Source organism: Branchiostoma belcheri, unplaced genomic scaffold (assembly GCF_001625305.1).
Source record: "Branchiostoma belcheri isolate BF01 breed outbred unplaced genomic scaffold, Haploidv18h27 scaffold88, whole genome shotgun sequence".
NCBI lineage: Eukaryota > Metazoa > Chordata > Leptocardii > Amphioxiformes > Branchiostomatidae > Branchiostoma > Branchiostoma belcheri.
This window is the reverse complement of record NW_017804553.1, coordinates 1116911-1221300: the sequence shown is the minus strand read 5'-3', so window position 1 is coordinate 1221300 and position 104390 is coordinate 1116911. Positions and strand designations below refer to the sequence as shown.

At 40.6% G+C, this 104390-nt stretch overlaps 2 protein-coding genes across 2 annotated transcripts in view; both read right to left on the bottom strand.

Annotated features, from left to right (window-relative positions):
* Positions 1-742: 742 nt before the first annotated feature.
* On the bottom strand, positions 743-72341 carry LOC109487388. The gene is made up of 20 exons (XM_019791376.1): positions 71761-72341; positions 55031-55076; positions 42129-42198; positions 39684-39786; positions 33603-33713; positions 33025-33069; positions 28016-28087; positions 12139-12245; positions 11690-11785; positions 11318-11419; positions 10633-10824; positions 9620-9704; positions 9346-9423; positions 8705-8948; positions 8262-8385; positions 7603-7825; positions 7071-7180; positions 6459-6648; positions 5560-5719; positions 743-4766 (listed from the first exon to the last, which is right to left on the bottom strand). The coding sequence occupies exons 1-20, from the start codon at positions 71815-71817 to the stop codon at positions 2257-2259; spliced, it is 4725 nt and encodes a 1574-aa protein (XP_019646935.1). The 5' UTR covers positions 71818-72341; the 3' UTR covers positions 743-2256.
* A 28216-nt stretch (positions 72342-100557) lies between these two features.
* Positions 100558-104390, bottom strand: part of LOC109487341 — a 28388-nt gene continuing 24555 nt past the window's right edge. The window contains exon 3 of the mRNA XM_019791318.1: positions 100558-100664. Within this exon, the coding sequence (XP_019646877.1) occupies positions 100558-100664 (107 nt within the window). The remainder of the gene's footprint in view (positions 100665-104390) is intronic.

The window sequence follows — 104390 nt, the reverse complement described above, 5'->3', positions numbered from 1 at the left end:
TATATTTGTATGTATATATGTATATATAAACACAGTAATGAATGTAGTTATTGTAATCGGGGTCTAGCCCACGTGATCAGGATTCAAACTAGGTGTTGATTTTTAAACTGTATGTAGTGAACTTGCATTTGTGCATGATACGTTTGTGCATGTATTTCAAATGGATCAGTACTGGTGGCACTCTGGATATATCAATCCACGATGCATATATATTCAACACTCCAAAGACTTGAGTAACTGGTAAACGTTTATCTAACACAAGAGGAATTTTTTTTAATGACTTAAGAGTGGCGGCCCGTTGTGGTGAGCCACCGAATCAGTTCTGTTGAGCTCCATTGCACTATCTGTCAATAAAGTATTATGTGTGATAAAAAAAATTACTTCAATGGATGATGGCTGCAATAGCCAAAACTAGCTGATTTTACTAGTATTGAACACGTATGCTATTGTAATTATGATATAATGAAATAAAAGTTTTGTGCGAAGGACAAGCTTTTTTTATCCCTCATTTTCCCCCTAATTGCGCGCACACACACCCACACACACAAATACTCACAAACACACACAAACACTCACTCACACACACACACATACAAACACACACACACTCACACACACACACATACTCACACACACACACAAACTCACACAAACACACACACTCACACACATACAAACACACACACACACACACACACACACACACACTCACTCACAATAGCTCAAGAAATAACAGACAATGTTTTCTGTCAAAATGAGGTATTTCCTTTAATAATGCTTCTATAAGATCTGACACGAAACAGAAGAGAAACAAGATAGAACCATTTTTGGTAACATTAAGCCGTGTAGAGGGCAAGAACATATTTAACATTAGAAATCAAGCAGGTATACACCTAATAAAAACAGCTCTCTATTTACAAAACGAAAATTGTGCTTAGCTAGCTATAAGCCTTACAGTTGTGGCAACAGCACTATCTGGTAGAGGTAACTGTTGCAACATGCTGTATAAACACTTATACGTTGTAGTTATACAGTACGAGACTGGCTGAGGGTGTGTTACATGAACATTTCTGTCTTTCACAAGACAAACTGAGAACAGTGAACTAGATTGGCACTGACTCTGCCACTTTACAACTGGCATTCCACCAGTTGGGGGAACTATACACAAGATGTGGTACTAGAAAATATAGGGATAAAACATAGTACTCTATAGTCTTACTTTATGTACACAACGTTTGATTTAATTACAAGCTCATGGCAGTTTTTACTGGCCATAGACAAGAACACAGAAGGCCCAAATGTATGGATTATGGACCAGGGCATGTAAGTACATGCAGAAAATGAAACTAGCAAAAATTTAAGGTACGTCCATTTCCACATTTTTGCAGACCTCAGCTGCAGTTCTACATCTCTACTGTGTACGTAGAGAAGCACAAGACAGTGTTAATCAAATATTGTAATGAACAGAATCAGCTTGATTTAAGAGATTGTGGTTTGGGAAATAACAGCACAAGAGGGCAGAAAAACAGTTGGAATGGGACAGCTCAAACATTTTTCTTGCGACTTACTAAAACCTGACAATATATACGTAAAACTGTATTCTTTTAAAAAAGTAAAAAAAAAATCTAGCTACAACTTTTTACAGAGACACAATACTGCAGATGAGGAACTGGAAATAAATTTACCTACTGCTAAACAGTCAGCTTATAAAATACAAACTCTATACTTTATAAATTACTTAGGAGAATTTCTTGTGTACTGCACATATGCCAGCCATGCTTGCACTGACAAAGACTTTGTGGAATGCATATTTACAAGACAGCAATGCTGTGTTACAGGGTCCTCCACATACAGTCTGGTACAAATATCTCTCTACAAATACGTACAATGTATCATTACTTCGAAACAACTGAAGTATAACCAATATTACGACATTCAGACATAAGGTATCGAACCAGAATGTATATATACCCTGGTTTCTTGACCGGAGTAGTTAAAGTATGTGGAATGCTGTCACTATTTACACTTGTCTCCAGCTGTGAATGCTGGCTCACGTATTTACAGAAGAATGTAGCACTTGTCCACATGTAAAGCCCTGCGCCCGATTGCAACAGACCTATGGCACATAGTACAACAATTGGTTCTTGGGCAATAAGAGGAGCCTCTTCTCCTTCCACAATCACAATCTTCCTCAAGAAAATAAAATTACGGAAAATGTTCGAACACTCAAATGTCTCTGTGTTCATTTGTCTATAGCTACACGTAAGACTCCTCAGCGAACATCATCTGGTCCAAGTCGGCAAAGTCCAAGTTGCCTCGCTTTCTCTGGTTCCAGTCCTGTTTCGTCTTCGTGATCTCGCTGACAGCTTCTTTCGTTCGCTTCAGACCGTTGATGGGATCGCTACTGAGGAAGTAGTCTTTGACAGTGTTCTTAACCTCAGGAGAGAGCATGGAGGAGGGGGGATCTGACTTGGGATCAGGGAAGGGGAACTGGAACTTGGTCCCAGAGGAACTAGTTGCTTCAGGTTGCGTGTGATCGTTTTTCAGACTCTCCTGGCTGTTTTGTCTCTTGGGCTGGCCTCTCTGTACCGACAGGAAGTTGGCAGAAGTCATGGCTTGAACAATGTCGTATGAACTGATGCCACCCGGACTCTCTGGGACCGTTTTCGACGTCGAAGAAGAAACCAGTTTGCTTGGGCAGCTGCTTCTTACAACTTTTGTGTCTGTGATGGAGTCTTTTTTCTGTTGGGTCTCAGGAGCAGACCCTCTTCTTTGTCTGTCCAAAGAAGTGTCCGTGACAGGAATGTCCATTTCTTTCCTCATGGGTTTCATCGGCGAGTTGTGCCCGTAAAACAGTTGCTGTCTCCGCAGCTGGAAGTGCTGACGGTGGACAGCGATTGTCCGGTCCAGCTCGCTGCTCGTTCTTCGTAGACTGCACACCGGCTTCTGCTCAGGGTTCACCTCGATCTTACTGATCGGCAGAGCTTTCCTGGGAGCAGAGGAGTCCTGGAAAAGCTTGCTGCTCGTGCTGGCCTTGCCACCAATGCCGTACACCGAGGGTCGTGTGTGATCAACAGAGTCACTGTTACTCCTTGTCAGGTTTACTCCACGTTGCAACCTCGACAGGATGTCGGTGGACTTTGATCCGTTTGTTGTCGTGTTTTCCTCGTCTTTGACTTCTTTCTGTACACTGCTCTGTTTCTCCCAGACTGGTTCGGCTTGTGGTTTGTTTTTTGCCGGTTCAGTTGGCTGCTTGGAACTCCGTGCTGGTTCGCTGGGTCGCTTGTTTCGCGTCGTTTCGCTGGACTGCTTTTCCCACACCGCTTCGCTCTGTTTCTTCCACACGGGTTCGCTTTGTGATTCTACAGCCTTATCCTGCCTCTGCATTCGCATGGTTTTCACTGTCTGGACTGTGAGACCCTGCATGCCGCTGGAGATGGGGTACTGGCGACTGCGGCTGACTGCCTCCTGGTAAGACGGCGGAAGGTTCGGCTTCTTCCTGTCGACGACTTCGAACACCTGCTCTGCCGTAACCTTCGGCTCTTTTATGTCCAGCGGGACGGGGCTGGTGAAGGTTCTCTGGCGGAGGCCGGACGATTTGTCGTCGAGGGTGTCACTCTCGGAGCTGCTGCGGGCGTGGAACACCTGCAGGTTGCCGTCGCTCGACGTGAGCGACTCCAGGGACATCTCCAAGCCCGTCGTGATCAGAGTCCCTGAACTCTTACTCCTGAGTAGGGTGTGGGGGCCCTTCCTCAGGTTGGTCAGGCTGCTGGCTGGGGTGGGCCTTGCTGCCAACTTTGGGGACGACTTGGGTGGTGTCTCGACTTGCCGTGCTGACATCTTTGAGGGCGAAGAAGCAAAGTACGGCCCCTCCTCTGCTTTTGGGACGGGAGGGGTTGCGGTGTGAGGCCGGGAGTATGCAACGTGTACACCATAGTCTGTCGACGGCCTCTTGTTGTGGAGCCCGAGGGCGATGTTCAGCCTCACGGCTTCCGCAGACACTTCTTTCCTCGGCGGCGGCGCAGGAGGATCCCTGGGAGACACGGTGACAAGGTTTCCCAGGGCTCTCTGCAGTGACGCGTCGCTGGACCGGCGGGAGTTGTTCTCGGAGCCGGAAAACACGCTGTCAGATGACGGGGAGAGGTCAGAGGAGTTACTGCTCTTTCTGACGTCCCGGAACAAGTCCAGCGTCGTCGGTCTGTCAACGGCGCCTGTGACAGTCACCCTCCGGTGTGGAACAGTGTCTTTCTCTGGGGAGTAGATCTCAGTCTCGCTGATCATCTTCTGGCTCTCAATCTGCAGCTGTTTGATCTGCTTGATGTACTCGGGGATTATTCTCTCGTCCGAGTTCTTCCTCATCCTCAGCAGCTTCGCCGGCGGGGGCGGCGGCTCGGACTTTCTCCGGTTCCTCCGCGGGGGAGGGATCGGGGTCGAGTCGTGCGAGAGAGAGGAGTAGCCGGAACTGGAGCCGAGAGACATGTTGTCGAGGATGGAGTCACGGTGCATGCTCATCTGGTGCTGGGAGCTGTCGCTGTTGCACCTCTCGTGCTGGTACTTCTGCTCGTACCGAGATTTCTCGTTGTTCCCGGCGTGTTCGTCCTCCGGGTGGTACAGGTTGGTGTCGCTGAGGGTCAGCCCGGAGTCCCGGCTGAGGCTGGACGGGGAGAACTGGTCACCGTGCTGCGTTCGCGGGCTGGACTCCATCTCGGAGATGTACAGCTCCCGCTCCAGGCTGTCCAGAGAGGAGTCATCCCTCCGCATCACTCCTGTAGACCAACCAAAACTTCTGGTCAGTTTATTCTTAATAACTTCTAGTTTGTTTACTCTTGAATACTGTACATGCATTCGCCTTCGCAGTTCTTTTATTACTTTTGCGTAGTTTTTTTTTTTTTATTTTTGCAGCAGGAGAGAATGAGTATTTTTTGCACAGTTTACGGTTTCATGGTAAAAAGTCACTACAAAAATGACAACCTTTTTGCATTTACAGTACTGATCACTGTGAATTTGGAAAGTCATTTCCACTCCATATCACTTTGGAATAGGTATTTCTGTAATGACATGTACAGTGCTATTTCAATGCTTAAAATATTTGGGATGCCAAAAGATATTGTCAATGAGCCAACAAATACCAAAGAGACCAATCTAACTAGTAATAAGTCCACTGAGGACAAGGTTTGTTGTTACAAAAATACCTCATCAATAGTTTATTTTTAGCCCAACAGGAACTCCAGCCTTATCTCATAATTACTGATACCATGCATGCCTAACGTGCCATTTCTGTTCAAAACAATTTTGACTTCTTGGAGTTGTTTGCAACGTTTGTTGCTGTGAATTTCATCAGAAACTGTTGTTTTAAGCAAGAGACATTTCTTGTTATGCCAAAAACAGTTACTCAAGCAACTGCATATGATTTTGGAAACAGTCAGATGTTTCACGTAGCATCCACTACCTTTTGTCAGTGACACTAGAGACTGCAGGAGAAATGCAGGTTTATAGGCATGAACTATTGATTCATATGCAAATAAGTGCACACAAATTTCTTGTTACTCTATTCCTCACCTGTGCAATCTTGCATGCTGTTAACGGAGTCTGAATCTCCACTGGAATCCTGGCGCAGCTTGTGATCAGGATCCTGAGGCGCCTCTCCCATGATCGTCGTAATGTCGGCACCAAAAATCTCCTTACAGTGCTCAATCAGAAGCTGCACAACCTCTGGGACCTACACAGGGAAGAACAGCAAGCTGTTGTTAGCCTCTTAGAAAACTAATAGGAGTAGGCATAAAAGGAGTGTTTCATCCCCCCAATTAAAGGTTATTTTTATACTACTATGTCCAATGTTGCTCACCTACTTCAAGCTATTGTTACCCTCTTAGAAAACTACAGTAGGTACCAAAGAAAAACAGTATAGTTGTATCAAGAACACCATAGATCCTACAACCAAAAAGGGAAGCCTATACTAAACAAAACGGACATTTTTAAAAAAGACTTTCCTTCAGGGCCCTAGTAAGCAAGCAAAAAGCATGCTAGCCTATGCCTTTGATCTTTTCTGGGCTGATATTAGATACTTAGAAGTTGGTACGGCCACCAGCTAGTTTATTAGTCATTTTGTACATCATGTACAATGTCCCCACCTGTTTGGGTGGATGTCTCACATTTTCGTAATGATTTCATATTGTGTAAAAGTGTTTGAAATACCCAAAAAAACTAGCTATATGAGTGTCTCTTTTTTTTGGGTACCGCCCACAAACAGCTAGAACCAGCCAACGATACAGAAGAAGCAACCATTTTCTGACAGTGACAACACATTTTTGCCTCGCAGATATCAGTAGGCTATGGGACAGGATGCGACTTGTCTTATAAGAAGAATGAGCAGAAAATTGACTTTAAGTACCAGTTAAGTACCAGTACCACACTTTATACAAATTGTGTATGTATCTTGTCATTGTATTTTACCCCACCTGTTTGGTAGCTGCGGCCTGGATGTCTCCGCAGGCCTCGAGTGGTGGGTTGAGCATGCTGGGGGCGATGCAGATGGCCAGGTTGTAGGCTGTCATGTTGTTCTCGTCACTCTTCAGGCTGATGTGGTGCAGGATGCACACAAAGTACCGCAGCAGGGTCAGGTTACCGCTGGGCAGCTGCTCAAGTATTCTGGAAACCAAAAGACAATCAAAGGTTATTTTTCTTTGTTTTGTATTTTTCTCAAACGCTTACTGCACATTGTCTTGTACCTTGGTCCCTTGTTAAACACAAGTCAGGGTTGTTGGGGCACTGCATGGTAGTGTCTAGTAATCCTCTGTCTCTATTCCTCTCAGTTCTGTGTTGACTTATCAGGGTTTCTGTACATTGCATAACATTAAAACACAGGGGCCATTCCCACTTGCTTTTATGGCTAAGGTTAGCTCCCTAGTACTTTTTTGACAATGACTTTTTATCCCCCCAATTAAAGGTTATCTTTATTACTTCAATGTACAATGTTGCTCACCTACTTCACAGCACTAAACTCCTAATGATAAATATAGAGCTTCAAATAGTTTCTTACAGACAATCAAGGATGGAAGAGAAGGTCTCACCTTCTGACACTGGTGACTTTAGCCGTGAGGCTCTGCTCTGTGTTGCAGGAGACCCAGTCCTGGTACAGGTCGCTATGCAGGATACTGTGCGGCAGGTTACGCAGGTAGTCCTGGAAAAACACAGGAACAGAAAAAAAAACATCAGCGACTGTTGTGTCAGAACAAAGTCAAACTTCCTACAACTGTAAGTGTAGAAACTTTTGCAGTGGTTTACTTTTGCAGTTTCATGACACCATGAATATGGCTTCCTTGTATGAACTCAAAATTCGAAAAGTTTAAACCTCATTTTTGCCTGGTACCAAGAAATATAACTACCATGGAATAAGATGTATTACAGTAATACATGTCTGAACTCTAAGGTTTCTAAATTACCGATTCACTGATTTCTAAATTACTGATCGCTGATTACTTTTTGTCAGGTAACATGTCATTGAATGACTTTGAAACAGACAATACCACAGCCAATTGGTACCGAATTTGTATTGGTTACGGGGTTGGGCAGCTGGGAGACTTAGAAACAGACAATATGTACCTTGAACACAGCTGCCACAGCATGGATGGGACACTCGCTGAGGTTGTACTCTCCCTCCCTGTCCAGTTTCTCCTTCAGCTCCCGGCAGCAGCGCGCGTTGGCCGACTTGCGGAAGATGCCCGTGACGTACGGCCCGTTCTGGAACAGGCAGGCCAGCAGGTCCATGATGGGTTTGGGCAGCTGGCCGTCCACGCACACTTTCTCCAGAGGGTGGCCAAACAACCTGGGGAAAACCGAACAAAAATTAAAATTAGGACAAACCTGTGCAGGACAATTGTATTTGTCTCTTGCCTGGTGGAAACCTAGCATGCTTGTACCACTATGGCATAGAGTCAAGAGACAACGGCACTTAGGTTAGCTCTGTTTTAGGCTTACAAATGTAGCTTGTCCTCCAAAATTTTGCTTGCTGCACCACTCAGACATTGAGAAGTATGGATCATGCTAAAAGTTGGTAAGAAACAATTGCCATTGTTTCCTTTATATTTCATAGGCCGCAACAGTCAATGCAGCAAATCCACATACACCAACCCAGTGCAGGTTTGGTGCAGGTAGACATCAGAAATACTTGCACACTTTCAATTTCACACACACTAACCTGCATATACATTTTTCCAAATTTTTGTTTATCTACGTTAGAAAAAAGGATTGGCAGTACTTACTTCCCCCTGGCCTCTGATGTTGTGGGTGAATCCGGCATGTCAGATTTGCTGGAGGTGCGCTTGAAGGGCCAGTTGATGATGGGAGATTTCTTGAACCTCTTCAGCTTCTTGCTTGGAATGTCTTCTGCTCATGAAACAAGGAAGATGGAAAACTTAGTCCAACTCGAAGTTTCACTTGTGTTTTTTGTAAGACTTACAATCAATGCCAGTGCCCTTACTTTTGGCTTATGAAGACATACATAAAGTTAACAGAAAAAGCCAAAGGTCCCTTATTTGAGCAACATTTCGAGCACAATCATTGAAGATCCCACTGTACTTATTGAATAGGGTTCCTTCCTGGTTCAAAACTTACAGTACAGCCTTACCCAGCTTGTACATTTTGTACTTACTGTACAAAACTGGTTTCCTGGTTTTACGAAACAAAAAACAAGACTACGGCTTACCCATGACAATTTTGGTCTTCCTGCTGTCCCTGAGGACAAACTGGACCTGTGTCTCGGGTGACAGGTGGTCCATGCTGGGCATGATCTCCTGGTCCAGCAGAACAAGGTGATCGTCACCTGCCGTCACCGCCGCGTCGCGCAGGTGGGACATCTTGATGGCGAAGGGGATCTCGTGTCCGATCAGCGGGTACGGAGCCTCATCCTTCCCGGACTTCACCCAAAGTCTGTAGTTACTGGCATCATCCTGGAACACGTTCAGAAGATTGAGTTATTCATCATGACTACAGGCAATGTTTTGTGTTTGAATTGAGCTCAGATTTGATTTGAAAAAGAACAGATGAGTACAATTCCATTTTGACCAGTTTAAGTCATAGTCTTTTGAGACTGACTGACAGAGAGACTAAGAGACAGGCTCTGTCACTTAATAAGATTTGACTGAGAGATTATGTATAAAGCCTGGTTGTCTCTGGTACTGGTCTCTCGCTAACATAAAAAGGTGGATTAAAATTGTGGGACTCTTTCACTGAAACTTAAAGTACTTCACTTTTACATCATCTACATCTACATAGTTGATCAAAATGAAAGACATGTGTTTAATGAAATTAACTATCATATTGTGAGTGGTAGTGACAACTACTTACAGTGATCCCAAACTGCTGAAGAGACATCTTCACCACATTGCTGGCCGAGTCTGTGTTACTGACGGAAAAGGACTTGGACTGAAGAAAAATGGAAAAAAGAGCACATTGATACATCAACATGAATATTAACAGCTTCTGATGCCAAAATACAATTTTTCATTAAACATTTTGTTATGTATACAACCTTCTTTGTATTCAACACTGCTGATATTGTTACTTCAAAGCTTGACTCTACATATGTAATGTAAAATGTAGAAAGAAATGGTCTACTTACATATGCAGGACACTCGATGTCTCTGTTTTCTACTTTCAGAGTCACCGACTTGGGTTCCTCCTTTGACTTCCCCTCTGCTATCAACCTTTAAAAGGAGGAACAAACAACAATTTAGTAAACATGCACAACACTGCCTACATTCATAATGATTGTTCTTCTAACAACATAACAGATAGAAATGATTAAACCAACCTCCGCTTATAGGACCCAATTTTTCGACGAATAGACATTATGGCACTACGACCATTCTTGGGCACAAAACTAGGCTTGAAGCACCATCTTCAATTGTGTTCAGCAGCCAACTGAACTGGACAGCTATTCTAACTATGGTAGGTACAGTAGTAAAATGCCAATCAAGATGTCATTGCTTATTTATGTGGTATTCCTTCAGTTTATATACTTACAGTAAAGCCATGCCTTTTTCTCTTGACTGACAAAATTCAGTTTTTGGGTCACTACTCTGCACTTCTGATTTTTAGGGAAATTATAAACTCTTTGTCCTCCTTGTCAACAAGGTTAGGGGTAATGTTTTTGTCACTCTGACATCAAAGACTGTTATCTGTCCTTAGATCTAAAGGACAACTTGTCACTGTTTACCTCAGAGTAAAAAACAGTATCCTTCAACGGTCACTTTTAATCAATGGCTTCCTTCCGGTGACTGACGTCAAAATACACCATTAATCAGCTTCAAGGAACCAGAGCTCAAATTTGGAGCTGTGCACCCAAATATTTTCGTAGATTTATGTATATATAAAGATGTTAAATGTAATAGATGTGAAGGCTATGCTACATACTACAGTACAACTAAGTGTCAGAAAAATAATACAATGTAAAATCATTGTTTTAGTATGTTTCTTTAGAAATAAAACATAATTAATTTTGTTAATTAGTGACATTCTTCTTACTTTATCTCATGTGGTTCACCCCAAAAAGTTTTTGTGCCTCCAATTTTTCAGGTTGCACCTACATGTATTGCCAAAAATGAATTTTGAGCCCTGAGGAACCGTACTTACTTCGTCAAAGCGTCCCACCAAAGTTCTTTCAGCTCAGGCGTGCTGAACGTTGCCACTGTGTTTGTTGTCGGCCATCCGATGACGAAGGACTTGTCTAATGTTTTTGTCGTTTCGCAAACTTCGTCGAGGCACGTGGCGAGCCACATCTCACTGAGGCGTACCCTGTGCTTCAGTTTGAATGTGTTTGCCGACCTGGAATAACAAAAACACTGTCATTAGTTTGGATGTTTATTATTTTCATGTCTTAATTTCTACACTTCAAGTTCCAAGTTCATCTATGATTTAAAAAAATACTTTTTGCACAAAAAATGGCAAATTCCAAAGGAATAATCAAACCAAAATAAACAAAAGTTTATAGGTGTGATGAATAAAACATGACGCACTGCTGGAAATATTTCCCTCAAATTTCATGAATACTTCACAGCACGTCACAACATTCATGCAAAGTTCCCAAAATAACAGTCTTTCAAAACAACAAAGGGAGCTCAAAAAGAGATTCTTTAATCATTTTGCTGATTTATACCTTCTTTCTATTACTTAGCAAAGTTATTAATTAAAACACAGTAGAGCACTGCATAGTAGTGACACATGCAAACATCTTGTACTAGGGTGCAGTTCCGTTACGTTCTGCTAGGGGCTCTCTTAGCTTGCCAACAACCACAGAACACACAGCACAGTCACTTACTTTGGCTTTGCAACCAGCACGATGTCGCTGAAGAGGAAGAGATATCTGTCCTGTGTCTGGAGCGCCTGGGTGAGCTGGACAGGCCCCTCCATGATGTACTGCCTGTTGATTCACATTCAGCTTTATTAATAATATTGGCATTGACATGTTCATTGAAATTTAAACACGAATTGCACCAACGTTAACATTGATCATAACAATACGTAAAATACACAGAGCAGATAGAATTTAAAAAATTTAAAATTCGATTTAGGTTAAAAGGCTTTACACGGACGCTAGATATTATGTTCTCAGTGTAGAGGTAAGTACAATTATTCATACGTAAATTGCATATCGTTAGGAAGCAGTAGATTGTGAGTAAATAATACTTGCCTGTTGATGGCATTGTTGTTGGTTCCCAGTCTCTGTCTGGACACGGGACTGGTTTCCACCGGCGAGACACGGCCACTACTGGGTAGGCTGTTGGGGCTAAAGCGAAGAAGAACAATAAAGTTAACTTTGTGACTTCACTCTGGTGGATTGAGTGCTCTTCAGTTCACATCACATCTTTTTGTCTTACTCTTATAGCTTTAAAAGGTTTGGGACCACATTGTTAGCAGTAACATCTAGCTTCAGCAAACAGTGAACCTGAAACACCTAGCTTCAGTGCACAGTGAACCAGTAACACCTATAATATATAGTTTCAGTGCAAACTGAACCATCTGTCGATTTTTCCTTAAACAAGTGGTTGTGAAGAAAGAGCTTTGCTATTCAATCATTCATTCTCCGACCTGATGAAATTACTCACAGACTACTTTTAAAAACTTTTTTCGTGTACTTACCTAAGAAGAGATCCTGATGAGGAGATTTTGCGTCCCCCTCCCGTGAGGTGCCCCTGGATCACGTGAGCCGGGGCTGACTTACGCCGCATCAGGCGAGATCTCGGCTTCTGTACAAACACAAAACACACAACGTTAAGTACAATATACAAACCATTTCTTTAAAAAGTTGGGTAAAAATTCAAGAGGCCAAAAAATATGGTGTACACAAAGTGCAAAAACGAGCAAAAAGGAACAAAAATGAGCGAAGAAGAACAACATAAAGGACAACAAAAGTTTCTTTTCTTTAAAAAGTTTGGTATGGAACTTAACAGGCAAAAAGTGTTTCAACCCAGTCAGGTTCAATGTGAATGAAAAATGGAAGCAAAGAATGTGTTTTGGACATTTTCCATTCAACAACTAACCACAGATGTATCTTCCTAGAACAAAGCCTTTGTCAGCAATGCTCTCACAACAAGTTGGGTAAAAACAATGCCGTTCACCAGCAAAAAATGAATCAACTGTATACAAAAGCAACAGGCCTAATCATAACAAGGAAAAAACAACATTTTTGTGTCTAATGAAGAAGAAAAAATGCAGCAGGTGAGGCCAGCGACATCCTCAACCCATTTGTGTACAAAACACAGTGGCACGGGCCGTAGTAGTGTTTGCGTGAGAAGGCACAAAAGGATCGGGGAAAAACAATACACCAATAAACAGTGTACATTCGTAAAGTGGACCATTTAACTTCAACACCTGCACCTTTGAACTGTTCTACACTGCAGTTACGGCGTGTATTGTACTGCAGGACAGGGTACCTACTTCGAACACTAACAAACACGAGTTTGAACACAGGTTTCACACCTGCAAGTTCGGGCATGAATGAGAACACTAACCGTGTGCAGCAAGCACATTTTGCTTTCCCTCAGGCTACGTTCTGGTAGAGGTTCCCTCTAACATAACACACAAAACATGTTGCTCTCGCAAAAATTTTCAGGAATTTTCAGGGATCAGCATAAGTTCATACACGTTTTCCTGAGCTTTGACTGTAACACAGTCAACCCTTGCCCTGTCTTCTAATAAAATAGTGAGATTCGAACTCTGAAGTTTGTTATGTTCCGAGAAGGTTAGCAGAAGCGTCGTCTACGGCACATCCACGCATAGCTCAGAGTTTTATCAGGTTTATCATGGAATACCACCAACTTCCCCTGCATGCAGAGGAAACACAGAGACAGGGAGTCTGGTGGCCCCGAGCTGTGTCCGTAGCCTGACCACAGGCTCCACTCTGTCGGGGACACTCATCACCAGGAATTCGTAACAATGTTACAGGTTTAACCACCGACAGGACTCCCAGAGGTGACTGACCTCAAAATAATGGTGACCCGAAAGAACCTCTGACTTTTACAAAAATCAATGCCTATGTTAAACATACTAAAAGAAAATCTGAAGGTGAACAGTAAACTGTCCATTTCAAAGCACACAAACTATATGGTGGTAAGACCTTCTCTTTGCTCTAGTCCAACTTCCTACCTTAGTGATTGTAGGACAGTCCACTAAAAGAAAATCTGAAGCTTTACAGTAAATACAATCCATTTCAATGCACACAAACTATGCAAGGCTCTCCTTTTGCCATAGTCTAATCTCCTACCTTAGTGATTGTACATGTAGGACAGTCCCACTGAAACTTGCACATGATGCCGCTCTTTCGTTGCTACAACTGCCACTACCGTAACTCCTTGCACACTGGTAACGAACTGGACCACAGAAACTTCAGCGAGCCCTTTTAAAACTTCCCTACCTCACTTCCTACCTTAGTTATTGTAGGAAAGTCCCACTGAAACTTGCACATGGTGCCGCTCCTTGAATTCTACTATTGCTGTCACCGTAACTCCTTGCACACTGGTAACGAACTGGACCACAGAAACTTCAGCGAGCCTTTTCAGGACTTCTCAACCTCACTGCACATGTCCTTATCTCTGGAACTGACTGATTTGCCACCCTCCCTGTCTCCAGGCAGACGCTAGACTGACAGGTAAGGACACTGCTAAATTCTGCACTGACAGCCTGAAGGGACAGGCCTGTTCTGTCGCATGCAAACAGGCACGTAGTCCATGGAAAAAATACTCCATATCTACCAAAACAAACTAATTATACAAACACTGACTGGTACAATGTAGTCATCTGGTCATAACCTTTCGTTAGCAAACACTCCCTCACGTGTAAAGCTTGTGTTTTGCGACTCACTGACCTGCTTAATTGTAAATCCAACTGGCTTCTCAACATATTTCTCAATGTGAGAGGAGAAACTACAATCTAGGTCTGGAAAGAGGCCAAAATAAGGAATTGTTTTAGGAATGTTTGTAGCAGAAAATTCCATTCTGATATTAGCTACTAATACTTCATGTCTAGAAGTTTCTACCTGAAGCAAATGACCTTGTTTCAGGCCACCATTTTTCATGTGCATTCAATCGAGATCAATCATTTCCACCTGCTAACTTCTTTCCAACTCAAAAAGTCAAGTTTTGACATTGATGTATAATACACTTACCGTGTATCTATACTTGCCAATTGTCCCTGATCTTCTAAAAACACTACTGGGATGTTCAGTTCCCAGTTGTCGCTTGTATCAAAGTTAGAATGTTTACAGTGACAGTACCCCCACTGAGATAACAAGATTCTCAAGCCAAGCAGACGCAAATTAGGTAAGACGTACAGGCCAGAGGTCAAGTCAAAGGTTCAGCCAACTGGAACTGGATTGCATAAGAGTGACAATAGCCTGGCGCTGCCTTTTTAACCTGGCCTTTTCTAAATATGGCTTAGAAGCAAAGTAGAAGATATAACAATGGCCGTTGGCTTGGAATAACATTACAAGAGTGCACTTCAGTGGAAAAATCCTACCAATGCAGCATTAGCCATGTGTTATCCAACTTACACTTTTCATTGATATAATATTTACATGTAAGTCAAGAAAGTTTTCCAACAGGGTATATACATGTATAGCTTATCGAATAACAAACATTCTTAATGATAAGAATTACCACTGGAATGTTGGACTCCGGAACAAAGTGAGGAACATGTACTTGTAGCTTGGCACGTAAGGATTCCGCACTTGGGATGCCCTCGCTGTATTTTACATGTCGGCTACATATTTTTTCCTAGCAAAACATACCTGATTCTAAGCACAAGAACTTTTTACTTATTGATATCTACAGGACGGCTACATGATTCTCTTTGAGCCCGGCTTTTAAATAACATAAAGAGTGGATCAACCCTGCTCAAATACGCAAAAACCCTCAATTACAAACACCTGTCATTATAACCTGTATAACAGACCCTTTTCTAGGTTACCAAGTTATCCAGGTATGTCTTAATACATGCCGGTACAAGATGTTGAGTTGTGTAAGGACTACTTTCTTTTCGAAATGGATTAGAAGGCGGCGCGTTAGCTACAGGTGGTCAAGTAAAAACCGGCTCTTTTACTTAATGTGAAGATTGTTTGGTGAGAATTTTTAGGAGGGTTGGAAAGGGGTTTAGAAATATTCTGAGTGAAAGCTGAAACCTGGTGTTGACCATGAAAGTTGCTCCCCACCAAACCACTAATTGAGGACATTGTATGAAAGCTTCGGAAGTGGTAAGTTTTGTATGCAGGAAGGGCGGGGTAATGGGGATCTAATTATGAAAATTCTGTATAATGAGTGTTCTTTCTCCCCCCATGTCTGTTAGCTATCCTCTCTAGGTTGAAGAAGCCTCGTGACCTTGCTGGAGAGAACAATGGAACGAACTTTGACATTTCATGACATTTAACCTTGGGCACACTAGAGGGGGGGCACACTTATTGATTAAGAACAAAGTACAATACTTTGTCATGATCTTTTGAAACTTTGGCTCATATTTGGATTTCACTAATAGCTGGTAGACATATTGGGAGAATTACTTGAACAGACAGTATACACAATGTCTGGACTTCCCCAATCTTTTGTATGCAACTTAAAACATCAATCACTTACACTATTCACACACATCAAGGAAGAAAAATAAAAGAAGCATACCTCCAACTTTTCCAGTTCCAATTTCAACCCAGACACAATTTGCACACCTGTATTTCTAGGTCTGCCAAGCCATTTCTTTGCTGAGATTTTGTCTAATTATTGGACGTAGTTTTTCGGGGGCATCTAAGGATAAAGCACCTTTTGCGGCATTCAAGTTGACGTGCTAGATGGCAAAGGTGGTGTTTTTAACGGGCTTAACCACAGGTAATGACTTAAACGCCGCCTGATTGATAGTCAGAGACGTCAGCGTGTGCATCCACATGTGAACGATCCGATCGGACCGGTGATATGTCCGAAAAATTTGTGACGTCTGAATTCAAACGTCCGTCACCGAACGCCAAATTGAGATCTCTATCGATGTAGGCCAATAAAGGACGTAGTAATATCATGATTTGAAACCCGAGAAGGACTGGACGTAGTTGGAGGTATGTTAGACATCCAATCCGCCTCTGGGCAGCTTGGGGACAAAACTTAATTACCCCACTTGTCGTGTGCCCCAATCGATCAACCAGGGCTTATTGTTAGGCATGTGCGCCGGCATGTACGATCACACTCGCACTCACATCTGCGCACAATTTTGCGGAATAAAGTCCCAACTTTGGACAAAACTTCCTCAAAACTTGTCTATTTCCTTATACGAATGTAAAGCAAACATTAGTTGCCTTGTTTTTTATCCAATCATGCCGACAGTCTGAATTTCTAACGTTGTAACTCAATGCCAAGTGCGTTCTCCCGCTAACACAAGCTAACAGCCTTGATAATTGAAATGAAAAGGAACCAAAACGCAAACACATGTCCGTTAAGCTTCCATATTCATCCCACATGTGTGGAATGATGACGTACATTGTGACACTACTCTGTCACCTCAAGGCGAATAATCAAGAAACCTTCTGACCTCATACAAGGCTATCAAAACAATATCAGCGGCACCTTGAGATTTTATTCCTCTAAGATGACAGGTGTACACACTGGAATCTGAAATACAGTCCGCAAAAAGTCCTTCCCTGTCAGACACTGAGTTAGTCAACAGACTAGTTGGCAGAGTTAGGCAACAAACTTCTTCTAGCCATGAACTTAGTTCTACCAACAGAACGAAGAATTTTACTAAGCATTAATATGCAAGAGAGGAAATCTACTACCAAATACTGCCTTCCTCCAACCTTGGAGGAAACATTGCTACGTGACGTTGGCTTATGACGTGCTGGAAATTTCCTGATCAGAATGTCAACAAAGCAGAAGTAATTACTAGTCATGTCAGGACAACACGTACAACTTTAAATCAAGAACAAATTTCCCCCGAAAAATCTGTATTATTTGTCTGCAGGAAGTCTATACTAGTTCCTCTTCACTAAATCTACTATACCGTAATTGTTATGCTTGAAGTGAAGTCTTCCTTTCTCAGAAAAAGTTCTAGATTAAGTTCTCCCTTTATGAATAACATTGGTGGAAACTTCTGCCCAGGTCATTTTGATAAAAAAGCTACTGTCCACTGTCTCTCATAAGTAGCCTAACCGACTGTTCCTGACTGGGCAAGCAGCTGGCCGACTGAGAATGGTTGGGAGGTCTCCTGCCCATGACCCTGAACTTGTGAAATGGACAAAATGAAACAGCCTCCTGTCACATTAGCCAGTGATGCACAGCAGTTACTGACGGCGCAGCCTGGGATCAAACCCTCCTAGTGGGAACTTACATGCCAGTTCAGACTTTCTACCTAGTCCTAATACTTCTTCATTATAACCACCAAGATCCACCGCAGAGATATACATGTATGTTATTTTTAGCAACCACTGAAGCCAGTAACGCAACCACAAGCTGTCCAAAAAAGTGAAAAATTGTAGTCAATAATGCATTTTCCGATGTTTTGAAATAGGAAAGTTTTCTCAACAGGATGTAAAAGAAACCTACCGGTCTGTGCTGAACATCCATTTTCTGCAGGATCCTCATGTTTGCAAGGACATTAAGGTGGACACGCCCGGCTTGGGAGAAGCTCAGAGCTCAACTGGACTTCGGCTCGGTTTACTTCTCCTGGGGCCCGAGCCGTGCGCAGTGATTGGAAACGCGATAACCTTAAGGGGGGGACTTCCTACCGGGGCTCCGCCAATCACAGCCGCTCCGACAGAAAGCCTTGAATTTGTGGCGGAATTACCATAACAGAGAAGGAAGCTCCCCAGGGCAGGATTTTCCCCTCTGAATCACTGTCTTTGGGCCAGTGGATCGGGCCAACGTACCTGCACGTGTTTGGGCCCACTTGGGGGATTTTTTTTAAAAAACCACCTTGGGCCGTCAGACTTGTTTTTAAATATCTGATATCTTTTAAAGGGGTAGGATTCCGATGTTATGTTCCTCATTGCCCCCCCCTCCTGATACATGGAATAGCCCAAAACTATCCTGAATATCCACTGACCCACCTGCTATACTTGTTCACAATGGAAAAGACAAAGTTTAAGGTTGAACTTCATGAAACACAAAAGAAAAATACTAAGTACCAGAAAGAAATATATTCCCTTTGTAGTTTTCCCCCTCACCTTCAACTATTTCTTTCCTGGGAATAAGAGCTGAAATTCAAGATATTGGCGTGACCCAGTCAGAAGTTGGCTCCAGTTTAAGCCCCTAATCCCCTAAGAAGTACATATTTAGAGGAAGAAGAAACGCAGCTGCCGTATCTGCTAGTGCTGCATACCGGTTCACTGGACTTGGATCCGGACTTGTAAGAATGTTTAGGTTCAAGTCCAAAGAAACCTAAAAGTCAAGAACCGAGTCCGGACTTATTACCATAAAAGACCATTTCACATACCCCTTTTCTTTCCAAACCACCTAAAACCTTCCGTACATTGCAAAATCTTTGCTGCAAAATGAAGAAAACATTGCCATCGGGCATCGTCAAGTACCGGCCTCCATGTTATGTGGCCAAAGTTTCACCCAGACAACATTGCAGGGTTGCCCACATGCAATATTGTATATGCCATGGGTTTAGGTCCAGACTTACAAGTCCGGAACTGAACCTAAACCTCTGGACTTGAATCCGGACCTGAACCTAAATGTGGGTTTAGGTATGCAGCACTAGTGTCTGCTAACAACCTCATAACACCTCCTGACACGCTGAATTATAAAAACCATGGGAAAAAGTTTCCAGCTATTTTGATCGATGTTCATCTTTATCGAGAGCTCTGCTTTTTTCATTAGTAACGGGTGATGGAATTTTGAAGACTTATGATGTGGCAAAATTTCATATTTGCTTTGAATCCCTGCTGTGGTAACGAATTTGGAATGTCAGCACCTCTGCCAAGTAAGCAAAAGTTCATGTGTGTTATAGAGCATTGTGTCTTGTCGAAAGTCGCACAGGTGCTGCTTTTCTGCGGTCATAATTCTTTTTTCGGTGCAACTCTTGACCCACAATTCTGGCTGTTGACAGCTAAGACCCACTGTAGGTGGAACACGTATAGCCTTATTCATAGCGGTTAACCAATCATGTGCAGCGCGCACACACATCACAACCAAAACATCCTGGCTGCTGAAGTTCATTTCCTCAGTTCTTTGTCAACGTGATGAAGTTAAAATTCCGGGACTTTGTTGTTGTTCGTGTCTATTGTGTGCCATGCCGCACGTGCCCTGACACTCTTGTCTGGTACCTACGCAGCTTTGAAAAGGTGAACAAACAAATGCCCAACCCACTCTGCAAGAGGTTTCCACATGGTTTCCTTGTGTTTGTGTGCTTCAGAACGTTCAAAGACATCTGTGTAGACTCTACAGACCACAAACATTACGCTCAAGTTGTTTTTGTCGTACAAATATGAACGAAACTACATTTTTCCTAGTCACAGCACGATTTTTGAAAACTTCTCATAGTTGATATCAGATGACTTTTTTAATACAAAAGTAAAAGTAGATCGCAAAGTTCAGTCCAATTGTTGACTTATAAATATATTGCATCACACCGCAATACAGGAAGTTCCAAGTACTTGACCACAGTACGTCACAGGAAAGAACGGAACTTGACATTCCTGAGTTTTCTGAGATTCCCACCGTCATAGAGTTTCATTTTCTCAGACAGTGTACACAGTTTAGTACGTTGTGGATACAATACAGCATGTAGTAAGCTAGTTTTACTAACAATGAGGAAGCCCAACCAACTAATCAATCAATTGTACACTGACAATCATGATCAGGTAGTTCTACTGCGTCATCAAATAACGGCTCAGTCTAATTATCCACCATTCTTTCCACTTCCGGTGTGATAATGAAGCAATTAACAGGGCTGTTGCTAACACATATCAGGACTGTCACTGGGTTACATATAACAGCACACCCTGTTTTATAGCATGTACAAACTAAAAAGTTGGTCAAAAATGTACAAAAATGCTTATCCACAATTCAAACTTGAAAAACCACTCTGGTCCTTCTATGTACGTGAATGCTTGTGTCATGCCCTTTAAACGTGTGTTCCCAAACAATTGTGAAAATGGCAAAAACTCAAACTTTGACAAAGATTTCTTATACATGTAAAAGGATACTGTCGTCAGCACCACAGCCTTGTACATGCATTGTAATACCAGCGCAAATACATTTTGGAATTAAGTCCCTTAATATAGAGGTGATCATGCCTAAGTACCTATGGGTCACGAAAAAGCTCTGTAGTAAACTTTTGTGGTAAAAGACTGGCCAAAAGCAACTAAAAAAAAGACCGCCCAAATCGCCCTTTTGTACGCATGAAAGAAATGGGGACATGCTCCCATAAACCTTGTGTACAATACCGTCCGCCCAGGCATTTGCCGCACTAGAAAACGGGACCACACAAAAACACTAACCCCGAACCACTCCGCAACCACTTTCCCATTCATCATGAATACCAACACAGTCCACATTTTCATGTGCGCACATTCAGATTACCGAGAAGCGAGAGATTTACGAGGCCAGGCCACCGTGTGAAAAAGATGTTCCCATGGCCTTTCGTGAACTGTCAGCTATCTCATGCGCACGTAAGAAAGCCCTTAGGCGACACCTCCCTCCAAACACTCTCCTGTCAGTGCAGTTTACTTCAACTTTCAAGCTGACAACCAACGCGAAACACACTCACCATAACTCCCATGTATGTTTCATCTGCAGGGTAAGTCCTAAGACAAGGCAAAATCAGGTCCTTCCCTTCTCGTGTCCTGATCAGAAGTGCAGGCGGTAACCAGAGTGACTCGCACCCTACTGTACTGTGTCACTCCCCTCCTCTGTATGACTAACCAGTCCAGCACTCCGGGGCAGGCAAATGTAAATAAAGACCCAACCCAGCCTCATTAGCATATACCTGACACACACAGAGAGGTGGTACAAAGAACAACCGTGCGTGATTTGGTACGCATAGCGGACGTGCAGGCACCGTGAGGTCGGAAGCGTTTGTACATGCTTTAAGCCCCACTCCTTTCACCCATAAGACAGCTGCTTTGGAACATGGTTTGTTTTCCTGCAGTTTTGTACCCTGCAAGAGGATTTTCCCAGCACTTCTGACCAATGAGAACACTTGACACAGTTCTGGTGGCTCGGTTTTCATGAGTTTTTCTGTCAAACCGATTTCTACTGGACAGATGTCGATGCCTGGTCGGAATCTTTCGATCTGTTTATCCGAACTTTTGTTATTTCTATTATCCCTTCAAACATCGGACTTCCGGGCACTAATATTGACCCGAATGAGGATTATTCAAACAATTTCCAACTCCGCCTACTCCTGACTTGTCTTAATTTTCCACCCAGTTAGACAACGTTAGAACAGTCTTCAACTTCCTGGCTACAATTGTAGCAATATTCCCTGTCACTTCCTCTCACCTGGTCTGTAGCAATCCTATGACGATGACTTCCTGTTACAGTTCTAAATTGTGACATTCCACAGGTAAATGTAGAGTACAACTTCCTGGCAATTTTGCACTGTCACTGTCTAATATCCTGTAATTTCATTTTCCTGACAGACTCTCGAAACCCCTCCGCAGAATTTCTGACATTTCTTACTCAATGAAAAGATATGCGTCAATACTTCGTAAATTCCTCGAACAAATACCTGTACCTGACTCAACTCTACGATGAGGTTTCCTAAACGTGTGATGTTGCACGTACGGAAGACAACAAGAATCTGAGCCATCTGCAAACAACACGACAGTTTATAGAACTATCTGTCTTGTTCTACTTGCTCCTGTTTCGAACACTCATCCGTAAGGCGTTACACCTGTAGGGTAAAGGGTGGAGTCACAGTTTTTAATTACCAATTTTTTCCAGGTCAGGAATCATTATGTAAGATTTGCTAGTGGCCCAAACTTCCGGGGTGATCCTAATATAATTAAGTTGTTCCATTTCTTCTTCTTCTTTATCAAAGCTAAGACAAGAGGGTTAGGGTTACCTGTGATTCACTCCTTATTCATTCTTCCTGAACCTTGCCTGGAAATATGATCTTGTTGATTCATAAGAAGAACGGATACCCACATATTTTGAATTTTCACATGAAAATCCAGAGGGGGTGGGGCAGGGTCTACTGACTATCTATGGTCTCTTGTCTTACCTAAAATACCTTTGCAGTGTGTGCAATAGGCTCTTGTTTTACTGTGTTACAACTGCAAGTATTAGTAATACAGTAATCCATATCAGGAATTCCAAGTCTTTTTACATCAAAAGTAAGAATTAACAAGCTGTCAGGTAACACTAGAAAGAACTATTCAACTGAGTTTTGATAGTTTGTATTCCGATTCCAAGGTACTGTCCGAAACAAGACCAGTGGCTTATAATAACATTTCCAGTAAAATTTAGGCCAACTCTTCTACACATTCCACCCTAGACAGAAAGGTAATCCGTCCGTGAGATAACAGAACCGGCCTTTTCTTCCTTTAGCTTTTGAGTCAACATGTTGCTAGGGGAAGGAATGTGTAATTTTGTGATAGCTACTGCCGCTTGTAAGCTCTGATCTCCTCTGGTTTCATCCACACCTACTCTCCAAGCAGAGGTTTGGGCCTTGGCTTCTTTTTGACGTGTTGTAAGGAGTTTTATCACAATTTCTTTTCTGTGCTGGTACTGTATCTTTTGTTAAGTGATAACTGCCTGACAAATGGACACACCCTGGCCAATTTGATACTGTCTTTGCAGCCACCAAAAGATCTGCTTGGAGATATACATTTACACCAGGCTCCTGGTACATGTTCAGGCCAGTCTGCTTCTTGTAGCTGGTTCACCTGGTTGAGTACATCCATGTATATTGATAATGTAAATCCAAACAAACTATGAGTCTAACAGACTCATGCAAAAACAAACCGTTTATTGTGGTAAAATGATAGACAACTACAAATCTGAAACATCCTTCCCATGACTCATGTTGGCCCAGGGCCGTATCCTCTCTAACAAAAACAACAAATCTGTAAAAACAGTAATTATTTCTCAATAAAGACAAAACCACAATGAGAAATCCATCTTCCACACAGGAAGCAAACTCGGTGTCAACGAACTCTGACGATTCGAGTTCATTGACCAGCCATGGCCAATGAACAATCTTCAGTGATATGCTAAAGAACGAAGCAGAAATTTCATAAAAATGCTGTACATCTTATTTATCTATTATGTCTTAAAGTGATACTTTATGGCTTAAAATATTTAACACCTAGCTGTAAGACAACAATGCACTCATAATTACGCTGGTGTCAAGACTATTCCTCGAAAATCATGAGAAGAAAATTTTTCTCTGTCCACACAACTTTTTGAACCTAAACCTTGAACAAGTTTTGAACCTGATATGAAATTACATGTACGCAATTTCTTGGTACAGGACAATTCTTACGAAGTACATTTCGTACACGGTCTATTCCACAACAAGTTTTAACGACCATGATCTAATTGACCTTGAAGCAAGGTCGACGCCAATGGAGGGTGGATACCTGACACTAGTGATCATCGTCAGGATGTAAAACGTAATGAATACGTCTGTTCCAGCAGCCTTCATAGTTGGCGGAACAAACACGCAATGTTTTCCACACAGGAATGACCCAGATTTTTCACCGGAAAAAAACACTAGTCGCTTCTATATATAGTCATATCTCCACACTTCATACAAATGACTAAATAATTGCTTCATAAATTCAAAAATGGCTGAAACCTGCTTTTCTGTAAATCATTTTATGTCTATGCCCAGTTTTACGTGTTAACAGATTCAATTGTTGAGAGAAAATTCAGATTGACAGTTCAAAATACAGAGATCTAAGAAAGCCAATGTTAATGTTATCCAAACTTTTGCAGGTTGTGGCAAACAAATCTACAACGACCACTTGTTTTCCTCAACTTTTCATCATGACATCTGCCCTTTTTGAAGGTGACAACTATGCCACTAAATCATTTCCAACTGAACAGAGTCGTGACAGTTACTTACGTAGGTTACACAGTGGGAAGGTAACTCCCAAACACTGTCCGGGTGGCCTCAAATGCGTCACGACTTAATGTCTCGAAAAGTGAACAGAGTTTCAGGCTAAAAGTAAAACTGTGTTGGCTGCCTCCCTCTGTAAACTCTACCATGATGTGATCACAAAAGAGCTTGTTCCAGATTTGAGCCCTGCATTTGTACATGTTTGTGAGGGTGAGGGACGTTCTTTGTGACATGTGTTGGTTCAGTATAATGGCATTTATTGATGCAGCTTTTAAACACACAAAAACATGTGACAGAGCTGGAGTCTCGGTCAGAGATGGTGTACAAATGACGTAAATGACCCCGGCAAGTCAACTCATCCAGAACACGCCATCAATGAAATTCACAAGTGAATACAATACAGCTGAACGATGATAGAAAATAAGATACACTCCTGTCGTTGATAGTCTCAAACTTAAACTTCTCTACAAATTCTACTGCAAGAAGTTTGCTGGGTCAAGTGAGGCTGTTATAGGGGTAGATGTTTGGAAAAGGTGTTCTTAACACCCCATACAAACCCAGCTTAAGTCAGGACAATGACCCCATCACCAGGCCAAAAATCCGTGTTGCCATGACAACCCAATGACTCAGGTGACTACCCTTAGACGTGGTTTATTTCAAAATGCCACGGAACTGTCTGCCACGTTTCTCGCAAGTCTCTCAGCACTCCAAATGTGCCAATGTGTCCAGAATTTCGCACGTGAACTCTTTGGAAACAGACATCTTTCTACAGTCTTGTCTGTCAAACGTTCCCTAGCACATTGACCTGGGCAAAGAGCTCTAGGACAGGTTCAAAGTCCAAGACTTCTTTGCTTGCAAAGTGGCTTCTCCACATTCTTAAGTCCCTTGTAAGTCTACTATAGACACCTGTTAATTCTGTCCACAGCAAGATGAAATTTGACTTTGAGAAAATATTTCAAAGACTTTTGATATCCTCTTTTCATTACTATACAGGTACACCTGACAACATGAGCCATTGGTATTGTTCAAAGAAGTAAGTAAGAAATGACTATGGAATTTTCTCACTGTACGTTTGTAACTACTGCTAGGTACATCCAAGTCCCAAAGCTTGGGAAGAAGTCTTCAAGAAACTGGCAAGAAGCCCAGATGTTTCACATGACCTTGAGCATTTAGAGCAGACTGCAGAGCTGACAGACTTGTGGCACATCGAATGAGGTACTGTTTTTAGTAACCTTGTTCATCAATATTTGTGCCTAGATGTTCTGATAGTAAAGGTCACTATGTTTAGTTTAGATAATGCCAAGAATAATAGAGCACTGTGTACTCTTGATCAAAGTACATACTTGAAATAGTCATTAGTTTAATAATGGAAGACTTGAGGACATTAACAGCCTTTGTTGGACTTACAAACACTTGAGAGAAATGATTGACAGTTGTAAACAGTTGAACAAATTCATATCACAATGCCAAAAGTTCATCAGTTCCATTGATTCCATCAAGCTGCCTGTCCCTCCAGATGAAATGGTACCTTCCAAAATCCAGCTCTGTGATTGGTTGAGAAGATATTACATAACTAACCTTCTGAAACCTATGGGGAAATGATGTTGTAGATAGACTTTATTAAGAACTGGCCTTGATCTGGTTCTTGTGATAGCTTGCATCTCTCCAGATCTTTGACACCATTTCTGATGACTTTGATTTTCTTGAAATGGACAGGACAATACATTTACCCTGAGCTAAACCAACCTATTCTCTATGTTAAATGCTAAGAGTGTGAAACGCATTAGGAGATGGTGACATCACCAATATCCTTACTTTTCCTTGCCAGTAATTGAGATCACAGCATCTCGAAAGGCTGACCGGTGTTCGAATCCCACATATGGAACTTTTCAAACTTGCGCTGTGATGAGTCCAAACACACTGTAAGTCAGACAAAGCTAACAAGTGCCTGAGGGAGAAGGCTTAGGAATTCGAAGTGGTTAGCTTAATTTAGTCCAAGAACTTTTGATAACACAGGGCTGCTGACTGAGACTTGTAGTACAAGTACCCACGTTCAAGAAAAAAGGACGACGCAGCATTGCTATATATAAAACAGAACTTGTAGGAAGAAAAGAATGCACAATATCAGAGGCCAGGATCAGAAGCTTATTACAAAAGAATGCACCACTTTTGAAGTCAGTATCGCTAGTGGAAAAGAAGCCAGACCCTGAAGGTTAGAATGCTTTCCTTATTTTCCTGTCCTTTGAAAGACAGTAACTTTGGACAGGAAGTCGAATTCTTAATCCCAGACTTCTGATGAGATGCAGAAAGAATCTGACCCAGTTTGGGAGAGACCGCATTGGCCTTGATTTTCTTCAAACTGTCTGTACATTTGTAATCTTCACTGTACAACAAAAACAACAACACAACAAGGTACCGACAATTTTTGCGGTCAACAACACAAATGACTGTACAAGAAGCACACACGAAGACTGTACAAAGAACAGGTCGTGGTAACAATCACACAACATTCTGAATTTCCCTTCGGGCAGCGAGGTATGTTGCCTATGCTAATGAGGGGAACAGCTTAGTACTGGGCTCAGTCAAAGGCTCAACCGCATGGTAACCAGCGGAAAAGGTCAGATAGGGATCTGCAGTCTAATCGTAAAACCTATCTTCTGCGTTCTTCCCTTTTCGTTGCCGATCCTATGTTCAACGCTTTGAGTCAAACCTTAGCATTTCAAACTGCTGCAATTAAGTTCATCGTTCACTTTCAAGTTTATGCGCTCACATTTTATCGGTTCCCTGACCAAAGTGGAGAAGCGATTCTTATAACCGATAACCTGTGACATATGCCACATGACATAGCCAGTAGCGACCGACACAGCAAACCTTTCGCTTCGACGTCAACTCTTTGATGGTAATCAGCAAATGGTAGAAAATGCTCCGGATACCTGCACAATTAAGGACCCGTAAAAAAGTTGATGCAGTAAAAGATTAGCTCGAACTTCGGCTGTAAATAGAGCCAAGGACATGCCCAATGGCGATGCGTAGGACCTTTTTAACCTTGAACCAATTTAAAAGGGACAGGTGTGACAATGAGCAAAGGCGAGTGTCAGATGCACACTGGGGAGAGTGTGAGGGGGAGGGGAACTACATTACTCCTGTGCTACAAGGCCAAGAGAAGCTGTCCATCCCACACAAAAACTGTCTGGATGTGTTTGCTCGAGAGCCGAAACTTTTCTGGACCTTGGCAAGCCCTCAAGTGAATATTCTACTGGTAATGTTACTTGTGCAGGGTTGTGACATGTATAAGTTTGAGGCACAATAGCTGCATGAGCTAATCACCATTGTCTGACAGCTGCTGAGAGAAGAAGATATTTTTAACCAATTTTGGCCAGGGATCCAAGAGAGAAGGCTCGGGACAGCCAATTGCAACATTCCTGTTTCCACTCGAGAATTAAACCTATCTTGACACACATAAGCAGAAGTAACTTACCGAGAGCTTTTCTTTTTCGTAGAGAGCTAAATCGTCATGGGGAAAGCGCTCTTGGACCTGCATCATTTTCATCTGGAAGGAAAAGAAATCATTTGAGTGATTTTGATCCTGAAAAGGCTACAAAATATGCTTCACTTTTTGTCAATCATAAGGACATGGCGTGTTATGATTATTGGTGCGGACAAAAATATACCAGTTGACCGTAAAATTGCTTATTGTTATAGGCATACGCTACCTTTCTTGTTGTCAATTGACATGAACATGATATATACACACACTTCAAACAGGTACCCCTGGGGGGGAAAGTTGGGAGTCATTTTCGTCTGTAGTTTTGATAAGATCTAAGACAGTGGAACAGACGCTTAAATACTTATCTGCTGGTATCTGCAGAGACTTTTACATTGCATTTACCTGGACAATGAGTGAAATAAGATCAATAAGTGAAAACATCACTGATTCAATAAATCAATCCCACATTCAAACTTACCTCATACACTCTATACACAAGGACAGTAAAGAAAACATGCGTAAACAAAGCCTTCACTTACCGCACTTACTACACTGCTGCCGTACATGGTTCTGACTTGTCCTTCCAACTGAATATGAAGAAGTAATATATACTACAACCTAACACTTCATGTGGATGGACAGACAACGCTTGCCCACACACAGGCTTGCTGAAGAGTCATGCCGTACAAGAACTCGTATCTCTAACATAGCACAGTCGCCTGATCAGAGATTACGGACAAGGATCCACCTCAGCGATGACCTGACTGTCTGGAACTACTTCTTGGTGCTACCAGTTTCTTCCAAGACGTCTTGAACAGACCGACAGTCTGTCAGCCTGAGTCACCGGGCTCCTGTCAACTTCCGAAAGGGAATGGGTAAGTAGGCATGAGCTGGAAACGTTGCAGGGCCTGTGTCTAAGTCCTGCAGTGTGATAGCTATCTTTATCAGACTAGTATGATGTGCTTTAGGCTGTTCCATTTTAAAACTTGAAGGGGTGGCAGGGTACCTTTGTATGCCATAACCAACACCCACATTTGTCTATACCTCCTTTTTTGCTGTATTTACATATTCCCTATTTACATCTATTTATGAAACAACTTTAAAACACAATTTTTAGGCCCCCTGTAGTCCAGTTTTATATCACAATTGGATGGTCCACCCCTTCAAAATAGGACTAACCTAAGATTCTTTATTAACTGATTATAATATATGTCTAGTATTTGGTGACTTCACTGTTTAGGGATGTTGTGCGTGAAAAAAACAGGAAAATAACATAATTACCGACACCCCCCTTTCGGTTATTACCAAGAAACTCGATGTTAATCTTTTTTTGGTCAGAAAGACAGGTGACCTCCAGGCGTCAAATCTCTTTGCAGAGGAAATGGTTTGGATATTTCTGCCGACTGACGCATCTACAAGATGTGAAGTTGGATCGGCCCTTCCCAGAAATCCATCAAGACCTCAAGACTTCCTCCACAGTTGGGTGTGACTTGGCAATACAGATGATTAAGAAAGTGAACATTCTAAGGATAATATTTTGACAGGGCATGAAAGAGGTTGAAGGTATCAAATTTTGTCACAACTGTAGAAATATAACAGCTGTCAAATCGCAGCTAGAATTCAGCATAGTGTCATAAGTTATTGGAGTTCTCCACCTTTTTTGTGAACAGTAAAAATTCTAAGGGTACTATTTTGACAGGTATGAAAGGGGATGCTGGTAGCAAATTTGGTCACAACATATTACTATTAGAAATATAACAGCCCATAGAATTCAATTCAGCATTGTGATTGTAATTCTCCAGCTTTTTTGTGAGGTTGAATCATCAAAGAGGCCATTCAGCTATTTATCTAAATGCGACGGTCACAACTGGTATCTGCAATCAATCAAATCCCTTTTCAATCCTTTCATCAGAGACCTGTTTGGAGGTTGTGGTGGCGGGTATTGATTGACAGAGAGTGTTACTTAATGGGCACATGAGAGTCAACACTTGTCATCGCAGGGAAATAGACACTGTAACCTCTAGTCTGACAGATGAAAACCTTGCCCTGGAAGCCTTCCCACAGAGGGCCTGAGATGCCGCACATTTCTCAAACAACTGGAGACCTTGCGCCGACTCATTTTGGACGTTACATACGACTTACTAGGTCATTTGCTGTAGACAAAGCAAACCAAAAATTGTACATTTGAGGTCAAACCAACTGATAGGTAGAGATGTGGATGATAAAAAAACATTTTTCAAATACTCAAATACTGTTGTACAAATTCAATTCAAAAAGATATGCTACAGAATTATGTATTCAAGAAAATTGTAGATGTTTGTTTTTTGAGAAAATTGTAAAATTAGTGTACCTTACCAATGGGAGCTTACTGTCCAAGCCCAGCACATTCTAGATTAATCTGAGTGGCAATACCAATATTATTGTACCACATCTCTTTGTAACACTACTAAGAGCTGTTTACATGCCCCAACGCCAAGATAAACAACAGTGCTTAGAAACAAAATAACACCAGTCCAACTGTTGCAATGGATCCTTCTACTCTCCCATGACGTTTCTTGCCACTGAACTGAGTGTGCAGGTGTGTCCTTGGTAATTACGTCTATCAACGCTGGTCCCCCTCACACCAAGATTAGACTAAGCCAAGTTCAAGACCTTTTGAGTAGAACACTCCAAACAAGGTATTGACCCTAATCTGTACAAGACAGGTGGCGTTTGAATAGAAACTGTAACGGTATTGTTTGGGCCGAACACTTATCGTATAGGCATGAACCTACAATGCTTTTTCCACCATTTTCAGTATAGTCGGTTTGATCATACCTGGACAATCAGTCTCTGATCATAGATGATTTTCATATCTTTAACCCCTATCTAAATGCCAAATCTGATGCGAGTTTATACAAATCTGAACAGGTCTACACAGTCTATTCCTAATTGCATGTGCACATTATTTCCATCTGTGTATTTCATACTTGTAGGCAGTGCAATATGTTTTACCACCATTAATGATTCGTCAGCAGAACGTATTGAAGGAAATCATATTTTTCATTGGAATTTTGGTCAACATTCTGCAAAACTGCTATGCACTATACATTACAGGTTTAATACAGGCACAGTACATCCTGCCAACATGCGCTCAACACAAGGAACAAGATCAACTGACTAGCATCACCAGACCGGAATGTATGAAACACACTATCCTACCCAAGGGAAGCCAAATTATCCACGCACAATCACAATTACACACCGGTGGTCAACTGTATACCAACCTGCACAACAGAAGTTGGTTTACTGCTTGTAGTGCCCATCTTTTCGAACGATGAACTTGCCTCTACATGTGCTCCGCAAAATTTACCGCTCAGTCAAATCCCTTGGCAGATTTGTACAACAAGATTGGACGGCCGTCGCCTAACCTTTTCCGAAAAGCACGCTCCGTGTGATGAACGCGCCGTAAGAAATGTTTTGACATGTTGAAAGCAACATGTGATCAGCCACGAAATGAGGACAACTCTCCATAGGATGCGCTTACGGCGAGTCTTGAATTAATTTCCATCTCCACTGGACGCCGAAAATTTCCAAATAACCTGCTCTTTGAAAAATAGACGATCAAAAGGTAATCATACCTGGGCGAGCGGATATTCGTGGAATTACTTGAATCGTTTCCATTAGAAGATGTGATTTTCCGAGAACTAAATCTGTTTCCATGGTAGGATTGATGTCAACGGATGTCTCTTTATTGAATAACATGATTTCATATTTAGGTTAAACAAATAGAATAGATACTATGCCTTAATATGGTCACTGACTGTTGAGCCATCGCACTTGCACACCTCTGCGTTACTGTTACACAATTCTGATACGTGGGCCTGCATGGGGGGTACTGATTACGAATTACGCAAAATTTTCAACGCCGGTTACGAATTACGTTAAAGTCTTAGAGCTGATTACGACTTTATGATTTGCAGCTAATGTACTATTACGAATCACGTTGATTTTTTGGGAGGCTGCCTACAGATTACGAAGACTAAAAAGGCCTGATTACGCCTTACGAAAAAAGGCATGCAGGCCCCCCGATATGTTTTCAGCATCATAACTCCATCCCTACAAGCCCTGTTATTCTGTATTTTTAAAATTTACAGTTCCCTTATCTGACCTTCTTCCTTCCTCTTCTTGGTACAGCGTCAATAAACACGCAGACGGACACTCAATCATACGAAAGCAAGGAGGTTTGCTGACCCTAAATTCCTCTTCCTCATACAAGGCTTGAAAACAAGGTCTTCTATCATACTGTCTCAAGAAACAGACAACATGTTGTGACATTTCTTGTTGTATGCATACAAACCTTGCTCCTCTGTTCCCTGGCTGATGAAGTTGGTGATAATATGATGTGATCCTTCTTACTTACTTACTTTTCACAGAAACAACATCTGTGTAAGGTCAACGAACTTACAAATCTAGGTTGAAGATGTAGGTAACTATATGATGTGGTCCTTAGGCCACACTGACTTAATTTTATGGATGACATCCGCGCGCGCATTGATTTTCGCCTGTTCTCAAAAAAAAAAGATCACGTCATCCAAGGCTCTGGCCTGGATAGTCCATGGTAGCATGCTATGTAGCGACAGTACGGGGCTGGTGGTAACTCTGGAGGATGGCACCCAGGCTACCAAAGCTCCACGACTCAAGACCTGAATACATACGTACAGTGTCGATTTATAAATCCGCAAAAAGCCAGCATGTGCCGCAGTTCTGCCGCAAATTCACAATACCAGCTTTTCCTTTGTATTCCTGTGGTTTAGTAGCATTTTTATTTTTGGCCGGATTTTTATTTTATTCGCCCGCGCGCACTAGTTTGGGGGTCTTCAGAGGATGTCATCCATAAAATTAAGTCGGTGTGGCCTTACTTACCTTCCAGAATCAACATCTGTGCAAGGTCATTCAACTTACAAATCTAGGTTGAGCCCCAAACAATACAAACACAATTGATTTTCCGCGCTCCATACCTCATTTTCTGCAAAGTTGACCTCCTCTTCGCGCTCTGTCACCATCTGTTGAGGCAGAACGCAACACAGAAAAATTTACAACTGCAAAAAAACAATTTTGCTTCTGCTTCTACTGATACACGTCTCAATTTTTCAAGTTTGATACACCATGCCTGTATCAAACTGATTGCTACAATGGCTACGATGTAGCAAAGCTTGCAGTAGTGATTTACAATGCAAATTTTGCAACATTTGGATAGTATATGGACAAACAGGATTGGAGTATGTTGAGGCAGATGTCGTGAGCCTGCAATCAATTTCATGCCTCAGGTGACCTCAATACACCATGATTGCCCAAGTCTCACGACTGTCGTACGTTTAAAAATGATACGAAGTAATAAAGGTCCATTATGTAACTTTTTGACAATACAAAAAGTATATTTTTCAGTCTTTTCTTTACATAGTAAGTTGACTTAACCCTTTAGTATTCCAGTAACTGTTGATGACACCAAAATTTAGTATAATTAGAAGATTTCAATTTTTTGCATACAAATTTACATAATGGGCCTTTAAGCTGGAATAACGAAACTATAAAATACCTTTTGGACGCGGTTTGCTGCCTTGGTGAGGTCATCGAAGTCAGGATGGTCTGACGGAGTTTCTTTGAGAAGGTCGGAGAGGATCTTGTTGTACTGAGGAACTCTCTGCACCTGTACAACAGAAAAAGTGAGAAGTTGAAACCGGAAGTTCTGCTGCAGTACTATAAGAAGCTGCTAGGGAGCCAAAAATCTAATCATTTCGAGGTCTCATCAAGACCTACCGACCTACCAAGTTTCAGGAAAATCCATCCATACCTTCTTGAGTTATCGTGCTAAACCATATCGTGCTACATGCGCTACCAAAAACATATTAACCTTCTTGGCAAAGGTAAAAAGGCTCCATAAAGGATCAAAAGAATCATACAAACAGAATTCTTTGAGTCTCTGTACCTTCAGGCCAATATCATACAAAGTAACTTTTCCTTGGATTGGGATACAGATAGTATAGCCAGGCCTGCACTACAGGCAATGCCCCACATGGGTGGGACACACATTTCACCAGCATTAACAGCCTTGGATACATTCAGTGTTACCTTACAATATAAATTTGTGCCAGCTTGGGTGACTCATAATTTCATTTCGGTATCAACTACCCGCAGACAGATACGGGACAGACCTGTCTCTGGCTAGAGACTTGTCTCTCGTACCAGTAAGTTCCTGGTTCTGACTCACTTATCAATCCACACTCCATCTTTACCTTCGCCAAGAAGGTTATGTTTTCAGGGGCGTTCGTGTATGTGTGTGTGTGTGTGTGTGTCTGTCTGTCTGTCAACACGATAACTTGAGAAGGCCTTGATGGATTGTCTTGATACTTGGTAGGTGGGTAGGTCTTGATGAGACCTCAAAATGATTAGATTTTGGACCCCCTAGCGGCTTGTTATGGTACTGCAGCTGAACTTCCGGTTTTGATATCTCATGATCTTGACATGCTATGGTGATGAAATTTAAATGGTAGGTAGCTCTTGTGCTGGGGAAGAAGTGATGTGAGTTTAGGCCCCCTAGCGGCTTGCTCTGGAACTGCAGCGATATATTCTTGAAAATATTCAAAAGGGGATAACTCAAGAACCGGTTGACGGATCGTCGTGATTTTTGGTATGTAGGTAGCTTACGTGATCCTTCATATAATTATGTGACAATTGTGCAAATATGGATATAATTTGCATAATTTATGGGGAAATTCTATAAATCAGCTGCATTCCATGATAGGACAATTAAAGCTTGTGACATTGGTAATTGACAACGAGAGAAACACAGGAAGATATTGATTATGTTAATAATGACCTAATTTGCATAATTAATGAGAAAATTTTATAATTATGTAATGATAACTGCCTGGAATTTCATACTTGTGGTATTTGAAAGTTAAATTGAGGTGAACATCATTAAACATAATTTATTCAAATTAGGATCTCATTTGCATAGTTTATTAGGAAATGCTAGAATGCATTGTTTGTTAATATAAGACTGTTTTTTTGGTTGAGATTATGATAAAATGATATAATTCATGAAAATTAGGTTCCTATTTCTTAAATCAGGGGGAAATAATCTAATCTATAATTTGTCAGTCATAAAGATTAACATCATTTGGCGAAGGTATGAGATCGGGGAACTCTAGTTTCAATATGTTTCACCGGTATCTGTTTCATATGCCGATTCTTAGAATACCCCTCGTCAAGAACTGAACTGTGTGACATCTATTTCTGTGCATATGAATACAAAAGCACTAAGATACTGTAGAAAGATGTCAGAGGCTGTCTGAAAGCTTCTTTACTTTAGTATGACGAGTTTAAATCCTTCTTTACACTACACTAAGATGGTTTCTTGATAGTCAATACTGTGTAGTGGCATCAATTTCATCCATGGTATTCTTACTCCATGGCACTACATTGTGTTATTCTTTGAACATGCCTAACAGGTTATTGTGTAACAGAAAAGACACCCCAGAAATACATTCCAAACACACAAGATGGTGAATGAAAAGCCTTTTGACAAACTTTGTGTGAAATAAGATGAAGGTAAGAATAAGTTGCTAGAAGGTACTTCAAAGAGGCACATCCCTGTACACATTGTACCCTTTCCTTATTCTAAAGCCTTGGTTGTAATTTTACCAAAGGCATCACAATCCCACAATCCAGCCGATTTTCACGTTGGATGCCTTAGATGCTGACCTAAATTCTTCCTGTCTAGTTCTTAAGGACGTCCCACTTAACCACAACCATTTAATTATGGTCTAGACGCAACTTAATATAATTATCGAAACGAACACAAACACGAAAAAATTCCTGTTACTTCCTTCTGCTTTCAACCAACTCACTCAACCAACTTTTAAGTATCAAAATATACCAAAGTAGGACATATTCTTCAGTCAATAAACTAGGACAAAGTTGGAGAAGTTCACAGTAACATTGACCTGTGCCTGGATAAAGCCATCCTATTACAGTAAGGGTAATAGACTCGTGACCTGGAACTAATGGTTCAGATACTACTGTCATTGGAGTGTCAATCAAGTGTCAGTCAAGCCAGAGGTCCAGTGTTCAAGGAGAGCCACCCCTAAGACATAGACCATGTTAAAGATCCCACCACACCTATCGAAAAGGGTATTTGTCCCAGATTCAAGCCATAAACTGCTTGTAAAAATCTTAGCACAACAAATTTTTGATAGCTCTCAATAGGGGCATAAGGAGGGGCAGCAACACCATTTTTGAAAAGAAGTGCTCCTCCCTGTTCGAGTGCAGGCAGATCTTGGGTAGGGAAATGGTTACAGACTGGCCAATTTGATACTGTCTTACCCCCACCAAAAGATCTGCTTGGAGATCAAGGGGTCCATCCCGGTTTAAACCTTTACAGAATGGTCTCAGGTTTGACATCTTGAAGAGGTGATAGTCACCCGTTATGTACCTGTTCCTTTCAATGAGCTGGAATGTAACTGTCTTATCCGCTGAGAGACGTTATGTTCAGCACGCTTTAACAGCCATTTGGCTACCTATTCTCTATTGGTTATGAGGTTAGGCAGCAGGGAAAGGGTGTTTAACCTGTGTTAAGTTGACGGACCCTGTGACAGAATTTATCTTTTAAAGATAATATTTAACCTCTTAAATTGTCTCAAGGTCCATCCAAGCAACGACCTTGACTCCAGAAGTGACTCAAGATGTCTGCAAGACATCTCAAACCAACAACCCCGACTGATAACCACTATCAGTGCTACAAATCACTCCTTGTTTTCCACCTAGCCCTCCATATTTTACATCCACTATCTGTAGTTAAACTCCATGAGGGCCTGCATGCCCTTTTTCATAAGGCGTAATCAGGCCTTTTTAGACCTCGTAATTCATAGGCAGCCTCCTCAAAAATCAACGTAATTCGTAATAGGACATTAGCCGCAAATCGTAAAGTGGTAATCAGCTCTGAGACTTTAATGTAATTCGTAATCGGCAGCAAAAATTTTGCTTAATTCTTAATCACTACCCCCCATGCAGGCCCTTTCCCATCTTTATACGTGGGAGGTTTTCTTTACTCTACTACGCAGGTAATGACAAATGCTGTAGCTTTTTCAGTTGCCCGGATGACCAGTGTACCAAAATATACATCCCTGACAGATTTGGATTGATGACGTACTAGTCACAACAAACTTGCTGCCTCATTACCCTGGAAAACAGGGCCGTAAAAGTTGGAGACTTGTAGGGGGGGCCCTCATGACCTTTTCCATAGAGCGTAATCAGCCGTTTTAATTCTACGTAGAGCACAGACGGACCTCTCTAATTCAACGTAGAGCGTAATTGGCACATTGTGCATATTCGCCATTTTAATTTTGCATAATGCGTTGTAGCCACTTGGAATTTATTGTAAAGCGTAACTAAGGGGTTTCCTGAATTTAGCGTAATACAATTATACATACTAGTAGTCAGCTCTCAAAATTTAGCGTAGAGCGTTGTCGGGGACCCCCCATGCAGGCCCCTTGTAGTGAGAAAGGTCAGGGCTTTCAGTAGGAGGGGAAATCTAGAACTGATGTGTTTTTGATTGGTTTGTGTTTTTGATCCCAGGGACAGGCCAAGAACATAAAGTTTATGCAGCCTTTTAAACAGGTTGTTGGTCTCTTTATGATCTGATCTTTAGCTAGTCTCCTGTTACTTGCTTGCCTTCTCCTAGAGAACCTTGTACTCTAAACAACCTAGGGACATTCACTCCTTAACAAATATCCCATGCACTGTACTGTTGAGAAGAATAGCATACAGATAGTGACATACCTTGAAAATATGAAATACCAGATGATTCAAAGGAACTGTTACACGGGTTTCACAAACGTACACTCAATAACATGGACGACTATTACAGTTTATCTTTAAACAGAGGAAACTTTTTAAGCTAAGAAAACAGTTCAAAGAAGCCGACTTATGTATTTATCAGTTAGTCCTAACGTTATGAGTCATCAGTCTTTTGTTAAAAGATAGACGGAAAGTAGCAGGCAAAATCCACACAGCTCATCTTACATGTAATTATCATTGTCTCCAGACTGGATTTTTGTCCTTGTCATTTTCTAGAGGTACTAGTATTCAAATAGCTACACACTTTGACAAACAAACAAACATACTGTAATTGTAAATGTTTACAGGAATAGAAACTGATAATAGACCATGTCATACACAACTTTGAATATCTACTGGTGAGGAAAATTAAAGATAGAAATACTCTTTATTATGTTGCCCCATTGAAATAAAACACAACACAGTTTTGGTCTATGGAAACTAAAGTCTTCTAGGGTTTCTTGATGTAGAAATAGGGCACATTTTGATCTTCTCTGTTGTCATCACGCTTTGAAAAGCCTATTATGTACAAATCCTATCAATTCCATGTCCTAGTTTTACTAAAAAGAAGGCTAACACAATTTTCTGCTCAAACTGTTCCCCCTCTTGGCAAACAGTAATCCAATTAAATTAGACCTAGAAAGCCAATGGGGCTTTAGAATGCCTCAAAGAGAAACATTTTTGTCCAAGGACAAATGTTGATGGCACGACAGTACGTCTATTCTGAATCAAAACAGACAAGAATGCCCCACACACAGTTGACAGGCACCTGCGCCTGTAAGACACAAAAGATTCTCGAACCCCAAGATGATTTTTATCTCGACAGAGCTAATTTTGGTTAAAAGTTAACCTTGAAAATACAATGGACAAGGACTGGCAGACACTACGAGATAGGTATCAAGTCTCAACTTTTGTGGAAGCTAATCCTCAAGCTCAAAATAAGACTGGGTAAGACATAAAATATAAGAGTCTGATATGGATATCATTATTATTGGACAGATACCCCCAGCATCAGTAGGCTATCTCATGGCTATTGTATACTACAGGCTTGGTTCACATGTGGCAAGCCTTGGGGTACTCTCCAAGCAGAGGTTTGGGTTTTGGGGGTATTTTAGTGTGTTTTTAGGCTTTTTTGGGGGGGGAGGGGGTTTCTTTTGCACTGAATTTTTTTTCCCCAAACCCAACCTCTGCAGGTTTGGTGGGGGAAAAAAATTCAGTGCAAAAGAGAAACCCCGAAAAAAAAGCCTAGAAACACACTAAAAATACCCCCCAAACCCAAACCTCTGCTTGGAGAGTAGCCTTGGGGCACCTGTCAGTCTTTTGTGTACTACTGTACAGCACCATTAGGACAGGAATGTTGTTTTTCCATGTATAAGGGTCACAAAGCTAAACCAATCTAATTTCTAAGTTGTGATGTTGAGTAACATATGGGTTAAGTTTGTAAGCACACAGGTTTAGAGAGTGCATTTACAGAAAGGCGAATCTTTGTACTCAGAGCCTGTTTTCATGTTGCTTTTGCTAAATATATTCACCATATATCTAAAATGACATTTACAAGGGAAGGAAGACACTAGAAACCTGAAACTTCTGCACTTAAAAATGTTATTAGATATGGTGCTATACTTTTAGAACTTTCTACTATGAATGCAGACACGAGGAATAAAAGACAACAATATGGTATCTCCATAGTAGACTTATAGTTCAACAGTAGTTTTCATACCAAATTTTCAGTGCCCCACCCCCTCCTGAAACATTTGCGAATCATACAAACAGTACTTACCGGTAGAAGGAGTAAGGAGTCTATGGAGTGTCTTGCAGCCCCTCGTCGAATGTTACAGAACTCTAGGAATTCTTCATCTGTTTCTCTCTTCTGCCTCAGCAACCTACAGCAGGGGAAAGAATGTCAGCAAATCTGCCCCGGTACACAAAGGCATGGGCCGCTGCACACACCGGGTCAATAACGCTCATATTTAACCTGTCCAGGAAAAATTACTGTCATGACAAAAGGATTGGCACTTCAACATGTAACACCAGGACATTCGCAGTTGTAGAAATGCAGACAATTTTACACTCAAATAATTCTATTATACAAAGGTTAGTAGAAAGAGGATAGCATGATAGTATACAGGGGTGTATACTATAAAGTAATTGTGCACACAAAATAAAAAGATGACAGTGTGGAAGAAAATGTACTTTTACTGAGACTTGGAGTTAGTCAGGAGAAGATGTCATTGTCCGCTATCCTACCTTGATAGTGTTGGCTTTTCTAACCTAGTAAGAAAGGACTGTTCAAGCTTTCTATGATGATCAGAAATGAGTGAAAAAAAACATTTGAAAACACTAGAGTAAAGGACGCTACAAATGCACACAGTCAGGCCCCCTTCGGTCAATAGACAGTTGCTTACAGAAGGGTCATACTGCATACATACCCCTCCTGTTTTTCTCCAGTCAGAATGGAAACGGACCCTCATTGAAGTGCCAATCACCCAATTCAAGGGACAAAAATAGATTGCGGTGACCCCATGACCTATGCCTCTCTGATTGTGTATTGTGATTTTGCAATATTCAAATGAGGAGCAATACAATCTGTGCGTCAGGCCTTCCGGAACAGATGGACATGGCTGACCACCCCCTTCTGTGTTACTATGGAAATGGCAGGTTTCTAAGATACTGCCCGATTCTATAATGCATATGCATGATGTATAGAATCTTTTACTTTCATGTGCATCCACAAATATGAAAAGAATTTTTCCTTTAAACTAAATACTTAATGTTTTGCAGGCAGAGAATAGACTACTCCATACAGTTTAATCTATTATATTATAGTATGCTATCTGACCATGCATGCCGAGCCATTAGGTTTTTCAAATGCTACAAAATTAATGAAAAACACTAATGGATTGCTGTGGTCATGTACTGTATCATTTGAAACTGGTACAATGTATTCCCAAACAGAAATACTGTAGCAGCCCTACAAAACATGATAGCTACACAGATCTGTAAAAAAATGACTAGAATTTGAAAGGAAAGTTTACAAATTTGACTATATAAAACAATAGCTAATAGCATACCTGTCTTCCCATGTGTTACCAATGAGAGGCAAACACAGCATCTTTCCAAAAAGCTGTGCTCTAGATCCCAACAAAGTCTCTATTTCCCTCTCCAAGTAATCCTACAACAGCATCTACACAGCTTCTCTAGTCCCAGAGGCAGTATCCAAATGGCTCCTCTACTGACTATTGTTACTGAGTTTGTTTACTGGGTTTGGGGATACCCTGATCCTATATACAAGAACTCCCCATTCTGATGCAAATTTTGTGTTAGGTGAGACAGAGTTCAAAGGGCTTAGCGAAAGAAAAGGGAAGCAAACTGTTTGCGCAAGACGTGTGAAAAAGGTGAGAAGTTTTGCGAATCCACAAATTAGTAGATTACTGATTGTCATGCTAATTAACAAGGAGAGCTACTGGCCAGCAAGGTGGTGGGGTGGACAATATGGAGATTTGCATAAAAATGAAACCATTTGAAAGGAGTCTAAAAACACAAATTATACAAAATTATCATATATATGGATAAAAACTAACCTACCCAAGAGACTAAAAGGAGTCTAAAAACACAAATTAACCAAGAATTATCATACATATGGATCAAAACTAACATACCCAAGAGACAAGTTTTTTCCCACGGAAAAAAAATAGTCAGAAAGTGAGAATGGGCCATGTCAGTATTGTGTGCAGGATGTTATGACAAGGTTTGTCTCTTGTCTGAAAGCCTTCCATACACTCAACTTTGAACTAAAGAAAGAAGGATAACCATGGGATCTAATACTAGTACTACCATCTAGTAGTATTTATAAACTTTCCACATGTTGTAAAAGTTGTGCTCCTCCAATAAACACATCGGACATAATGATATTATAAATGTAACACTGTAATATTTACTACTCCCTAACACTACCAGATTACACATCTCTCCCACCTGAAAATAAGTATAAAGATATCTCCATTGCAACATCCCCCAGCCAGTATCTTGCAGTTAGTTGCACATCTAAACTGTACATACCTGGCTGGGGTTGCTGCACTACAGATCTCTCAAAGACACAGTTTTTTAAAGTAGCCTGGCTTATACTATATAGATGTGATGGAGGATACTATATACCAGAAAGTTAGGAAGTCTTGCAGTCACCTAAAACAAACAAGGAAGTTCTAGAAAAAATAACAACACTTACATTCTCGTTTCCTTGTAACTCATGTAGTACTCATCATACTGAGACCACAGCTGCTTGGAGAAGATATTTCCTGTGGAGGAAGGATATTCTGGTCAGACATCACAGATCAAAGGAGCTATCTACAACATTCACACGGAATACACAGTGAATCAGCGAAGATCCTGAACAATATTGAAACCACCCTTTGAAACAGAAACTCAAAAGGCTGAGTAAAACTATTTTTCTATATACAACATTCACATGGAATACACAGTGAATCAGCGAAGATCCTGAACAATATTGAAACCACCTTTTGAAACAGAAACTCAAAAGGCCAAGTGAAACTCTTTTGATAGTAACTTGACTGACAAGTATAAGTACCAAGCAAGATCAGATTTCTTTTCACTTAGTAAAGATCTATCTTTTACCTAGTCTCTACCAGGCTTTAGCAGTAGAAATTAGCCAGATATAAAATAGACAGATATTGTCCAGCGATTTGGCCTACTAAAGGAGTATAATAAGAGAGACAAACTGTACTCCTTTAGCTGACTAACTCCCCTGGCATGTTTTCTGTCTATTTAGTCAATTTCTATTCTTTCTAGCCACCCACAGTATGAAACCTGGTAGAGGCTATCCTCTATCATACAAAACACTTACTTCTATTCCTGTGAAAAGGACAGGAAGAGAAACCTTAGACCCAGAGACAGGGTTAGCCAGGGTCCTTGTGATTTAGAGACAGAACTGACCACTCATTTCCCCAAAGGCTAACTGTCTGGACTTGGTGTCTCTGGCCAGCCTTGACCAATCCACGGGGAAGCCCCTATTAACTTAATTAAGGGTTAGTATATTAACCTTGTCCTGCTGTGCGCAACATATGTTGCGCGGCACATTCAGTACCATCTATATAACACCCTGTATAGGTACGATTTGGGGGTATTTCTCGTGCAACGGATTACACCGCAGCGAAACGCAACGAATGCGGAAGTAACTATGCCACTGCAGGGCAAAATTTTTTTTTTTTTTTTAATCTAATTAAGACATGAAAATATTGAAAAATATTGTGCCAAGAATGCCAGCAGGACAAGGGTTAACTCCACATTTAACAAGGTTGAGAGGTAATCCCAAGCCCCAAGGGCAAAGACAAGAGGAAGTCTGGACTATAGGGGACATCAATTTCAAGTCCTTCAAGGCAGACCCATAAGTAACAATCATTAACACAACAATAAGAAGCAATTAATGATAAAGAGCTGTTAATTGGCTTTGTAGCAGTTCACTGATTCGTCCTAATGATGGTGGGTGAAAACTGTCAAAAAGTCTTTTCAATCCCTGAATGCTAAAACTAAAAATTACTTTAAGGAGTGCTAGAAATGTAAAAGCTCAAAAGCTGTTACAAACTAACTTTCTTAAAAAGTTGAAACTGAACAAAACAGACATACAGTATAGTATTGTGGAACTCAGACACAGTAACTTTGAATAACTCAAGAGCCAAGACCAAGGAAGACAATGGAAACGTCCAAATCATTGACCATGACAGGTTCAATTTTCCCGCCAAAAACACAAGAGACCTATAGCAAACTACAATTATCAAAAACCACATCTCTAGTCACAAATTGCTGACATTTTCATCTCAAAAATAATTATACTATCTGCAAAAAGTTCAAAGTCATACCTTGTGAAGTTTTCCTTTTCCTGAAAACCTTGAGGTGTTGGAAACCCATTCTTCCAAATAGAGTGAAACTTTCCAGAGTTTCAGATAAAAATTTTCCACATAAAATTCTATGTCCTGGATTCAGCCATACAAGCTAAGGTACCAGCTAGAATGATCAAAAAGACTTCCAATATTCCAGCATCAATGAAAAAAGAAGGGTCTTTTTCTGGTGAAAAAAAAAGTTCTCTGGTCAGCCAAGAGTGGTCAGCCTTGGTCAGCGACTAACGGTCAACTGAACGGAAACTCCGAAAGTCTTGTGGGAAAAAAACTATTAAGCCGGAGATTTGCATGTGACCACTGATGTGACAAAGCTCTCTGCGTTCCCTAGAGTTGTGCCAACATCTCCATCCTGCAGAAAGCCTTGTGAAGTCCCTGTCACAATAAGCACAGAGGAATAGCTTCCCTGGGAATCACAACACATTTCCACCCGTTTCCATGCCAACTGCTTACATCAGCACCCAAAATAGCTCGAGCAATGAAGCATCGTGGCAAACAGCTAGCATTGTTTCTACTCTCGTCTTGGGACGTTAGGTCCTAAATGCCCCGCGTTACAACCGAGCAGGCACCACCGAATCGAAACACTTATCGTTCGAATCCGGCCAAAACACATTAAAGCACAGGAATCCGTCCACAGCACTTAAGAAATAAGTTAGACTGGCAGTAATTTGTCACATTGACGTCAATGCTGACCTAGTCAAGAAACACTTTTTTTAAGGGTCATATATCAGATTCAGAAGACGACTGCGTGGATACTTAAGAAGGGACACATCCTGCCTTTTCATGCCTGGCTTCTGAAGTGAGACTGTCCTGTGTTGACAACTTGTCAGAAGACAAGCTCAATGAAGCATTGAATATTTTGTTTCCTCTCAGTGGGAAAAACTATACCCACGGGACCACACTGCCTGTCAGTCTAGACTAGACTTTAGAAAAAGAAAGACATCTTCAAGAAAGAGACAATAGGTCTTGAGGATCCATGTCAAATCTTCAAGACTGAAGATTCTTGAAGTGAGTCTAGAGTAGTCTTGAAGATATTCTTACAATTCAGAGACTTTCTGATATCATCAATTCTCATTTTCAAGAGAACTTAGCTCCAGTGCACTGTGAACCTACAAAACCTGGCTTTAGTGCATAGTGCTCTAATGAAGATGACAGACGGTCATTGAAATGACAGCTCTTGCCAAACAAGTGGTTTTTAGAAGGAACTTGCTCTCTGTTGAATAACAGATAAGGCACATGACTTACATAAAAAAAAACCTTTGTTGATAAATTTTTTAAAGTATTAATGAGTTACTGCTAGCTATAATAAAAATTTGTGTTTGATGAGCTATCTAGCTGTATGAACTTGGCTGAAAAGGAGAATAATGAATGAATGAATGAATGAATGAATGAATGAATGAATGATCGACTCTTCAAAGCTTCCTTCCAGTAATCTCCAAGCAGATACTACGGTGGCAAGACAGTAACCATTGCCCAGATGATTAACCATTAGCCATGGAAGTGGTCACTCATTTAACCAATGGTTACAGCCTTGCCACCGTAGGATCTGCTTGAAGTTTCGTAATCTCCAAGCAGATCTTTTGGTGGCCAAAAAAGATAGTATCCAACACGCGGACAGTAATCAGCCGGCCGACAGTATCCAACCGGCCACTGAAGGGTGGGCCGGCTGTCAGAAAAAAACGGGGCATAGAAAAAGGTCACAATCTTCCCATTCAACCTCTGCTTGGAGAGTAGAAGTTTTGCTCTCTAATCGATGTGTGTGGCTCTCCCCACTCTCCTTGCCACTGGAACATCTGAACTCCAGGAATTCCAAGACTTTTCCCATCAGAACGTGGGACGAGGTCATCCCTGTGATGAAGACTATCACTTTACCTCCCTGTTTATTTGCTATTGTTCTTTTTTTCAGTAGGATCTGTGCCGTGGATCCGAAACGTCGGATAAAGATCTGCTGACACGACCAGCGGCGTACAACGTCTACCGGGGGCAGCGCGATGTCAGGCAAAGTTGGCTAAACACGGGGCACAGTTTGGAAAGTTGTGTTCCGCTTAGGGAAAACTGTGGTGGCAGCAGCGGAGATCAGACGACACCCGACAATGGGGCAGTCGGAGCAGGCAGACTTCAAAGTCCCCCTCGCGCGATGGCACCGGTCTTTTGAACGGTTTATCAGTCAACGGTTGAAGTGGACCACAGGGGGACGGCCCGAAAGGTCTTCACCGGTCGTGCACTCCACAATAATAGAAAACGTTCTGGTATAAAATAGCCATCTGACAACAATGCCGGACTTGAGGACTTGAAAGCAAGGTTCAGCTTCCGAGCGCTGCGTTCCGTGCTACGGATCAGTCGTCGGTTGTAAGCGTTCAAGTACCACTAAGTTCTCTGAAGTGCGAATCGCCACCCAGCAAGTGCACAACATGCCAGTTAGCGCAAAGTACTACCAACCTTGGATAAAGACAACAGTAGGTAAATACAGTCGAACAGGGAATGGCATTTACTGAAATAGGATCAGCGTTTTGTTCATGTACTTGACCCGAAACGACCTCCATGTTGGTTCTTAACCCTCTATGGTAGTTGAATATGATCAAAGCACCTTAACACTTTTTTTAGCCGCAGAAACTCGAAGACATTTTTAGGTTGCATGACAACAAGGTGACATAAGTAAAGAGTGACACAATACAATAAAACCTACGGCACTGTTTCCGTTCACATAGCAGTGTTTTCGTTTGCTTCACCTAGCCTCCTACATAGAGTAATATCAGATGTGTTTGTTTTGTGGTAGTTCAGGAGTAAGTCAGGTAATAATATGTTTACATGACTTTTGACACTGAGGTGGAGTAGCTTGTTAACAGGGCTCCCCTTGACAACTTGAAACGGCAAAAAATTACGTAACCACAACTTTGTCGTCAGCTGATGGGTTACTTGGGAAAACCCCCCCGTCAACTTTTTTTGACCAAATATAGTCATCCTCATCTACAAATCTATTGCCAGAGAAAACAGAGGTGAGTTAGGGCTATCAGATTAGCATTGCACACTAGAAATGCATATTGTTCTTTGCTGTCTACAACGTAGGGAAGGTAAAAATATGACTTAGGCTCACCTGCTTACGATATCTACACCCTTTTCTGTGACCTTTCTTACTTTTTTGTTACTAGTATGAGGATTCTGGTAAAACAAATCCCCAATTTCTACCTTTTCCATCAGCCTGGGATACATTTGGAAAGTTTGCACACAAACATCCCACGATTTCTTGGCACGGTGGCCCAAGGTAACGGTAATCGAAACACTGCTTGTGTCAAAATAGAGGCGAGAGGCCCTGTTTCCAAATACCACCTTGACCACCTACGTGTTTCCTTTTTTAGAGGGCCTGCATGGGGGGGGGGGGTAGTGATTATGAATCACACAAAATTTTCGCCTTACGTTAACTTCTCCGAGCTGATTACGGACAATTACACGAAACGGCTAATGTACTGACTACGAATTACGACGATTTGTGGAGGCTGCCTACGGATTACGAAGGTTAAAAAGGCCTTACGAAAAAGGGCATGCAGCCCCTCTTTCCTGTACTGTTGCGGGGGAGGGAGGGAGGTCCGAACACCCACAGGTAACTCCACACCTTGAGTGATCTTCCCTGACCCAGATTTTTGCTCAGACCTTGTACCTGTCTGCAGTGCAGGAATGGCCTGTTCAAATAACTGAAAACCGAGTACATAATGGCGGAGAGCCCTTATGAAAGAGCCCCTTCAGTCCAGCGTCCGCAGTGTGGGGTATGGGTAAAGCAGGGTACATTAGCAAGCAACTACAATACTGCAGGAAGGAACAGCAGACACCTGTAGGATTGTATGTGCACAGGTGTCCGGTGGACGTTTGCTATGTAATGTGGAGGCGAATTAAAGTCACGTAATGTTTAATGAATCTTCGATACGTGCCACGGTGTGACATGTTTTTCTCTCGGTGTCTACGTTTCCTACGGTAATTCTATCACGATTACCACGAATAGTATTGTATTGAAGTATACATGAGCAGCTATAAAGCCCTCTTTCTTGCAATTGCAAAGGACGCACAGACATGCACACACACACACAGACACACACATACATGTACACACACAGACACACACGCACACACATGCATACACATAGCTGTTCAGGCCTATCAAAGAAACCAAAGAGAGAGAAGCCAAGCCAAGTACCACGGTAGCTATTTCTGTCTGGAAACACAGCGGAAGACACTGCTCACGGTCTAAGCTGGGAGCTACAAGTAGTAAATCTGGGACTACAAGTTGTAATTATGAGGAGGTCAACTGTGTAAAAGGGTGCAAGCTAGCGGACAAGAAAGAAAAGCCTTGAATGACACCGAGGAAAACCTTCCTGTGTGAACAGCGAGCTAATGTCAACTATCCAACATCTCAACGAAGATTTCCTCGGGCTTAACATACCAGTAGTTTGCAGAGGTGCGGGGATACACGGCTTACCGAACAAAGTGAGGCCTTGGTCCAAGTGGAGGAGGGTAAGACCGTCGGAAAGCATCCGTTAATCACTGCAATAGATCCTCTGTATCGGTAGTGTGTCGGAGGGTTAACCTACTGGGTGGACTGAGGAGGGGGCAGCATGGGTGAAGTGACCAGTGTAAACCTTTCCCATGTCAAGTACCGACTTGTCCTCATTAGGGGAAAACATGAGGAAGGGAACGGTATCTCGGTCCAGTTTAGGTTGACCCATTGTTTGGAAATAGATAGTTTGTTCATCTGTATGATGAGATGGTCAGATGCCAAATACAGTGTGTACTATATTGGATATAATTGGTAAAATTTCATCTCATTTTGATAGAGAAATGAGCATAGTTTTTTGAGAAGAGAAGATGAGAACTAAAATCACATGTTCGTAACATCATACCCCCTTAAACTATCAAGTCTTTCTATTTACATAACATGTCTTGAATCATTTAATGGCCACAAGTGGTGGCAGAAGCAAAAGCAGACCATTTTATGACGGAAATAGGATGTAAACCATTTAAGAATTTCAGTGCAAAGCATACCTTTCAACAGATTTGGACAGGGGGCTAAGACAAAGGCTAGACCTGTTCCCCCTGTCCAATTACATACTTTGTAATGTAATGAAGCTGAAATAAATAAATAAATAAAAAAGATTTTTATAATATTGGTATATTCCAACAGATACTGACATTGACCATTATATAATAGCCTAATGTTGAAAGCTGTTCTTCATTGGCAAAGTCCTTGGCATAGCTGCAACTCTCACCCAGTGATAACCATCTAGATAACTATCTCCCTAGGAGTGACACATAATTAGAGCCAAAGTGCTGCTCAAATAGACTGAACTGTTAGGCACACATGTTCACGTTGCCAGAGACATTCTTGGCAGAAGGTCCATGCAGGGAATGCATGGTTGCTCTCCAAAAGCAAGGCTTTTAACACTTTTTTTCCAGAGAACAGTAGTTTTCCTGATGACTAGATCAAAAAGTCCAGCACACAGAAAGACTGAAATACCTACCTACCCTATAACAGACTTCAGTGTTCAGAGGAGGCTGGAAAGAGTCTTGAACAGCAACCTGTTGTAATCCTTTAGCAGAACAACTCCAATGGCATGTTACCTACCTATTTGGTCAATTGCTCTTTCCAGCCACCTCTGAAGCCTGCTAGAGGCTACTTTCTACCTACAAGAAATCTAACACGAGGCTTTCATTCATCTATACCCTCTAACAGTTCAACACATTCTTAAAATTTCTTTTTTTTTCGTATGAAGTCATCTTTTCATATTGCTGCATGTTTCCAGAACTAAGAAATTGAGCTGCTATGGCCCAGGTGTTTGAGACACATTCCAACTGTAAAGCACATCCGACAGGCCGGTTCAACATCAAGGATTCTCTCATCAACGAGTGTCAAGAAAGACGACTTTAGCGGCCGGTGACAGGGTGTAAGACTGTCTTCCCTGTCTCGTGGTGCCCTTGTCGCCTGAATGACAACATGATGGAAGAAACCTGGGCTACCTGTTGGAAGACTGACACACATGACACCTGTTGGTGTTGGTGTCGCTGAAAAGGAGTATTACTATTAGTGTATCCTTTAAAGGTTTTGTCATCTTCGACATTTCATCACGATGAAGTCTTTAAACCTAAAAGCATCAGTTACACGGTGAAAGATTTTTGGTGAAGAAACAAGCAACCAACCAACCAACCAACCAACCAACCAAGCAAGCAACCTAGCAAGCAAGCAACCAACCAACCTACCAACCAACCAAGCAAGCAACCTAGCAAGCAAGCAAGCAAGCAAGCAACCAACCAAGCAAGCAACCTAGCAAGCAAGCAAGCAAGCAACCAACCTACCAACCAACCAACCAACAGAAAATGTACCTATGGGAATCTTTAACCTTCTCCCTGCTGCCTAACCCTGTAACCGATAGAGAACTGGTAGCCCAATGGCTACTTCAGTGTGCTAAAAAATGAAAGGTTTCAAAGCCCGGATAATTGCCTGCAAGTTAAGTCTTCAAGATTAAGAAACTTTTAAGTTTGCGGTCTGGAATGTCTTGGAGGAAGTAGTTGATACAGGTCACCTTGAAGATCCCCATTTACCTAAGACTTCCGACACTTGACATCTGACTTAAGACAGACATGTGGTATAGATGGGTACAGGCACACAGTACGCAAGCACTGTATCTGTATCAGTATCTGTATCAGATGTATCTGTGTAACCGGTATAACCACCCTTCGGCATAACACACCAGCTTCTGTATCTGTATAGCCGCTATGACAGCCCTTTGGTGTAACACACCAGCTTTGCAGGCACACAGCGCGGCGGCAGCTGGCTACATTACACTGAATAACTTGTTACACCCAACCTTTTCGACATCTAACATACATCTAACTGTAAATATTGTTTAAAGCTATCTAATGATAATGCCCCTACTGTACTTGGTGACAGCGAGTTCCACTCTGCGATAGTTCTAGTAAAGAACAAGTTCTTGAACACCTCAATCCTTGGTTGATAACCCTGGCATCACTGTAGGTAAAACATAACTCAGCACTTCAGCATAACTTCCTTCTTTTATGCCTTGCTTCTTCGTGTTGCCATACAAGACAAGTGAAAGGCCCACTGTTTGCTGATGAAAAGGACAAATTCCTCTGTCTACCACTAAAAAGGTGCCACCAAGGATGGTTTATTTAAGCCATTTCCCAAGGAGAGCTGAGTTGGTGATTCATACCTTAGCTATGCCTTGATGCTCTTGTTTCTTGTGTTGGCGTTTTGATCCACGTAGCATTAGGTGTATCAAAACTATACAATGGGGGGCCAGAAGACTAGTGGGAAGGGGGTGGGGCAGATCTTACTACCCACGATGCCACAAGGGAAAGTTTTGAACAGGAGCCATCTTGGACAAAGCGGCCAGACTATCATATTTACATATCTTTCTGCATGTGTCACAGACGTCAAAAGACTGTCACTGAAGCACATTCTAAAAAGGACTAATTTTTGGGGGAGTATAACATATCTAGTTCCTGTAATTCCTATAATTGCTTTTATGGAGTAAAAACTTTTATGGAGTTTTTATACATTCAAACAGACCCTATAAAAAAAAGTAACTGCAGGTGCAGTTTACTTACCTAGTTTACCTGTATTTGGCTCCAAAACATTCAAGCTGACAAAGAACTAAAGGCAACAAACCCTGAAACACTGGCTCCATCCTGATAAAAATTTGTATACCTTTAGAAATAAGGAAGATTTGTACATAATATATAATACCTGAAGTCAATTCAGGAAAACTTTAAGGGAGTTATATGTTAACAGGTGGACAGTTTAAGCATTTTGCGCTGTACTTATTTTAGCCGTTGTTCACGCTCCAGTTCCCAGGTAAACCTGCCAAACAAAGTCATCACACGGTCCGGCGACTTTCTAGGTACGGAGGGAGGAGGAAACTTCCTGAGCCACATTTCGAACAAGTTTGTTCGTCTTTCAATGTCAATGAACCAGTGTTAAATGAAGCAGAATAAAACAAACAAATATCACACAAACATGTGCCAAAGACACACGTAACCATATAGAATTTCGGGCCGAACTTAGAAGCAGACAGATCATTCTTTGAAGTGTGATGAATCATGAGTTTGTCATGTTTTTAGTTTTCGTTAGGTGTTACACGTGGAACACCCAACCCACCCCTCCGGAAATTTCAACACCTCCTTCCAATCTCTCTCATAACCCTAACTGTCAATCATTAAAAAAACAGCCTTCAATCACAGCTACATCATGATTGTCCCTCTGACTTTCCCAACTGAAGATAGCTATGGCAAAACTGAGTTAGGAAGTTTAAGAGGAACTTGAACTGATACACACATTTTATATTATTATAGCCTGGTTACAAAACCTACTACTAGTAAGTATTTTAGGTGCTGAGTCTCTTTCATCTTCACTGCATTTTTTAAGGACAAAAAAAAGAGATTTTACAGCTCAAATATCATTACAAGACTACACATTTTACTCATAGATTTTACAGACCAAATTTAATTGCAGTTGTTGTTTCTTCTTTGCCTCATCCAATTTTTTTTTACCTCAAATTACCTGATACACAGGTGTGCAAATTGGTATAGTCTAATCCTAGACTAAGTGGTCGATCAACAGGGAAAAAAATTGGCATGTTATATAATATAATTAGCCTCTTTTAACTTAAACTCAAGTTCTAGTATTGCTAAAAGGCATACACAATGTCATACTGATAAATTTCTTTCCTTCCTATTGCATTTTTTGGCTAAAACTAATTGGAAGCTATGGTCATTACCAGTAAACTGTGTTCAATATCATAAAGCCAGTCCAGTGCTTTATCAGGTAGAGAACACACATCAGCACATTTTTCAGGATTATCCTTCAATTGTTACTTTTGTCCCCTCATTCAATCTTTTACCCTAGATGATCAGAGACAAGGTAATGAAACCTGTGTGGGGTACAAATTAGGACGTACATGTGCAATATTGTTTGCTCTGTCTTGTGAGTTAATCCCGTTAAAGGATTAAGTCGTTAAGCTTATCTCTTAAGATTGACACCTGTGACAAACTACCCAAACCTCATAGGGGCTGTAAAAGTCAACATTCAAAATTAAGAGGGCAGTCAGGACAATGCTGCCCCTCCCCCTTTTCCATGATTGTACATCTTTTGGAGAATCCAAAATCCTGCACATACATAGCTTGTACTAACACTAAATCAGTGATATTATTCTCTGTAAAAACATCTTGTCACCTATTCTGTTTGCTGTAAACGTCAGCAGATTTTGGACAGGTTATTCCATTCAAAAGTCAGGGCAATGTTGCCATTTCTTAACCATTACATCTTTTGGAAAATCAAAAATCCTAAACATAAACAACTTGTACTAAATCAGAGATTTCTTTCCCTATAAAAACATGTCACCTATTCTGTTTGCTGTAAAAGTCAACAGATTTTTGAAAGGTTATACCATTCAAAAGTTAAGGTAAAGTTGCCCCTCCTCCTTTACCATGACATCTTTTGGAAAATACCAAATCCTAAACATAAATAGCTTGTACTAATACTATATCAGCGATATGATTCCCTGTAAAAACATGTCAGCTATTCTGTTTGCACAGTTATGCGATCCTAATACAGGAGAGCATATTTAACTGGTCCTCTGCAAAGAGGACTCGATGATAGCCTGACACCACAGGTGACACCTGTCACACAACATTACCACCTGTCTCTAGTTGGATCCCTTTGCAGACAGTAACTGCACTTATACTGGTATCTATATCTGTATAGACGGTATAATCGCCCCTCAGTGTAACACACCAGCTTCGCAGGCATGCAGCGTGGCGGCAGCTAGCTATATCAAACTGAATGACTTGCTATACCTTACCTTAGAACATCTAACTTTCAACAAAGCTATCTAATGATGATGCCCCTACTTTACTCAGTGGCAGATAGTTCTACTCTACAACAGTTTTAGGAAAAAATATGTAAAAGGACTATGGTAAATACTAAATAGATGCTTTTGCAGTGGTTTAATTTGACGCTTTTTGCGGTAACCTCTCCACTCCAAATTCACGACCCTGTGAATATGTTCCTTCTGTACTACAGAATTGCTTCAACTACAAATTCAAAACAGAGTGAAATCATAATTTTTCCTCCTGCTGCGAAAAAAAAAATCGAAATTAACTGCACTTACAGTATTTCATTCAGTATGGTAAAGCAAGGTAGGACAAAGTGTATACTATAGTAGGAATGTACCCGTACTTTGCATACGTCCTTTCTAAAAATAACCCCAAGGGAAATCGGATATTGTTATCCTTAAACAAGGTGAATTGATTGTACTACTCCTTCATTGTTGAATTCATATGAAATTCATGAGGGAAAAGACATATTGGGTGTTTTTGTTTGCCCTGTCCTCAGGTTGTTATATAATCTCAAACCGGCAATTTCCTGGGGCTAATTTGGCACCTGACACACAACACGTTATCAACCATGTGACACTCAAGCATGTCCCAAATCACCCCTCCCCCCTTTGAAATACAGGACATTTTTCAAGGGTGTCTAGTTAATCTGCCATTTTTCTCTGCGTTTCCACTTAGGAATAAAAGCTGTTCTCATTATATTGTAGCCTGGCTTTAGACTGAACTCTAAAAGAAGGAAACAAAATACCAATGTATTCAAATTACATGATATGTAGGAAAGTAATTCTTCACATGTGACCTGGCTTTACACGGAACTTCGGCAAGAAGGAAACAAGATATCTTTGTGTACGGAATACATCATAAGTTTTGCCAGCAAAGCTATATTAGACAGTCCTTTGACAATATTGCCTCTATAAATTCTAGTTCTTAGATATATGACTTTTATGAGATATTTTCTAACTTCTGGTAACCTTGGTGCAAGCTATCCACACTCACACACACCTGTTATGTTTCACATACTTGTCAGTCAAGTTACACTTCAAAATGTTTAGTCAACATTTCTTGAAGTAGTCTCAAATCATTGCTCAAAAACACATTTACAACAAAGATAACACAAGAAAAAAATCATTACCTGTGGTTTCGGAGTTTCAGCTTTTACAGAATTGACTCACACGAGCGTAGCACTAGCTTCATCGACTTTACCATCAGGCACGATCTCCAGCAAACATGCCATTCTTAAACACCGGGTAGGTTTACAAAACTGCACGCATGCAAAGGGGTTGAGAAAACTAACTAACTCAAAACATAAACTTGAACTCACCGACTGCTGTGTGATCCGTGTCCCAGGTTGGCACACTGTCTTCTAGCTGTGAACAAAAGAGACGCACAGGTCAGCCAGGCGAACGGACTTTCTCTAAAGGTGTATTAAACAACATATCCCGAGGCTGTATACAGGGATTGGCTGTTGACAAAACAGGAGAGAACTACACATAACAGGTGGGAAAAGTGGTACCATTTCTCCCATTCGGCGCTGACGTACAGGGCTGTAAAAGGGGGCATAAACAGTGTCACAAAGCTGTGAGTGCAGGACACAGACTCAAAGCAAACACGGAGAGAAGTTGAGGGACAGAAAGATGACCTCTTCGGTCAGGTGTACCTCAACATTTCTCTGCTCTACTCCACCCATAGTTTCAGTAGATCAGCCCGACATTCCTGCAGGGCAAAGCGCGAAATCCTCAAACAGGCACCTATTGGTGCATACCCCTGCCTACGGGTCCTCCAAACAGAATGCAAATTTACCCCGTCCGGCGCGGCACTTAAGGCCCTCAGCTAACGTTTAGGATGTCAGGCAGAACAAAGGGGGAGTCAATGCTTACAAGGCTAGAAGAAAGATCCCACTACCGACTAAGCAACCTGTTAATTGTGTGGCGATGCCCCCTACCAAGCCAACTGTAAGGCCTGAAAAGCCTTGTGTATAAGAAATGTCAGATTATTCCCCGACTTCTGACTCTTTAAGTGGGTAGCCGGCAGCTTGGCAAGCCGGGTGTCAGGTGGTCCAGCGCCCTCTATGGTAGCATGAGGGGGGAGGGCGGTTGGCGCTTGGTTGGCGGATACGCATGACCCGGCCGGTCTCAGGTATTGATGTTTGAACAGATAACATGTTCCCTGTTCAGGAAAGTGATCCGACATGATTACAAGGCTGGAATTCTTGGTGTGCGAAACAGATCCCCGCCAGGCCGGTAGATTGGGGGGTCTCCAGAGCGGATCAGTTCAGTAATAGCTTCGTACTAAGGGAGCATCGCACCTGTTAACTGAGAGGTGAAATGCAACATACTGCTTACAATTTTTCCACTCAAACTTTGTACAAACACAGCCTTCGCTCTTAAAAACCTAGATTTGGAGCTGTATAACTAGTAGATGGAATACACCTTAAGTTTTAGGTGTTTTCCAATGTAGGTAAATGAGTTACAGGTACTATTTACAGCGACATAATGTACTTTTTAAAGTCTTTCCATGCAAACTTGGACAAAAGTAGTCTTCCCTCTCAAACCTAATTTGACAGCAGTTTGAATGATTACGTAAATGGATTGCACCAAAAGTTTCAGGTGTTTTTCAACACGTAAATGAATTACAGGTATTTAAACAGCATTCTTCACTGGTAAACATGTTGATGTACTTCTAATCCCTGAAACAATGCAAATAGTATCAATTTCTTCGTCATATTTGTCTTCCGTCAAACTGTTATTGCAGAAAAGCCTTTTCCGTTATAAACTAATAGATATGCTTGATTTGGGACTACATCAAGACCAGTTTGAATCTGTCAGAACGTGTCAAGTGTTGCTTACAAGAGACAGGTGTCATGGATAAAAATGACAATCCTTCAAAATATTTTGCCCACAAAAATTCCTGGGGGCATCTAATTCCTGACCTCATTTCTTTATCCGCAAATATCTAGAAGAAAAAATTTGGGTCAGAGGAAGAAACACAGACTCCGCAAGGACAGGAAAACAACATTTCAAGGTGCTTTTAGGGTTGAGTTGTACCAGAATGGAGGTTTGGGTAAAAGATAGAAAAAACAAAAAGATAGTGGTTCTATGAATACTGTAAATATTGAAATGTCGTGGTGATTTTAATTTCGCAAATTCTGCTGTGGCCTATTGATCATGTCACTGCGAATACATGCTTTAGGCGAACTTCAAACACCGTAAAAAAACCTTTTCCCCCCCTACCACAAAAATAAAACCACTGCAAAATTAAAGGAATTTACGGTATACCATTTTCCTATGAGAGGAAAGGTTATTTGAGGACCTCTCTGGTGTAATTGTGAGGTCAAAGCATTGGAGGAGAGGTCCTTGTTTACTAACAGAACCATAGCACTTCATGCCTGGTATAAGGATGGCATGTACCAAATCATTACGTGGGGATGACCAAAGATTAAACTTAAATACTTCCAAGTTGAACTTCAGCTTATAAAAGTCTAGACTTATTTCAAATGAGTAACTCAAAAGTTACTTTATCTGAAGTTTGCTATTTTGTACAGTTTATATTCATTTTTGTAAGAAAGTGAACAGCATCCCCAGCTTTCAAGTGGTATATTCCTACTCACAGTGAAACAACTAAAATTCCTATCCATTATTCTGACAGGTTATACTCCTACTCTATCACCAGCTCCTTAGTGTAATTAACTGCATGTCAGACTGCCACAAGAACAGGTGCAGTTGGAACAACTAACTCTACCTGACACTTTTCTTATAACAAGTCATGGATACACAATTCCAATGGAACAGACCACATACTTGTGTGATAGACAGTTTGGGCCTACCGTACGGTATATTCAGTTGAACAGTTCATAGTACAACCTTCAATTGTTTCTATCCAAGGAATATCTTATATATAAGTTATAGAACATTTTGTCAGACAAGCTATAAATTGTGATACTTGCAAAAATCAAGAGATCATGATTTAAGAGATCATCATCATATAATCATGTTGATTTTCTAGGTTAACAATATTTTTCTTAAATCTGAGACCCAACAAACTAAACTGATATGGTCCTTAATATTGTTGTGTTAGTAAGAATATTCATGAGTCACGTCACGTGACAAGAGAACTCCAAGACGAGATCTTAACCGGGTTGAAGAGGAGACAGAGTGCGTCTCGAAAGCTCCCCAGTGTAGCTGAACTTTCGTTGTGTGTTTTGGTATAAATATTTGTCAAAATATTCATCAGGCTAATACTAATAGCTCATCAGCAACCTACTGGTCTTTCCAGCAAACAGGTAATTGCGTTAGTACAGCCTATCAAGTATTGCAAGTGAATCTGTCAGTGTCCTAGATTAATCGCTAAGTTAATAGATCAGTGTCTACTTTGTTTATCACGCTCCAGTTAACTGACCAATGGTTCCATGTGACTGCCATGCACATGTAGTGGTCACTGACCTATGCAATCCCTCCCTACAGTGCAGATATTAAGTTAAGCGTTTGATATAATGACAAAAGTATGAGAAGATACAAAGAAGCACTCTCCAAGCAGAGGTTAGACCTGTTATGGGCTTTCAAAAACTCGGCATTTTGTTGGGCTATTTTCACTAACATTTGGCAACTACTGTATACCCAAAGAAAAGTTGATAAAATAGGAAGTTCATCAAAATTACAAAAAAAAAGGCTTGGAGAGTAATACAGAATTATGAAAAGGGCTCAAAGAGAGCAGTTGCAACAGTCTTAAAAGAACAGAAATTTTGGATGGCACAGCATATGATTATGCTCATATTCTATACCTCAAATTACCACTATCATGCCTCTGTATTGTCAAACAGACAATTTTCCCAGCATGAACGGATACATACCACAACACAGCTTGATCGTATGTTGCCCATCGGTTTTCCCAGTCAGAAGGACACTTCATTGCATCTTCAAAAGATCGTTTCTATCTGAGGTATTTACTCCTGAATGGAAATAAGGAGAAGCTAAGTGTTAAGGTTCAGGGAACCCTTGAGGAGCTGGAGAATTTGTTTGTGTTCTTCAAACTAAGCAACCTGTCGCAGTCTACTTCCAGAGCTCTGTGCAGCTTGGCCAAAACTTTTGAACAATCCCAGACATGTTTGAAAGATGCCTATCATGATATGACTCCATCTTGAAGGCATGTTCTTGAGTAAACTGTTCCCTGTGAAAAGCTTTTGTGATGGTGACCCTTGGTCAAGATGATTTCATCAACTGCTGACAAAGAATTTCAATGTCCGTCGACCCTTGCTCAAGATGATTTCATCAACTGCTGACAAAGAATTTCTATGTCCTTCAACTGCACACCTCTTTTTAAGTGATTCACATCAGCTCCTCAAATGCTTCCTGGTCGACATGTAAGAAAAGCTACGTACGACTCACCTAAATTAACACATAGCCATCATAACAACCTTGTTTCAGCATATGAACAATCTGGAAAACGTTTTAGACAATAAAATGAACCTGACAATGCTACCAAAATGTCAATTACGCCTAAATTAGCAACAATGCCTGGTTCAAACAGTTGTCAATTGATCTCAACAAGCGCACGACCGAAACTACATCAACTTTAGGCGCCACCGCCCTCAATCTCAAAACAAACATCTCCACATGCGCAATTGAAAGTAATTCACTCAATGCTGCACCTCTATAAAGACAGCTCCCAACGTAAATCAACAAGTAAATAAATTTATCTCACAGTATTTGCTGACAGAGGAAGATGGATGAACATAGCAACTTCTGCCTCTTCAGAAAGTCAACTTTACGGTACACAAAAGTGTAAAGAAGAAAATTGCATGTCTCTGATCATGAAATGCAGCTGCACACGAAGACAATCAATGCAGCAACTGGGCCGCAAGCTGCGCTCTGTCTTCTGAGATTCCACGTCTGCAATTACCTAATCAAGTTGTCAAGTGAAATAAAAAAGGGATGGATTTGTAAAACAAGAGTGCGGCCCCCGTGCATAACACAACCCTCTGGCGGTAAACAAACCTTCAACTGGGTCACGCTGACCCACGTGAAGAGATCGCACGTGTCCGACTCTTTGCATATTCTAGAGGACGATGACCCTATCATTACTTCCGAGTTGTCACGGCAACAGCTTAATTCAGCCCATAGCAGAAACGAAACAAGGCATAAAGCCGATGCATCACTTCTGTTCAATCGTCTCTGTAATCTAACCAAGTATTGAGCATATCTAACACCTTCTTTCCTTGCAATGCCTCCAATGTGTACTTTTACGAGCTTCTATTGACATCAGAAAATGCAAACTTCACTGTTTAATGATGGAAAACACTTTGAAGTTGCATTAGAACTGAAAAAAGGGGAGTCAAATTATGCAATTCAGATTTTTGTGTCATTTTTCTATCAAGCCTCTTTAGCTAAAAACTTGCTCAAGAAGTTGTACATAGCTACTACAAGGTTATTGACCTTTGGTAAGGTTAGCGCCCTTGACTACTGGAGCAGTGACCAGCATGTAGGTTAATTTGCCTGCGATAACATCTGGTTTGAACCTCGTTTATTACCATCAAGATACCTGACTTTGATGTTTTTGACAGCTAGTGTCCTGCCCTACCCAATAATGTCATGTTTGGACATTCGTTCAGATAAGCACATGGGTCAAAGATAAAGGTTTGTTGAATTGTAAGGCCACACCAATTTAATTTGTTGGTTCTCGGATTTTTTCAGAAAAAATATGAAGCGACAGGGCGAAAAAAAATAAAAATAAAAACAGGTCTAGGCATCCTATTATAGGCTTAAATGCTACAAAATGAGCCATGAAGTCAACACAAAAGGCTGGGTTAAAATTTAAACATTGGATTTTGAACTTTTAATCCAACCACTGCAATGATAGATGGGAAAACTGTAACAACTAGGAAGAAAAGGACTTTCCTCAACTGTTGGGGGGCAAAACATGAGCATTTTTCAGTTGATTCAGGACCAGAATCAAATTTTTTTTTCTTTGCAAATCAGAAAAAAACGAAGAGGCGAATCCGAGAACCAACAAATTAAATTGGTGTGGCCTAATCTATCATAAACTAGTTGAGGTCAGCAGTCCTAAAAGTCACTGTTCCTGTGTTTGTAGAAGGGAAGCCTTGTTACAGATCGGTTATCGTAATTAGGGCATGTAAATTGACAATGAATTGTGTATCGAGTTGAAAAGCAGGCAATGGGACTACCGACAAAACATTCAGTGTTTTCGAAAGTTATGCAGTGTGTACTGTGTAACTGGTCAGTGTTACTGGTAGTGTTTTTAAACTAAGTGTCAGGATACCTGGAAAATCATGACCTGAGTGTATTTGCCCTGGATAAATAAAATATAAGAGAAATTTACCATAATATCACATTTTGGAAAATGTTGATCTGAATAAAATGGTTTTGGACCAAAAGAAATGCTTACTCTTTCTGACACTGGTTTTTAGAGCATGTCACTTGTACTAGTTGTAGCTATCTCGAGGTAATGCATCTAACACACGAACTAGCACAGATCACAAAAGATTTTTAATAAAAGAGAAAAATGTTAACACCATGGTATTTGCACTAACACAAATGTGTTTTGAAACATGAAACCTGGTGCAGCCTTTTCTCTCAAAAATACAATGTTATAAATTATTTCCACTGTTGACAAAGAAGTACTCTGTATTCACCGAGCAGTATGGTATATAATGATTTGGTATATGATGGCATATAATGTTACTGATCCCCAAACAATTCCATCATTGTCATAAGACACTATGTGTCAAAAAACCTTTCTAGTACAATTGCCAACCGGAACATTTCTAATAGGACAGAATAAAATAATACATGTACATCGGCCCACATTTGGTTTAGCATTGGGTAAAATTTTAGTCTGCCAAAGACTAGAAGGCCTCTACCAGGCTTCGGAAATGGCTAGAAATTACAGAAAACTGTACTCTTTCAGCACACCAACTTTCTTAGTAAGTTAATATCTGTCTATTTGGACAATTTCTACTCGAGAGTATTCCTTCTAGTTCTAACTGCTTCTGAAGCCTGGTAGAGGCTATACCATAAGCCTGATGGGCTTCGTGACAAATTGAGACTGAACACAACTGGGTTTATGAAACAACAGGAAAACAAAGGGGTGTTATGCAAATGATCCTCCCTTGAGACAAAGACAATTGTGCGAGGGAAGCCCTACAAATAAAGCAATTAACTCATCAATAACTGAGGTGTCAGACAACACCACCACCTGTCTCCTCTTCTGATTTTCACACCTGAATTCACACCTGCTAATATCTGTACTGAGGAGCCATAAAGAAAGAAAGCCAAAGTTCCAATCTCTATATAAAGAGACAGTGTGCAAAATTTGTGCCATTTCAAAATCTTGTATTTGTTTTTTTGCCGGTTTTCCTCCTTCCTAATTATTTGTTAGTGTTCAGGTAGGGTGGCTAACACAGAACACGTGTAAGCCGGAAATAGCTCTTTTGTACTACAAAATTTTACGGTGTTTTCTTTTTCAATTTTACACCATGATAACTCTGTAAACTACTACTATAAGCTTCCAGGTTATGAAGCCATTTTGGGGGGGCAGGGGAAAAGGCATGAGACCTATGTCCATATAACAAGCTGTTAGAAAATTGGACTCGCTCGTATTCAGTGGTAAATTTGCCTGAGCATTACATGTATTGCAATAGTTTTATAACCTATTCATGCCTCTATTTTTAGAACTGCCATTATACAACAATGACGTACTATAAAAAAATCCAGCAACCCAAATAGGCTTATGAAACTACAGTAATCACTAAAAATGACACGCAATAAGGCAGAACAAACTTCTTCTTCCTAAAATTAGTCACTCGCGGATACACGTGACAGAAGACTCTGATTATCTGTACCATCCATGAGTTCTTTGTCTGTGGTTTAATGGAAAATTACTCAGAAGCCTGGAGGCCCATTCTTCGCTTATCTGCTAACATTACATGCACTGTTCTCCACAAAAAGGCAGAAATTACTTCCACCAGCAGCGAAAATTGCGAACCTTTGTGTGGTTTCTTGTACCCCAGAGGGACAAATACTCCAAGCATTTTAAGAGATGGGGAGGAATTAAAGAGGCATATCACTAGGGAGACTGTGCAAAATATGCAGACTATGTCAGGAATCAAAAGATAAGAACTTGTCTGTATCCAATAGGAGTTGTCTTCCTATGGAATTGTGCTGTAGAGATAGCAGAAGCATGTAACATTTTCTAGTTGACTTCAACACCACTACAGGATGTATAAGAGTCATGATATCCACACAGAAAGATACGGAGAAAACATTACAGAAATGTGTGTATTTATAAAACGTCTTTCATCAGTCCACATATTTCCTTTTAGAAGGAAATATGTTCCTATTCTTTATCTAAATGCTGCCTAACCTTGCGAGAATATATCGGACTACGCTAATGCATTTCCTTTGAGTGGAGTATTTGTTTTATCCAATGTCTTTTTCCCACTGATCTACCCTCTTTGTTTTCAGCAACTTCCTCCCCTCAAAAGGTCCAGTTGACCAGACTTTACCGCGAAGTGTAAATCGGCCCGTTTTTCCCACAGGTATCAGTGGACCTTATCCAGCCATCTACGTCATTATGTTATCACCTTTCAACAGAGTCTGGCCACAACAACAGTTTCTCTTCCTTTCTGCAGAAGTCAAAAGTGTTGCTCAGGGCCTGACCCCCAGGTTTTTAAACACACACATCTAACCACTAACTAACCACTGAGGATGCCTCTTAATATATCTTTATCACCCAAGTTGAAAGCCAACAGGTGACCAAACAGGTAATATCTTTAACTAGGAGACAGGTCATCAAGAGAAGAACATCTGGGAAAAAGTTGTTTACAAACAAAGGATTAAGAAAGGAAGGGATGAAAGCATTGGCAAGATTCTATCTCTACTCTACAGAAAAACTAGCAAGCTCTCAAACTACTGTATCTGCTTACACCTATCAGTATTACTAGTTCCAAGAAACCTCCTTCCTGTTTTCAACTACATGTACTTTACTACACACAGAATGTTACACACTTTTGTGACTTTTGTCTGCTCCCTTACAAAGGTTATTTTAACCCATTATACAAAGCCTTTCTACCAGTCGCTAGCGGTAAACCAGGATCTGTATTGTTTGTTTTTCTAGGACTTGGATACTCTATCCAATGGAAATCCGGCACTTTGTTGTGCATCAAGGACAATACAAAGCTTCCTGTCGAAGGAAAACAGCTTATTTGACTTCTAATGCAGCGAAGAAGACTGCATCAGAAAAGACAGAGTTGAATAGGTGGGACAGTGCTTGGAGAAGAGGTGAAAAGAGTAAAGGAATGCTTTTTATTCAGCTGCAAATGTACAATTAAACTGGTATCAGATACCATTACTGTTTGGCACGTGTTCTCGTCGTGAAGACCTTTTCACAGCCCCATGATCTAGCACATCGGCAGAACGTACTGCGCCTGCGCAGAACCCCATATTTTTGCGTTTTTCGTTGGGTTTTTGGTCAACGTTGCATCAGAATTTTGGCTGGTACAGAGAATATTCTTTCCAACACAACATTTGGAAACTACTGTCGAAATGCTAACCTTATATGAGCGAATACAACCTTATATGAGACGTTCTGCCGAAATGCTATGTACAATACATTATGGGTTTCGCGCAGGTGCAGTACTTTCTGCCGACGTGCTTATGATCTTACATTTCTAATTAGTATGTATCTAGAAATGCTTTGCTGACTTCAATTATTCCATCTACCATTCTATTTCTTCCTTTTTCCTTCTTTCAAGTTCTTTTCTCTCTATTCCTCTCTCATTTTGTCTATCACTACGATTTTCCCAAACATCTACATCAGTCCAAAGATGTACTTCTCTGCAGTTCCAAGTCCTGAAACCTAACCCCACATGTTCCAGTGCCTTGTTGTAACAAAGTCACCTCCAAGTCAGAGGTACACAGGTCCTCTCTCATCAGCACCCTTCAGCTGCCTTGAACTTCTGACTCTAAGCTAATCTTCTGGGATTTTATCCCACATGTTTATAGCAACAAAGTTTCAATGGTTTGAGACAGGGATGGAAGCAAGAGTTAGTTAGAATATGACCTCTGATGGCCAAAGTTTGGGGCAAGTGAATGGCTTTCAGAAAAGTTTGCCAGACGTCAGAAAACGCAATGATTTTCAACCCCAACATCTGCTTGGAGGTTAGTTTAAAGCCAGGCACAAGACCAGGCCACGTAAACCATTAACAACCATAACAGCAACTGATCCTGGAAGGATTACAGGTGTAAAAACCGACAGGGGCGAGCATGTCACAACCGGGAATCGAAACTGTAAAAACCGAAAGGGGCGAGCAGGTCACAACCGGGAATCGAACCCAAGTTGTCCGCTTGGCGGTCACCAACGCTAACCATTACACTAAAAGGTCGCACGACCATTTAGCATGGTCAGTTAGCACTGTTACACTACTCCCCCTTTTCTTTCAAGATTCGTCCTCGAATCTTCCGAGTCCGACATTCCTGGAGCTGCCACACTTATCCTCAGTGCCAGTACTCACAGGGCCGGCATGGGAACCACTGTAAAAACCGAAAGGGGCGAGCAGGTCACAACCGGGAATCGAACCCGAGTTGTACGCTTGGCGGTCACCAACGCTAACCACTACACTAAAAGGTCGCACGACCATTTAGCATGGTCAGTTAGCACTGTTACACAGGCTTCCAGGCTGATATCCTAATGATGTAAGGATGATTAAACACATCAACAATCAGGCACAGGGGAATGCCAAGGCCTCAAACAGGAAGAGCTCTAAATACTGTCTTTAAATGTCAAGTAAATCCTTCTTTTCCCGGTTGATCCGGTGGAACCTGAAATTTATATGTAGACGACAAGATAAAAGCATTTTTGTAGGGTGTGCCTGGATGTTGTTTTCAACTTGAACTATGAATACTGTACGGGTTCTAAAAAAAAATAGGTGCAACAAGCCGCTAGGAGGCACAAAATCTAGTCATTTCGAGGTCCTATCAAGACCTATCCACCTACCAAATATCAAGAAGATCCATCCCAGCATTCTAGATTTATTGTGTTTACAGACACACAGACACACACTTGAATGCTACCGAAAACATAACATTGTTGGTAAAAATAGCTATTTCCTTTGAAGATGCTATGGCAAACCTATGATAGCTTCTTCTTACAATGGTATATTATCTGTGATAGCAGTAGCAGACACTGCGATTTCTGCTCTTCCTTCTTCCTGTTTGTTTTCTTTCCCCCAAATTTCCATCACAAATTCTCCCACAAAAGAAGGCCGAATCCCCGGTTATTAGCTTCGGACTGGACTTGTAATAACAGGAAACAGACAGTCTTCCATCTGTAACTTATCCTCCAGTCAGTTCTGGGAACGTCTGTCGCATACAAACAGAGATGTCCTAGAAGACCCTTTGCCACATGTCCAACTGTGGAAGTACAATATAGCTCTGACAGGGAACAGGTATTGTACAGATGCCCTTCTTCTATACACACTCCATATGCTTTGAGCTTCACCAGTCATTGCTTGATTAAAAGTAATTGCTGGAAAAAAGTTGCCCAGTTCTCAGCACTCAAAGAAAATCACATTCAAGACAGTTTGGTAAAATATCATATCAGAAACCTACAGCTTAAAATACAAGGTCTGCTAACAGCAGTAAAATTCTTTGTATCAAAACATAACTGTACATATAGTTACATGGCAGCCAGTCAATTCTAAATATAAAAGCTTGAACTTGAAAGAATTTCAAGAAAAAACTGTGAAAATTTGGCATACATGTACATGATGTATATTACCCAAAGGAACTTGTAGCTTAGAACATAAAACAGGTCTTTACTGCCTACCCACAGAGCAAATCTGTAATTTGGTGTGAACCAGGAAGTTATGGGTTTTTGATGAAGTGGGTGTTTCTGTGCAAACACCAGAAGACCGCAAAACGTAAACACCACTAATGGATTAATACTGGCATGGGGGGAAGCTGTGACTTGTAGCAGTGTGTCTGGATGAGGTCTGGTAGGGTAAACAATCATGATAGATCACATAGGTTCTTCATCATGCAACAAGAGATGGATAGACAAGGTACAGAATGATATACAAGTGTGTAGACATACTGACTACAGTACTAGGTGTTAACCTCCATAGCATGTCAAAAACTGGGGGTTTTGGGGGTCTTCATGGTCTTTATGAGCTTTTATGTGCTATTTTCTGATTGCATATACTATAGACAATATAGCCGGCCTGGTTGAATTACCCCCATTTTTTGCTAATCAGAAAACATCCAAAGACCACCAAACCCCCAGTTCTATAAGCCTGCTACGGAGGCTAACTAGGTGTAGTAATCAGGAAAAGAACAAGAATCAGAAGAAACAGCTACGGCTTCTGAGATTCGGTGACTCAGAATTGAGTCATCATTGGATACAGTAGGTGCTACCAATCAAATAGTTTCGAGGAAATATACTGTGATTACCTGTTACCAGACATATGTCAAGCTGGAGTGGTAAGCCAAAGGTAGTTCATACAAATATACAAATACATTGTAGTAAGAAACCTAGTGGAACTTCCTTAATTTACTTTTCTTTAAAAAAAATTGGATTAAATGACAACTACAATAACTGACACATGTAATACTGCTTTACTAATATGCTCTTACAATCGCAAGTGACACAGTTTTTTTCACCTTCACTGACTTGAATATAAGATAAGCCTTGTCTGTATTTTTGCATAAATAGCTCCAGTATTCTGCATTGTACAAGTGTAAACGCTTATTGGTAAAACCCCAATTTTCCTTCCGAGCTTCTAGTATATCTCCACAGGTAATCTACAACACACAGTACAGTACAATCTCTCCTTCAAGTGAGAAATGACTTAATGACAGCGCTGAAACAAACACATGCTACATGTATGTCTACTTTCTCACTGTCAGGAATACACACATAGAATGATTTTTGAGCACCAGAGACATGTGCAAATCCTAAACCAAAGGCTAATACACATGCAAAAATCACAATACAATAGACCGAACTCTGGAGAACAAAAGCACACAGCTTACCTCTATAGCCTCAGCAGTCAAAGTGTTTCACTTCACACTACAGAAATCCAAGGAAACAGAGCAGACATTACAGCAAAATGAGGTGTTTTCCTGCACTTCTGAGTCCTCTGGGAGGAGATGAGAACCAGAGCAGGACCAACCCCACTGGTTTCCCAGCTTAGACACATTACATCACTTCCTGGAGGCCATCCCGTGGGACCCTGATTTACAAACTGTCCAGCAAGCTATCTCTCCCTAGGGAAAGGCACTTCACAGCTTTTCTGATCAAAAGTTTCAAGAAAAACAACCAAAAAACATATACAACTTGACCACTTCCCTTTGTCCTAAGCTCTCTTTGACTTGATCAAAACAAAAACTTTTGTCCTATTTGCGAACAAAAGAATGTCTAGTAAACTGGGACATCTTCATGAAACCAGTTACATGTTGTCATGCAAATGTCCCTTTCAATTTCATGCCAGTACATTTCCATTATAGATTGAAATTTCCAAAGAGTGGAAAATTATAGCTCATCAGTTTTCTGTAAATCCTGCTACATGTACTTGTATTCTATTTCATAATTTTCTCTAAACATGGAAAAGACCTACCCAAAATGTTCATCAAGCAGAAATCTAAGCCTTGGCCTATTTTTGGAAGTTTTATTAGGCATTTTTATCAGGAATTCTTTGTGTACTGGTATCATTTATCATATCTTTTTATGCCTGGCAAATGGATACTGCCTAGCCAATTTGATACTGTCTTGCAGCCACCAAAAGGTCTGCTTTGAGATTATCTCCTAACCCTTTAATCTGGCTTTACCAATGGATTGGCTGTACCCTCCTACACCACATGATTTATAGAGCTGTCTACAGTAGGCCCCCCTGGGAGAGTAACCCAGTAAGCTCAGGTACACAGAAAACACAGCAAACCTCACCTGTTCCTCATTAACTACACACATCTACAACCCATTCCCTGTGTAAGAAAATGTACTGGCTTGATATTACCTTGTATTTAATTTGTATGTATCATGTAGTCTCCACCAGACTTCTTTTGCAGGCTGAATAAATCGTAGAAATCCAATCTTAGCAGGCCAATTTGATCGTCGATGGCCGGCTACCTTCTCTTGCCACCCTTTTAGGCCGATTTCTATGATTTATTCAGCCTGCAAAAAAAGTCTGGTGGAGACTATGTATCATACAAGAAGTGTTTGAAGCAACCATGGGGTGTCAAAACACATCTAGTCATTAGGAGTCTATAAAATGATACTGGAGTCAATGTAGTTGTCACCTACGGATTACAAAACGAGGTGTAATTTTCTCACCTATTTATTATCAAACAATAGCGTCTAGGTGTCACAATGTCAGCACTTTATGGAGTAGAGGTGTCTGAATGGACAGTAGATTATAATACACAAAGGACTGTCTGGGTTGGTTGGATGAATGTAGCCTCCGTAGCAGGGTTCAATAGAACGGGGTTTGGTGGTCTTTTCGGCTGTTTTCTGATCAGCCCAGTTCTAAAAATGGGGGTTATTCAACCAGGCCGGCTATGTTGTCTATATGTAATCAGAAAATAGCACATAAATGCTCCCAAAGACCATGAAGACCCCCAAAACCCCCCAGTTTTTGGCATGCTATGGAGGCTATGGATGACAATCTAAATCTTGGCCATTTTGCCAAGCAGATACTGTAAAGTGTAGAGTTTTAGCAGTAGTTTTATTTAGCAGTAGGAGAGGGGAAAGGGAGGTTTTCACAGTATTTTGAATTCCTGGTTGGAACAATTCTGTAGAACAGTAGTCAGACAAGGGAGGCATAACCGTGGTGTCATGAATTTGTGTCACCACGAAAATTTGAAGAAAGAAAGAAACACTGCTGTGACCACAGAAACACTGCCGTGACCACAAATAATTATTTATGATCCTCTATTACATAATGCATTCCTCATGAAAGATTATAAGGCATTTCTCCATGCTATATGTCAAGATTACATTGTAGAAATAATACTAGTAGTAGTCTATTGGTGTGACACTTTCTACATCTGTTCAAAGATTTTCAACAAGACATGGATGAAAGATGAAACCCCAAACCTGGCTAAATTTTTGTGTGTGACTGATCGTCTGATTTGTGAAACATGTGCTTACTGTTTACCCTGCAAAGTGGTAGACATAAAGAAGCCTTCTCAAGTCACGTTCTTAATTTCCCCACCTATCAGGGTGGCAAACACCTGTTGCATTTAAGCCCCTGCCTTGATTATATCTGTCGAAAAAGGTCAAGGAATATACCAGCAGAACGTGCCCAAAGCCTGTTTCTGCAGGCCAAAATTAGGACATGCCAGTCACAGGGTATACTTGGAGTGCTGGAGCATGAAGGTGAGTTGTAAATTGTGCTATCAGCGAGATCTACCATCAACAGCAGCAGGGTAGGTCCCGACTCATGGCCTTGACTTTCAACTGGATTTAACCCTCCAGTTGTGGTTCAAATTGGAATTAAATGATTCTTTGATAGACATGCGAAATTGGGCACAAGTGGTTTTGAAAAGAGCTATACACATACAGTTGTAGTCTGGATGCCAGACCCATAGCACGCTGGACACAACTTGCTAGTGTGCTATGGGTCTGGCACCCAGGCTAATACAGTTGGCAATGAATAAGTAAAAGCTGTATTACAAACATCCAAGGCTTATGTGCTTTCTCAGTTTCTGGTACTTTTATTTGGAACACTGACGTTACACTAATGCTTCGAGAACTTTCAAGAAGAGTACATTTTCCTACCAAACGTTGAAGGCAACTTAGCCTGGGTGCCATCCTACATGTATTTGTATACCAGGGCTCCAAATCCGAGGGAGCAGGTATAGGAGGCTCCAAGCCCCGTTATACAAATAGGATGGCACCCAGGCTAAAAGTACCTGGCAAATAACTGTCTAACAGTACTTTAATTCTTGTCTTACTGCAGTTTTTGGCACATCTTTGTCTGACACAGTGAATAGAACTACTGGATAGTTGTGAAAGCCTTCAAAGCACCTTCTGTACCAGCTAATTATACATACCGTATTACGCATACCTGTATTTGCAAAAGGTAGGACCCAAAGAAGCCGCTGTACTCATGTTTTCCACGTACACAAAAGATCGGAACTATTGCCTACGTAAGACACTCATCGGCCTTCAAGAAGTATCTGTGAAGGTCACGAAATTCTGTTTGCATTTTTGTCAACTATTGGTTGGTGAGAAACAGAAACATGTCAAACACAGAGAGGCATACCTTCAGGTCTTTAAGAGATTTAACAAGACAAAGTTGGCTTCACACGTGGCTAATTTGAACACAGGATTTGATTCAAGCACACACAGCTCTTTTTGATCTTCTTGTACTCTAAGTTTATACCAATTTGTTTTAAATACAGAACAATGAGTACACAAACCTACTCTAAACTGCTATATACAGAAACAAGAACTTTCTACATCTATTTTTAATCCACGTGTATTTAAAACAACCTCTTACCTTCTTTCTGACGCCTTTGCACAAAGGGGATTACCTGTTCCTTGGTTAATACGTTTTTGATAGGCCTTTGTGGCAAGTTCTTACAGCTCAGGGCTATTAAAGTGCATCAGTCACTAAGTAGTATCAAACTGACCACCTACATCAAAGGGCTCGGCTTATGGAGTTTTCTTGTCGTGTGGATTTTTGGCATCAACCGGCTCAGATAAATGTCCGCGTTGTTTGCTCGACAAGGAACCGCAAGATAGGATAGGAGGGAAAAGAATTTCTGTTGTTTGTCCATCTCACTTGATAAATGTACCGCAAATGTCCATTGAAGGCATTTTAGAGATAAGTCAGGCCTCCTCCCTTCGTAACAACTCAAACACAAAGTTTTCAGCGACACACACTGAAAACCACAACAGAAGAAAACAAAGTTTAACGGTGGCGCTTTACCGATGAAGATGATAAGACTACGTTGTATGCCATCTAGATATTTGACAAGTTGTTATCAGCATATAGGAACTTTGTAAAGGCTGCATGAAAGTGTCTGACAAAAAACCTACCTCTGGAATCGGAGCTATGCGTCTTGCCCGGACCTTAGCCATCAGTTCTGTGCACATCTTCTTGTTTGTTCCCCAAACATCGTCAGCGAAAAGCCTGTTCTCTTTAGCGCGGAGTATCTTTGTCCAATCCCGATAAATACGTCGAGAGCTTTATTGCTACTGCTTCTCCAGGCAACCGATGATAAGGAGAAGACAAATGTTTTGGAAGTCACCAAACTAAAGATCCATTTTTCATATCAGAGATACGGAACCCTGCGTCAATTCTGTACCTGTGGCACTTTTGTCGACTGTTCTTGTCCTCCAAAAATGCTTGTCAAAGTCTTTCAAGATACAACAACGATTTTCCAAAGCATTAAGATGGTAAAAACATCACTTTGTCGTCAATAATTGCCGGTAAATTTGCTAATCCAGCCTGCAAAGAGGCTTTGGTCGAAATCTCGTAAGTGAATTTCGCAGCAGCGCCGCTCGTCACAAAGGAGGCTGAAGAAAGACTGAAATCAAATTTGCCTTCCCAAATATTTTTCTAGGGGTAAGGACCCCCCTTTATGAGCGGATATATGCCATGATTCATGTAGGCATTCACCAATGAATAGCTACGTGTTCAAGGGGGGAAATAAACTTTCCGCGGTGTTAGCGGAAGTTGAATGGGAGTGAATAGTGTTGTTTGCGGAGAACGGTGTCAGATGTACGGTGGGGTAGGGGCGGGAGGGCTACAGGTCACAGGTGTTATTGCCCAACTTACCTTGAACACAGTGGGGGTGTGAGCTCTATTAGGACTCTAGGATTTGCTTGTTTTGGTGTAAACCTTCTTTCTAGAGGGGGGCGAAACACCTTCTCATCAGGCTTGTAGCCGCCTGAAGTGGTTAATAGCTCTGAGGGGCTTTCTAGGTAAACATGAAGCTGGGCCTGGTTACATTTTGTATCCTGGGGTTGTCCGAGGTAAGGGGACGTGACTTGGCGTTTTCACGGTATGCCACAAAGCAAGAATGCCGACTGGATACTTGTGTTTCCGTTCTGCCCAAAACATGTGGATTCTTTTTATAGCATCTACCTTATCTGTACTTGATAGCGACTTAATGGCACGACCCATATCTGGTACATACGTGATTAATACGTTGAATAAAGCAAACATTGCTTCAATAAAGCCAGCCACTTGACCATATGTAGGTAAGTTTATTTTCCCCGACAACTTGCTATTGTTTACGAGTCGGCAAGGGAGGGTGTTCAAGAACGGAAGCCGAGGGAAACTGTGCGGTGATGCAAGAATTTCAGGGTGGAAGAGCGGAGGTCTAAAGCCTCTTTATGTCATTAATGGCAAAGGCATGTTGCAATGTTAGGTGCAATCAATCAAGTAATGTCAATTGTTGAGTCTCGAAAAGAGAAAACTGTTTAAAAACCTGTCAATTTGTTAATCTGCACACCGTCAATCTTAGCAGCAACCCAGAAAAAATATCTTTTATTTCATCACATTATCCTTTAATAACATACCCATCTAACTTGTAAACTCCAATGTACAAGTATGTATTAATGTATTGTGATGATATTTTGGGCAAGCAGAAACAACTGAATAAGCAACTTCAGTTTATACTTGTTACTACTTACTAACTAGCAATACTCTTGGAAGATTGCCAAATTTGGTCACTGACACCTTACCCTCTAGTCACCTGAAAATTTGTTAAACATGGCTTGGGTCATGGTAATTCACCGAAATGCCAACAACCTGACGTCAACAAGTTCACTCACTCAGAGTCACCTGCACCTAACCTTGTCACTGGAATGTGACATAATAAAACATGACCCATTTCGTGACTCCGAACAAGTCTTGTGGCACGGTCATGTATAAAAGTTGGCACAAAAACATCCTGAATCATAACTTCTAGGTTCTTTGCATCATCTGAAACCTTTGATCATTCTTTGGGATTCACCTGCACCTAACCTTGTCTCTGGAATGTGACATAATAAAACATGACCCATTCCGTGAGCAAGTCTTGTAGCATGGTCATGGATAAAAGTTGGCACATAAAAAAAACAATCTGAATCAGCACTCTAGAATCTTTGTGTCATCCCCTTGGATCATTCTTTGGGATTCACCTGCACCTAACCTTGTCTCTGGAATGAGACATAATAAAACATGACTGATTTCGTGACACTGAGCAAGTCTTGTGGCACGGTCATGTATAAAAGTTGGCACAAAAACATCCTGAATCATCACTTCTAGGATCTTTGTGTCATCTCAAACCTTTTTGATCATTCTCTAGGATTCACCTGCACCTAACCCCGTCATTGGAATGTGCCATAACAAAACATGACTGATTCTGTGACCTGAGCAAGTCTAGTGGCACAGTCATGTATAAAAGTTGGCACATAAACATCCTGAATCATCACTTCTAGGATCTTTGTGTCATCTCCAACCTTAAATCTCGCTCACCCAAGCTGAGAAAAACAGGACCTCCCCCAAGGAAGGCAAGATCGCAGACCGTACCATAACATCCTATACAAAACTGTTGGCCGCTTTTGGTCATGTTGAAGTACGTGATACACATTTACAGTAACAGCAATATCAGAAACAACCAAAACAAACGGACACAACCCATATGGCATATACAAGCTCTCATTCTTATATGTTTTTTTGTACTGTACCACATATGTGTAAAATATGGGTATAGATTTATTAGGACTTTAACTTAGTCTAATCAAAACTTGGATAGTGAGTGAGTTAACTTGACCGTTATCTTTCCAATATATTTTCTCTGACGATTACCTCTTCCCTCATGACCTCGATGAAAAGCGGCCTGCAGGTCGGTTTGAGCTTCTCGTGAATAAGGAATGGTTCAAACAAACAAAGTTGTACATAAAACTTCACAGGAAACCTATTCTTAGCTATTAACGCAAATATTTACATCATAACCTTTCATCACTAACTTCTCCGTAACCTGATAGACAAGAATGTCTGGAAAAGAAAACCTGGGAGTTTCAATTCTCAGTTTCGCTGAGACTTGTGTAGAGGATTGTATGATCTAATGGGTGGCCGTCATCTCAATAGCTCTGACCCTCTTGGACTCTTCTAGGTGGTCGCTAAAGATACAGAGACCAGATGGATGCACCCTCAGCTGCCACGGATCAAAATAACACCTGTTATGGAGGTGGATTTTGTCTGTTGCAAATGGTTTGTAAACAGGTGCATCTGATGTACATTCAATCCTTCATCACAAGAGAATATTTGACATATAACTTGTACCAGGTAGTGTGATGGGTAGATGCAATTTGCTAACAATATAGATGGTGTACATCTTTAAAACATGATGGCAACAATGTATTGGACAGTCATCTGCTATTTAGGCTTCAGTAACATCATATCTTTCTTGCTATTATTTGGAAAATGCCCTAAATGATGATGATTCAAACTTTGAGGAAAGTTCATTTTAGACAGCTAAGTATGGCTAAGTAGGAGAATATAGGTCTTGTTGTATCCCCTGTACAATTTCTTTGTTTTCTAACTATAAGACCTGAACACAAGTCATCTTTACAATATCCTTCAACTGTTTTTCCCTGAAGGAGATACAAACACAGGTCATACAGTCTTAAGAAAGCAAACATGAGGGACACTGAACCTAAGATGGGAGGGTTATCAGGATCAGCCCTTGGGTAGTAAATAGAGGAGAAAGTTACAGCTCGGCACAGTCAAAACAAAGTCGTGTCTTGGAGTTCATGTACACCCATGCTGAGGTGATAAATCTGCTCTTGAGAGTTGGATTTAGACCTGATTTACACTTAGGCAAAAGTCTGATGGAAGGAAAACTGCGTACGTTGAATTTTTCCTGTGCGTAAATTTTGCCTGCCTTGATGTATGTCATGACTGTACGTGCAGATCATAGGTTACCTTGAGGGCTGGTGTACGATTTGAACGTAGGTTCTTGACGTGAAGCAGGCCAATTTACACGTTGATGTACAATGTACGCAGTTTTTGTACGCCGCCTTGCATACACAGTTTTCGTCCGTAAGTAAATCGGGTCTTAGGTAGACCATATATTGTAACACATCAGTAGAAATGGTTGGATACAGACACTTGACAATGAGGAGTACTACCAAGCCCAAGAAGTAGATGCTGAAAAATCCTGTACCTAATTCTGATGGTATGCTGCTATGTAATGATGTGAGATTGTCAATATTCATGACAAGCCCATTCAAATTCATCTACGAGGTCAAAAAATAACTTACACAAGCTGACTAAAAATTGATGGATGGAGTCACGTGGAATTCTAGTTTGACAAAATCGAACAACATCCTTGGCACACTATCACTAGAAATGCACAGGCTTACCTCAGTGCCACAAAGTCCCCCCTACAAAGGCTTCCTTCCTCTGTGTTCTCTGGCTTCAAAGGAGTTAGAAGGTCTTAATAACAACAAGATGACTCCCAGTTCATCATAGCAGGACAGGAGAAGAAGTGGATTAAGGGATAACCTTGTGGTTTTCATGAAACTGGGTTATAAAAACATGTTTGTCTTCTGCAGGAGACAGCTAAAGAGGTGGGGGTGGCTCTCTGGCAGGGCTGTTTGTTTTATGAGGAAGAGAATGGAGTCAGACTGTTTTAAAAGTCATCATTTTAGGGCATTGATGGGGTAATGTCATATAGAAGACATGTTTCTCACAATACTCACATCTATCACATAACATTACTTAAAAGTATTAAATCTACATGCATGGAAGTTATGTTATAAAGCATTAAAACTACATACAGGACTTAAGTTTCAAGTTAACTTTTAAGTACTACCGTGGTACATGACTTGTATATCACACAGTTAAACTCCAATAGAAGAAAAAGCCCATAGAATTTAGACTTTTAGTGGTGTAATTGTAAGTTCCAAACATATAAGTAAAACATGAGTGCCATATGGCACAACAATGGCATAATGCCATAGACTGCAGTAATAAAGGAAGTCGCTGGCGGCATTTTCAAGGAGCGTGAAGCTAGTTTCTCTGCTCTCATTGCTCTTCACACACTTTAGACTCACCATGGCATTGCAGTCATAACTCTGCCTTAGATGGAGAAAAGCGATAAAGTGAGTGGCCTGAAAACAGAACTTCCTACCTATGTGAAAATAAGCAGCATGTTTATTTGACACTCGAGCTGCCTTCTGGTCCCGTTAATTGCAATCCCGAAGTCATGTGGAGCTGGTTTGCTACCAGCTATGTCATTGCCAAGTGCAAGTATACATGGACTTCTTCACTGTCAAACGGTGTGTAGGGATACAGGCCCGGCAGACCACCCCTGCGATTCGGCGTTAAAGACCCCATTTTTTTTACTTCAAAGGATCCACTGTGGGGTGTCAGCAATACCCGCTGATTGAAATCTAGGTGCATTCAAGGTCGAACAGGGATAACAATTATGGATGTTGACGACAACTCAGGTTGGAAGAGGGAGGGACTACACCAGCAATACAGCAGAACATACCTTTGCGAAACACTTTGGTAGAGCATCTCATTTACTGAATTGTATTGAATTTCATATTTTTAACGATGGCATCCCGTCTATTGTTTTCATATGTTGTGTTAAAAAGATATTGCAATAGGAAAAATTCTGATGCAACGTTGACCAAACATCTGACCAAAACTGTGAAAAAAAACGGGTTTTGCAGTACATTCTACCGACATGCTGACTACACCTAATTTTATCGAAAAGCATGTATAGAAGATGTCACATATATCTGCAATAAAGAGGCATGCAACAGCAGAGCCAGTTTGAAAGTGCCTACTTGCCAAAACCATGCTCAAGTTCAGAAAAGACGCAAGTCTGTTCAGAGTACATTTCTCTTTCCTTTCAGGTGTCCTCTCTCTCTCTCTCTCAACTGTACTTTTCCTCATCTTTCACTCTGCTGCCATGTATGTACCAAAGCCGATGTCTTACACCGAAAGGCATGTATTCCCGCTGACAAGTCCAGACACAGATACCTCCATCTGGTAGGGACTACAACTTACAAGCCTCTTAATCAGCACATTTTTGTAGTTCCTCTTTCTTAATCCTCTAGGGATATAAGGGTCCTGGGTATTTTGAAAATGTCGAACAAGTAGAGAAGTCAACATGTGTAAAATGCGAACGTGCTTAACTTTAAGTTACATCTAAACCAGGTGTTTAGGATTGTCTGTTTTCTTAGAAGACCTTCGGAAGCGAGTTGACGCCCTCTTCACTTAGTGCACGAAGTTTTCCCTCCAAGTGCCCACCTGTCCTGTGCCCTTATATGGGCAATTTCACCTCAGATGTGAGAGGCACCACCTGGCCTGGATGGGGCGTACCACTTCACGGCGGGGGGTCAACCCATTTCCGCAAACTTTCCTAAATGTTTCTACTCGCTTCAGAGGATGTTTATGTGAAGGACTACTTTCAAGTATGAAATCTAAACTTCAAGTTAGGGGATACAAACAGCATGCGACTACGATCCTCTAAACATTCTCCTCCTTTCTTCTTTCTAGACACTGGATGTGACAGCACAGTCACTATGGTCACTTAATTTCCATCCATTTTCAAGTTTCCTACATACGAAAGCTCTGTACTTCAAAACTGGCCAGTGATCAGAAGCAAGTAAGCACTTGCAAAAACATATCTCTATCTGGTGCATTTTCAGCTCATCCTTGCAGAGGTATTGGCCTTCCCGTAATTTTTCAAGAACAAATTCCAATGCTTAAGTTCCTACCAGTATCCTTCACTTTAAAGGTGTTTACACATAACTCACTTCATCATTTAGTTCCTGCAAGAATTCAACATCTCAAATTTGTACACTTATCGTGATATCCTCAAGAAAACTTGTCTCTCAACGCTTCCTGTTTTCCCCATTTTCCCCAAAGTTTGAGTCCACCACTGAGTGCTGTTTACAGAACGACTCATACCTTAGCAGCTTACCGAGGAGAAGTTAAACAGGTTTACCTCCTGCTACTGAGTTTTCCCGTCTCCAGTTTCCAGCCTTCTAGTCCCCAGCTGCTTTTCGGAACAAACTACGGAACAACAACCCGGACCCACCCAGTTAGAAGCGGATCTGGAAGTGGTCTCACTCTGGTTGGGGTAGGAATCAAACTTGGGCCTAGAAAAAGAATGTTGTGTTTCCGGATTCCCGACAGACCCCAGCACAAAAACGTTGACCCTAGCCTTTCTCAGGTTGACCACTGTCAAGGACTCAAGGCCAAACAATCTTCTGTCTGACATCTCAATTTGGAACCCTCTGAAATGTTATTTCACGCATTTCCAGATGTATCAGAATCAAACTTTTATTGAATAAATGGTAAAATCGCCACCAAACCCTGTTTTTTTTTCAGAACTGACATCAGAAACACAATATTTTTTCCAAAGGCCTCTTTATCAATTCCTTGGGTGCTTGTCCTGAAATTGAGTGGTCCGGACAACATTTGAGCCCTCCCTCTGAACTTTTAATCATCATCCCTTCCTCTCTACTTCTAGGTTCCACTTGTTCAAGTCTCTTTAATCTCGTATTTTACCTCCTGCGGTTTTGTTGTAAAGCTTAATAATTCCCGCAGCATTTCTTAATCGACCTCTGACAGCAATAATCTGGTTCTTCCTTCTTGAGAAACTGGAGACACTGGACCGTCTGACAGACTTCCCCTTCAAGAAACGGACCAACTTTGATTCGTTTGACATAAGAACATTATCAAGATGCTTCTGATCGACTTATAGACTCAAATCACCCTTCTTTCATCTTATCTTTAGACCAAAGCAGTACAGAGGAACATACACATTTCTTATCACATCCAGTTATGCCCATAGATTACAAGTAAAACCATATTGACAGATACAAATTTTCAAGTTACTGCTTTTATAACTCTAAATGATGTACATACTAGTATATGTCAATGTAATCATGTCTTGTCCGTTGGAAAGCAGCTTCTACTAGCTGAATGGGCTACCCAGCTGTTTCATGATGAAATAAATAAATGAATAATGAAATGACAAATAACCTGGATGGTGTCTCAGAAAAAAACACACCACCAATACTGTACTTGACCCAGATCCAAAACTTTTGAGGCTTCAATTAACAACCACAACTGCAGGAAATGCTGTTCCGTTGTCTATTATCTTGGTTCAGTCCAGTAAAAAATAAAGCAAGTACATCAGTCGGGGGTCCTGTCGTTAAGGTTACAAGTTCACAGGGTCTCAAGTAATATCCCCAAAAGTCAGCAAACAATGAACCTTGACTGTTCTTTCCTTATTACAAGACTAAGATATTAGCCTATAATCTTGTACAGTTATCTCTATCATCTCCTAACATATATCACGCAAAGGTTCAGACTGTGTAGCCTCCGTAGCAGGCTTATAGAACTGGGGGTTTGGTGGAAGTTCGGCTGTTTTATGATCAGCCCAGTTTTAAAAAAATGGGGGTAATTCAACCAGGCCGGCTATGTTGTCTATATGCAATCAGAAAATAGCACATACAAGCTCCCAAAGACCCTGAAGACCCCAACCCCCCCCCCCCCAGTTTTTGGCATGCTATGGAGGCTACAGACTGTGGCTATGAAAGAACTTTTGTGACTCATAGTGGGAAAGGGCGGAAAAAGGAACTTGAGTAACAGAAATATTTATAATCTCGTACCTCTCGGTGGGATGCACAGAGTCAACTCCAGTTTCCTGAGAAATTTGTTTTTGTTATAAAACATGTCCTGCCAAGTCTTATCGCACAGAGACAGAGGAATCTGTGGGCATGTCCAACTAGAGTAAAATCACTTGCATACACGTCTCTTGTAAGACCGAACCTAGAATACGCTGCGACAGTATGGGATCCATATACAAAGAAAGACAAAGACAAATTGGAAAGGGTACAGAATCAAGCTGCAAGATTCTGTATGAACAACTATGTAAGAGGTGCTAGTGTCACGGAAATGAAAAGAAACCTACAGTGGACTTCACTGGAAGACAGAAGAAAGATGTCTAGACTATGCATGATGTACAAAATGACTAATAAACTGGTGGATGTCCCAACTACTAAGTACCTAATACCAGCCCAGAAGAGAACAAGAAATAGCCACGCATTCAAGTACCAGAGTTATCAACCAAGGATTGAGGTGTTCAAGAATTCATTCTTTCCTAGAACTATCGCAGAGTGGAACTCACTGTCACCAAGTACAGTAGGGGCATTGTCAATAGATAGCTTTAAACAATGTCTAGAGCTAGAAGTTCAAGGGTTAGGTGTAACAAGTCGATCGGTGTAATATAGCCAGCTGCCGCCGCGCCGCGTGCCTGCGAAGCTGGTGTGTTACGCCGAAAGGCGGTTATACCGGCTATACAGATACAGATACAGATACAGAATCTATACAACTTTACTTGGCAGACAGCCTGGGAACAAGGATGTATATGATTGGCAAAAGTAAAACTGTTTTCTTCCTCTCACTGTATCATATGAACGAAAACAACCTGGACATCTATGACTAGTATAAGGTCATTAGCCTGGTTTCCAATATATACTCTACCTGCCAAGTCTCTTTCGTCCTCTTTGCAAATGGACGAAAGCAACTCGGCAGCTAAAATAGGTTTGGTAACCTGAGGCTATGTGGTCATATGTGCTGCTAGTGACACTTGGGACCTGAAGGTCTAATAGTCTTGTGACAAGTGAAAGTCCTAAGACATGAGTTGGCTCTTAAAGATGATAATGATGATGCTTACAACATTTCTTTTAGATAAACAAAAAGTAAAATTTTTATGAATGTCACTCTCTCTGCCATACTTCTTCCCTGGATTGTAGAAGAGAATTTCATACACAGTATTTGTCCAAAGTATTTGTACAATTTACAAGTATTTGGATGATAGCCAATGTTGCAGATATTCCTTGTTGGTTAAAGGCAAGCCTATACTTTTATAGGGCCTTTGCTTAACTAGTTGCAGGACAAGTCTACAGTTCTAACTCAGGCATTTCGTGTTAAACAGCACTGAAACACAGCTTCCCTTTCCAAGTTTGTGTCAGAAAGATATCCTTGTTTCTGATACATTTTCCAGACTACCAAATGCCAGTAGGTCTCTGGTGAAACACCAAACATTCCTGGCCTTCCTCCCATAAAACATTTCTCTAGTGTGACTTTGCTTTCCCCCTTTTGCTGCTTGATATATTTTGGGTCGAGGAATGTTTGAAAGATGTCCTTGTTTCCGATGTCTTTAGCAGACTGAGGACCCTGCCAAACTTGTGGTTTAGATACTCACTGATTTTGGCCTGTCTCCAACTATTTAACACTAACCTTAGCCTCCAAGTCTGTAGGCAGAGTCAACTTAAAATCTTACACAGCAGGAGTACGTTTACGAGACTTTTTCTGTAACAAATTTTCTCAAGTATGCTGTAATTTGTTTGTGTGTAAAGAGCACTAAAGTTGGGAGGAGGGTAGATAGATTATCTATCAATAAAAGCATATTAATTCAGCAGATATCAAAGAACACAATTTTTTTCTCATCTCACAGTACATTATTTTTGCAACCTAACTTTTGTCAGGCACATTGAACTCAGCCATTTTGGGATTGTTTAAATGTTTGAAGGGTACTTAGACAGTTAGTTACATGTATATATAAACCCAGTACATGGACCAGTGCAGGTTACTTGCAGGTAGACATCAGAAGTACCTGCACAGCTCCAATTTTACCTGCACTAACCTGCATATACCCAGTACATGGACCAGTGCAGGTTAGTTGCAGGTAGACATCAGAAGTACCTGCACAGCTCCAATTTTACCTGCACTAAACTGCATCGCAGGTGGTATTACACTAGCCCTGGGTCCTTGGGCAATGTTTCATATTTAAGTTACAAGGCTAGACAGCGACAGTACATGGACCAGTGCAGGTTAGGTGCAAGTAGACATCAGAAGTACCTGCACAGCTCCAATTTTACCTGCACTATCCTGTGTATGCAGGTGGTATTACACTAGCCCTGGGTCCAGGGGCAATGTTTCGTAAGACAGTTACAAGGCTAGACAGCGACAGTACATGGTTGACCTGTTTCTATCTGTCTCAGTAACACTTAACTGGACTGGCCTGTGCAAAAGTAAACAAATATAAACTATTTTGGGAGGAAATAATTTCCGTTGGCCTTCACTTTTGCAATCTCGCTATTTTCCTTTCGCACATAAAACAGACTGTACGGTGACAGTGTACCTACTCAGCTCTTTTAACGTCAATACTTAAAATTCGACCAGACAAAAATGCTGCAAACTCGCAATTGTTTTATGCGATCAATTTTTCTACTCTCTATGGCATTTTCTACTCTTGCTGGCATTTAGTTTTTCAACAAGACAACTCTAGAAGTAACAGGGATAATTTTTTGCTTGTTGGTAAGGCAGAAGCAAAGAGTAACTAAATTTCACATCCCTTGTAGCTTTGGTTCAAAGAGCTTCTACAACTGCAAAGTACAGGTATGTAGCGCAAGCCTGTCTTTGTGAAAGTGAACATTCTTTGTCATGTTTCCATACTTTTCTACATGCCACCTGTTTCTTTATAACTACACTATTTCATGCTTTCTTCTGGCCACACATTGCCTTAATTGTCACCTTTTACCCCTAATAAACCATCCTGTCCAGTCATGTTAACTCTGCTTATTTCATGCCTTGTACCTGGGGTGAACATAATAGTAGGAATTTGTCATTCAAAGGTTCAAGAAGAGGTGATGTGGGCCCTTCGTGAAGGGATCAGACGCACTGGGCATGTGCAGGTCCAGTCGTGACGTCAGAGGAAGACCGTGCGACCGTTTCATCTGCGCGAACATCTGTTAGCCTTTTCACCGAGTCAGCTCAAGTTCAAGCTCAACCTGGGAGAATAAGCCTGATTAACAAGACAGACACGTCTTCAAGAAAGGAATGTCAGTCTTTAGGCCTAGGAAAAAAATTTTGTGTTTCCTGTTTCCCGACCGACCCTAGAAAAACTTGCTCCATGATCTGACACCAGAGTGATGAAACGTTGTACAATCAGTTTCCAATATTGGCATTAAAAATATAAGTCTCCTCATGCAAGTTTTACTTCGTTAAACTTTATTGTACAACTTGGATCACTAGAGATCGACAAAGTCTAATAGAAAATAAAGAAGAAAAACTAGAAAGGCCAATATTTGCTTTGGAGCAAATACAGCGATGGGTTCACCACATTTTACGACATGGCAGGGAAAGAATGAGAAACACAAGGGAAAACAATGATTTACATTGATATAACTACAATATGAAGTAACATACAACTAAAACAACAGTTGGATAGCTATTCCCTACTTTATTGGTTAGGATTTTTAATTGCATAATGCAAACTGTTGATTTTCAAAATAAAAAAAACGTTCATGCCCCGCATTCCAATGCTGGAGCAGGAAAGCTTGAAATACCTGCCAAAACACTTGAATACAGACATACTGTCAGTATGGAAATGCTGAGATCTGTGCAGGTGTTAATCAAGTTAAATCCCAACAGCCAATCAGCAAGAAGAATAGAGGAAAGCTGCATGCCTATTGGTTGATGCCCTGCATTCCATTGTGATGACTCATGCCCAAACGTGGTAAACAGGCACACTAACACAGTAATACACAGCCAAAAAACTCAAATAAAACCATTCTAAAAGCTTGTATCACAAAAATTTAAAAAACGCCTAGGGGTATTTGCCCATTGTACCTCCATACCAAATTTCAGGACCTTAGGCCCTAAAATGAAGAAGCTGAATCCATTTAAAGATATGGCAGGAGGAGAAGAAGAAGGAGGAGAATCATCAGCAAAGACAATATGGTTTCACCACACCACTTCGTGGTGTGGTGAACCCATAAAAAGATAATCCCTACCTACCGACTATATCATTTTTTCAGGACTGAAACAGGAAACACAACATTTTTTTCCTAGGCCTGACATTGCTGTAGGTTGTAAATTATGTGGACATACTACAGCCCAAGGCTAGAGCAGGCTTCAAAAGCAGTTTTCACTTTTGCCCCTACTGAACATGACTTTCTTTTTTTTGTTCTAATCTATCAATGACTCCATTTTGTCAGTCCTACATTGCTGTGGACTGTAAATCTTGTAGACATGCTACAGCCCAAGGCTAGAACAGGCTTCGAAAGCAGTTTTCACTTTTGCCACTACTGAACATAAGTTTTTTTTTTCCTTCAGCAATCTATGTCTCCATCGTGTCTGACCTTCTATTTGTTGCCAAAACTGGACATAAGTGGAAATCCAGAGTGGCACACACACCTCACAAGCACGTGAAAAGCCTGCAGAATTTGGCCCCGAGGAATGATTTGGCATTCACAATACCCTCACGTGCCTGCAAGTGGTTGAAGCGTTCGTGCTCTTTGTTTAAATCCGGGAAGGTTGGTCGATGGACAAACCACAAAATTCTGCCGTTGCCCTTAACATTGTTCTCTGCGTTCCGAGGGGGGCCATTCCACCGTTTTCCGGGCCTGTCGCGATGTATCCGTTTCTTTCAGACACGTGTAACACCATCCCCTCCCACCGGTCCTCCATTGTACCATTAATTCATCCCTTATTTTACACTGTTTACATACAAGAGGGGGGTGTCAGGCCTGCCCAAAAGGGTAAGCGGAGATGAAAGATTGGGTAATCGGCTAGACCAGCACATTCCAACAGAACAATACAGCATCAAGGCCATACCTACTGAGTACATATATCAGACAGCTGTCTCTTCTTTTAGTGGCTTGTCTGCAAATGTAACTGAACCAGTCTTCACATAGCAGACGGTAGGGTGACTTAGAAAAAATTCAAGGCGCAAATATTCAGTCATTGCAAGAAAAGTACTGAACGTATGTACACTCAAAACAGCCCAAGAAGACCACTCAAGGGACCAATTAAATGTGGTCTATGTGGACAGTGGTCACTATGTTAATGGTTTTGTCAATGGAGAAAGGGATCACCTTAACTAGGTGGCACTGAATGTACGTACCTGTAGAGATAGTCACTTGACCGAACAGGGGGGACTGTAACTAGAAATCAAGGAATTGTAAGTTATGGAATTGAAAAATGAACAAGTAAACTCACAATTGTAGATCAAGCTAAGGTGGTCACTATCACAGCTTCCTGAATAAACTCCCTTGCCAAGCTGACTTCAAGTCCACCACTACTATCGCAGCGTAAGTTACAGAACAACAGTGTTACAAGTTAAGCCACTTTGCAGAAGCCATCCCTCATCACCTCCGTACTTGTCCAAACGTGGAGTAAACAGTTGACGGTACAGATACTGGATTTCCCTGCCCCCTTAACCGAGGGTTGACTTTCAACCTGAGATTTTGGGTAGTCTAACACCCGAGTTTACTGGAAGCTAATGCACATCGCTACAAACACTGGGAGTCGGGGTGGCGACAGGCAAGTCTATCTTGGGAAAGGCTCTTGTACCCAAAACAGATCGGAAGACATTCCCTGGGAGTTGTCTTGAGCTCAAATGACTATCTTAAGAATTTTGTGTACATATGTTGAGGCTTAAAAAAGTTGTGCCGATAAGTTAAGATTTTGCATCCTGTTTCTGACTTAACTTTTAACTTTTAACATTAGTTGCTAAGAAATACATCTAACAACAGCAATTACTAGTAACAGGTAGTAACAGACTTGAAACAGCTTCAATACCTATGTTTTCTTTATAATTTGAGCCTGATTATCTACTAGTATATAAATTGCAAACATATCATAGTTGTGAGATTTACAGTTTTCATGGACTTCATTGTTAGTCCTGTTCATCATTACAAATGGTACTTTGCAAAGAAATTTGTATCCAGTTGCCCATCTTTGCAAGTACCAGTGATTATTTTATCACAATGACATTCTTGTTCAAATTTTCCATTAAACTTAACACTGACATAAAAAAACAGTAGACACCAACCAACCAACCAACTAACCAATCAACCAGCCTTAGAGTTCAACAGTAGTGTTGCTGCACATGTGGTATGTGAAACGGCCAATCCCACATCAAAGGACACCTGCAAATTGTCTGGGAAGATCTGCCGCTGGTCCTGACTTTCTGACGTCGCCCTCTTGGCCTGGAAAGCCTCCATCATAACAGAAGGATTACATTTTGGCATCGGCCGCCGAAACGGATCCTTTTCTATTTGTAAGAAGCATACCAGAAGAAAAGGGACTATGTCAAGACCTATTTCCAAAAGAGACTAAAGACATACATAGACAGTAGTGCAACTTGCCTAATGCTATTCTTGCTAACGGATGTCTACAAAAAGCCATTGAAAACTGATTTTTCCTCTCTATATACTGTAATTCCTGATTTGTTCACTGTACTGATAAGTTCACTGTTTTCACTGTTGCTTCTGCACAGTGAACTTATCAGTACAGTTAACAAATAAATCCTGGACTTTCTTTTTCCTACAGCTGTCGCCACCGTGAACATATAGTTACGTGAACATGTCCATTTTTCTCAGACCGTGAAATTTTGCTACCGTGAACATAAAGTGAATTACAGTAGCTCGTCAAAAGCCTGGCTGATTAAAAGACCAAGCGCCGTTCGGCAATACCAAGAAATTGCCTTTTAATTAATCTAGACAAGCTTCTAGCAAGACTGAAGTTAGGCTTAGGCCACACCAATTTAATTTCTTGGTTAACGGATTCGCCGCTTCATTTTTTTCAGATTTGTAAATAAAAATAAAAATCCAGAATCAACTGCAAAATGCTCATATTTTGCCCTGAACAGTTGAAAACAGACCTTTTCATCCTAGTTGTTACAGTTATTCCATCTTTCAATGCAATGGTATCATTAAAAGTTCAAAATTCATTGTTTAAATTTTGAACCAGCCTGGTGTGTTGACTTCATGGCTCCTATCGTACCATTTTGGGCCATAATACGATGCCTAGGCCTGTTTTTATTTATTTTTTATTTTTTCGCCCGCCCGCTCCATTATTTTTCTAGAAAAATCCGTTAACCAACAAATTAAATTGGTGTGGCCTAATTAATCTAGACAAGCTTCTAGCAAGACTGAAGTTAGGCCTAATAGAACTTTTTAAAAAAAGGTCCTTTTAAACATCAAATGTTCGATCTTATGTTATGTAATGCAACTGCCAATGTTTCCAAGAACACCTCTAATAGGTACACAGTTTATGAACCAGCATGTTTTACGTCTGCCAAATATTTCACGTCTGTCACAAAAGCCACAAAGAATGCTTGAGTTCAACTTTGATGATGAGCAAGAGTTCGTTGCCCTCTGGAAGAAACCAAATGCTGAAGTCTAGGGGTGTTTCTCAACAACACAACTGTCAGTGGATATGGATATTAATTTTTTTCCTGGGTCAACATTTTGCACAATATATTTCTTGTCATCCTTTCTTTCTTTGCAAACTTTCTTAGGGAAGTTTTTTTTCTCTTGAAGTATACAGCTGGTGCTTAAGTGTCAATTTCAAGGTCAAACGAGAACTCACATGACCTTGCATAACAGAAGATACTAACAACGCTGGGTGGCAGTGTCCGAAAGGCCAGTCTGCAAGAATGCAGAGAAGCCCCCTAAAATGGTCCAGGCTGTATCTCTTACATCTACTATATATAAACAAAGAGGTAAAAATAGTTTGCATTATTGTAGTCACAAGTTCTTTCAGTTGAGCACTGATAAACACATTGCTGCCACGGAGAACTTTTCTTTCAATGCACACTTGACAGAACAAATACAATGTGTGAAAGTCAGCGCATACATGGGGAGGGCCAACTATCTTTCTCTTTTTAAGAAAGTGTCTTTAAGGTATCTTGCATCTTGGCTGTAAGGCAGATGCCAACAGCAGTTTACATTCTTGCAAATTGTAGCCCCTGTGTACCAAATACCCGTGGTGTGAGACGAAGTGGCCAGAATGTTCTGTATCATTCAGACAAGAGTTTAGGCAACACCTTCAACTTATTCAGGAATTCTGAGTCCTTTCAAACAGTAGAAACAAACAAGGCAAAAGGTATGTCAAGAGTGTAACACACATGTGACATCGTTTAAGTATAATGGACGAAGAATGACGCCTATACCGGAAACTATGGATGAGATTTTGAATTCTGTTATGGTTCAAACTTCCAAACTTGACAGATAAAACTACAGATGCATAACTCTTACACAGATGTGCTTCTTTTGAAACATGTGACATCATGTTAGGTATGGCACACTGTAAGGAACTATGTTGATAGACTACCCTAACCTTTGTGGGTTGTTGTAGCAAGGATAAGCATCAATTGTTTGACGTAACAATGTCTAACGTTCCTCTTAACTTAAATGGTACCACTAGCTGCTTACAGAGCTAAGTAAGCAAAAAGAGAGAGCTGGTGGTAACTACAGATGATGGCACCCAGGCTATAGTACCACAGCATTTCCAAAACAACTACCAGCAGTTTTCTAGTGTTTCATTTATACTGGGGAAGAATGCATCATACCAGTGTCTATCCAAGGTCACCATTTAGTAGACTACCTGCAAATACTGCACATAGCAGTGACGCTTATGTGGACAATGACAAAGCAAAATTTCAAAGCATAACACCTGAAAGAAAACATCAAAGACATGACTCCCATCATGGTTTTCAGCACAGGACACGCAATATTCCTTTCAATAGAACAGATATGCTTCACAGAAACGACAAAGTCCACATTGCAGACTAAATAGCATCACCAACGATAATCGTCTGTCAACTAAAATGACAAGTTACAAACCTGTCTCAGCTTTAGTGGGAAAGAACAAAGATAACAGAACTCACACAGAACCATTCACTGCCAAGCTGCAATGTCTTGTATATGTTAGACAAAAAAAAATCAACGTACAGTGGCAAAGTAAGCCAGAGAAGTTGGTTTTTGAGAGAAAAAGTCATTTACTTGACTGCGTATTTGCTAATACTTAAACAGTACTCACAAAGAACTATTCACTGCCAAGCTGCAATGTCTTGTATATCTTAGACCCAAAGAAATCATCTTACAGTGACAGAGTAGGCCAGAGAAGTTGGTTTTTGAGAGAAAAAGACCCTGTTTATACCAGACTTATATTTAGCGGTTTCAACCGGTTTTTCAAAAACCGGTTTTTATTTAACCTGGTGTGAACGCAAATTAACCGGTTTTTTAGGGGTTTAAATCCGATTTTGAAAAACCACCTCGGGAGGTGGTTTTTGAGGGGTTTTTGTGGGGTTTTTCCACCGAAAAACCTGGTCTGAACGCTAAGGGTTTATTGAACCGGTTTTTGCGTCATAATTCCGGGGTCACGGGGTCAGCATCCTGGCCGTGTGCGACCTGCAAGCTTTTTTGATCGCGTTGTTTTGACCAACTTTGTTCGTTTCCACTGTTTTTCCACGTTTTTTTTTCATTTTGCGATGGAATCAGCAAACGCAACCTGGTCGGCGAACGGGACGCTCCTGATACTTAAATAGGTTTGGAGAGCAGAAGTCGCCAAATTCGAAAAAGCTAGGTGGGGGGGGGGCGAGGGCTCTACCGAAACAAAAATGTTGGAGGAGGCTGATTTCTTGAAGATAAAGGATCAGTGCCGCAGTAAGGTAAAAAAAAACAAACTGAAGACGGCATACAAGCAAGAAGGCCAAGGACAACAATCAGAAGAGCGGGAGGAACGGTTATTCAAACTGCAGTCATGGCCGATTAATTGGATATTCACAGGACAGGATTTTTACAAAACCGGTTATCAAAAGTCTGGTATGAACGCTAAGGGTTTTAGCCGGGTTTTTGAAAAACCGGTTGAAACCGCTAAATATAAGTCTGGTATGAACAGGGTCAAAGTCATTCACTTGACTAAAGTCAGTATGCATAGGCACTTTACCTACAAATCCGTATTTGCTGATACTTAAAACAGTAATCACACAGAACTGTTCACTGCCAAACTGCAATGTCTTGTATATCTTAGACAAAAAAAACTTGAAAATCAACTTAAAGTGACAGAGGAGGCCAGAGAAGTGGGTTTTGGGGAGAAAAAGTATTGACTGTGGTTAGGATGGAAATGGCCTTTGTAGACAAAGTCATATTTGCTAGTACTTAAACAGTACTACTCACAGAACTATTCACTGCCAAGCTACAATGTCTTGTATATCTTAGACCAAAAAAACTTGAAATCAACTTACAGTGACAGTACAGGCCGGAAAAGTGCGCTTTTGAGGTAAAAAGTCCTTCACTTTGTGTAGGAAGGATGCAAATGACCTTTACCTACATAGCCGTATTTGGTAGTACTTCAACTTCTCTTGGGACACGAGTTGTAAAAGTTCATTGTAAAATCTTATCAAGTGTTGATCAGGTAATAAAGAACTAGCCTGTGTGTCAAACTGGTCTCTTTCAGAGTCCTTGGTCAATATCATCATGCTCTTGTTAAAGCCGTATATTTCCTGCATATGCTGCTAAATCTTGGTCCTTTGGTAGTTTTTATGGTGCATGCCAATCAAATAATCAGTATAATCAGATTTGGTGCATTCCAAGCCTCATGATTTTCTATTTGTAGAATACTTTGCTCTCCTGTATCTGACTGGAAACAATACTTACCCAAGTTGTACGTGTTAAAGTTCGTTGTACAATGACTTGTCATATATACTGTGAAGTTATACATGGTAACTGCGTGCATGTGTGTATCTATACGCTATTCATCCATAGTATGTTGATGAAGGTTAGACATCCAGGTAATACAATACGTCAAAAAGCAGTTACTCAAGCAACTGGATATGATTTTGGAAATGGTCAAGCGTTTCAGCTAGTATCCACTAGCTCTCAGTCACTGACGAAAGCTAGTGGATACAAGCTGAAACGTTTGACCGTTTCCAAAATCATATCCAGTTGCTTGAGTAACTGCTTTTTGGTGTATCCATAGTACTATGTACTATTGACAGGTGGTTCCTAGTGGCTTACTGTGTGATGTTGTGAATGAAAAGGAACAACTGAGAAAAATGCTGAGGATTTCAGGAATGAACACAAAGACAGACAGAACACAAACACAGCCTTGACAGGCAGTAAAACTTACCACCAGATTTATACCGAGAAATGCTTTGATCCAGCAATTTGGATCGTAACAACATATATACATCCGCAAACATCTTCATCAAAGTCTTTAATCACTTTTTCCAAAAGTCCACTTTTGTACAATGACATTTAAACATGTTTTCATATATCACCTTACCTTTGATAACATGTTTTCATACATTACATTACCTCTCATACGTTACCTTACCTTTGACGATTACTAAACAAAATGGACATTAATAAGAAATGTGTAAAATGATGATGGTGTTTTTTTTTAAGTCTGTGGATGGTGTGTAGCTTGTTTGTATTGTTTGTATTGGTTACAAACACCAGAAATACAAAAAAATGATGCAAATTTGGTACAAACAGGTTACAAGAAACATGATATATTTTAATTTGTAATGTTATGTAATGTATTCTACTTGTAAATGTAAGCGCATTTCACTTAAAATATGATTGTCTGTAATCTTTTAACGTTTCCTGAATATTGTAATGAGCAACACAATTCAGACTTAAGTCTGCGAGTTGTTTAATAAAGACTGAATTGAATCGAATTGAATTTACATGAAGGGTCGTCATGCATATTTTCAGTTTTGGAGCCAAAATCTTACACAGTGGACCTCTAAAGATAAAACCTACCTTTTTGTAGAGGGTTCTGCTGAGAGACAGAAGTGGCTCCAGTCCACTAAACAGCACCTTATAGTCCTCTGGGCTCAGCGATGAGAATTTCCTGCAGGACAACAGAAGAGGACGATCACAGTAAGTACCGGTAAAGCACTCATCATCAACTGAGGTGAAGCTTGTCATGCTTTTTCCAGTAGCTACTAGTAAAATGTGGTTTCGCTACAGCTTACGTTTGGGTCACCCCTACTTATTTTCATAAGTGTGTTGGGTTCTTTTACATTCGTATCTGTATCTGTATCAGTATAGCCGGTATAACTGCCCTTTGGCGTAACACACCAGTTTGGCACTTGAGACTTTTCCTGAAGAAGCTCCCTCATACACGGGGCCACCAGCTTTACGACTCACTGTCCGAAATGACTGTGATCCCTCACAACATGTCTGAGCTGAGTCTACGTCGACCCTGAGATTGAACTCGTGCCCACGGGTCCACGGAATTTGACCCATACGTCCAATCACTGTAGAGCTCCCAAAGACAGTCTGAACTGTAATAACCTACTTCAGGAATGTCACTCTTTTAAACAATACTTCAAACCCAGCCGTCATCTTGTCACAGACATGCCACTGGGAAATTCGTCGTCCAAACACGGAGGGGAGAAAATGTTATCAAAAACAAACTACATGAGTGGGGGGCTAGGTTAAACACATGAAAATAACACGTGACTTAGAATCAAGAGTAGAAAAATCCATGACCATTGAATCAGAAATGCTTAAGCCATCAGCTAAAATGTTGCTCAACAGACTCCTAGGTACCTTTGACCCACTTTTGAGGTTTACTCATTACTGGTCTATATAAGGTCTTGTGTTTGAAGTGGACTGTAGGTACTGTAGCTATTCAAAAAGTTTCTGGGGATAAGACATTGAATAAGCCTATTTAACATTATCTTGATAAAACAGGTACAGTATGTTTTATATCCAAGCATGACTTGCTTTCAAAAACCTCCAAATTAACATAATTTTGCTCTGTACACAAGTTAATCATGTAAAGATACAAGAGAAGACAAATAAAACTATCAAAGGCACCGCTACACAAATTCAAATTCAAGTGTTTTTTATTTCTGAATTATGGCGCTCTGAAGTTGTTAGTTTTCGATAAGCCAGGTCGTATCATAGATATCATATCAATGGAACAAAGTGATCAATAATATAGTATGTTTACGTTTTGATACCATCCTCCAACGGGTCCATAAAATGATGTTGTTATCTTTGGAGTCTTTGTTCTTTGTCATGTTATCAGCTGCTCCTAATGCACTTTAAATAACAAAGATGTGATTTCAAGTTGTTATTGATTTTTGGACAGGATAACTACTATATTTCATTGAAAGACTGACATAACCTTTCTTATATGGGATATCCCAACATGGGATGCAATGATCACATCAAGTAAGATGCCACTTAGATTTAGATTAATGATCTATTGCGCATATAATTATAGGAGGAAAATTATATGTTAATTCTGGAAAATCTACTGTTTATGCTATCATCTTGTTTCAATGTGAGGTTTAGGGTTAACTTTATGGTACCTCATATATGTGTATTCCGACTGTTTCTCCATGGACAATAGAATTTCTAAACTATCATTAAAATCAGAATTAAGGCTAGTATAAGGGATTTCACATGTAGGTTTCCTTGGCATAAGTGAAACCAGGTCAGATGGAAAATATGGCCTAAAGCTTGAGATCTTACTTTCATTGTTTTGATTTGAAGGATAGAATATAGAACAATCAGTCTGGCAGCGAAATATTGTTGTATTTTTTTGCAAGAAAGTTAGATCTAACTCTTTCCAGACAGTTAGAAAAATTAGCGTATCTTTGATAGAATCTTATACTTATAAAATCAAAAATTATGGATTTAACATTTTACAAAGATGTATACAGCCTCTTTTCAAGAGTTTTGCATTCTTGAACATTGTTCTTAAGAAATTCCAAAAATACCATAAGATGATTTGAAAGGTAATCCAAGCATCTTGACTATCTGCCTCACAATGAACTGAGATATTATATTACATCTTCCACCCAGATCATACAATGATTCCATGTAGCTATTCTCTTCACAGAACTATGGATGAATAGATAAGCATGCCTGTCATTCAAAAATCTGATCACCTGGAGGCAAAATACCAAACCAATTATTAACCATACTCAATGAAATCATGACTACAATCTTAGAGTCATTTTACCTCCATCACTGGGCAACCTACGTCAGCAATGTATTTTCAAGACAGCCTGCATGGGGGGTAGTGATTACGAATTACGCAAAATTCTCAGAACTGATTATAACTTTATGCTTTGCGCCTAATGTACTATCACGAATTACATTGATTTTTGGGGAGGCAAAGACTAAAAAGGCCTGGTTACGCCTTACAAAAAAGGGCATGCAGGTCCCCTTTAAACATCGAGTTATCAGAGTTATCAATAAAAAATCTCCGCCAATCCTCCAACCTGAAGGCACAAATCTGATAGGTAGATACAATCTGGCCCTATGTAATAAGGTGCTGATAGTGTGTAATGTGACACTAATCCATAAATTAGGTTTATTAAATGTTGTAATATAGTTCCTGACCTTTAAAATTACCTCACAGAAGAGAGGTGCCAGCTGGTTTGACAGTTGGTATGCCTATGGCAAGACTTACCATATTTCAGAAAAGTAATATGCATGTGTGCATGATACTACATGTACCATATTACGTTTATCTGTTACTGTAAATGCATTTACTTTTGCAGTGGTTTTATTTTATGGCAGGATTTCACTAGCCTGGGTACCATCCCCAGTAGTATATTCGCAAACTCTATAACTGGGTCTGGACTTGCACACATATAAAACGATTGGTCATGACGTCACGTAATGAGCTAGCCCGAGCAGCGGGGCTTCATTTGATTGGCTAAGCCTCAGAGGCGACGGCCAATGTCGTGCCTGCATTATTCAAGTGATGTTTGTTGTTTTGTAAACACAGATCTTCGTGCGAGTGTTCCTTTTCTCGGCGCGTTCTTTTTTTTACCGGTAGGACGCCCAAAACATCACGAACGAAATTATTCAATGCATCTTTTTGCTCATTTTTGAGCGACGATATTCCGTCTAAATCGTCCAAAACGGACGTGATTGCGAGGTCAACATCAACCTCCGTGAGCTGAGCGGCTTGTGCGTTAGCCATGTTGATGATTTATCACGGAAAGACTGACTACGGCTATATCATGTGTGCTTTAGCGTTCGGTTCGCCGTCGGACATGTTGATGATAAGGCGTTCGGACGTTCGAACGGACGCTAACGTCGCCGTTCGGACATCCGAACAGCCCTTACCTAATATGTACACACCCAAAAAAGGGCTTAGACGAGTAGGACCAATCAGCGCGCTCGTTCAAAATCTGAACGAATATTTAGACTCCAGACGCTACATATGTGTGCAAGTCCAGACCCAGTTATAGAGTTTGCGAATATACTACTGGGGATGGTACCCAGGCTAGGATTTCACAGTATTAGAAGTTCATTTCAGTCAGGTACAATAGAAATACAAAACACTCATTTAAAATGTTAGGATTCTGTGGTATCAGGTAATATTTCACAATTTACAGTAATTCATTGTATCAAGGCTCTCTTCTACTCTTTCACATTAGAAACCTACATTGAAGAAAACAATTCAACATATCCATGTACGAGTATCTGACTTTCCCAATTATTTAATACAGTATCTATTCACTTATTGGTTTGGCTATTCAACCCTCACAGCCAAGGCAGTCCAACTAGCCAGTGGCTATTACAAAGGGCTTGCCCAGCTGACAAGACATGACAAAACATTACAGCAACATACACCAGGTCCTTTCCTACAAAACAGAACAGTCAACCTCCCTGCTACCTCTCATTACTGCTTAAAGAGACGAACATGAGATATAATAGGAAAAGGCTGGAGCCCAGGATGTCCTAAAGTTTCTTCCCTGACCAAGTTATCTGAAACAGTAGGTATCTTATCAGTGTTGTCAGCTTAACTTTGCTTCCCGCTACTGAAATGTAAGGCAGCTGGGAAAAAGTATTAAGATCACTTGTGAGGTAAAGGATGTGTCAGAGCAATTGAAAACAGCAAGAGTATATCATTGCAACTGCTAATTAATAAAGAAATTGTTTTTGTACTACTTGTTTATCAGATTACTCAAAACTTTAAAATAAAAAAAAGTTCCCTTCTACATTTCAGAGGAGTTATATTTTGGAAGTGCTGAGAAAAAAATGAAGCATTTTTTTCATATCTGACTATAGTGGCACATTTCTCTTTAACACAGTAAGAAAAGAGACAGTGACAAATTGTTATCTTCAAACTTTTAACTGTTTGACCTAGTTCAAGGGTCACTTCTAGGTCAGAGGTTGTGACCTTTTGGATCCAGAGTTTGGTCACTCTGTCAGTAGGTTTTCCCAGGTTTGATTCAGATGGTGCTCAGTTTCAACTCAGATGTTTCACAAAATCATATTGACAGTCCAAAATAAAGAAAATACCACATGACATGGTAGCAATAATATTGTAATCTTCACAACTGTCTCAAGATTTATCAGTTGTATTCTTCTGGGTTTAACGAGATCAAAGTTTCATAAAGGTATGATGTTATGTACATTGCGGTTTGCTATGGTCATTATATCATGAAGTGGACAGCTTGGCTATTGTTATAGATTGAGTGAAACTTTGCCTGGATGAAAAGACTTTTATGGCATTCTTAGTTCTGTAAACACTACAATAAATTTAAGGGTTATACAGCTATAAACCTAAGGTTTATACTATTGGTATAACTGATAAAAGCACTTGTGAGGAAAACAACAGTGTCTTGTTTTCTTCTACTAGTTCTAGTTACTAGTCCAAGACACTGGTAGCAAAATGTTTTCATCTTATCTGTAACATATTCTGACTTGTAAGATGTCTTAGTTCAAGACTTAATACAGCTTTGAACGTGAAAAAAAAAATGATAGAGAAGACCAGCATGGGGGAACTTGCTTGACATTATTTTCTCCAAGTTACCAGTCCAAGACAAGTTGGTAGAAGAAAGTTTTATATCTGTAAGTAGTGTAAGATGTATGTAAATTGCCAGATTTCTCAGCAGAAGACTTATTGCGGATCTCTTTGTCCTTTTCTTTCACTCTGAAGGTCGGAAAAAATGATGGAGAGGACCGGGGGAATCTTGCCTAACAATGGTGCAGCTGTGGTGGTCTCCAGTTTGAAGGAAAGCAAACCCACACACACCAGGCTTCAGTAGAAGAGAGGAATGTCTTAGCAACATGAGCGCTGGTGTCCTGCTATACAGAGTCAATGGCCATAGGATTGGTCTTCCTCCAGCTAAAAGTCATTTGGGCAAACATGGTAATATAACCTGTTTTACAGTGAAGGCATTCACACTCACTCTTCAACATTAAAACTCATAATAAACTATTCATTAAAATGATACACTGATGAGTACACATAACAAGATATGAGTATGAGCTACATAATCATGTTAGAAAATTCAATACAGTATTTCAAGTTATGAATGAAATTAGCTGAACATACAAATTGACATAGAAATAACCATTGATAATCACAGCATATATTGCCAAGAATAATTCAGGTAACCAGGCAACAAATAAATTTATTTGGCTCAATATGAAATGGTGTGTTACTCCCCCTATCACATTTCTCATGCATGACAACACTGAGGTGTCTCGAATGCAGCGATGTGTGTCAACTTGATGTACTCATCCACATTAAGGACATGACGATACCTACAGTAAGTACAGTATACAGGGCCTAAAGAAACAACTAAAACATTCTCTGGCACTGCTCTTAAATGTCATATTTTCTTTTGAGGGAAAGGAGTGCTTGAGATGAATATACAATATTGAATTAATTCTTTTTCAATCATTTCTTTCATACTACAAGTAAAGACCTAAACACTCATATAATATGTACTAAATTTCATGACAATCCATCCATAGCTTCTAGAGTCATGCCTCTAAACCACACACATCCAAACATGCATTGAACTTGAATGACTTTACAGTATTTACCAGTTCTGGTTCAAAGCCATCCACTGCAGCCATAACTCTGACACAAGCAGACCCTACGATAAGTCTAGCCCACTTCCCTCTTGTGTGAGAAGATAACTCTGTTGTTTTGCCAGACTTTGCGATAAGAATTGCTCTCCAATTCACCCACTTTGTCTGGCAGGCCAAAAATATCCTGTCTCGACTTGTAGGATCTGGAGAGGGATATTTTTGTTTAGGCTATGGAAGACTGGTAGACTTGTACTTGTACTTGAGCACAGGAAGTGTCTTTTTGAGGTTCAAACTACAATTTCTAAATGCAAACATTAACTTGAAGTTGTAAAAGAAGGCTAAAAACAACAGTTATAAAATGTACGGCTAACCAGTAAACATTTTTGAGCAGTATGACAATCCTAATGTTTATTAATTGAAGAGCCCCCTATGAACACCTTAGTGAACTGCACAAATGGTAAGGCAGTTGCGTATTTCTCAAGGAAACATTGTCTACATAAATGATATTCACCGTCATCTAAAGCAAACAGTAAAACAGTAAAACAGTAAAACAGGGAATTGTATTAGTATGATTTGATTAATTTTTCACTCAGTGTAGTCCCTATATTGTTGTAGAAGCTAGCTACACAAATATAGATAAATTACCAATAATTAAAGTGTTTTACGTGGTATAATCTATGTGCTGTCCTAGAAAAACCTATTTTGGGCAAAGCATTCCTTTTCAGTCATACAAAGTAGCCTACTATCCGTATAGGTACTTCTGGAAAGCTCTGACTGTTCCTTTCCTTTCGGGACCTTTACACGCACCAGGCACAACCTATCAACATTCTCAGAAACATGGTCTTAACAGGATGAAAGCCGTGTTTTCTTTCTGATACTGATGAGGATGTATCTAGCTTCTTTTCGGAAGTAGGAGCTTTCTTGTATCAGAAACAGACTTGTACCACCCTTAAGACTTGAGCCTTTCCACAAAAACATTGGGTAAAGCTACAAAACAGCTGCAACGTACAGTCCTGATAGGATCAGCAAGATTTCAAGTTTTCTTGCAAGAATTTAAGTTCTTTTTGTCATGGAGAGCCTTTCTCCTTCTTGGGTCTTTGCAAAAGTACACTGAAGCAAATGAGCAAGACTGGTGAAACACCAATTTAGGAACAGATATAATCAGATTTTCTCCTTCTCTAAGGTCAAGTTCACATGAAATTCTACAAAAATAGGAAAACTGTAGATTTAACGAGCATATAGATCATATCAAGACAGCCTTACCTTCTTGTCCCTTCAGTGTACCACCTCAGTAAAAGACAGATTAGCCAATTGTGATAATGAAAATGAAACGACTGCCAATTTTCGTAGCCACAGGGTCTGTATTCGAGCTTTGGTTGCCAAGATCAATCTCGTCCGTACATCCCAATATGTTTCACAGCTGGCTGCGCGACTGACGCTAATAAACCACTATGCTCCCGCGAGGTGAGAAAACCGTCATAACGAAGCCCAGCGGGAGAAATGGAATTCATTAATTTCGCAAAATCCCCGTTTATGATCAGCCTCCGAGAGCAAGAGTTCTAACGTTTCAAAGAGTAACTGTCACTGATATAGTCACCGGGATTACATAACCAAGGTTTTCGTGCCTGGTAACTAGGCGGTAACAATCCCTCTTGAGCAATGAAGAATTTTCTCGACTGTTTTTGTGCTAACAAGGGAAGTAACTTCGTACCGTTCAATCTTTCAACTAAGATTAATCTTGAGTGTATCCAGGGAACACTGAAACTTTCGTCCAATGAAGCATGATTATTCAATGTCTTAGCAACAAAACTTAACTTACAATCTAAGAAATGCATATTTTTTTAATACTTGCAAATGACTTAAGACATGAGGGTATAGCCAAACCTTGACTATCTACTTGGCCATCTTTCATCATCATCATCACCATCTTTCATAAGACTTTATCAAACTGAATAAAAATGACAACTAAATGACAGTCTAAATCTTAATCTAATATACTAAACATACAGTCAAAACTGCCCATGAAGACCACTCAGGAGACCAATAAAATCTAGTCTATGTGGACAGGTGGTCACTTCTTAATGCTTATGTCGACGGGAAAAATTATCTACAGTACAACCAAACGGTAGTCACACTGTTCAGGTGGTCTTAATGGAGAGGTAGTCACTTGTACAGGTTTGACTGCATTTGGTCATAGATTACTCACCGAAGTGGTTCAGCGTAGATGTCGAAGATGCTCTTGAGTGCATCAATGTAGTTTCTCTCCGTCACCATCAACTCATGAACAACTCTGAACCTGGCATCTCCAGCTGTGAAGCAAAGGAAAGATCTGTCAAAACAGTGATAAGCATCAAGTCACAAGACTTCTCTTCTCCAATAATACCAATAATAAATGACAGGACAGAATTTAGGTTATTTGATACAGATAATCTCCAAGCAAATTTACCGGTGGCTTCACAGAGGGTAAAAAAATGCTTTTTGACTTTTGCATTTTTTTTTGCCCACTGTCATGCCACTGGTAAATATGCTAGGAGATTATGAAAAGAGGGGAAAATGTTTCAAAGAAATGCTTATAAAACATAATGTGACCAGAATCAAAGTTATCTTGAATAGGTAAGTACAATATAATGAGAACAAGGACAACTACATATTACCAATACCTTCCACATCTGGCTTCTTGACTAACTTGATCTAAAAACGCTGCCTCACCTTATACCGTACCAGATGTGTTTTTAAAGGTGGCACTCCGGCAAATTTACTAAGACAGGCACCTTGTTATCTTTCCTGACTTCCTATACTTCCCAGGACCCAAATAATCCCATGTTCACCTTGGTGGCCCTCTGAGGAGTTCTTGACCTTGGGACATTTCGCTTAAGTCATGGAAAAATAAACCTGCCAAGTCGGCCCACCTGTTTCTGTCTTTACCTACAGCAGCGATCAGGCGTGAAACAATGCACTTATATTATAAAACCCTCAAGACTTATGGCATGTTATATTACATCTACAATGCCTCTCCCCCTCAAATTCATGTGAAACAATATGACATGAACCAAAATAACTAGTTTTCACATATGGAAACACAGCAAAATTTATGTGTTTATGGAAAGATAAAGTATTTCTAACGATACATAAAACTGCATTTCAAAAACTGCTTACCTGGCATACCAATAGTATTTTCTCCAGGACAAATACACCAAAGGTCTAATGAAGGCATTGTGCCACATGCATTACATTTCACTACTATATCATGCTAGGCCTTATCATTATTCTATAACTACAGGAAGTTTCAAGATTTGGCAAACATGACAAAGAACAACAACAATAGACGTGTTGTTCTGTAAATGACCACTATTTGAAGCATGAATTCCGTTTAGATAAATCATATAACCCTACCTGAGGCTATCCTCCAGGCTACCTCCCCTCACCACACCCAACTGTCTTCTGTTCCAAACTTCCTGTGGTTCTGCCCCACAAAAGGCCGTCAATCATACTTATGTAATTATAATGAGGGCCTGGCAACTGTCACAAGCCAGTACAGGAAAAACTATTCATACCATAATGTACCAATTTGATCACATGAGCCAGGGTCTATCGTACCTCCCAAATAACATCCTGATCTTTCAGAGTCTGTCTCTTCAGTTTTGTTTTTAAAGCTCAAGAAGAAATATTGTAACCTTGTGTGTTTCCTCTATCCAGACTGTACAGCTGTGCTTGTATGATAGTTCCAGAACAGAGAACTTCCATATGTCAGTAAGGTTCTCTTTTTTCATAATCTCTGAGTTGAACTTTAAAAGTTTTGACATTGTAACTTTAAGAGTGAATATCAACAAGATATTACAGTTACAAGGGGGCCTGCATGGGGGGGGGGGGACAATGCTCTGTGCTAAATTTTGGGAGCTCTCGATTACGCTTTACGATAAATTCGAAGTGGCTACAATGCATTATGTAGAATTAAAACAGCAAATACTCTCTACGCAAAATGTACTAATTACGCTCTACGTTGAATTAGAGCGGTCCGTCTATGCTCTATGTAGAATTCAAACAGCGGAAAAGGGCATGCGGGCCCCCTTACAACTGCAACTATGCAAGTTCATAAGTCGCTTCTCTGGTGGTCTATCTTGATGTGAAAAGTTCAGACACTACCCCTGCACTGGTCTGATAAGGAAGGCAGCTATCCTTGTCAGCAGATCTTGACACTTCAAGGCATCTATAAATTAATGTTTTGTTTGATAGGAAAGACCTTACAAGGTTATGCCAAGTATTTTTCCCCCACTGAGTTACAGTAAAGGTTTGGTTTTCAACTCAAATTATACTGATCACTCCTCAGTAACATCTGTAACTCTTGTTATCACACAAATAGTTAGTTATAAAGGGAGGAAAACATATCTACATGTATGTGTCCATGTGTTTTACTTTTTCAAACAGACAATAATGTTTGAAGCAGATAAGCCATTACTGAAGATTTTTAGTGATATAGAGGAACAGTGAGTCATAGATAAAGTATCGCATCAAAGGTTAGTGACTTTTTCTTTAATCACAGAGACTATCAACAGGTCACTCATATATCTGTCTTAAATGTCTTGTCCTTGTGTTCAAACGTAGCTATAAGAAACACATTGTCACCTTTCTGATGTAGTTTCAAAGGAACAATTTATAAAAGGATCTTTAAAATATTGGCCCCTGGGTGTATACCCTAGAAAAAGTGACACACTAAATTAGAATTGTTATATCTATAAAACAGCGCTATCTAAAAACCATTGCATATATGTGAGAAAGAGAGAAAAAGTTACAGGTAGTAAACAAACTCTGGACTGATGTTTGGAGCTGTTCTTATGTCTCACATGGCAACTGTTGCTTGTTGTGGTATAAGGTAAGCTGCAGGTGTTCAGACAATAAGGGCAGACGAGCTCAGACCAGGTACAAAACACACTTTTAAAACGGGGCTATAAAAGTAAGTGTACCTCTTGACCCTTTGACCTTTGACAAGTCGGTGAAATTAATGGCCTTTCAGTCATTCAGCTGACACAAAGGAAATGTTGAGTCCTGACTGACTGTTCTGTGCCTTTGTTAGAAGCCAAAAGAAGTAAATACTCATATAGACTTTATTTTCTCCACATAGCCACAATGCATCTCCAGCTATGATGCCGCATTTGAAAAAGCCATTTCAGATTTCAAGTCTATCATACCACAATCAAAAGTTGTTTCAGGATATGGACATGTTTCTGATTGAGAAATTCTCAAACAATTCTGGTACCTCCAAGTTCATCCCATTTCCTGTGTCTAACCTTTTGACCTGTCATGCTGCCTGTCAATCTTCCTCTCACCCACATGCTGTCAACCTACTCTGTCTAGACAAGCATACACACAAACCCACAGACCAACCCAAAACAATACCTTTTGCAAATTCTTTTGAAACAACTGTATCGTAGCCATTTTCTAAATAAAAAATGCCAGTAGTCTACTAAGACTTACATGACTTGAATTCCTTTGTGAGTGAAAGGGCATGCAAGCCGAAGCTCATCAAATGTGACCTTCGACCCTTAAATCTGCCTTCTCCTTCTCCACATCATGTGTTTTTCCTCTGTTTTCACCCCACTCGAATCCAAAACACCTAAATTGCCTGTTTATAGACAACAGGGCTCCTGGCCCACCAGAGATTTAGACAAAACCAAAACAAGACCTCTAGCTAAATGTCAAAAGTTGATATCTTAATCTAACTTCAAACAGACTTCTATATATACAGTGTTAGTAGTATTATCTGTCGTGTTGTAGAAAACACAATTAGGTTCCAATTAGGTATGTAATGATAATGGGTACCAGAGATGCACAGATACTGATGAATGATAAGTTGAGAGAAAAGTCTGCTACCTTATTGTAACCAGAAAACTTTCTTGGCCTTTGTGGCCTTAACTTTCTGCTGTGACCAATTCAAACTTGGTATCTTGGTATAATCTCCAAGCAGATCTTTTGGTGGGGGTAAGACAGTATCAAATTGGCCAGTCTGTATCCATTTCCCCACCCAAGGATCTTGGGTG

Coding starts and splice junctions, on each gene's coding strand:
- LOC109487388 (XM_019791376.1), bottom strand. CDS start 71,817: ATGTGCACAGAACTGATGGCTAAGGTCCGGGCAAGACGCATAGCTCCG. Junction 12,246..28,015: donor ACGAAAAAGAAAAGCTCTCG/GTAAGTTACTTC, acceptor GTGTTTGTACAG/AAGCCGAGATCTCGCCTGAT. Junction 7,826..8,261: donor ACATCAGAGGCCAGGGGGAA/GTAAGTACTGCC, acceptor GGTTTTCCCCAG/GTTGTTTGGCCACCCTCTGG.